Consider the following 144179-nt stretch of genomic DNA (forward strand, 5'->3'; position numbering starts at 1 on the left):
AATATCTAAATTGGGTTACCGGTTTTAGGTATCATGCACAGTCCGGCAATGATGACCTCAACTCATCTAGGGGAAGTAGAACCGACTTGCTCCAATTTATGGAGAATCCAGAAAGGGTACCAAAATGTTCTATGAGAGACATTACATTTGATAGGGAAGTTTTGGTATCCCCTAAATAAAGAAGGGTATCGTCTGCAAATAATGAGTTTTTATCCTCCCTAGGTCCTCTGAGGAAACCTATAATTTGTTGGGAAGCTCTAATTATCACTGCCAAGGATTCCAGAGCTAGTGCAAATAGCAGGGGTGACAAAGGGCAGCTCTGCCTGGCCTATAGAGGGGGAAGGAGTCAGTTAAATCCCTATTAATCCGTAATTTAGCCATGGGGGCGGAATATAAAAGCTGTACCAATTTAATAAAATGGGTACTAAAACCAAAATATGTCAATACCTCCCACAGATAAGGCCATTTGATGCTGTTGAAGACCTTAGCAGCTTTAAGAGATAATATTGCCCTGTTATCCGGATTATCTACAGGTACCTGGAGATTTATAAACAATTGCCTAATGTTCAGTGCTGTGGTTCTAGCAGGAATAAATCCTGACTGGTCCCTATGAATAATTTTAGAAATGACCTTCGCCAAACACGTAGAAATGACTCTGGCTAGGAGTTTAACTTCAAATGTATAATATATAAATCAGGAAGTAGAGCATCCTTGCCAGGTTTAGGTAGAGGATAACCACTGCCTCATTAATTCATTCGAGAACTGAGGTGCACTAGTGCAAGTTTACTGCAGTATATTGACGTGCGTTAGTGTACTTTTACTGCAGTATATTAAACTGCGTTAGTACACTTTTACTGCAGTAAATTGAAGTGTGTTAGTGCACTTTTGCTGCTGTATATTGAAGTGCCTTAGTGCACTTTTACGACAGTATATGGAATTGCATTAGCACAGTTTTACTGCAGTATATTGAATTGTATTAGTGCAGTTTTACTGCGGTAAATTAAATTGTGTCAGTGCAGTTTTACTGCAGTATATTAAAGTGTGTCAGTACAGGTTTTCCTGCAGTATATTGTAGCGTGTCAGTGGAATGTGTCTGTGTAGTAAGTACTCAAGTTAAAGGGCACCAAACACCACTTTCCATTGATTAAAGTCCATCCAAGTACACGTTTCCCCTTCTCTATTACATTTCGGTAATAAGCCCCCCCCCCATCACGTCTGGGAGGCCAGACATTGATGGGGCAAGCAAGCATTGTCAGGCACACTATATTTTATTCACAGCACACTGGGTAACTCTGCTTGCAACTCAGAAGGATTCAGGATAGGGCTCAGTGCTGTAGCTTGTTTTGCTGCTATGTCCCTTTACAGCTGGTGGTGATGATAAGAAATTTGTCAGCTGCTGAATTATCCTATGAACTACTAAAACCCCGTAAGCGTTTAAGGCGCTATTCAATGAGTCAGGCTAAAAGATGCCATGCAGTGCTTTAACCGGTCTGTCCAGGGGACAGGAGCAACATTTTGGCAGAGATTCCTTCACCTCTGCAGGGGCAGGGCCATAAGTGGTTAACGCCATGCCAGCTGGAGCTAGGAATGGTGGTGTGCAATAATGGCACTAACCTCCTCTCCAACCTTAGACAGGGAAAGTTGACACGTGCCATGCCTGGTACATGTCAATTTGGTGGTGCAGCATCTCTTAAACAGGTATCCAGGGTTGGATGATCTACTAAAACAGGCCAGAAGATTCTGTAGCAATTTCAGGTGGTCAGACACAGCCAGTGCTCGGCTGGCTGAAATTCAGCGGGAATTCCACTTGCTCATACACCGCCTGATTTGAGACATGCCTACCAGGTGAAGCTTAACTTTTGCAATGATGCAGGGGTGGCACATGCAGCAGAGAGCCGTGTCAGTATAGTACAACGATAGGCTCATGCCGGCTTGGCTTTTTTTCCCCATGCCAATAGCTGCTGATAAAGGATGTATGCACTGTACTGTCACCATTTGAGCAGGTGACAAGGATGGTGAGCTGTGACAATGCATGCATCAGTGACACAATCCCTATTGTGTTCCTGCTGCAGCAGACTTTGCATGGCATTATGGACAGGGCACTCTTGGCGGAGCGGGACTTCCTTTCCTCTCAAGTCCCGCTTTATGCAGACACCATTCTTGCGATGTCACAGAACACACAGGAGGAGGAGGAGGAGTATGATGGCAGTTTTGGAGGCATTGAAGCAGAGGAAGACAATCGTCAAGCCTTGAGGCAGTTCCAGATACTGTAATCCTTAGTGCCCCCAGGAGTCTGCTTCACATGCCTCCGAAAAACTTTCGGTGCATGGGCTCGCTCATTCTTCAAAGCCTGCGAAAGGACCCGAGAATTTGTGGCATCAAAAAGGATTACTAGTCTTGGGGACACCCTTAAAGAGGAGTTTATGTTATGCCATTCCAGACTTTGCTAGGTTACAGTCTCATGGAAAGGCTAGTTTTGAGGCTTCTGTTGGTCAAGAGAGGAGTGGTAGAGAAGGGGGCATCTGATACCTCAGTGATGCATTTCAAAATTTTTTTAGTCTTCAGCGCCCTAGGCTGTCAGCTTCCACATCCAATCGGCAGCGTCTGCATCTTATGTTGGGAGATAATCTAGGGGCAAAAACAAGCATGGAGAGCTTTCCAGTTGATGATTCACTGGGTTACTGGGTCATGAGAATAGACCACTGGCCAGAACTTGCCCAGTATGCAATTGAGCTGCTAGGCTGCTCTGCATCCAGCGTGCTTTCCAAACCAACGATCGGTGCTGTCGGAGGTTTTGTGACAGATAAAAGAGCGAGTCTGTCCACAGCTGAAATTTATCAAAATGAATCATTCCTGGATTAGCAATAGCTATCCAGCCCCTGTTGCCGATTAAGTGTTTTTGGGATGTGGAATCTGTGCAAGACTGTCTAGGCTGCCTAGCTTTGTGGGTGTTGATTTTATTGTTAGGAAACTTTTTGGTATGGGTTTCATGGGCACAATTAACACCCAAGGATCAATTTTTCTGCACCTGTTTGACAGGTGCATATCATTTCAATTTCTGACAGGAAGGCCAATTCTTGCTTTCATCAAAAGTACTTCTATAGGGTTATGGTGTCAATACACCACCAACACCCAAAGCCCAATTTTTCTGCATGTGTTTGACCGGGGGAAATCATGTAAATTTTTGATAGCAGGGCCAATTCTTGCTTTCATTAAGATTACCTCTATAGGGTTACTGTCATGGTCTTACCTTCTTGCTGTTCTCCTTCGTTTGACATGTGCTGGCGGCCATCTTGGTTTCTGGGTTTCTTGTAGCCTTCCACCCTGCGGCTCCTCCTTCCCACTGGGAGGAGCTGGATGCCTAGCTCATATATATAGGAGGTCTGTGGCTTCAGTTCCTTGCTTGGTCCTCCTGTGCTCACATGCTTCTAAGACTGCTGCTGCTTCTGGTCCCTGATCCTGGCTTCGTCTGACTACCCTGCTGGTTCCTGATCCTGGCTTCGTCTGACTACCCTGCTGGTTCCTGATCCTGGCTTCGTCTGACTACCCTGCTGGTTCCTGATCCCGGCTTCGTCTGACTACCCTTCTGGTTCCTGACCTCTGGCTTCGCAAGGACTCTGCCTCGGTTTCGCCATCCGTTTGGACTTTTGCTTTACAGCTTGATTTTCAATAAAGCCTTCTTATTTTCACTTATCTGTTGTTGTACGTCTGGTTCATGGTTCCGTGACATTAGGACCAAGCCATGAATTCTGACGATACAGGGCCATCCTCGCTACCCACGCTGGTTGCCAGACTTGATCAGCAGGATCACCTGTTGGGTCGGTTCGCCGTGGCGTTGCAAACCCTGCTTGAACGCACGGCTCATTTCGCTCCCCTTGCCGATGGGTCGGTTGTCGCTCCTGGGCCCGCTCCTACTGCCGCTCCGGTTGTTGCGCCAGAGTCTACCCCGACACCTGTTGTTGCGCCTGCGGTGTTTCCGGGTATGACCGGTTCTGCCCCCCTTCCACAGCGCTTTGGGGGAGAGCCAACTCAGTGCCGAGGTTTCCTTAACCAGGTGGGCATTTATTTCGAGTTGCTGCCACATGCCTTTCCTACTGAGAGATCAAAGGTGGGCTTCTTAATTTCGCTGCTCTCGGACAAGGCCTTGGCCTGGGCCAGCCCTTTATGGGAGAACAACAATCCGGTGGTTGCCGAGTTTTCCGGTTTTGTTGCTTCTCTTCGGAGGGTATTCGATGTGCCGGCTCGTGCTGCCTCTGCTGCGAAGCTCCTTATGTCCATCAGACAGGGTTCACGATCCGTAGCTGAATACGCCATTGAGTTTCGTACCCTGGCAGCAGAGGTGGGCTGGAATAATGAGGCTCTGGTCGCTGCTTTCTCTCATGGTCTCTCGGATGCCTTGAAGGATGAGGTTGCAGCTAAGGACCTACCAGTGGAGCTTGAGTCTCTTATTTCTTTCTTGATTTTGATTGACACCAGACTCAGGGAGAGACCTTCCTTTAAGGAGAGTCTGCGGAGGCCTCCTAACAGATTGGCGCCTACCTTTGCTGTCCCACCCGTGCCTCCCTCTCCTCCCACGCCTCCTGGGGATGACTTGGCTGGGGGTGAACCCATGCAGCTGGGCTTTGCTCGCCTGTCCGAGGGGGAGAGGGTACTCCGAAGACGCGAGGGTCGATGCATGTACTGTGGTCTCGGTGGGCATTTTCGGTTGGCATGTCCGAACCGTCCGGGAAACGCTCGCACCTGAGATCCTGTCGGGGGCAGATCTTGGGTGGAGTCTCCTCGTCCCCGGTTTCCCGTGTTGACAAACCACTGATCACTGTTGTCCTCTCCTGGGTCGGGGGCTCGGTGACGACCCAGGCGTTGGTGGACTCTGGTGCTGGTGGTTTGTTCATTGATAGTGTGTTCACTGCCGCCAATTCCATTCCTCTGCAGGCCCGAGGTTCTCCACTGGCTCTTGAGGCGATAGACGGCAGACCCCTTCTGCCGCCACACGTGACTCATGAGACCCTTCCAGTGGGGATAGCCATTGGTGCCGTTCACAGAGAGTCGGTCTGCTTCCAGGTTATTTCGTCTCCACACTACTCGGTGGTCTTGGGGTACCCCTGGCTCCAGAAGCATAATCCGATTTTCGATTGGAGATCGGCCGAGATCCTCTCGTGGTCACCGCAGTGTGGGGCTAGTTGCATCCATGGGCCTGTCAAGTTGCTGTGTACTTCCTCGGACTCTCTGTTGCCTCCTGAATACGAGGAGTACCGGGATGTATTCGATAAGGTGCGCGCGGTTGCCCTACCTCCGCACCGCCCATACGATTGTGCCATCGAGTTACAACCTGGTGCCGTTCCTCCTCGTGGCAAGGTCTATCCACTGTCGGTAGCGGAGAATGAGGCCATGGAGGAGTACGTGAAGGAGGCGCTTTCACGCGGACACATTCGCAAATCCTCGTCCCCGGCAGGGGCTGGATTTTTCTTTGTGAAAAAGAAGGGCGGTGAGTTGAGGCCTTGCATCGATTACAGGGGTCTCAATCGCATCACGATCAAGAACGCTTACCCGATACCCTTGATTTCCGAGCTGTTCGATCGCCTTAAAGGGGCCACGGTCTTTACCAAACTCGACCTGAGGGCGGCATATAACCTCGTAAGGATCAAGGCGGGCGATGAGTGGAAGACCGCGTTTAACACCAGGACCGGTCATTATGAATCCTTGGTTATGCCCTTTGGGTTGTGCAATGCGCCCGCAGTCTTTCAGGAATTCATTAACGATGTTTTCCGTGACCTGTTGCAGCAGTGTGTGGTGGTCTATTTGGATGACATCTTGGTATATTCTGAATCCATGGAGACCCACATTCTGGATGTCAGACGAGTGTTGCAACGGTTACGAGAGAACAAGCTGTTCGGTAAGCTTGAGAAATGCGAATTTCACCGATCCCAGGTAACCTTCTTAGGTTACATCATTTCCGCTGAGGGGTTCTCCATGGATCCTGAGAAGGTTTCGGCTGTCTTACAGTGGCCCCAGCCCAGTGGTCTTCGCTCCCTGCAGCGCTTTTTGGGCTTCGCCAATTATTATCGGAAGTTCATCAGGGACTTTTCCATGCTAGCCAAGCCTCTCACGGATCTGACCAGGAAGGGCAGTAATTGCCTGGTCTCGCCGCTCGAGGCCATCCGAGCTTTTGAGGCTCTAAAGTCTGCCTTTGTGTCGGCTCCGATTCTGTCGCATCCCAACCCTGGGTTGCCCTTTGTCCTCGAGGTGGACGCGTCTGAGACGGGAGTAGGCGCCCTTCTGTCTCAGCGTAGAACACCAGAGGGTCCTCTGCTTCCTTGGGGGTTTTACTCCCGGAAACTCTCTTCCGCGGAGTGCAACTATCAGATTGGTGACAGGGAGTTATTGGCCATCGTGCAGGCCCTTAAAGAATGGAGGCACTTGCTCGAGGGTTCGGTGGTTCCGGTCCTCATCCTGACGGACCACAAGAATCTGACCTACCTTTCTGAGGCCAAGAGATTGACACCACGTCAGGCCAGATGGGCTCTGTTCTTGTCACGTTTTAATTACGTGGTCTCCTACCTACCCGGTTCCAAGAACATCAGGGCGGATGCCTTATCACGGCAGTACTCCGACCTGTCCAGGGAGGAGTCGATTCCGACTTCGGTCATACCTCCGAATCAGATCCTGGCCGCCATTCGCACCAGCCTGACCTCTCCCCTGGGTGAGCAGATTTTGGCGGCTCAATCTGGTGCTCCCTCTGAGAGACCCAACGGCAGATGTTTTGTGCCTGAGGAGTTGCGCACTCGGTTGTTGCGAACCTACCATAACTCCAAGACCGCGGGGCATCCTGGAAAGAATCAGCTGTCCTGGGCTGTTTCACGTTTGTTCTGGTGGCCTTCCCTACGTTCCGACATCGCCGCATATGTAGCGGCATGCTCCGTTTGTGCCCAGAGTAAGTCCCCTCGGCACCTTCCGTTGGGCCTTCTGCAACCCATAGCCACCGGGGAGCGCCCATGGTCACACCTGGGGATGGATTTCATTGTGGACCTCCCTGCATCCCGAGGCCATACGGTCATTCTCATGATTGTGGATCGATTTTCCAAAATGTGCCACTGTGTTCCTCTCAAGAAGTTACCCTCTGCACAGGAGTTGGCCACGATTTTTGCCAGGGAGGTCTTCCGGTTGCACGGTTTGCCCAAGGAGATTGTGTCGGATCGGGGGAGTCAGTTTGTGTCCAGGTTCTGGCGCGCCTTTTGCTCCCAGTTGGGGATTCATCTCTCCTTCTCCTCGGCCTACCACCCTCAGTCCAATGGGGCCGCAGAACGATCCAATCAGGCCTTGGAACAATTCCTTCGTTGCTATGTCTCCGATCACCAAGACAATTGGGTTGACCTCCTGCCTTGGGCTGAGTTTGCCAGGAACACGGCGGTGAACTCTTCCTCTGGGACGTCTCCCTTCATGGCCAATTATGGGTTCCAACCTGCCGTGTTACCGGAGGTATTCTCTCCCCAGGATATTCCGGCTGTGGAGGATCACCTTTCCGTCCTACGTGCTTCTTGGGTACAGATCCAGAAGTCCCTTGAGGTCTCTGCGCAGCGCCAGAGACTCCAGGCTGATCGCAGACGAGCGCCTGCTCCTTCCTACCAGGCCGGAGACCGTGTATGGTTGTCCACCCGCAACCTCAACCTTCGAGTGCCCACTCCCAAGCTGGCACCTCGCTTTGTTGGTCCCTTCCGAGTGCTTCGCAGGGTAAACCCGGTAGCCTATGCCCTTGCGCTTCCTCCTGGCATGCGGATCTCCAACGTGTTTCATGTCTCCCTGTTGAAGCCACTGGTGTGTAATCGTTTCACTTCCTCGGTTCCTCGGCCCCGTCCGGTCCAAGTGGGCAATCGTGAGGAGTATGAGGTGAGCAATATCCTGGACTCACGCCTGGTCCGCGTCGGGTGCAGTTTTTGGTTCATTGGCGTGGTTATGGTCCAGAGGAGCGTTCCTGGGTTCCCTCCGCAGATGTCCATGCTCCTGCCTTGCTCCGAGCCTTCCACGCACGCTTCCCTCAGAGACCGTTCTTTACTCCGCGGAGGAGGGGCCCTTGAGGGGGAGGTACTGTCATGGTCTTACCTTCTTGCTGTTCTCCTTCGTTTGACATGTGCTGGCGGCCATCTTGGTTTCTTGTAGCCTTCCACCCTGCGGCTCCTCCTTCCCACTGGGAGGAGCTGGATGCCTAGCTCATATATATAGGAGGTCTGTGGCTTCAGTTCCTTGCTTGGTCCTCCTGTGTTCACATGCTTCTAAGACTGCTGCTGCTTCTGGTCCCTGATCCTGGCTTCGTCTGACTACCCTGCTGGTTCCTGATCCTGGCTTCGTCTGACTACCCTGCTGGTTCCTGATCCTGGCTTCGTCTGACTACCCTGCTGGTTCCTGATCCCGGCTTCGTCTGACTACCCTTCTGGTTCCTGACCTCTGGCTTCACAAGGACTCTGCCTCGGTTTCGCCATCCGTTTGGACTTTTGCTTTACAGCTTGATTTTCAATAAAGCCTTCTTATTTTCACTTATCTGTTGTTGTACGTCTGGTTCATGGTTCCGTGACAGTTACGGTGTGAAGGGACCACCAACACTCAAAGCCCAATTTTTCTGCACCTGTTCGATCGGGGCATATAATTAAAATTTTTGAAAGCAAGGCTAATTCTTGCTTTCATCAAGAGTACCTCTATTGGGTTACGATGTAGTGGGACCAGCAACATCCAAAGCCCAATTTTTCCGTACCTGTTAATTCTAGCCAAAGTCTGCAAAACAGACACCAGAATTTATCCAAAAAAATCTCTAATCTTGTTTCGAGTGCATTAAATTCTGGCCTCATCATACAGACTTTTTGCACATCATAGATATTTTTTAAAATAAAGAAAGCTTGACAGAAAAATTTCATTATTCGGCCTTTATAAATGTAATTTTTGCTGCAGCAGGTCCTATATATGGTACAGATGCTCCGCTTTACAGACAGACTAAGGGGACCCCCAAGGAACTATATTTAAAGTAATTTTTCATTTTTATTATTTCACTTTAAGCATCAGTAAATCACTGCTCATTTAAAAATTGTGATTTTTACTAACTTTTTTTCATTGATACATGTCCCCAGGGCAGTACCCCTATACCCTTTGTATGCCCAATAACTTGCATCTAAGCCCTCAAAATGGGCACTTTTGATTTTTCCATTTCGGGGCCCATTAACTTCAATGGGGTTCATATTTGGCTCCAAAATTTTCAGGATGTTTGAGAGTTCTGGTGCGAACTGAATATTGGGTTGTTTGTTCTATCTCTACTCCCGGAACATAAAATAAAATGTGGGAAGCTCTGTTTAAATCCTCACAATGTTTTGGCTTTGGAGAATTCCTTTAAAGTTATGTCTCAATGGTATTACACTGCTGCCTTCCTACCTATCCTTCCTCCTGCTTGCGAGGCTGTCTGGAATTAGGAGATATGAAACATATCTGGTGGAAATGCCCTAAAGTAAAAAGATTGTAGATACAGGTGTACACAATGGCCAATACAATACTCCACACTAATGTTCAGATTAATCCCTGTGAAGCACTCTCGCACCAACCGGTTGAACATGTTACTCGTCCAGAACGAACGTTAATCACCCATATTTTCATGGCGACTATACAAAGAATATCAAGGGCATAAAAATCATTGATTCTTCGCATTTACAAGGTAAAACATTGCATTCAAAGTACAATGATTAATGGAAAAAATCCTGGTAATCCTTAACAATACCCATTACCCATGACATACCTGGCAGCCTTGGCTTGATCACTTTCCGCTCTCTCAATTGACTATTTGCATTCTGGAGCTTTGACTATAAAAAAAAACTATTATGCCACCATAGCACAGGCCTCTTGGGTTTTTCCTCTTCCCTTCCTCTCTTCCTTTCCCATCTCTTCATTCCCCTTCCCTTTCTTGCTCCTGCTTTGCCCTCCTTTCCTCTCCCTTTTTCTTTTTGTCGTTTTTCTTGTTAGTTGATTTTTTCTAGCCATCTTGGCCAGATCGATGGGCTTTCCTTTTTATCTCTCCCTTATTTTTTTTACACTTGCAGGTGACTTCAAGCAAGGGTCTACATCTCCTAACTGTTTTTACTTCACCAATGAGATCTGTGACTTATTAAAGCCTCATCTGCTAATTTGCCCATGGCCTTTCTTGTGATATTATTCCAGTCAATTCCATTGGTTATGTCATTTTAGGACCATCATGAATAAGTTAGACTTCAGTATTTAATTCGTTATTTACTTAACGATACCTGTTTCAAAAGCCTTAGTCAAACTGCACCGGCGAGTAGAGCATATCCTGTTTTCATACTATAGCTGTTTTGTCTAAATAACAGCCATCTATACTGGCTGTACATTATGTCAAAACTTACAAATACTAGTTGTATGCTTCTTTTGCCTTTTCAATAAAAATGAAGTGAAAGAACAGAGGTATGTGGAAACCCATGGGCATTGATGATAAATTGGGTCAATTTGTCTGCTTATTCAAAGCTTTTAAAGCTGTGTTTGACTAGTTGTTAACAGTTATTGCACAATGATGTTCTTTTATTAAGGCCATAATGATATTATTTTTATTTGCTCATGGCTTTTCACAGTACAGCAGGTAGATAATTGATGTAAAGTTAGAATCCTCCCTTCTTATAATAATACAGGTTCTAATCTCCTTCAAGCTCATGTCACTCTACAGTTTCTTATATAGATGGAAGTTATCACTCATTACCAGCATGCATATGGAAACAATTTAAATAATTGCACCTCGAACTCTCACAGAAAATCACTGTTTAGACATGTACCATTTACTGGCATGTAAGCATTTTAACTTCTATTCTAGGAAGCGACATACTTGCCACTATTTCAAAATATAAAAATGAGCAACAATAGCTATACCTTTCCAGCCATGCCACTATTTTTTTTTTTAAGTAATTTTTATTGGAATTTTAAGTTAACAATTTCAACAATAACATTTACAATTATGTGTTACTTCTGACTCATTGCTTGGTACATGAAACAACAGTTAAGAAAATGAAGAAAATTATGAGAATTACAGGAGTACCAGGTAACAGTTAAAGCGGAGTTCCGGGCACAGAAATGATTTTTTGATGAACATACCCCCGGGACAGTCAGGGCTAGCACATTCCACAATGGCTAGCCTCTGATCTGTCCCGGTTCGCACTTACCTTTTAGAAGAAATACTTACTTAGAAAATTTCTTCCACAGCGTTTCCATCTCTGTTGTGGGCAGCTGAAGCCGGCGCGGTCCTCTTCTCTGTCTTCTTCTGCGTCTTCGTGTCCCAGAATGCACTGCACCGGCCCCTCTCGTCACTTCCGGTGCGGCGCCGCATTCCTAAACAGCTTCTGGGCATGCCCAGAAGCTGTTTAGCAGGGGAATGCGGCGTCGCCCGGAAATGATGAGCGGGCCAGTGCCGTCGCATTGATTCCTGGGAGCTATGACGTTTAGCTCCCAGGAATCATCGCGAGGCAGGAAGTGACGGGGTGAGCCTCGGCGCTGGAGGAGGAAGCAGTCATAGGTGAGTATTTACGATCTTCAATAAAAAGGAGAGTAAACAAAAAAAAAATAACTATCCAATTCCTTTTCAGGTGCGGCATACCTAGCGGAGGGGCACAAAAAAAAAATCGTTTTTGTGCCCGGAACTCCGCTTTAAATGAGAAAAAAACTATTAAAGGATATATGCAAGCTAAGGTCATTTGTTTTCTTTTAGGCCAAGATTCTTTCTGGTGACTATCACATTTGTCTAAAAGAAGGTGTTTCTGAAAGTGCTGCTTTCACTGCTGTGAGCTTAAAGTGGTATTCCATTCTCAGTTTTTTAGACACTTTCAGCAGCTGATTTAACCTCTTCTGGACTGGAAGATTCTCCCCCTTAATAACCAGCTCCTATTTAACAATTCGGCACTGTGTTACTTTAACAGACAATTGCGTGGTCGCGTGACACTGTACCTAAATAAAATTGATGTCCTTTTTTTCCCCCCACAAATAGAGCTTTCTTTTGGTGGTATTTGATCACCTTTTTGATTTTGATTTTTTTGCGCTATAAACAAAAAAAGAGGGACAATTCTGAAAAAAAAAAAAAAAAAAAACCAATATTTTTCACATTCTGCTATATAACATTCTCAAAAAAAAAATAAATAAATAAATAAAAATAAAAATATTTTAACATTTTAGGTCAATTTGTTTTCTGCTACATATTTTTGGTAAAAAAAAAAAAATTGCAATAAGCGTATTTTGATTGGTTTGCACAAAAGTTATCGTATCTACTAACTACGGTAAAGATTTATGTCATTTTTATTGTTTTTTTTTTTAAACTAGTAATGGCGGCGATCTGCGACTTTTAGCGGGACTGCGACATTGCGGCGGACAGATCGAACCCCTAACTGACATTTTTGACACTTTTGGGGGGACCAGTGGCATTACTACAGTAATCAGTGCTAAATATATGTACTGTTACTGTAAAAATAGTAAAAAAAAAAATTTAAAAAACCTACTTTCCCACAACCCTAAGGAACTCCGTATCCCCATCCAAACCCTAGAAATTCTCATCCCATATCTCAAGACTCGCATACTAGTAGATCATGGTATCCATTGGGTGGCCGAACTGCTGTCCAACCAGCTGATCGCTCCTTGGGCTGACCTTGCTGACAAATATGCACTTCCCCAATCGGCAAAGTACGGTTACTTACAGATAAGTACCTTTCTAAAGAAATGCCCTCTTCCGACCATACGGGTAGAAGACCGAATCCGAGTATTTCTCACCTCCCCGGTGGCCATGAAGAAGGGCATCTCCCTGTTTTACAATACCCTTGGCAATAAAAATTCCTTTACCAAAACCCCCCCGATGGTACGTTGGGAACAGGGCACAAGCATTCCAAGCTGTCTCATCCTCATCACACTGGGACCTCTCCCAAAAGATAGTTGCAAGGTGGTATAAAACCCCAGTTATACTGGCTAAGTTTATCCCAACTTATTCTCCCCAATGCTTGCGAAACTGCGGGCAAGTGGCAAACATCTACCATGTATTCTGGGCTTGCGATAGCATCTCAAGTTTCTGTAAGAAAATCTTCCAAATCATGGCGGAGATCACTCTCATCCTTAAAAAAACAGATCCCGCTCTTGCAATCCTACATATAGGAAGTCATGACTACTCGACAGAGTACCGTGCTATTATAACCCACCTGTTACTTGCCGCCAAGCTCATCATTGCGAGACATTGGAAGGATGACTCGGCCCCCAGCCACAATGAAGTACTGATCCAAGTAAATCTCAATTACCAATATGAACGCTTACTGCATGCTAGGGCAGCCTCGACCATGACATCCTTTGACAACAAATGGGCGGCATGGGTTTCATGGTATCCCACGCAGCAGATCTAATGTCTGATGCATCCTCTGGCATCCATCATGGAAACCTTGTTTATGCTCTCTTTAGGTAATGCAGCTCTGTATCCCCTATTGATTACTCCCCACCCACTGTATTCTCTCTTGTTGAGTGAGCAACTGTATATTGTATACTGCTTTTGTGTTTTGTTTTGTTGCAAATTTCAATAAAAACTATTTGGAAAAATAAATAAATAAAAAAAAAAAAAACACTTCCTACATATAGCATTATGAAGTCTAATTAAATCAAACCTATAAATACAGTTTCTTAACATATAAACATAAATCTAATACAATCCTCTATTTAATGCACCCATTAAATGACCCCCCTATCAATGAAAAACTACAATGTATTCTTCATAAAAAAAAATAAAATAAGATGAGGAAAACACATTATATCTAAGTTCAGTTTAAATAACCAGAAACCCCTGCACTAAATGTGGACTATATCAAACATCATTAAAGAGGATATACTAAATCAAATCAGAGATAATGATCATTTTAATTCTTGATAAAAAAAGTAATATAAAAACATTCAACGTGTTTCAGGGGCAACACCACTCCCCCCCCCCCCCCTTCATTCGGGCACAACACAGGATAAAACTTAGAAGGACTCATACAAAATAATGACTTTGCAGATCTATATTTGAACCAATATTGAACTCTCATCATGGAATAACAACTTGATAGCAGTTGCTGAGCAGCAATGGAGGAAGAATACCTGCTGTCAGGTTCTAATATAGATCTGTGAAGTCGTTGTTCACTATTAATCCATTTAAGTTTTATACTGTGCGGAGCCCTGATAAAAGGGGAGGGATGTTGTTCCCAAAATGCATTGGCTGTTTTTTATTACTTTTTTTTTTTACGAACAATGAATATTGTCTTGGACTCTTTCATCTGTTTTTGGTCTGGTGTTCTTTCTGTCTTTCTTTGGTTTGTGCTACTGTTGGGTGCCTATTGAGGGAAGCCTTGCTGTGTAGGAGCCTACACTGAGCTATTGAGCTTGTTTGAAGTTTTTTTTTATCTGACTACACTTGCAAATCTTAAAGCGGAGTTCCGGCCTCAAAATCTACTTTGGGCCATCCACTTGCTGAGTGTCACCTGAAAAAGAAATGGATAATTGCAATTTTTTTTTTTTTGTTTACTTACCTTGATATTGAAGAAAATATACTCACCTTTCTTCCTCTTCCTCCCTCTGCGGCCACGGCCCGCGCCGTCACTTCCTGTTTGCGATGACTCCTTGGAGCTGAACGTCATCCCTCCCAGGAATCAATGCCCCTGCACTGGCCCCCTCGTCACTTCCGGTGCAGGCGTGGCATTCCCTGCTAAACAGCTTCTGGGCATGCCCAGAAGCTGTGCATGGATGACGCGCCTGCCCCGGAAGTGACGGCGGGGCCGGTGCAGTGCATTGTGGGACCGAAGAGGACACGGAAGAGGCCACAGAAGAGGACACGCTGGCTTCAGCTGCCCACACCTGAGATGGCAGCGCTGGAGAAGAAATTTTCAAGGTAAGTATTTCTTCTATCAGGTAAATGCAACCTGGGACAGTTCAGAGACTATCCATTGTGGAATGTACTAGCCCTGACTGTCCCGGGGGTATTTTTATTAAAAAATCATGTCTGAGGCCGGAACTCCGCTTTAAAGTCCCCAGCACCTCTTTTAGTATATTGTCTTGAGTTAATTATGTACAACACAGCTAATGCATTCCCTGGTCAAAACACGCTCCTCCTTCACCAGGGCTCAGTAATGGTTGCAAGGGTCTGAAATGACTCAGATGGGGCAGAATTATACCATTAAAACTACTGCAACTAACTGGTGAGCCTTGCTGGAATCCAAACACAGGTGTGACTGCTCCAGGTGAGGTATGATTCAGGTGCAGGTCGGATCCATCATCCGGTAGGCTAATCAAGTATGGAAAGAAGTGACCACACTCCGAAGGTTCAAATAAAAAAAAGGAGTGATTTTATTCTTCATCATATACATCAAAGATCGGACTGGTGAGACATGGGACAAAAAGGTTGACGCGTTTCACGACACAAGGGGTCGCTTACTTGGTTATGAGTAAGCGACCCCTTGTGTCGTGAAACGCGTCAACCTTTTTTGTCCCATGTCTCACCAGTCCGATCTTTGATGTATATGATGAAGAATAAAATCGCTCCTTTTTTGATTTGAACCTTCTGAGTGCGGTCACTTCTTTCCATACTTGATTAACTGGTGAGGCGCCTAGCCAGAGCCATTGAGCTTTTCAAACAATTGTCTTCTTCCCCTTTACTACCCTGTATCAATAGGAATGGAAGTCCCAGCACCTCTTGTATGTATCCCTTTGTACTTACCCTCCCAAATGCCCTCTGCAATTCCTCTTTCCCATTTTAACCACTTTAAGGACCGGCCTATTTCAGACACTTATTGTTTACAAGCTAAAATCATTTTTTTTGCTAGAAAACTACTAAGAATCCCCAAACATTATGTATTTTTAAATTTTTTTTTTTTAAGCAGAGACCCTACCGTAAGAGTGATCCCGCGGCGAATCCGCCTCTGGGAAGACCCTTATCTTAAAGAGGACCGCCCGCCGTTTTGAAAAATACCGGTATTTAGCCTCAAAGTATCGACGTAAATCGACGGTGGGCGGTCGGTAAGTGGTTAAGCCTGGCTATTGATGCTCAGTGACTCAGTACTGCATTATGGGGGAGGTTGAGGGAGTGTTGTATGTTTATCAAAACCCAGGAGTACCCGGTATTTTGAGGTGTTCTGGTAGTGAATTGGAAAGTCTGGGGAGCACAGGAAATGTTTTAACAGACAACATATCAGGTCTTGTGGAAGCCAGAACAACCACTCTGAAATAAAAGCCATTTTATTGGTGTACACTATATAGCGTCATGTACCAGGTGACCGCTCTTCTCCCTGGAATTATCACAGAGCGCCTGTGATCCTTCTATATAAGAACACAGGTCTCTGTAATCATTTCAAAAGCCCAGCCCCCCACAGTTAGTTAACACGCCTCTAGGCTTACATTTAACCCCTTGATCACCAACTAGGTTAACCCCTTCCCTGCCAATGGCATTATTACAGTAACAGTGCATATTTTTATCACTGATTACTGTAGTAATATCACTGGTCTCCCCCAAAAGTGTCAAAAATGTTAGGGGGTCCGATCTGTCCACCGCAATGTCGCAGTCCAGCTAAAAATCACAGATGGCCACCATTACTAGTAAAAAATAAATAAATAATTAAAAATTACATAAATCTTTCCCCTAGTTTGTAGACGTGATAGCATTTGCGCAAACCAATCAAAATACGCTTATTGCGGTTTTATTGACCAAAAACATGTAGCAGAATACAAATTGGCCTAAAAGGTTGAAACATTTTATTTTATTTAAATTTTTTTTTTGGGGAGGGGGGATGTTATATAGAAGAATGTGAAAAATATTGTTTTTTTTTTTTTTTTTTTTTAGAATTGTTGCTCTTTTTTTGTTTATAGCGCAAAAAAATAAAAATCGCACAGGTGATCAAATAATGGCCTGGTCATTAAGGGGGCAAATCCTTCCAGTCCAGAACTGGTTAAAGGATGCCTTGGTTGAAAAAAATAAATAAAAATGCTGGTCTGGATAATAGGTAGCACTTTAAAGTGTTACCTATGTCGGTGCTACCGATTAATACGAATTGAAAATAAATATTGTATATACATAAATAAATGGGTCATTGGCTCTATATAATTAAAATTTCCAGGAAGATATTTATTTTTATTTTCCTGAAAATACCACAATGATCTAATGTCTGGAACTTTTCACATGACATGTACCTGAATATATTTGCATCACTGATATGTGAACATTTAATTTATTATATATGATAGGGATCTAGAAACCTGGCATACATCCAGGTGCATTGCTTCATGTCTGGGCTCTTAATGTCATTTAGCTTTATTCTACTTAAGCTTTAAAAATAATTCAATCTTTGACAAAAAAAAAAAAGGATTTACCTTTAATTCACAGAAAAATTATATAAATCCACAACATCACTTACTCACGCCTGGATAAATGGTGTTAATAAGATAATAACTTCTTTCTGCAGAACAAATTTTTAAATTAAAAAATGATATTTGGAATTCAATGGCATTAGTATATCATCATTCAAATCGAGGACAAGGAATAGGCAAAATTGAGAGTTTGCATTGAAGTCAATGAAGAGAAGAAAAGTAAAACCAAGTTGAAATTTCATTTTAAATCATTTCATCTTTTGTATCATATCCAAAGCTGTTTAACCACTTCAGCCTCGGAAGGTTTACCCCACTTCATGACCAGGCCATTTTTTTCACAATTCAGCACTGCGTTGCTTTAACTGACAATTCAAACTGTACCCGAATAAAATGTATGTCCTTTTTTTCCCCCACAAATAGAGCTTTCTTTTGGTGGCGTTTGATCTCCTTTGCGGTTTTTATTTTTTGTGCTATAAACAAAGAAAGACTGACAATTTTGAAAAAAATAAATAAATAAACATTTTTTTAACTTTTTGCTATAAAACATATCCAATAAAAAATGCAAAAAATCGAATTTCTTCATCAATTCAGGCCAATATGTATTCTACTACATGTTTTTAGTAAAATATTGATTGGTTAGCGCGAAAGTTATTTTGTCTACAAACTATGGGATAGATTTATGGAATTATTATTTTTTTTACTAGTAATGGCGGCGATCAGTGATATTTAGTGGGACTGCAACATTGCAGCGGACACGGGGTGAAACTTTTTGGGGACCAGTGACACTAATACAGTGATCTGTGCAACAAAAAAAATGCACTGTCACTGTACTAATGATACTGGCAGGGAAGGGGTTAACATCAGCAATCAAAGGGTTAAATGTGTTTCCTGGGAGTGCTTTTGAACTGTGGGGGGATGCTTTGACTGGGGGGGAAGACAGAGATCCATGTTCCTGCTTAGCAGGAACACAAGATCTCCATATCCCCCTCTCACAGAACGGCAGATCTGCCTCTCTCATGAATGGTTGCGGAGTGCTGGAGAACATCAGTTCCCGCTGGTTGGCTCCTGCTGTGTCCAATCACAGCTGGAGTGGGTCGCCAGTGGCATGCGTGCCCCAGACCCAGTGCATAAAATGACATTCAGGTACGTCGTTTCATGCAGGGGGGCCGCCCGGCCTCAGTATATCTGCTTGGGGTTGTCCAGAAATGGTAAGTTTGTTTTATTTAGAAAGCAGCAAGAGCATGATTAGAAATGTCTGTTTCCTGTAAGCATGCTGCAGGAAAAGGCTAATGCTCTCTGTTTTGTTGCATATGTAAAAGTGGGGTACACACTAGTAGAAAATCTGCCGAAAATTCCCGTCTGAGGTAAAAATGGTACGATTTTCGGCTAGTGTGTACACAACTTTCAGCAGCCGATCCCGACATTTCCAACGAAAAAAAAACGGAGGGACAAACACCAAAATTTTCATCGCCCGTCCTCAGCACGACCAATTTTCGTTTAATGTGTACACAGCACGTCAGGGGAAAAATCGGCTACGAAAGACCGCGCATGATCGGAAGTTACTGAAGACCCGGAAGTTTATCATAAAAACCAACTAAAATGGATAATTCGTATCTATTTTCATTGTACTTGTCTTTGTATGTGTATAGCAATTCATTAGTTACATTAAATGTGTTTTCAGAATACAGGGGGTGTGTAAATTCTATACACCAATGTTGATATGTCAGCCAGAAACCTACAGTGTTGTGAATAATTTAAATATCCATTGTCTTTGTATGTGTATATCAATTCATTAGTTTCATTACATGTGTATTCAGTCGACAGGGGATATGCAAACTCTATACACCAATGTTGTTACATTATATGTGTATACATGTAGATATATACGCATTGCAACAATGTATGTGTGTGGGATAAATAAAAACACAACTATTATTTTATGTATCAACGGTTATTTTTATTTTAAACAAAATAAGCAAAACATTGAACACTACTCATCTCAACTGGAAATGGAAATAAATTCATATATTTATCACTCTTACATGTAACTTAACATAAATTATTAAAAAAGTGCAAATGCAAACACATCCCTTGCTGGATTAGAGCTCGCCAATCAACATTATGCTAATTTGCTCTGGAAGGAAGGAGTAAGGTGAGCTCAACTGAGGAACATAAATCCCAATCAGACTTTCAGTTTAAAATAGCGAAATAAATTATACATTAAAAGGTCTGCAAAGTCTTACAGTTTGTTTTCTTTAGAAAACAGCCGCAGCCTGAGAAGAAGAGCCTGTCCCCTGCCAGAATGCTGCAGAGAAAGGATCTTCCTCACTGTGTGGAAACCGTGGTCTCTCTGTGGGGACAACATGGGGACAAGTTGCTTTTGGGGTCAAAAACATTTTTTTTAGCGTGGCTCTATACCAGACCCAAAGGGTATGGATTTTTTTTATCTTTTTTTATCTTAATTATGTCATGGGGTTCCCCTAAAAGCCATACAAGACCCAAAGGGTCTCCCCCAAGCTGTTTTTACAATGATTAATTTTTTAAAATTCAGCTCTCAGCAGGGAAGCCTTAAAGCAGAGTTCCGGGCACGAAAACGTTTTTTCAATAAACATACCCCCGGGACAGTCAGGGCTAATACATTCCACAATGGATAGCCTCTGATCTGTCCCGGTTCGAACTTACCTGCAAGAAGAAATACTCACTTATAACATTTCTTCTCCAGCGTTGCCATCTCTGTTGTGGGCAGCTGAAGCCGGCGCGACACTCTTCTGCGTCCTCTTCCGTGTCTTCTTGTCCCAGAATGCGCCTGCACCGGCCCCTCTCGTCACTTCCGGTGCGGCGCCACATTCCTCCACAGCTTCTGGACATGCCCAGAAGCTGTTTAGCAGGGAATGCGGCGTCGCCCCGGAAGTGACGAGCGGGGCCGGTGCCGTACCATTGATTCCTGGGAGCGATGAGGTTCAGCTCCCAGGAATCATCGCAAGACAGGAAGTGACGGCGGAGCCGCGGCACAGAGGGAGGAAGTAGAGAATAGGTGAGTATTTTCTATCTACAATTACAAGGTGAGTAAAAAAAAAAATATACCTAACTATCCAATTCCTTTTCAGGTGAAGAAGATCCAGTGTATGGGCACAAAATCGATTAGGTCGATTTTGTGCCCGGAACTCCGCTTTAACAACCTATTGACTATGCGCTCGGCGGGCGAACAGCCCGCTAAGTGCCCAGAAAGTTCAGGTGTTAGGAGAGTACCTGAATGGGGATGTTCATGCCAAACTTATGCTCGGCCAAAACAGTTCGCCCATCCCTAGTGGTGCCTGAGCACTGTAATCCCTCACAGTTACTCTTACTGGGCTCAGGAATAGGCCCTGCTGTTAAAATTAGAAAAAAAAAAAAATAATTACATACACCTGTCAAACAGGTGCAGAAAAGTTGGGCCTTGGGTGTTGGTGAAGCCTGAACACTGTAGCCCGCTTTATTATTGTTTTTAATTTTTGAGGGGAATTTTTATAATTATTTATTGTGTTGGATGGGAATATGGTGCTTGGGTGCAATACTTTTGTGCTTGGTGCTGTTTTATAATAGTTTTTTTTTTTTTTTTTTTTTAATAAAGAAAATAAGAGTGCAGCAACTGTGAAGAATTTTTTTTCTTACTGCTGCTGCTGCTGTTGGTGCAAAAGAGAATAAATAAATAAATAAATGTAAAAAAAAAATGAAGAAAGGCAAAAAAAAAGAACGAACAGCAATTATGGAATCTTTTTTTTTTTGCTTCTGCTGGAAAAAATAAAAAGGGAACCAAAGCTTACACAGAGGAGGAATGCCTACAATGCAATAGAGGAGCAGCAATTATGCCCTAAATATTTTTAGTGCTGCTGTGGCAAAAAAAAAAAAAAATATATATATATATATATATATATATATATATATAAAATAAAAATTTTATTAAAATTAAAAAAAAAATAAAGCAAAAAAAAATAAGGAAACCACTGCTGAAGCAGAAAGAGGAACACCTATGACGCAGAAGAGGGGACATCAATTTCGCCCTAAATATTGTTCGTGCTGTAGCTCCAAAAATAAATAAATAAATAAGGAAAGCACTGCTGATGCAGAAAGTGGAACACCTGCAATGCAGAAGGGGGGGGGGCAGCAATTATGCCCTAAATATTATTAGTACTGCTGCTGCTGCTGCAAAAAAAAAAAAAAATATATATATATATATATATATGTATATAAAAAAAGGAAACCACTGCTGATGCAGAAAGAGGAACACCTGCGACGCAGAAGAGGGGACAGCATGTATGCCCTAAATATTATTCGTGCTGCTGCCCAAAAAAAAAAAGAAATCCACTGCTGATGCAAAAGGAATAGCACCTGTGACACAGAAGGGGGAGTACTATTAATGCAGCAACAAAAAGTGATGATGCAAAAAAAAAAAAAAAAAAATTATTAATTAAAAAAAAAAAAATGGGATCAGTGGAGTGACACAGACGTGTTGTACACACCAACACTTCAGTGGCACCACTACACTGTGTTATTCACAAAACTACACTGACTGCACTAAACTGACTGAACACACAATCCACTAACTACCCTGCCTAATCTCCATTAACACACTACACATGGCTGCCGTGTAAGCAGCCTTATATAGTGTGGGGTGTGGGCTTAGCCCCTGACCCATGATTGGCCAAAGGCACCCTGACTTTGGCTTATCATGGTTTCCACAGTACAATGTGCTGTGATTGGCCAAAGCATACAGGTCACGTGCATGCTTTGGTCAATCATCAGCAATCAATACACTGTGAGATCGCAGTGCATTATGGGGCGTTTGGCGGCGGGCGAACTTCCCGCTGAGCGCCTCGACTCGAACATTAAGTCCATCCTTAAAAATGAGCAAAAGGGAAATAGTTTACAGTTAGTATGATGTGTCCCTTGTGTTGATCCTTCAAGTTTTATGTGAAATCTTATCTTACTCTAAACGTAGGCTAAGATAATGGGCGTTATTGGCTGGAAGTACTGTCTATCAATTGGGGAAAGGTGAGGGGAAGAAGTGAGCAATGAACACCTTCTGTTCCCTAAGAAGTGCTACATCGCCATGTACATCATGACGATGCCACAGGTTTTGGTGTGTATTTAGCCTGTTTGCATCATAGTTAAATAGTTAGGTTGAAAAAAGACACAAGTCCATCTATTTCAACCAATAGAAAAAAAAAATAACCAATAGAAATCCTCTATATGTACAATTTTATACCCGCAGTTGATCCAGAGGAAGGCTAAAAAAAAGAACCAATAAATCATTGTCCAATTTGCTCCAGTGGGGAAAAATCTTCCTGAACTTTCAGGAAGCACCACCAGTTTGATGATATGTCATACTTGTCATATGAGAAGAGACTTTAATGCCTCGTTTCCACTGAGCGGTACGGTTGGTTCGGTACGGTACGTAATTTTTTCCGTTTTCATTGTCAAAAGTTGTAAAAGGTACCCTAATTCTGGACCGTATCGTACCACTTTTTTGGGACCCTTTAGTTGGGGTACCAAGCACATTAGTACCGTACCAACAGGGTGGAGCTACACTGTTGAGGTACTGTTGAGCTGAGGTATTGTTGGCGGTGGAAACGCAAGCCTGATCAAGGTGTACCGTTCCGAACCGTACTGAACTGTACTGAACCGAACCGTACCGCTCAGTGGAAACGAGGCAAGTTCACAGTTTTGGAGATATTCAATTGTTTGGACTCCTATTGCTCCTATGGCTTTATATAGTCAGTTTGTTTACAGAAAACTTCAGAAAATGGGATGGTAGAGGAGACACCGCTAAATTTTAAGGCCTCATGCACACTGGACATTTTTTTAGCTGCTGTTTTTGGCTTCAGGAATTTTTTTTCTGCAGTCAGTAAACTCCCCCGCATGTTAACCTAGGTGTCCATGCACCCATAGGCTGTTATTAGCGTTTGAGGCAGGGGTGATTTCTGGCTGGAAAAAACTCCAAAACCTGTGGGTTTGAAGAGAACGTTATCAGCTGTAAAAACGCTCTAACTCTAAAAAAGTGCCGGTTCACATTAGGTCGCTCCGACTTAGGGGGCGACCTGTGAAGTTGCGTACAGCGCGACTTCGGCGCGGCTTGCACGGACTTCATAAAATGAATGTCTATGCAAGTCATCTCCAGGTCGCCCCGAAGTAGTACAGGACACTTTTTCTCAGTCGGAACGACTTGTGTCGCTCCTATTAGAACCGGTCCTATACTACTCAATGACCGCAACAGTGTACGACTTGCCAGGCTGACCAAGTCACCTGACAAGTCGTATTAGTGTGAACCGGCACTAAGAGTTGTGCGGTTAGGGGAAGCTTGGGCTATTGTTGACCAGAGTTAGTGACCTTTTGAAGGAAATATTTGTTCCCCCCATGAGGCCCTCAGAGCGAGAGAGAGAGAAATAGAGAGAGAGAGAGAGAGAAATCGGTGGTCTTTTGATGTCCCTAATTTGGAGAGGCACTACTTAGGCCTGATTCCTAGTGAGGTCCTGCCTCTGACAGAGGAAGAATTCTGGGTAGAATGCATTGTCTGGGGCGTGTGCCCCTGGAAGACAAGTTGCCCATCTGCTGTGCTATTGAGAGAGATGCTGGTGAATGGCGTTCTAAGTTATTTTGTGGAAAATCTCCTTCTACCACCAATGATAGAAAACTCCCTCCTCACAAATGGATCAATTCCCCTTTTGAGATCTAACCTAACAAGAAACCTTGGTTTGCCATTAGATTATTAATTAGAGTCCTGGCCTGTTTACTTGCTTTATTTTTACAAAAGTTATTTTTTACTTTTGCAGCACTACTCCCTTGGGAGCTGCTGGTTACGGGTTCCCCTGGGTTACCATTAGCAACAGCATGACAGTTCAACATTTTCAAAGTGGTTTTGGCTCAGTCAGGATACAGTCTAGGACAGTGGTTCTTAACCTTGTTGGAGGTACTGAACCCCACCAGTTTCATATGCGCATTCAGCGAACCCTTCTTAATTGGAAAAATAAAATATGATTTTTTCAAATTCAAAACATAGGTACATATTTAGGACGGTATATATTTATACATAGGTGCACAAAATGAATAAAACCATTAAAGAACAAAACCATTGCATTAACACTGAGCGCTGACCATTTGCATTAACACTGAGCGCTGACCATTTGCATTACCAACCAACTAACCAAAAAAAAAAAAAAAAAAAAAAAGGCTCTCCTAACTTTAAAAAAAAAAAAGCCATACCAATACTGCACACTCACTCACTGTGTATAACTGTTATACACAGTGGGTGGGCGCCTTTTTAGTAAAACACTTCTCTGCAGAGAACACCACACCACCACATCTACCTACCTTAGTCCTCCTGATTCTGGGCTGGCTGCTGCGCTGGCCTAGTAGTGCATAGCCTGTGGGCGGCCTGCTCTGGCCTGGGTCTGGTGCCAGACTGGTGTCAGACTCACTCAGTGAGTCACTTGAGTGAGCCACCACTCACTAAGCCTCCTCCTAGGCCTAGGAGTTGGACCTCGCTCCCCTCTAGTCTCCGAGTCCCTGCTCTCATTCCACTCAGTCTGTCCTTGTCCTCGCCATCAGTGCACTGACTCACAGCGTGTCAGTGTCACATGACATGTGAATCACTCCGCCAGGTCCGGGCTCTGTACTGTGTGTTTCCATGATGACGGCGCAGAGCGGGAGCGGAAGGACACGCCCGAAATTGGAGAAATAGTCCCTAACAGCGAAGTGGTACTAGCGGAGGGTGTGCGTGTCATCACGAATCATATGAGTCCTCCGCCGAACCCGCGAGACTGACTCACCGAACCCCTGGGGTTCGATCAAACCCAGGTTAAGAACCACTGGTCTAGGAGCTTTGGTTTTTGTGTTTTTATTGAGAACTTGGATGGGAGTAGGGAATAAGTGGGATACTCCAACTTGTATAACTATTCACAATTGGCTGGGACGACTGAATAATGCTGAGTGCGGCAAGGCTGCTGCTTCACCTTGACATTAGCAGTGAAGTAGAAGTAAATGAACTGTCTGAGGTAAACTGTACTGTATTGCAGAACAATATTCAGGGCCCTTCCTGGCACCCCCTTTGTTCCTATTCTTCAGGGTTCTCTACAAAGTATCCCCTTTCTGTAACACTCTCTGTGTGAGCTAGCTCCTTGATCCCCTGACTTCATTGGAGTGGTCCCCCTTCCTTGGCAGACCCTTTGGCAAATTTCCCGGTACTCACGGATACTGTTTTTCTCAAGAGACTCTACCAGCAGCTCCACTGTCAGCACTCTGGATCCTCTGCAGCTCAGCTCCACACCTGGTTCACTAGGCCGACTGCCTGAACCACCTTCCTCACACCTGCAGGAGTGACAGCCGTCCACCTCCTCCTGGGACTTTGCTCCCGCCAAAAGACGCCCTGTCACATGTCCCCTCAGTATTTATGGTCAATCCCAGGATGCATTGCAGGAATGCACTCTCACTGGGACTGCCATAAAACCTGATGTGGCACTGGTTAGGTTTCCTCCACTGTCCAACAAGCTCCCTCATTGGATACAGTGGGGACACTCCCTCAGACCCAGTGAATCACACCTGGAACACATGACAGGCAAACTAACAGATCAGGCTCCCCTGATAAGCAGAAGGAGCAATTCGATGCTTTTTCCTAGCACCTACCTACCTAGGAGGGTGCTACACTTTTACTTTTTATTTTGGTTAGTTGGGTATCCTATTGGTTAACAAAAATATACATCACAATACAATAGGCCTTGGAGCCAATGCATGTTTCCTATCAGGAAGTGTTTGATAATTGCAAGACAAGATACTTGCTGAACTCGGATTGAATCGAGTGCCAAGGTGGAGTAAATAACAAAAAGCCGTACAACATAATTACAGCCATTAGCTGAGGGCTTGGTTCATGTTTTCCTTTGCAAAGAATACATCTTCTGACGCCTTAAATAATCAGAATACTGTAAGAGCGTGATTTGATTTAAAATCACACTATAACTCATTAGTAGTCAACTTGGTAAACATAGGAGACCTCAGGTTACCCCCTCAATGTCCAGAGTGCCATACAATAGCTTTAATTTGCACATTTGTTATTCTTAAAACGTTAGGATAACATTTATAAAATATCAAAATTAAAGTGCTGTAGAATTTATTAGCTTTACAAAGAGTAAAGCCAATCAGAGGATAGCTTACAGAACAAGGAGAGTGAATTGGGAATGTTTTGTATTTAACTGATTTCGGACCCCCCACCGCACATTTACTGCGGCAGGGCGGCCCAGCTGCACAAAACTATGAACCCGTACGTCGCATCTTCATCCTGGTCTGGGGCGCGCACGTGTGCCATCTGTGATTGGACACAGCTGGAGCCAATCAGCGTGTCCGTCAGATGTGATGTCCGCCAGGACCCGCCGATCGTTCCCGAGAAAGGTAGAAAGGTGGTCTACCGATGTAAATAAGGCAGATCGCCGTTCTATCAGAGGAGAAGATAGAGATCTTGTGTTCCTGCTAAGCAGGAACACGGATCTCTGTCTTCCCCCAGTGATATCATCCCCCACACAGTTAGCAAGTTCCCCCTGGAACACATTTAACCCTTTGATCGCCCCTGATGTTAACCCCTTCCCTTCCAGTGTCATTAGTACATTAACAGTGCAAACTAGGGAAAGATTTATGAAATTAAATTTTTTTATTTATTTTTTACTAGTATGGCGGCGATCAGTGATTTTAAGTGGGACTGTGACATTGCGGCGGACAGATCGGACCCCTAACTGACATTTTTGACACTTTTGGGGGAACCAGTGACATTACTACAGTAATCAGTGCTAAAAATATGCTATGTTACTGTAATAATGACACTGGCAGGGAAGGGGTTAACCCAGGGATGATCAAAGGGTTAATTGTGAGCCTAAGGGAGTGTTTTCTAACTGTGTGGGGGAGGGACTTGTGAAATTAACTCAAAGACCTGTGATCCTATATAGAAGGATCACAGGCGCACTGTGATCATTTCAGAGAGAACAACGGTCTGCTGTGTTTATAACAACTGACCTCTGTTCTCTCTCAGCAGGGAGCGATCGCGGGTGCTCTTCAAAGTGCTCCCAAGGAGCTCCTGATGACGTCATTGTGATGAAACGCGTAGGGTGGAGCCATGAGTATCTTTGCATCATTTCTAATATGGTCCATGGAACGCACTGAACCCTGCCTTCCTGTTGTTTTTACACTCTGTACTGAGAGCACATTGTAGTAAGTGCGTAATTTTATGGTCTGTAATAAAATATAACAAACTGGTATTCGCTATGGGCTGTCGCTTTTTTAATCTCTGCATGTATATAAGTACTAAGAAGTGGATTTAAGGTGTCATCTGGTTGTGGAGCCTGAGTCGACTGACCCGGTCGGAGGTGGTTGTTTGAAAGGTCTGACACCCCCCCCCCCAGTGGGGATTGAACTCTGGTGATTGAGGAACCAATAGGGGAGCACGGCTTGCAGAGCGCCACCAATGTCACACATTTTACTTGGAGCACTTTGAAGGACACTTGTTATATTTTGGCATTTAGAGGACTTCTCCTGTATATGATACTGTTTACATTTTGGCACAGACTTCTGAGTTTTTGTGGAGCACTTTAATACATCGCTTTATAACCTTATTTGTATATGATACTGTTTGTCATATAGGCGTTGATTTTTGACCTTTGAGGTTTTTGAGCACTTTTTATTGCACCTGTCACTTTATATATTTGTAGTCATTCAAAGGATTTCCATTACATGGATATAATGTTGTAAAGCACTTAATACCGGATCATAGCACAAGACATTATATATATTTTTATTTTTATATATTTCCATTTCTTTATATCTTTATACCTCAGATAAGATATGGCTGTTATACTATGTACGTGGCCAAGTGTAGGATTTTTCTGAGGGTCACATACACAATTGGCTATTAACACTTTTTTCCAATTGTATTTGTTTCCAATTGCACTTTAGACACTCACATTACCCTCCATTATTTGTGCACACATTGTGATCACAACATTAATCAGTTATTATTAGCATGTTGTCTTATTTAGGTCCAATACCTAGCAGCGCCAAACCCAGCATTAATCTTCTCGTCCAGATGAATGTTGCAGCAAATTCCAGTTGCAGGGGTCCCTGAGGATGATGCAGCATCTGTCTTTGTAGAGACCTGAAAACAAGATCAGCGGTGATGGAAAGATCCTACAACTGTTGTCCGACCAACCTAAAATGGAACTCACCAGCAGGAACTATGGTGTGGAAATGGAACTTACTCAGTGTATCTACTCTGCGCTTTTGTCTTTCCATAGTAGTTTATTGTAGGTTCAGGATTTAGCAGCATGGACAGGCCATGTGGCTGAGACTTTCTCTTTCTCTCTCTCTCTCTCTCCACTTCCTCCTTCTGGGGTTTCAAAGCCAACAATCAGGGACAGTTTTTTTGAAAAGTTGATGGCTGCGCTGGACTGACCTGCTCGATAGAGGGTCTGTGGGTGGGTGGTAGGCAGTGGCGACTCCAGCTTTCATATTTTGGGGGGGCACATGTGGGGACAGGGACAAAAGTAGGGGGGCCGACAATAAAATGCAATATATATATATTTTTTTTCCCCAAGAATAGAATGCACTCCAGAGGTCTTGTTACAAATTCACCTTTGTTTTGTTCTTGCAATATACAATACAATTGAGCGCCAATGTTTCAATCTGACTAGGGACATTTATCAAGATGCTAAAAAGTCCCAAAGCAAACTTCCAAAAAGGAAGCTGGAGAGTCTCTTTAACATAACCTATAGACAAAAGATTTGCATTATGAAGGGCTATCAAACGCATAAACATGAAAGTGAAATATTACGAACACTTTGTGACAATCCCTGACAATGGGCATCAAAAAGGCAAAAACATGAAATATTCATGACAATGGGCATCGGTGCAAGAAACAATAGGGGGCCACCCTGACCACCCCCACCCATCGGTCCCGGGGGCCTTCCCTGTGTGCATGGTGTGCTTTCCACTGATCCAGGGGCCCTTTATTACTTTCCCACAACAGGGCTCTTTCACATGTTCTGCAGTGGGCCTCCTTCCTGACATCTTAGGCCCCCCCATGGTGGTGGAAACAAAGAGATATGTCACCAGCAACCAGGCCCTGGTGTTCCACCACTGTGGGGGTTCCAATTTCCTCTTGCTGTCCTGCCCCTGCTATTGACAGGGCTAGTCCAGTGTCTGTCTTCATGGCAGCGCATTAGAATCCAGTGCTGGTTACATTATGGGGCTAATGGGCAAATGTGCGGGAGGGCTGGCACTACTGGTTGTAGACAGCTGTGCTCTCCGCCAGTCCCTAGCAGCAATGACACTGCATAGCCTTCTCTGTTGACATGCCATTTGGATGCAATTTTGGCGATTCTCCCAATTGGATCGAATATGTGGACATAAACACAGTATTTAATAGAATCAAAAGTACAATCATATATATTAGCCATATGCTCAGCAACTGTGTGGGCTCCATTCCAGTAAGGTGGGGGGGTCTAATCAATAAAACAACTATCATATTTATTTTTAGATCTGATCGGGAGCATCGCCCAGAACACACTCAGATCACCATGTCAACAGAAAAGGCTATGCAGTGTCACAGCTGCTAGGCGACTGGTGGGGAGAGCTCAGCCATCTACAACCAGTAGTGCTGCCCCCCCCCCCCCGCCGTATGCACCCATCAGCCCCATAATGTAACCAGTACTGGATCCTAATATGCTGCAGCTGCTGCCAAGGAGACAGAAAACCCCAGATTGGCGTTGTCAATATCAGGGGCGGGACAGAAAGAGGAGGCTGGAAACCCCCCTGGTGGCCGAACACCAGGACCTGGTCGCAAGTGCGACCCTGGTAGTTCTGGCATTGGCTCAGCGGGAGGATTCCCCCATCCACCTTTAATATGTAAATGGGGGAATTGAATATTTTTTTTCGTCAACACAATAGTTGAGGTCCGGTTCACACTGATGCGGTGAGGGAACTGCTGCCATTCCTTTCCCGCAATGCATCAGAATCGCAGGCAGTTCAGACTGCGCTCTGCAAACCACTGCGGGTGCCAATATTAATGATCAAAGTTAATGATACCCACAAATTGGTTTGCAATGCGCACCGTGGAAGCCGATGGAATTGGATCATATGGGTCTGAACTACCTAACGATCCGATTCCAGTGCAGACAAAAATAAAAATAAAAAGGGTCTTACACCTTTTTGGAGCGGATTCAATGCAAATTGAGCCATACACAATGTATGGTTCAATTTGCATCGCACTGAATTTGCATGTCATTTGTACAGGATTCTTGTGCGATTCCTGGACAAATGACATGCAATGCAGTACACTGCATCAGTGATGTGAGCCCAAATTCATGAAAAGAAATTAATGCATGGGCTGCCTAAGTTCTTAATGGAAGTGAAGTCTGTCAAGCTCTTGGAAGAACAGAGAAGGGGGGGGGGGGACAAGGGAGGGAGATAGGGGCAGTTCAGCAATCACACTACACTGCACAGCTCACTGTGTACTCATTTAGGGTTAAAGCTGTTATCTCTCTCACACACCACTGGCATCTTTCATGTTTCCCGCCCACATCTCCTGTCAGATACAGCTGCATGCCGGGAGGAGAGTGGGCTGTCCAGGCAGACACACAAGGAGCTTGTATTCCGTTCCCCTCTGCTGTCTGTGAGGGGAGGGGGAGGGGGAGGTGTCATACAGACAGACACTCTACAGCCACCAGTCTCAGTGCAATTCTTCTGTACGAATCAGGCTTTTTTTTTCATTCTGGACGCTCACATTACAGCCTGGGGGGGGGGGTGTCTCGCACAGCAATAGAACACCAGCCTCCTTCAGCCCTATTTAATGATTCAGTGCTTTCTCTGCCATGTAAAATACTAACAAAAAATGCATTTTATTTGGGGGGGCACAGTGTAATATTGGGGGGCCATGGCCCCCTCTGGCCCCCCTAGCGATGCCACTGGTGGTAGGTGAGAGAGGGCTACTTGGGGAAATTAACTTCCAAATCAATCTGGCCCGGCTGGATGAAAAAAAGGCAGTGGACCCTTGTTCTACCATAAGACACGGCCTAGTGGTCGTTTCCAAAGTTTCTAGTGGTAGTCGGTTAAAGGAGCGCCCAAAATCAGCAATAAGAATCCCACTTGGATCAAAAGATCGTCGTTTTATTGGTAGCAAAACATGTTAAAGCCAACACGTTTCGGAGGAACAGAGACTCCCCCTTCTTCAGGGCATAAATGTTGCTATTCGGATCTGCAACCGACAGCATAACAATCAGGGACAGGAATACACTGCCACAGAGATTTACGAATTTAGAAAATTGAGGGCAGCAGATCCCTATACCACCATTGTACTGAAAAGGGACATGACAATTCCTGGAGTGAAATTCTTTAGCTCTTTTTTTCTATATAAATGCATTTCTAATAATACGTGTTCACTCTAAGGCAGAAAAGAGCCTTTGGCAATGTGGCAGTAAACCTGCTCTGTGCCACACTTTCATACATATTCATGAAGTATTACCTGCGATGACAGTAGCTTCTTGTGCAAGTATCAAGGCAAACGAGGAAGGAATTTTAAAGCTCTCCATGCCTAATTTAACAAGCTACCGTGTTTAGTTGATAAGTCAACTTTAACATGAGGAAATGTATTTATCCTACTGTGTGAAGTTTTAATTAGCATTTTAATTTGTTTCATTGACTTTATAAACTACCTACAGTAGTTATAAATCAAATTAGTTTGGTATATTAAAAAGGAAATTTTGGCATTTTACATACCTGCACGGCCAGAAAAAGCATGATATTTCTTGAAATAATTTGTTTAAAGGAAACTTATTACTGGAGAAATATGTATTCTGACAATACTAACTTCCTCCTGGAAACCCTGATTGCCTGGCTGTCAGACAATCCTCCTGGAGTCTATATGGTTGGGTTACAGGAAAATGGTGCCCATTAATATCACATCTTTCCCGTGCTAGAAGGCAATTTATAGGGGCACATATTGATGTCAGCCGTAGGAGGACCCCTGAAGATGTGCGTTTGCACAAAACGAGTAGGGTGGGCCTGTACGTGCTGATGCCACGCTGCCAAGTGCGGATCAGCAGCCTCTGGAGTGTGTTTGTGGCATTTTTATATACTTTCCACGTGGACTGCTTATTCTTGTATTTTTGGTCTTATTTTAATAAAATACTACACTATATACTTTTTCTGTGTGGGCTCCATGGCTTTATATGCAGAGAAAGGATCACAAGCATATTGGACAATATATGGTTTGGATGTGTATTTGCTTATAAATTTGATTTATCTGGTGAGTGTTTTGCAAAGGTGGTGGTGCGGTGACAACATGGATTATTTCTGCACTTGGGGACAATGCATATGTATATATTAAGGAAGAAGTTTGATATTCATCCTTGCACCTAATTCTGGGACAGCATGCAGTGTGTCTTACTGTAACAATACCCACCTGTCACATTGGCCCCCACCTGTCACACTTCCTTCCCATCTGTCCCACTGCCCCCCCACCTGTTACACTGCCCCCCCACTTGTCCCACTGCCCCCTCTTATTACACTGCCTCCCCAACTGTCACACTGCCCCCCACCTGTCACACTGCCCCTCCACCTGTCAGACTGCCCCCTCTTATCATGCCGCCCCCAACCTGTCACACTGCCCCGCCTCTTATCACACTGCTCCCCACTTGTCACACTGCTCCCTCCCCTGTCAGACTACCTCCCTATTATGACACTGCCCCCCACCTGTCACACTGTCCCCCACCTGTCACACTGCCCCCCACCTGTCACACTGCCCCTCCACCTGTCAGACTGCCCCCTCTTATCATGCCGCCCCCAACCTGTCACACTGCCCCGCCTCTTATCACACTGCCGCCCATCTGTCACACTGCTCCCTCACCTGTCAGACTGCCCCCCTGTTATCACACTGCCCCCCACCTGTCACACTGTCCCCCACCTGTCACACTGCCCCCCACCTGTCACACTGCCCCCCTACCTGTCAGACTGCTCCCCTGTTATCACACTGCCCCCACCTGTCACACTGCCCCTCCATCTGTCACACTGACCCCCACCTGTCACACTGTTTGCATTATTAGCACTTTTTAAGGAGGAAGATTGATATTCATCTCAATTTGGGACTTTGCATTATTTGTACTTTTTTTTTTTTTAAAGTGTTTATTTTTAATTTTTCAATATAACAGGCAAGAACAATCAACAGAAAAACAAAACATTATAGAGAGGCAGAGGCATATAAGGAAAAATAATTCAAGAAGCAGTACAAGGCCAATAAGTTGGAATGAGAGGATTGTGATCTTTTATGGAGTAACATTGGTGGGGCCATTACTGGTCCAATAACTAGCACTACCCTTTGTAGGATCCACATCTGAAATGTAACCAGACAACAAGACAACCATCCAAACTCTCACGCTTACTAACAACACGGAACACACACACCACCCTCCACCCACCCTTTATTATTTGTACTTTTTTAAGAAGGAAGATTAATATTCATCTTTGCATTTGTTTGCACTATCAGCACTTTTTATGGATGGTTGCCACCTTGTGGTGATTATCACTTATTACATGCATTGTTTATGTATGTACAATTTCCAAGCTCTGCACCCTCCTTTTTCTTTTCTTTTTTTTTTTTTTTAGGCTAATCGGCTGGCTTCAGTTTTTTTCTGATTCACGAACCCTAAATGTGTAGGACGAATTTACTTTAAAAAAACGTACTGAATTTACTTGATGTATATTGAGTTAGTGATTTCCTGGTATTATCTTCATAAACTAATAAAACTTTGATCACAACTGCTCCTCTCCCTCTCTATAGACCCCATAACAGACTTCAGATCAGTCCGGGGTTTCTTATTAAAGTTTTTATTGGAAACACAACAGAATAAAACATACATTAACAAAGACAATAACAGAATTCCAACACATTTTCCAAACTGGATACAGAAAATCAGCCGAAACAACCTTACAAAGCATGTAGTTTGATATTAAACACTGTTTATCCCAGAGTTTAAGGCTGAACTATGGACAAACAGCTAAATACAATTATGGGAGATGATTTACATATAAAATTATTTGTATAGCTAGCCATCAAGTTCTGAAATTTGCACAATTTTGCCTGTCTGGCACGGAAACAACATGTTTTTTTATCTGCTTCAGTTAAGTATAGCATACAGGTTTTGTTTCTTCCTCAGCCTAGAACTGGATAGTGAAAGGAGAAATAGCACACTGATTAGATCATTTCAAAGCCACTCTGCTCGTTCCTCCTGTCCGCATGCTCCTTGTTAGCACATGAGCACTGCAGCACACCTAACCACCTCCTTAGGTTTCTTCTTCCTCTCTGTCTGAGCTCTGTTGTAAAGGAGATTGCCAAGTCAAATCAAATTTAGGTTTTTACACTGTGTGTATTTACAAAAATACATTTTTAAATATATGATTTGTGTCTTTTATATCTGCTTGGAGTTCAGATTTAACAAACTTAATTTAGTAGCCTATCAGGTTAAAATGACATTAGTAAATGGGCAACATGAGGGTGAATCAATAGGGGCAAAAGGAAGGCAAGGTGTAGAATGAGAGAGGGGGGTTGGGAGTAGGAGTGGTTCAAGGGAAATAGCAGGATATAATTGGATAAATATTTAGATCCAAAAAATATGAATATAGGCATACAACATTAAACAGCAGCCTTGCTACTGAGAGGTTCTGTCCATAAATGGACATATATAATATCTTTGAGGTTTTGTAAGTCATTACTTAGGTCAAATTCTTCAAAAAATGTTTTAATGGTTTGTATGTGATCCAATATGCTCAGGTTTGGGGCTGGGAGATTCTTCAATACTGCTATGCTGCACTGTGCATACATTACTTTTTCTTCATACATTTTAAAGAAAAAGCCATCTACTAACAATCTTCCAACAATAAATGGTATCAGTTAGGATCTACAGTACCAGATGTCCTCAACAGTCCAGTGGAGAAATTAAGTGCCATCTGAGATGGTATAGGCTGTGGCTTTTAGACAGGAATCTGTCTGTAGTGGGCCTATAGATTGCAATGGGAGGGAGAATGGGGTCGTTGGGATCTTGTATATAAATATAGCAAATTCATTAAAATCAAAGAATTACCCTGACAATTTAGAATGAGGTCAGTGATGGCAGTATATATATATATATATATATACAGTGCTTTGCGAAAGTATTCGGCCCCCTTGAACTTTTCAACCTTTTGCCACATTTCAGGCTTCAAACATAAAGATATAAAACTGTAATTTTTTGTGAAGAATCAACAACAAGTGGGACACAATCATGAAGTGGAACGACATTTATTGGATATTTCAAACTTTTTTAACAAATAAAAAACTGAAAAATTGGGCGTGAAAAATTATTCAGCCCCTTAAGTTAATACTTTGTAGCGCCACCTTTTGCTGCCATTACAGCTGTAAGTCACTTGGGGTATGTCTCTATCAGTTTTGCACATCGAAAGACTGAAATTTTTGCCCATTCCTCCTTGCAAAACAGCTCGAGCTCAGTGAGGTTGGATGGAGAGCGTTTGTGAACAGCAGTTTTCAGTTCTTTCCACAGATTCTCGATTGGATTCAGGTCTGGACTTTGACTTGGCCATTCTAACACCTGGATATGCTTATTTGTGAACCATTCCATTGTAGATTTTGCTTTATGTTTTGGATCATTGTCTTGTTGGAAGACAAATCTCCGTCCCAGTCTCAGGTCTTTTGCAGACTCCATCAGGTTTTCTTCCAGAATGGTCCTCCATCTTCCCATCAAAAGTTTAAAATATCCAATAAATTTCGTTCCACTTCATGATTGTGTACCACTTGTTGTTGATTCTTCACAAAAAATTACAGTTTTATATCTTTATGTTTGAAGCCTGAAATGTGGCAAAAGGTTGAAAAGTTCAAGGGGGCCAAATGGCGGGGGACACGGCGGCCATCTCTTTGGTTTGGTACCGATCCATGCCCAATATAGGAGATTCCATATGACATGCTCAGTTGATCTCGGCCAAATGTAAGTTGCCAATCGTCCTTTTATGTACAATAAAATTGTGTGTGACAGTATTACGCTATAAGAGTTGTTTCTCTTCACATGATTGGATAATCCCTGAGGGATATGCATGATCGATCGGTGGATAGTTATTTGAGAGATCTCCCCTGATGTGTACCCAATATTGGCTATCCTGTAATCTATGATCCCTGTAATAAGGATCATAGCGATCTGGTAAGAGGCTGACTTATTCCTCATGGTGGTGGCTGTCTTACACCTGGCTTCTGATAGTTGAAGATCTGCATGTGTATGCTGTTGGGGAACAAGCACCTATTCTGTGGAATCTCTTTTTTTTTTTGGAATGATCCATTTCTTTCTTTTTGTATCAAACTATGGACTTATGGACTTTATAAGTTATCCTTTCTGAGATATTATAGCGCTACACCATTTTATCTATATGCTGTTTTTGATCTGTTTCTCTCATTAAGGATCAGGTGTTGGCTGCTTGATTGATTGTTCTATGTTTAGCAATGGCATATACTCCCACTAAGCGCAGCAATCTCTCTGTATAAAAAAGTGAGTACACCCCTAAGTGAAAATTGTCCAAATTGGGCCCAATTAACCATTTTCCCTCCCCGGTGTCATGTGACTCATTAGTGATACCAGGTCTCAGGTGTGAATGGGGACCAGATATGTTAAATTTGGTGTTATGGCTCTCACTCTCTCATACTGGTCACTGGAAGTTCAACATGGCACCTCATGGCAAAGAACTCTCTGAGGATCTGAAAAAAGAATTGTTGCTCTACCTAAAGATAGCCTAGGCTATAAGAAGATTGCCAAGCAGTGGCAGGACAAGGTGATCCAGCGCCCAGGGCGAAGATGGTAAACTGCCCCCCCCCCTTTACCTGGGAGATGAGGGGGCGGGGCTAATAGAAAAATGTAAGTAATGTATACTGAAGCTGAGCATGATCCCCTCCTTTCGGAGACTGGGCCGCAGGGCAGTATTCCAACACGAGAGCAACCCCAAACACATCTCCAAGACAACCACTGCCTTGCTAAAGAAGCTGAGGGTAAAGGTGATGGACTGGCCAAGCGTGTCTCCAGACCTAAACCCTATTGAGCATCTGTGGGGCATTCTCAAGTGAAAGGTGGAGGAGTGCAAGGTCTCCAACATCCACCAGCTCCGTGATGTCATCATGGAGGAGTGGAAGAGAACTCCAGTGGCAACCTGTGAAGCTCTGGTGAACTCCATGCCCAAAAGGGTTAAGGCAGTGCTGGAAATTAATGGTGGCCACACAAAATATTGACACTTTGAGCCCAATTTGGACTTTTTCTTTTAGGGGTGTTCTCACATTTGTTGCCAGTGATTTACAAAAAATAGGATAGAAAAAGATGGGGCTTTGCAGGCCAGTGGGAGTAGAAGGATCAGACCCAAAACCAATTTATATAAAACCAAGATACATTTTATTGATGATTACAGGATAAAACTACACATGGACAACCATGTATACTCAAAAAACAACAGACTGACATACGATACTAAAATCAACCATTGAGAGTCACTAGCAATATAGAAACCAATCCCTTAGGGGGATATGACCAGAAAAAAAGCCTGTGTAGGGTGGAGAGTGGGTCTCAAGCTGGATTCGGTCAAAGTAGGTCCCCAGCAAGCCGACGCGTTTCGCTCAAGGCTTCCTCAGGGCCTGAGAGACCATAACAGACCGGTATTTCCTTCTTGGTAGTGACTCATGCTAGACGACAAGGTTGTAGCGATACTAGATGCTGCTTGGAAGATGTTTCTTCCGAAAATATAAATTCTTTACAGACGTCATGAACAAATTTATTGCACTGGATCCGATACTTTAAGTCCCAAATGTGTCCCCAGAAGGAAGGCTTCAGGGTTTACCCTTAATGTAGCCTCCTCAATAGGGATCGCAGCCAGAAAAGGTAGGGGTCCGCTCTTAGGTATCTTTTCAAAATATATATGTGTATATATTACACCATAGCTATGATGGATCTAATGTTATATAAAAGTGGCTTAGAGTAGGACGAGAAGCAGCCTTTCCTGTGCGTTCCTTGGAATATTAAATTTCCAACCTCTGTACTCTGGTTGGTAGCAGGGAATAACCTCTCCTTAGTATGTAAAGTACTTCAGGCAGGGAAGGGGGGCATATATGCATATATATATTCAATTATGGGGAACAATCGGTCCTGGGCTACCTAAGCCCTCCGTGGTCAGTATACAGCAACAACCTGCCAACCCTATTGAGCATCTGTGGGGCATTCTCAAGTGGAAGGTGGAGGAGTGCAAGGTCTCCAACATCCACCAGCTCCGTGATGTCATCATGGAGGAGTGGAAGAGAACTCCAGTGGCAACCTGTGAAGCTCTGGTGAACTCCATGCCCAAAAGGGTTAAGGCAGTGCTGGAAATTAATGGTGGCCACACAAAATATTGACACTTTGAGCCCAATTTGGACTTTTTCTTTTAGGGGTGTTCTCACATTTGTTGCCAGTGATTTAGACATTAATGGCTGTGTGTTGAGTTATTTTGAGGGGACAGCAAATGTACACTGTTATACAAGCTGTACACTTAATACTTTGCATTGTAGCAAAGTGTCATTTCTTCAGTGTTGTCACATGAAAAGATGTAATAAAATATTTACAAACATGTGAGGGGTGTACTCACTTTTGTGAGATACTGTAAATATACATAAATATATGTATAAAACTGATTAACAGAAATTGTTAGAGATCACCAGGAAAAAGGTTCTTACATATAATTTCAGAATTTATTATAAGGCTGTACTGTGTTTTTTTAAATAATCAAACAAGGCGACAGCAATATTCAGAATGTGCTAACTTCTATTAACCTTCAGTAATCCTGTTTATTTGCTTTGGCTGCTTCAAACAAATGGAAACCAAGTTCTCGTTTCTATAAGGTGCTGCATTTTGCCCCTAATCCTTGTTTGTACTTTATGGAATTAGCTGCTGTATATGATTCAATTACAGACAGTCCCCGGGTTACAAACCTCTGACTTACAAACACCTCCTACTTACAAATGAAGGGAGACAACAGAGGTGAAGAGAAATCTCCCACAGGAAGGGAAATTCACTCCTGTAAGAGTTCTCATGGGAAAAATGTGTCTCCACTGAAGCTTTATCACCAATCCTTGTTTCCACAACAACCCAAAATCTTCAAAATCCAGTTGTTATAGGGACAGAAAGTAAGGTGAAATCTTCTGAACAGAGGCACAGACAGCAAAATAACAGGTCCAGGGGTGTGTTAACTCTTCCCTATGCTATCCAAAAAACTCAAAAATTATTCTTTTGGCTGGGGCTACACTTAACCACTTTACCACCGGAGGATTTTGCTGTCTTCCGTCCAGGCCACTTTTTGCGATTCGGCGCTGTGCGACTTTAACTGACAATTGCGCGGTCGTGCGACGCCGTACCCAAACGAAATTTACGTCCTTTTTTTCCCACAAACAGAGCTTTCTTTTGGTGGTATTTGATCACCTGTGCGATTTTTACTTTTTGCGCTATAAACAAAAAAAGAGAGTTTATTTTGAAAAAATAACAATATTTTTAACATTTTTTTTATATGAAATTCCCCCCCAAAAAAATGTAAAAACCAATTTTTTTAAAATTTTTTGGCCAATTTGTTTTCTGCTACCTATGTTTGGTAAAAAAAAATCACAATAAGCGTATTTTGATTGGTTTGCTCAAAAGTTATTGCGTTTACTAACAAAGGGAAAGATTTCTGTCATTTTTGGTGTTTTTTTTTTAACGCGTAATGGCGGCGATCTGCGATTTTTTTTGCGGGACTGCGACATTGCGGCGGACAGATCGGACCCTTGACTGACATTTTTGACACTTTTGGGGGTACCAGTGACATTACTGCAGTAATCAGTGCTATATATATGCACTGTTACTGTAAAAATGACACTGGCAGGGAAGGGGTTAATTTTATTGGAGAGGGAGGGGTTAATGTATGCCTGGTGCTTACTGACGTGTGGGGGGGGGGGGGACTGAGTGAGTCATGGACAGATCGGATGTCCAGCTATGCTGAACAGTCCGATCTGTCACTCCCTGTCACTATGGAGATCCGCCCGTTTGTGTTTACACAGGCGGGCGGATCTCCACACTAGATCCCCAGCTATCGGGGCAGAGCAGCGGCGATCGCCGCTGCTCCTCCCCTGGCCCGACTCCCGCTGTGACTGAAAACAGCGGGAGCGAGCCTCCGGCGGCGCGCAAGCGCCGCCCAGAAGGGAGAGTGTCTGACGACGTAGTACTACGTCGTCAGACGATAACGAGCCACTCTGCCGCAGTAATATTACTGTGGGCGGTGGTAAAGTGGTTAAAAAATGTACCTGTTCCGACTTACAACAAATTCGACCTAAGAAGAAACTCACAGTCCCTATCTTGTTTTTAACCCGGGGACCGCCTGTACAATAATTGACCAAGCATCTGACACATGCTTTCAATTTCTAAAAGACCTTAGTCAAATTTCGTCTACAATTAAGGCCCTGAAAAGGGCAAAACGTGTCTGAGGAGTTCTCTACAGGAGGAGAACAGGAGCCATCTTTTCCCCAGGAACTTGGTGTCTGAGTACAGACCATTGTTTGGAAGTCTTCTGGAGCCTGACAAGTCAGTTCTGTCTTTTCACATGCTGATCCGACTGACACAGGTCAAAGTGTGGCTGCAATCCAATCAGCTGCTATGCACAACACTCTTTTCCTTTGTAGTTTTTAAAAAATGAATAAATTAAACGATTGGCCCATCAAAAAGTGTAATTTTAGTTACAGTGTCTTGAATACTGAAACAAAGACTCTTGCCTGCCATAATTCCCATCTCTGTTCATGTCTACCTGGGAGTTTTGGGTGTTCCTGCTCTCCCTGCATGTTATAGCAAATTCTGTTTGGTTCCTGATAATAATAAATAAATATATGTATAAATATTCAGCAGGGAATGTGGAGCCCCTCAATGTGCACACGGCAAGTGTGCAAACATCCAAAACTCAACTATGGCTATCTCACCAATAAAGCCCCCAATAAATATTGGAAAATGTTAATCCCAATAAACAAAAGCATATAGCACATAATCTCTTAGTAAAGCTTTAAAGCAGAGTTCCACCCTAAAAAAGGGCTAGTGCATTTAAGCAACGATAGCCTCTGAACTGTCCCCTATTTAACTTACCTGTAAGAAGAAAAACTTACCTTGAAAATGTTTTGTCCAGCGCTGCCATCCCCGGTGTGGGCAGCTGAAGCCGGAGCGCCCCTCTTCGTGTCCTCTTCCGTGATGTCGGAGTCCCAGAATGCCCTGCTCGTCACTTCTGGTGCAGGCGCGTCATCCTGCAGCTGGTTGTGCGCATGCCCAGAAGCTGTTCAGCAGGGAATGACGCGCCTGCACCGGAAGTGACGAGTGACCTGGCGCATTGACTCCAGGGATTGATGACGCTCATCTCCCAGGAGTCAATGCAAAGGATTGATGTCAGGGGCCGCGGCCGGAGAGGGAGGAAGTGACGTTGGGGGCCGCGGCCACAGAGGGAGGAAGTGGAAGGAAGATAAGTTCATTTTCAGAAAAAAATCAGGTAAGTGAAACAAAAAAAAAAATAATAACTATCCAATTCGCTTTAAGGTTCTATATTAACAATCACATGATATCAGAAGGAAACTTTACATTAAATTATAATTACATACAGTATACAAAAAGTGACCGTAAATACATAAGAGGAAAAAAAAATGTAACATTTGGCATCTTGGTAAAATAAATAGAGAAATAAATTCCTCCAGTCTTCCCGGTTGTTTTAGATCATGAAGTGTAAATCAGGGAGTTTAAAGTAAACAGTTATATCCAGGGAACATTAATCATTACACTTCCTTTCACAAATCTGATCCGATTGCAGGAGAAGCTGGCTTCAAGCTGAAGATTTCCTCTTTTAAATGGAACGCAGAAGATCCTTACAAAGCCGTTCCGCCTCGGAAAAATCTGGTCCATGCTGAAGAAAAAGGACAGAAATAAAAAAAATTTTCAAAAATAGAAAAGCAACAGATGCATATACATATCTCCAAATGTTGTGCTAAGAAATTATATATTTTGTAGAATGCAGATCATTCTGTTATTGCGGAAAGGGTGACACACGATGATATGTGCTGTTTACATGATAGGGTCATTGCATTCAAATCTGATATTTCCGGTTTAGGTAGATGCAAATGGGCTGAATCACAAACCAGTTGCTGAATCTGATATCTAGCCTATTAGGAGACCCCTGCACACGGGTTCCCTGGTCTGGTGCCTGGGAAGTGGTGAGTAAGAGGAAGAGGCAATAATAACCCCCAGCATTGGTGTCAGTGGAGGCTATAATAAGTGTCATTCCTACTGCTGACTTTGTCATATTTTTATTTAAGCCAAATGATAGAAAAAGCAGCAGACAAGAAATTTCCTAATTTTACAATTCCATTGAGGACGGGCAGAGGTGCGAGCTCTGGTAGTGAGCTCACAATATTAGACTTGTTCAAAATAGTAAATGATGGATCCAGGGCTGGCCCAAGACATTGTACTGCTTGGGTTAAAAAATTAAATGCTGCCCCCTCCCCCAAAAAAAAATGGGATAGCAGGTTGGGAACCCATGATCTGGGCTTGCCAACCCTCCATCCCAAGCAAGAGGTCTGTGGCAACATCAGAGGGTACCCCTGCTTTAAGTGGTAGTGTTAACAAAAGGGGGGTGGTAGTTTTAACAAAAGGAGGGTGGATTTGTGGTTGTGGTGGACTATAAGCAGTATCAGTGTCAGTGGTGTATTTAGGTTTTGTGCTGCCCTAGAGTGGCGATTTTGGCTCTGAGGAAGAGGGTCCTCCCTCGAAACGCGTAAGCCACATCAGGTTTTGAGGACGCCATCACGCTATTCAGCAGTAGAGAAGTGTCCTGGAAGCGAGCGGTGCCCATTTCCTATATGCTTGTTCATATGCTACGTTTGTGAGTATATTGTACGCTACCCTTCTTTGATTTTAATAAACTTTTAAGTGGTAATGCACAAGGTCGGTGCGCCCTTCTATTGTTGTTTTCTTGTTGTGCTGCCCTAGGCCTGATTAAACTTGTGCACCCCTAATTTAAATATGAAGCACCCCTTCCTGTAAAGGCCACACCTCTTCCTGTTTATGACCCGCCCTGTCATCTTTAAACCACAGACCACAGCCACAGACTATCAGTGCCCATCAGTGTAGCCTCATCAGTTCCCATAAGTTCAGCCTCAGCAGTGCCCATCATCATACCATCATATCATACAATATCATACCAGGAGGTAGCAGTGTGACAGCTTTATGGGGGCGCCAGACTGATTTGCCTCCTGGACCCTGCCCTCCAGCCCAATTTGCCCTATAAGACTGGCACTATACTAAAAGTGTGTAGCGCAAGCTGTCAGGAACTCTTTTTAGTGGGGGAGGCGGGAGGAGGCTGATTTTTACTCGTGCGTGGTGCAGCTTTTATGCTGCCCCCCTGCAAAGTGCTGCCCTAGGCCTGGGCCTTGTTGGCCTAGGCCAAGATACAGCACTGATCAGTGTACAAAGACCCTCTAGCTATACCTAGTCCTGCACAATGTTGAGGACTCTTTGTCATAACTGAAGTACTTATTAAAAGTTCTTATATCCCAGTGGCCAACCAGAGAAATAGAGAAGCAAGGGACAAGCTTGTGTTTGCAGCTGTTGGGGACACCATTAAAGTAAACTTTTTGTTTTGCCCTTCATGGCCAAAGCACCAATTTCCCCTAATTTTCTAAAATAGTGTCAGGCAGTTTACAGCCTGAATTTAGGATTAATAACCGACACACTACAACATCCTTTCTCTTGTTTACACCAGAGGAACCCTTGATATTTTTTGGGGTCTCAGGGAAACCCCTGCTTAAACCAGTTCATTGGGGGTCAATGGTACTGTAAAAGTGTCCCTAACGTTGGTGGCTGGTGAGAAGAAAGCCCCCCCCCCCTCAGAGTGGAGAGGGATTAGAACACTTTTTGTTGCTGTCTGTGCCCCTATTAGGAATTTTCCACCTCTCTATTTCCTCTCACTTCCAGTTTTGGCTATAGGACAGTAAGTGAAGGGAAATCTTCCCACTAGGATGCAAAAAAACTGATAGGTACTAAAACCCTCCCTTACTCTATCAAAAATGGAAAAAAAAAAAAAAAAAGAGTTACCCTAAAAGTGGTATTAATCTCAAATGCAAACAATTATTATATTACAGCTTACTAATTCTTAGATGTGATCGCTGCATTTGTTTTCCTTTTTAGGCTTTCTTTATTTTATTTTTACCTGTTGATCTGACCAGTACCTATGTAATGTTTTAGCTATATATGATCTAAAATGTCACTTATGTAGCACCCTCTAGTGTGCTAGAAGTGTAGAAAAAAGGAAGAAATTAATTTAAAAATATTCACAATTTTAAATGTTCGTTTTTTTACATACTGTCACCAGTGCAGTACAACGTCTTCATATAACTGATGTGGCGGCAATCAGAGACGCTGACTGGTGATAGTACAAAAAATAAATAAATATATATATATAAATATATATATATATATATATATATATATATATATATATATATATATATATATATATATATATATTTATAGTTTTTTTTTTCTCTTGTCATTTTTTAACATTTACTTTTTTCTTTTTTTCAAACTGTCACCAGTGCAGTACAGCATCTTCATATAACTGGTGTGGCGGTGATTAGAGACACTAAGTGGTGATAGTACAAAAAAAAAAAAATATATATATATATATATAATGTATGTGCTTTTTTTTTTCTCTTGTCATTATTTAAAATTTATTTATTTTTTTACAATTTTTTTTCTTTTAAACACACTGTGACCAGAGCAATATAATGTCACCATAGGAACATTGTACTACTCTGGGGATGTGATCAGGATTTCTTTTTTTTTTACACGTTAGGATTGCTTATAGGGGTGTATTACATACATTAATCTCAAATGCAAACATTTATTATATTGCAGCTTACTCATTTTTAGATGTGATGACTGCGTTCCTTTTTCCTTTTTAGGCTTTCTTTCTTTTATTTTTATCTGTTAATCTGACCAGTACCCATGTAATGTTTTAGCTTTATATGATCTAAAATGTCAATTATGTAGCACCCTCTAGTGTGCTAGAAGTGTAGAAAAAAGAAAGACGTTAATATAAAAATATTCACAATTTTACATTTTTGTTTCCTTACATACTGTCACCAGTGCAGTACAGCGTCTTCATATAACTGGTGTGACAGTGATCAGAGACACTGACTGGTGATAGTACAAAAAAAAACATATATATATATATATATATATGTGTGTGTGTGTGTGTGTGTGTGTGTGTGTTTTTTTCTCTTGTCATTTTTTTAAATTTTTTTTTTTATTTATTTTTTTTACAATTTGTTTTTCATATAATGTCACCATAGGAACATTGTACTACTCTGGGGGAAGTGATTGGGATTTGTTTAACCACTTGCCGACCGAGTACGGTAATAGTACTGCGGCAAAGTGGTTCGTTATCGTCTGACGACGTAGTATTAACGTCGTCAGACACTCCCCCTTCTGGGCGGCGCTTGCGCGCCGCCGGAGGCTCGCTCCCGCTGTTTTCATTCACAGCGGGAGTCGGGCCAGGGGAGGAGCAGCGGCGATCGCCGCTGCTCTGCCCTGATCGTCGGGGATCGAGTCTGGAGATCCGCCCGCTGTGTGTAAACACAAGCGGGCGGATCTCCATAGTGACAGGGAGTGACAGATCGGACTGTTCAGCATAGCTGGACATCCGATCTGTCCATGACTCACTCAGTCACCTCCCCCCCCACACGTCAGTAAGCACCAGGCATACATTAACCCCTCCCTCTCCAATAAAATTAACCCCTTCCCTGCCAGTGTCATTTTTACAGTAACAATGCATATATATAGCACTGATTACTGTAGTAATGTCACTGGTAACCCCAAAAGTGTCAAAAATGTCAGTCAAGGGTCCGATCTGTCCGCCGCAATGTCGCAGTCCCACAAAATAAATCGCAGGTCGCCGCCATTACGCGTTAAAAAAAAAAACACCAAAAATGACAGAAATCTTTCCCTTTGTTAGTAAACGCAATAACTTTTGCGCAAACCAATCAAAATACGCTTATTGTGATTTTTTTTACCAAACATAGGTAGTAGAAAACAAATTGGCCAAAAAATTTTTAAAAAATTGGTTTTTACATCTTTTTTGGGGGGAATTTCATATAAAAAAATGTTAAAAATATTGTTATTTTTTCAAAATAAATGCTCTTTTTTTGTTTATAGCGCAAAAAGTAAAAATCGCACAGGTGATCAAATACCACCAAAAGAAAGCTCTGTTTGTGGGAAAAAAAAGGACGTAAATTTCGTTTGGGTACGGTGTCGCACGACCGCGCAATTGTCAGTTGAAGTCGCACAGCGCCGAATCGCAAAAAGTGGCCTGGACGGAAGACAGCAAAATCCTCCGGTGGTAAAGTGGTTAAGATTGCTTATAGGAGTGTATTACATCAAATGATGTCCAGTCAAGATAGAAAAGCAACCTCCCAGCTGTCATTTGTCTATAGGCTGGGCAGGGGGGGTTAATAATTCGTAAACTGCATTTTTTAGCTTTGGGTTTATTACAGTTTGAATTCTACTACTTGATCTTTTATAAAATAGTGATCTTTTTAGGATCATACTTACTGTGCTGTGATTGGGCCACCTGGAAATAGCCCCGCTCCTTCTGCAGTCATAACACAGTTACTCAGAACTTCATTGAAAGGGTTGGAAAAGGACAGGATTACACTCAGAGGCTGGTTGAGTTGTGGATTACCATAAATCTAAAGATTTAAACAAACAAAAAATATTAAAGTTGACTCTTCACTACCTTTCAAGTCTGCATGAATACATTTGCAATTTGTTACAAAATACCGCAACAGTATGAGGCTTCATAAAGAATCTACCTTTTATTATTGAAAAGACATTCTTAAGCTCCAGTCAAGCAAACTTGTCTAGGCTGATGTCATCAATTTACTGCAGGAAGCATATCCCTGGCCTTCACTTCCCCAGGGATCACTTAGACTGTGCATTGTAACTTTGCTGTAAAATAGGAGACTGCAGCAGGGGGCTGATCTCTGTTAACTATGGACATAGCAAAAACATGCACAGCCACTAGGATTTACAGGATTGTGTAATTTTCAATCAGAATCTCAGTCTACAAAGTAGGTGCTAACTGATGGCTGATAAAAGATGCTCTGTCCTTTTTGGAGATAAAAGATGAACGCGTTGTCAGGGGGAATACTGTGTTCTCTGTAGGAGGTAATCGTGTGAGTGCAAGGGGTTGAATAATCGAGAATTTGCTCAGTCAATCACCCAGTAATAGTGCATGCATGTTTGTGTGTATATTTTGTGCGAATGCGACAAAAAAATACATTTTATTATTATTACGCCATATCCTGTGCAGGGCCGGTGCTTCCACTAGGCAAACTAGGCAGCCGCCTAGGGCACATTGTAGCATAGGGGCGCAGCCATGAGTTGGCACTCTCTGTCCATTATGAATGATCCTTGTGAGCTGAGGGGAGGGGGCGGCAGTGGGGGAGGAAGAATGGACAGAGGAAGATGCCAGGTGTCTGGGGCAGTGGCTGAACTACCAGGCCCTGGCTTTCCACCACTGTTGGGGGGGGGCCCAAGAGGCAGGAAGGGAGCCCACGGGAGTGCTGCCTGCATGATGATCCTCTTTGGCCGGAGCTGAATGGTGTAAACCCTGGGCCGGAAGTGACTCTCTGCACTGAGCTGGTGGGCAGCCGTTCATTTCCCTGGGTCGGTATTAGGAAAGGGAGCGGAGGAGAGCTGAACCTGACCCCAAACTTGGCACAGGAGGGCGGCACCTTTACTAGAGCAGAAACGTCGAGGCACCGGAATGGTCTGAGGAGGTTTGGGATTAGGGACGTGCGGAGTTCTCAGACTGCTGCTTCTCCCTTCACCAGTAGCCAGTTGGAGCTGGGGTGAGCACTGTGGTCCAGAAGAGGAGCGTCCTAGGAGAAGGAATCAGCAGGATCACGGTGAAGGAGGGCAGAGTGCGGGCCACTCTCTTCATAACGCCCAGTGAGTGTCCCCAGAACAGGGTATCAGGGTCCCTGGGTATGACATGGAGGTTCCCTGGTGTGAAAGGGAATCAGGGTCACCACGTGTGCCATGGGGGATAGGGGTCACCGGGTGTAACAGGGTTTCGGGGTCACCAGGTGTGCAATGAGGAATTGGGGTCCCTGATTGTGCCATGGGGGACTGAGGTCCCCAGGTGTGACATGGAGGAACATCAGGGTCCCCAGGTGTGACATGGAGGAACATCAGGGTCCCTAAGTGTGACATGGAGAAACATTAGGGTCCCCAGGTGTGACATGGAGGAATATGGGGGTCACTGGGTATGACAGCATAACATAGAGGAGCCATTAGATCAGGGTCACTGGGTATGACATAGAGGAGTTTTTAACCCCTTCCCTTTTTATTTTTTTGGGGGCGGGGGAGCGCAAGTCTAGCACCGGCCCTGATCCTGTGCTTTCCAATTGTAAATAATTAATTAACAGAAAATATCACATTTGGCCACTAGATGGAAGTATCATAGGATTTTCCTATATTAAGCACCATCTAGTGGCCAAATGCAGTATTACATAGTTACATGGTTACATATAGTAGTTAGGTTGAAAAAAGACACGAGTCCATCTAGTTTAACCACTTTAAGACCGGAAGGATTTGCCCCCTTAATGACCAGGCCATATTTTGCGATTCGGCACTGCGTTACTTTAACGGACAATTACAAAGGTCGTGCGACACTGTACATAAATACAATTGATGTCCTTTTTTCCCCACAAATAGAGCTTTTTAAGATGGTATTTGATCACCTGTGCGATTTTTATTTTTTGCGCTTTAAACAAAAAAAGAGCGAAAATTTTGAAAAAAGAAAAACAATATTTTTCACATTCTGCTATATGACATTCCCCCAAAAAATGTAAAAATCTAAATTTTTTAACATTTTAGGCCAATTTGTTTTCTGCTACATATTTTTGGTAAAAAAAAAAAAAAAAGAAATTGCAATAAGCGCATTTTGATTGGTTTGCACAAAAGTTATTGCGTCTACTAACTACGGGAAAGATTTATGTTATTTTTATTGTTTTTTTTTTGTTTTTTACTAGTAATGGCGGCGATCTGTGATTTTTTGCGGGACTGCGACATTGCGGCTGACAGATCGGACCCCTGACTGACATTTTTTACACTTTTAGGGGGACCAGTGACATTACTACAGTAATCAGTGCTAAAAATACACACCTGTACTGTAATGACACTGGCAGGGAAGGGGTTAACCCTGTGGGTGATCAATGGGTTAAATGTGAGCCTAGGGGAGTGATTCTAACTGGGGGGGGTGTGACTTGTGAAAGGAGCATAGAGCCCATGTGATCCTATATAGAAGGATCACATGAGCTCTGTGATCATTTCAGAGAGAAGAGCGGTCAGCTGTGTTTACAGCAGCTGACCGTCCTTCTCCCTCAGCGGGAAACGATTGCGGGTGTCAGGCGGCGATTGGAGCCACCTGACCCGTGCATCGGCTTCCCCGAGGTGACCGATGTAGACCTATGTCGGTTTGTGCAGGAAAGCCACTCTGCCGCAGTAAATAGGCAGCGGGTGGTCAGGAAGTGGTTAAATATTGAAATGTAACATCATTCATTACGTAGATTTCCAGTTGACAAGCAGGCTAAATCATCATACATTTTTCTATATCACTCACAGCAGGCCATTATAACACTTGTTTCTCCAGCCTTGCAGGTATAGAAGCCCTTTTTAGCTGTGATCTAGAGAAGCCACATATGCTGTTTTTCTAGTTCCTCTAACATATTTGCACTAGGGTCCCCCACCATGATTTTTCAGGTTCAACTATAGGAAATTCAGCATCCCCATGCTGTGCCTGGCTCAGGCAATAGGGGTACATGTAACTCTAGCCTGGTGAAAACATCTGAACTTCTGTGTAGGGGTATATATATATATACACATACACATATATAGATGTGAAAGTAGCAGAACCCTATGCCTGCGCTAATAAAATTATTTGCAGACATAGGGCTTCGCTCCTATCACACCTGTATGTGTGTATGTGTATATATGTGTATATATACATATATGTGTGTGTGTATATATACCCCTATGCAGAAGTTCAGATGTTATGCCTGCCTCCAAAGAAGCCCAAAAAAATGCCCAAAAAAACGGCTGCAACAAAAACGCCCGGGTGTGTTGTTGCAGGTGTTTTTTTTGGGCATTTTTTGGGCGTCTTTGGGGGCAGGCATAACATCTGAACTTCTGTATAGGGGTATATATATACACACACACACATATATGTATTTACACATACACACATATAGGTGTGATAGGAGCGAAGCCTTATGCCTGCAAATAATTTCATTAGCGCAGGCATAGGGTTCTGCTACTTTCACACCTATATATGTGTATATATATATATGTATATGTGTGTGTGTATATATACCCCTACACAGAAGTTCAGATGTCATGCCTGCCTCCAAAGACGTCCACAAAAAAGCCCAATAAACGCCTGCAACAAAAACGGCCGGGTGTGAAAATAGCGGAGCCACTATCCTGCTCTACTGCAATTCTAATACAAACAATCTTTTTTTTCTGGTTCTGGACATGCTACAGAGCTGAAACTTCACAGGTACACTTTTTAATCCCCCCAGACACTAAATCCAAAGAAATCTCATTTTTTTTTTCAATAATTTTTTCAATAATTGGCTCTCTATCAAAAATGACAATTTTTAGGAACTTTTTTTTGTGTGATTAATAGTCCCTGGGGCATGACCCAGAACCCTAGGCACTTTTTAGGGGCATTTATTGGGTTTTAGGGCTTCAAAATGGTGTTTTTTTATTACCGAAGTTCGGGTCCCATTGATTTCAATGGGGTTATGAAATCCGGGCCGAACTTTCTGGAAGTTCAGGTGTTCTGGTCGAACCAAACTTTTCAAAAGTTTGATCATCCCTACTCTACATCACGCTTTCTCAACCATGGTTCTGTGGAACCCTAGGGTTCTGCCAGGGTATGCTAGGGGTTACTTTAGAGATGAACAATGTTTGCCCCTCATTTACCATTGATATTATTGATATTTTACCTATCTGTAAGAAGTCTCTTTCCACTGACCACCAATGTAAGGATCATTCTTCCCACTGACCCCCACTGTAAGGTAGCATTTTCCCCCTGATCACCAAAATAAAGAGCATTCTTCCAATGGACCACCTATATTACGGGTTCCTTCTCCCACTGACCACCAATCTAAGGAGGCTCTTTTCTGTTGACCACCAATCTGAAGGAAGTTCTTCACTTACCACAGGTAAAGGGAGCATTAATTTGTGTCTTTTATATCTGCCTGGAGTTTAGTTTAAATGATTTTAGGTGTCAACACACCACCAGGATGCTACATGTGCAAGAAGTAACAAGCAGTGATATGTAAAAGCAAAGCTTTATTCCAGTATCTTTTGCATTTTTCTTTTTTTTTATATACTTACCTTTTTCAAAATCTTCAGGATGATTGCATGATGTGCAGTGACTGAGTTCTCTTCCACTTTAGATCTTTTGTTGATGGTCCACTTCTTCTTCTGATCTTCTTTGGTGGATGGTCCTCCATGCTGCAGAAAGGTGCTAATGTAATGACATCAGTTCCTGTCTCTGCATCATTACACCGTGAGTGCAAGGCATAGTGACACCCCCTGAGGTTGCTAGTGCATGATACCCTTAACTAATGGTAGGTCCTCAGCCTTTTGGGTTGAATGATGCTGGATGACTGAGGACATCTTGTGGTGGACCAAGATTACTGTTATTTTAAATGCTGGTTGCAGCTCCAGTGAAAGGAAATCTTCCTACTCTGGACACAGATAACAATAAAATCCTGGCAGAGGTTTACTTTATTTTCACCTGAAGATCCTACCAGTAACACATTTCCTGTCCTAAGGTAACAAAACTCAATATATTATATGTGTAGCTCTGCCCCCTAGGGAGCTGTTGAGATTGGATTCCCCTGGGTTACCCATAGCAACAGTCCGTGGAACTTATCACTCCAAACATTCGGCTCAGACAATGAACAGTCCAGGGGATTTGTTTTTTTGTGTTTATTTTAGAACTTGGATGGGAAAAGGGATGAGTGGGATACTCCAACTTGAACTAAGTACAATTTCCGAAGACAACTGACTGTAGTGTGTGCGGCAAGGCCGCTGCTTCACCTTGCCACTGAAGTGAAGTAGAAGATATGTTCCTGAATTGATTCCTCCTCAGGGTCCTAACTTGGCACCCCCTTTCTCACTTCCTGTGCATGCTAGCCCCTGTAATGTCCACTGACTCTCCACTGGAGTGGTCCCCTTCCTGGGCAGACCCCTGGCAAGTTTCCCGGTACTCACGGACACTGTTTTTCCCTGGGTTGCTCTGCCTTTAGCTCCAATTGTCAGTATCCTGAACCTCCTGGCTCAGAATCACACACTTGGTCCACTTGGCCAACCGCCTGTGACCACCTTCCACATCAGACAGGAGGAGAGACAGCCGTCATCCTCCTCCTGGAACCTGGCTTCCCGCCCAAAGACCACCCTGTCACATGTGCCCCTGGCTTTTATGACGTATCCCATGATGCACCGCTGTTGTGCCAACCCACTGGGACAGCCACAAAAGCCTGTGTGTCACTGGCTAGATTTCCTCCACTGTCCAACAGGCTCCCCGATTGGATACAGTGTGGACACTCCCTCAGACCAGATGAATCACACATGGACACATGCAACAGACTGATCAGGCTCCCCTGATAAGCAGATGGAGCAAACTATCTACACCAACTAGCACCTATCTATGAGGGTGCTACATATGTATGAAGGACGGTATTGTCACCCAAGGACAGGAAGTGTGTTGGGACTGCAGAAGAACCTCTCCTCTTCTCATCTTTATAACATGGGGGGGGGGGGGAGGTAATATATAGTATACTGTACAGGTAAAAACTGGACAGGCAATAACCCTGCTTGGGATTTCAGTGCAGCATAGGCAGAGATCATAAAAAGTTATGGTAGTACTGAATTTCTGGTGAAATCAGCAAGTTTTTTTTACACATATCAAACCAATATAATAAAACACAATGGTATACCAAGGCAAAGAAAATAAGCAAAGCTAATTTTCGGGATTTGCATACAATAAAGTGTCCATTCACACTACCACGACTTTTCAGGCGACTTATCCATCGCGATCCATTGTGTGCTACAGGACCCGTTCTAATAGGAGCGACACAAGCCGCTCCGACTTAGAAAAAGGTTCCTGTACTACTTCGGGGCAACCTGGAGCAACTTGCATTGACATTCATTATATGAAGTCTGTGCAAGTCGCGCCGAAGTCGCGGTGCACGCAAATTCACAGGTCGCCCCCGAAGTCGTGCCGCGTTAGTGTGAACCGGCACTTAATGATATTTCAGAAAGAATAACAAGTTACGGAATTGTTTGTGTAATTGTATCAGATGCATAAAAACAAAAAAGGAGTGGCATTAAATGATTACTTCTTTGGCTTCCTCTGCAAGGTAAATAATATGTTACTGACACACTACTGGTCTGTGAGTTCCAACAGCTTTAAACTAGACTTACTGTATAATTATGTAATCTTTTGCAAATTCTGTTAAGCAATACCCCATAGATTATATGTACACCCTAACAATAAAATTCTCTTATGTGTTTCCTTTTGATCTGTTAAATATACTATTGAAAGTGTTTTGTTATATCTGTTCAATAAGCATTAGGAAAAAAAAACCTGCTGACCATTAGATTGTCAGAAATTCAGAGCTGCCCTGTGTCCTGTGCACACTCCCTGTGTTATCTCTAGCAGTCTATCTTGGCCCCTAATTGTTATTGGGGCTACCGAATGATGGGGACAGTATAGAGGAGTTGTTTGAGTAGTTTGGACAAACAAAACTGAGCAGGTTGTCATCACTCAGTCCATAAAAATGCTGGGTGCTGTCAGCCCACAATAGGAAATTAAAAGCGGAATCCATTTTTGGCAGCTCAGCAGGTAGTTTGGAGGGTCTTTAACCATTTGCCTACGAGGCACTTTCACCCCCTTCCTGCCCAGGCCAATTTTCAGCTTTCAGTGCTGTCATACTTTGAATGACAATTGCGCAGTCATGCAACACTGGACCAATCAAAATTTGTATATATATATATATATATATTTTTTTTTTTAGAGACAGATAGAGCTTTCTTTTAGTGGTATTTAATTGCCACTGGTTTTAAATTTTTTTGCTAAACAAAAAAGAAAAATACGATTTTTTAGTTTTTGTTAAAATTTTGTAAATAAGTAATTTTTCTCCTTCTCTGATGTGCGCTGATGAGGCTGCACTGATGGGCACTGATGAGCTGCGCTGATGGTACAGCACTGATGGTTGGCACTCATATGCAGCACTGAGAGGTGGCACTGATGGGCACTAATAGCAGCATGGATAGGTGGCACTGATAGTTAGCACTGATGGGGAGGCACTAATGGGGAGGCACTAATAGGCACTGAAAGGCATCACTGGTGGGCACTGACAGGCATCACTGGTGGGCACTGACAGGCATCACTGGTGGACACTTTTGGGGCTGCACTGATCATCAGGACATGGATGATCAGTGCCCTGGTTGTCAATGCAGGTATCCTCGCTGTAGTTAGATGAGACTGATTGTGTAGTTTTTCACTTGTTTTTTAAGTTGGTTTGATATTTCTCACTGTCGCCAGTAGATGTCACTGGTAATGTTGGTCATAGCTATACTTCACAAACAAAACTGACTTATGAATCTTTATATTTTCTTTAGTCAATCCAGTAGGAAGGTTTGTGCCACTCGTGCATGCTGGGGGAAAATATAAACATGTAAGCTAGGCCATGTGCTCTCTTTCTTCCCCTGGGCTGATGCCTAGGGAGGTACTGCTGGATGGAGCTCTGTTGTTTTGGAGCCTAAGGTGTGCTGAAGTGGTACTACAGCCTGGTCTGGAGGAAGCTGTGCTAAGACCCAGAGGAGACGCAGAGGAGGCCCCATGCTGGAGAGAGACAGGAAGAAGGCTGGACTTTCAGAATGGCCCGGAGACTCACTTGGAGGACACACTGACATTTGGGAACGTGCTAACAGTGTTGTCGGGTTGGCTTTAAGGTTCTGACACTATAAGCTGGATACTGATCTGAAAAGTCTGTAAGTGATCTGCTACAGTATCTGGGACCCCTAACCCTCACCACCTTAACCATTCTGCAATAAACTTTAAGCCTTGATTCACACCAGTGTGGCTTTGAAATCGCTCTACTTCAATATGATTTCAAAGCTGCAGATTGGTTCTATTTGGATTGACAATTTCAATGAGGCTTGTGACTTCATTTAACAGAAGTCAATGCAAGTCGCAATAGAATAGCAGAAAAGTTTTTGTACTGTCAACTCACATGAAAAATTGGTGTGAAAGAGGGCTTAAAAGACAAAAGTGACTGAAGCCCAATATCCTTTCTTGGTCCAGGGAAAGCTAGAAGCTAGATCCCTGTGGAAACTGGAAATCAAAATAGTAGGCACCGCTACTCCAGTGATCTCCACTAGCTTCTGGGTCCCATGCTGAGTGGCTGCCCAGTTGCTCACAAAACCTTACATATTTATTGAAAGTATATGACCTGTAGAAAGGAAACATGGTAGTTGAAAATGTTTATGTTTCATATTTGCGCACTAATTTTTCAAAAATATATTTTCAGTAAAAAAATCATAGATAAATTAATTTAGTGTACAAAAAAAAACATTGACCTTAACATTTTCATAAAATAAAAGGATGAGACTATGTAAAGTAAATAGACACCAAATATGGCAAGCTTTAAAATTGCGCGTACCAGTAAAACAGTGTCAAACTTGGATACCCAAAATTTTACATACAGTAGGCGGCGCCTTAAAAAAATGTTACTGCTGAATTTAGAGCTAACTGTTATTCCTCTCACTCCAGCATGTGTGTCAATACCTAAAATATGTTATACAATCATTGTTCATGTATGCCCATGCATCATAGGTGCCCAGAAGTTTACATAAGTGCAGGGTACAGGGGTTATTTTTTTAATGCTCTTAATTTTCTTATTTTTACAAGTTTCTCATTTTACACTTTTACATTTATTTTAATTTAAGTTTATTACTATCACAAGGGGACGCCCAGTTGTTTTTGTCCTCCTCTATGGCTGGAACCAGAATGGGGTGCTTGCAAGGGGTATGTGCACCACTTTTTATAGTGCAGGTGATAAATGTGGCACTTAAAATAATAATGTGCACAATTATTACTTCGTTATTGACAAATGATCCCCCCCCCCCCCACCTCCTTGTCACCCACAAAAATGTCTCGACAAAAAAGAAACGCATTGCATGTTCAAACGTGCAGAGTCAGCCAATTAACAGACCAACAAAGCATATTGTAGAACATAAGACCTCACCATTATTATACAGTAGGGATCGACTGATTGTCGGCAAAGTCGATATATCGGGGGCCGATATGCACTTTCCCCGATATATCTGAATTGGCCACCAAGGTGACCGATATTGACGATATTTCGGGAAAGTGCTGTACCAGAGTGATGCCTGCAGCTAGAGGCATCACCCCGGTACTGGCATCCATAGCCAACAGTCGGCTGCATGTAATGACAACCGATGTGGCTGAGAAGAGAACCAATGCATCCCTCGGGAGACCCGGGCAACCAGCTTGCATGGCCGCCGAAGACCTGATCAAAGCCGCATTCGGCTCTGATCGGGTCTCCATGTAAAAACACAGAAGTGATGTCATGACGTCACTTCCGGGTACTCTGGGCCAGATTAAAAAAAATTACAGCATTCAAAACAGCCAAACTTGGTGTTCTAAATGCTTTTAAATGCAGAGGAGGAGTTTGGGATGTTTTAGACCCAGATCCCTCCACAAGAGTACCTGTCAAGTGATTGAAAAAAAAACATTTAATGTACAAAAATATCGGCCAATATCGGCCGATACCGATATTCAATGGCCAAAACATCGATATCGGCAACAAAAAACGGATATCAGTCGATCACTATTATACAACATTTTGCATCCCTCAATTATATTTAAACATACCTTGATATCGATACTTGGAACTTCAAATATGATGTTCTTGGAGGCCAATTTGAGTTTCTTGCTCTTTAGATCTGTAGCTAGAACTGTGACCCTGATGTTATTTCCAGACCTTATATATCTTTCATAATGAAAAGGATGAAGCTGGAAACTCCTTTCAACATCTAAAGGAAAAAGGAAATTAAATATTATCAAACGTTCATGCTATATTGTAGCCTGAAAGGGTAATGGTGCAACATTACCTATTTAATATAACATTAGCCCATGTTTCCAAAAAAAAACACTGCAATATGTGGACTTTTCAGTTAATAGACAACTCATTGGTGTATAATCAGTTAACAAAAATTGTATTCATGCTTGTCTTCTGAGATGTAAAAATTGCCATCCTGGGCACTGTCATCTAGCCTCATTCTCAGTAGAGAACGTCTGTAAGATCCTGGTACCTGCGGTACCCTTCCAGCCTATTATTTGTACATTACGTTCCACCATATAGATAGGTGGAACGCATCTAGTACCTGTCCCTTTAAATTCCATGACCTCATCAGTGAGTGCCGCTCTGAGCGGCTATTTCAACCGCCGGCATTCACTCACATGTGTTCGTGCAAACCGCTTGCTACAGCATTACCTAACGCTGCCGAATCCTCCAGCTATTCCCTAATACCTGGATTGACCGAAGACTTGCTACAACATCTTGTATCTCGCTACAAGATCATTACCTCACCGCCGGAACCCTCTCCTTACAAACCTACCAGTGATAAGTACCCCACAGGGGAATACCTTCCTAATCTACTTTCACTACTACTCTGCTTACTAAAGACTATTGCTACTCTAAGAACTATACTGTTACATCTGACATCTGCACCGCTACTTAGATTGCAAGCTCTTGAGCCTATTATCATCTTGTCACTGCACTAGCCTAGCATCTCCTGTACACTTCATCTGCTCTTCACTACCTCCTGTTACCTGTACATGATTGCTATCCTAAGTGCTTACTATCACCATCTGTTACCTCTTACCATTGCTATCACTATCCACGCCTGTCCCCTCAGTATCACCTCTATACTTTCACATATAAACATATTACTCCAGGAACATCTTTAATGAGTGTCTGTGTTTGTGTATGTGCTTGCTGAGACAGGCTGATGCACAATGATGAGTCTTGAGAGTTGGATATGAGAGTTCAACACATCTCTACATGACTACTGAGTGTAACTTCCGCAGCTGCAAATCCACACCACACAAATAAACGCCGGAGCGTTACAACGTCAGGCCAAGCTGTCCATCACAAATGCCCAAGGATACTTCTCTTTTTGAGATAGGAATCAGGGACACCTACTTGAAAAAGTATGTAGTCACAGGACACACCCCCTGCCATGCCCACTTAAAGGAGAATTATAGGAAAAAAGATTAGTGGTAGCCTATTTTACTTTTTCCTACAGGTAAGCCTATGATAAGACTTACCTGTAGGTACAGTGAATAGCTCCTAAACTATCACAGTTTAGAAGATATTCACACTTCATGCAGCTGGTGACATCACCCATGCCACTCCTTTAGAGCTCCGTGCCACAGCAATCAACGCAGCTCGGCCAATCAGACAGCTGGAGCACTCAAACCCAAAAGGAAGACCAGGTGAAGAATGAAGCCCAGTCAGCGCTTTAACCCACAAGTGCTTTTTTTTTTTTTTTTTTACCACTACTATTCCTTTTTACTGGCTTTTGAAATTTACAAATGCAGCAATTAAGAAATGGAAAGATTTAATACTGGAAAACACTTTTTGAAAGTTAAAAAGTGTATTTTATATTCAACTATATAGATCAGACCAAAATGAGGGACAAATGAGGAGAAAAGAGGGACAGAGGGACTTTGTTCCAAATCAAGAACAGTCCCTCAAAATAATTTGAAACGCATTTGGCTTCACCCACCCCGTGATCGTAAGTGTTGGGCCATATATTTTTGTTGTCCCTTGTGGATACTGTACTTTATGTGTTTTTACCTCCACAACCGCTTTGCTTTTTTATCATGCATTATTTCTATTTTATGCACTATTACTATTTTGTATAATAAACTTGTTCATTTAGAAATCTTCTATGTGTTATTACACTAGAGCCCCTTAAAGTCTCATAGAGGGTTGTTGTTCTTTTCTCTTCAGTCCCTCAAAATCAGGGACAGTTGTGAGCTATGTCTAAGGCCATTCCCAAGGTAGACGCGTATCACTGCTCTCTACAGTAGCCAAACATCAGTGGTTGGGGCAATGGTTGAAGGTAAACATTAGAGCTGTTGAATCTGGACATATAGTTGAAACTTGCATATCTATAACAACACTTTTTAGTCTGTTTATTCTGCATAGTTTGAGGTAATAAGCATGCCTTAAAGCAGTGGTCTCCAAACTGAGGCGCAGGGGCTGGATGCGGCCCTTTGTATGCCTTTATCCGGCCCTTGAGACTTTATCCGTGTCACTGACACCAAGAATAGGGAACTATTCCTCCCACTGACATCAACAATGGGGCACTATTCCTCCCCCTAATACCAAAGATAGGGCCTTGTCCGGCCCCCTAAAATCTGAACGACAGTAAAATAGCCCTAAGTTTGAAGACCCCTGCCTTAAAGCATGCTACAATGTTGCTACAAAATGTAGTGCAAGGGCCTGCTTGTTTAAATACAAATGAATTGCATATTTTAGGTAGGTTCTCATACTACATAGTTTTGTTAATCTAAAGTTGATTGTGCAAGGATTACACGATTGTAATACGTATGGTGAGATTCAGGCCGTTTTACAGGGGTTTGACTTTTTTTTCCGCCCCTAATTGCCCCTCTATGTTAGCCCATGTGTCCATGCACACAAAGGCCGTTGGGGGAATTAATCTGAATGCACCAAAATCGCTTTCAGGAGAGGAGCGTTTAGGCAGAAAAAAAAAGCCCAACATGCCTAAATGTGTCTATAAGCACCTAGATGCTAGGCGCGTTAAGTGCTTCAGCATTCATTTATTTCAATGGCCAGAATACATTAATATTCTGGCCAATTAAAATAATGAACACCCAAATGCTTGATGCTCCTGATTGCATCTAAATTTGAAAAATGCATCTTTAGGGGTATTTTTAATGCTGTTTTTCTGCTGTCAAAAGGAAGACATTCAGAAGAGCCTACTGTGCATGAGGCCTTACAGCTGGAAGAGCAGATCATGAAGGTCCCAAAAATGTTTTCTTTTATTTATATTTTAAGCAAGAGAGCAATTGACAAAAATTGCCAGTAAAATATTTTAGACAATTAGTCACATAATAACATTGTAAAGTCCAGTTAGTAGCATGAGGTTTAAGAATTGTTTCAAATTACCAATGGGAAAAAGTTTGTACCTTCTCACATAAATGCTCTTTAAACATGCGTCTGCAGGAAACCTCCTATAAGATACGAACCCAATGGTATACACTCCAAAGACATGCTGGTAGGTTGATGGATCCTGTATAAAATTGACCCTACTATGTATGTATGAATGTGAGTTAGGGACCTTAGATTGTAAGCTCCTTGAGGGCAGGGACTGATGTGAACGTGCAATGTATACGTAAAGCGCTGCGTAAATTGACAGCGCTATATAAGAACCTGAAATAAAATAAAATAATAATATAACTCTTGTCAAAATTAAATCCTGTTCTTCCCAAAATTTCCGATTTGTGTTGGAGATGTAACTCCACTAGAGGCACGTTTCTTCATCTTTGGTGGTCTTGTCAAGGTATACAAAAATTCTGGACAAAGGTTATACATTGGATAACATTCATCACAGAAACCCGCATTGAGTTAGATACCGCAAGTTGTTTGTTGCATATTAATAAAATTCCGTATAGAAAATACAAGACATCTCTTACTAGACACCTTCTCAATGCAGCCAAGTCGCTCATACCTTTATATTGGAACTCTAAAAATCTTCCTTCAATGCACGAGTGGCTATCCAAGGTTAAATTAATTTATGACATGGAAGAAACTCTGGCTATCAAGAAGGAGAATAATGATCAATTCCACAACTTATGGGGACCCTGGCAAGTGTTTACCCTTTCTGTAGAATACAAAAACTTGTGTTCACATTAATCCGACCTTTATTTCCTTTTTCTGGCATAATGCTAGGTGGCGGATACAATGCTCTTTCTCCACAAGTTTCTTTCCTTTCTTGGGGGGGAAGTTTCTCTCTTCTCTTCTTCTCTCTTTTTCTCTCTTCTTCACCTTTTCCTTGCCGGCCAGAAACTCCTGGCTGTCATGGTAGGATCGTTGCTCTTCCATGATAGCAGAGCCTCAATCTTGGTTACTTTAGACGCAGTCTTTTGTTTGTTGTAATTTTGATGTTTTATTACTTGCACTGCAATAACTGTTTTCTTCAAGTTGCATATTTGCTTGCCCTTGGGCATTCACATACCAAGATGTTTATGTCTTAGTTAGTGCCGGTTCACACTAGGGCGACCTGTGAGGCGACCTGGTCGCCTCACAGGTCGCCGCAGGTCGCCTCCCATAGGGAAGCTGCGGACCCGTTCTAATAGGAGCGACACAAGTCGCTCCGACCTAGAAAAAGGGTCCGGAGCTTCTTTGGGGCGACCCGGAGGCGACCGCCATAGACTTCAATGTTATGAAGTCCGTGGCAGCCGCTCCGAGGTCACGGCGCGCTGCTCGCACCGTGACCTCCGAGTAGCGTCGCTGCAGTGTGAACCGGCGCTTAGAGTCTTCTGCTTGTTCCTATGTATTATTTGCTTTTTGTAACTTAATTTGCAATAAAAAAAAAATTAATTATTATTGTGAAAAAAAAAAAGAATTGTGAAGGTATCCAGCTGCCAAACGATTTAACTAGCCAAGCAGATAATGAATGGGTGGTGGTTGGTTGTACAGTAAAGTAGAACTTTAGTCAGGATTCAGGAAATGAAGTCCTTCAGGCTGGTCCCTTTTGCAGGTAAAAACAATGTAAAACTAAGAAAATAAGTGCCTATATTGTTTAAAATTCAGTAATACAGGGTCCCACCCTGCTCTGCACATGCTCGGTTGCTCTCTATTTTTTGGCGCTGCTGAAAATCTGAACGACTAGAGACTGACCAGTATCAGGTCAGTAGTGTTAATATTTATAGCTTAGTGGGAAGGTGTGATGTCAATGGTCTCACTATTTTTAAATGCTTGGGGAAGGGTAAGGATCGCTTTAAGGCCTCTTGCACACTGCAGCTTGAAAAAGCTCAGTACAGCTTTATTTGTTTTATTTTTTTACTGAGCTAAAATACAGCCTATTAATTGTACACAGGTGCGTAAACAAGCGGCAAGCATTCTTCAGTAAGAATAAAAAAAAAAAAATAGAAAAATCTGCATTTTTGTCAGTAATTTAATCCTCACGCGTGCAAATACCTGCACATTTTCATTTGCATATTGTGCAGAACGGGAATGCAAGAAAAACTTTGCGTGCATTTTCACGCAAATACATATACGTGAAAAAATGCGACAAAGAAGAAAAAAAAAGCCAGAAAATACGTCTGAAAAAGTAGAGTAGGAGTAGGAGTATTATGTGCAAGATGCCTTAACCTGACACATGTAATCTATGCAGCTTCTTTTGCTAGGTACAATCAGCACATTGGATTATTTCAGTGGTAAGACTTTAAGGCCTCTTGCACATGATACTCCTGTTTGAGCATCAACTGACGTTTTATTTTGTATGTATTTTCGCGCATATGCTTTCACACAATTTAGCACGCACGCAAAATTTATTCTGGCGTTCTTGTTTTGCACAATATGTACATGGGCATTTGAGCCTAATCATGCGTATTTGCACGAACGAGTCATAAATTATTGACCAAAAAAATGCTGATTTTTCGAATTTTTTTTTTTTTACTGAAAAATGCATGGCGCTTGTTTATGCGCCTGTGTGTATAGGCACATTACAGTTAATGGGCTGTACTATAGCTCGGTAAAAAAAAAAAAAAAAAAAAAGAAAGGCTGTACTGAGCTTTTTCAAGCTGCAGTGTGCAAGAGGCCTAATAAAGGCCAGATAGGTTTTGATTTATTTGTATTTTTCATCTGTTGTCACATTGTGCTACACATTATACTGTATAATAATTCTGTATTTGATTCAAGTGCTCCCCCTGCTGTTCATTAAAACAGTTTCAGTTCCCGTTATTTTCATAGCACCGGCAAGTTCAATATACAAAGCAAGCATGTAAACCACATATCTGGCTAACAATAGGATAAGGAGATTGTTTGATCCTAATACTACACTACTACACACTATTCTTAACACACACACACACACATATATATATATATATATATATATATATATATACAGTGGGTACGGAAAGTATTCAGACCCCCTTAAATTTTTCACTCTTTGTTATATTGCAGCCATTTGCTAAAATCATTTAAGTTCATTCTTCTTCCTCATGAATGTACACATAGCACCCCATACTGACAGAAAAACACAGAATTGTTGACATTGTTGCAGATTTATTAAAAAAGAAAAACTGAAATATCACATGGTCCTAAGTATTCAGACCCTTTGCTGTGACACTTATATATTTAACTCGGGTGCTTTCCATTTCTTCTGATCATCCTTGAGATGGTTCTACACCTTCATTTGAGTCCAGCTGTGTTTGATTATACTGATTGGACTTGATTAGGAAAGCCACACACCTGTCTATATAAGACCTTCCAGATCACAATGCATGTCAGAGCAAATGAGAATCATGAGGTCAAAGGAACTGCCTGAAGAGCTCAGAGACAGAATTGTGGCAAGGCACAGATCTGGCCAAGGTTACAAAAAGATTTCTGCTGCACTTAAGGTTCCTAAGAGCACAGTGGCCTCCATAATCCTCAAATGGAAGACGTTTGGGACGACCAGAACCCTTCCTAGAGCTGGCCGTCGCCTCGCCTTGGTGAGAGAGGTAAAGAAGAACCCAAAGATCACTGTGGCTGAGCTCCAGAGATGCAGTCAGGAGATGGGAGAAAGTTGTAGAAAGTCAACCATCACTGCAGCCCTCCACCAGTCGGGGCTTTATGGCAGAGTGGCCCGACGGAAGCCTCTCCTCAGTGTAAGACACATGAAAGCCCACATGGAGTTTGCTAAAAAACACCTGAAGGACTCCAAGATGGTGAGAAATAAGATTCTCTGGTCTGATGAGACCAAAATAGAACTTTTTGGCCTTAATTCTAAGCGGTATATGTGGAGAAAACCAGGCACTGCTCATCACCTGTCCAATACAGTCCCAACAGTGAAGCATGGTGGTGGCAGCATCATGCTGTGGGGGTGTTTTTCAGCTGCAGGGACAGGACGACTGGTTGCAATCGAGGGAAAGATGAATGCAGCCAAGTACAGGGATATTCTGGACAAAAACCTTCTCCAGAGTGCTCTGGACCTCAGACTGGGCCGAAGGTTTACCTTCCAACAAGACAATGACCCTAAGCACACAGCTAAAATAACGAAGGAGTGGCTTCACAACAACTCCGTGACTGTTCTTGAATGGCCCAGCCAGAGCCCTGACTTAAACCCAATTGAGCATCTCTGGAGAGACCTAAAAATGGCTATCCACCAACGTTTACCATCCAACCTGACAGAACTGGAGAGGATCTGCAAGGAGGAATGGCAGAGGATCCCCAAATCCAGGTGTGAAAGACTTGTTGCATCTTTCCCAAAAAGACTCCTGGCTGTATTAGATCAAAAGGGGACTTCTACTAAATACTGAGCAAAGGGTCTGAATACTTAGGACCATGTGATATTTCAGTTTTTCTTTTTTAATAAATCTGCAACAATGTCAACAATTCTGTGTTTTTCTGTCAGTATGGGGTGCTATGTGTACATTCATGAGGAAGAAGAAAGAACCTAAATGATTTTAGCAAATGGCTGCAATATTACAAAGAGTGAAAAATTTAAGGGGGTCTGAATACTTTCCGTACCCACTGTATATATATATATATATACAATATATATATATATATATACATAAAATCCAAAAAACAAGTATATATATATATATATATATATATATATATACATATACATACACACACAGTGTATATATACTGTATATATATATATATATATATATATATATATATATATATATATAATCTGTCTTTCGAAATCTTTCAATATTATACTTTAGACCAGCAGTGTTCAGTTTGGGATTTTATGAGTTGAGGGACATTGGGTTAGGCAGCTCAATCTAAACTATAATTCATTTCAAGACATAAACGGCTCCCCCTCATTTTAAGTGCACCACAATACAAATCATGCATTGTAGTATGTAACGGTGCGTTGAATCGGAGCTGTAATCTGGAGATGCATTTGGGTGCAATTTAAAGGTAATGGGTCAGCAATGCACTAATGTGTGCATGTTGCTCTAGTGTGTTGGGGTAATGTGCACATTTATTTGTGCAATGCAGTAGTTTGAACAGGCTTTAATGCAGAGAGCAGTTTGACATTAAAGTTGAACTATAGGCAATTTTTTATTTTTTATTTTGATAGAGTAAGGGAGAGTAGCATCCCTTATCAGATTTGTTTTTGCCACCTGCGTCCCATTGCAGAGATTTTATTTCACTTCCTGTCCCATAGCCAAACAGGAAGTAAGAGGAAATCCCTGCAAATTAAGGGAAATCCTTGGGGACCCCCAGATCACCAGAACTAGTGTCCCCATTGGAACATTTTCCTTCTACTACTTTTCTGGGGAAAACCTAACATTTTGGGATTTTATTTTACTTTCACTTTTAATGACAATAGTAAACAGGACAAATAGAGAGGGTGAATCTAAAGTAAAGTGACTAAACTCTCATTTTTTTCAATTATTTATGCTTAAAAACGACATACATGTTATTCTTACCTGCTCTGTGTAATGGTTTTGCACAGAGCAGCCCAAATCCTCCTGTTCTCAGGTCCCTTACCGGCGCTCCTGGCCCCTCCCTCCCACCAAGTTCCCCACAGCAAGCAGCTTGCTATGGGGGCACCTGGGGTGAGCCACTGCTCTATGGGTCCATTCAGATACGGAGCCGTGACTAGGCGCTGCTCCCTCTCTCTCCTCATTGACTTACAGACTTTGGCTGCTGTCTCAGCCAATGAGGAGGGAGAGTCCCGGGCAGCCGAGTCTCTCCTGCAACATCTCTGGATAGAGATGGGCTCAGGTAAGTATTAGGAGGCTGAGGGGGACTGCTGCATACAGAAGTTTTTTTTATGTTAATGCATAGAACCTTTTGTCTTTACAAGTACATCAATGCAGGATGGGACGAGGACACTAGTTTCATAGTGAGAGAGCACAGCAGAATCTCTTTCCTTACAGTCAGCCTCTCTATAATTGAAGCTTTCTACAGATCCAGGTTTCCTCCTAAAACTCACTCAGGCTGGTGTGTGTGCATGGTTGTGTGTGCCTGCATGCGTGCACGCGCATGTGTGTGTAATTTGTGCTTCAGGTATTGATCTCTGTAAACAATATAATTTGTTTTAGGAAGTCAGTTAAAATTAGCCTGATGAACACATGAAATGAAACATAATGGTAAATATGGAATATTCATATACAATGTACATATATAATGAATGTCAATAGAAAAACAAACATACAGATTGTATTTACCACCCAGGTATGAATAAATCATCTTACCTCTGTTAGCATTCACATCCAGTTCAAATTTATCACCCCAGAACTGATCCAAGGGCTTTCCGTTGTACATCATCTCTTGTGCGCTTATGCTTATCGAGAATGTCTTGGACTCATAGCTTCTGTTATAAATGCGGTAGATAAGCAAGACCGTCTGTCCAATCAGGGGGGACTCAACTAGCTTCAGGGACGCGTCAAAATCTAATGCAACAATAGGATCTCTCTCCCTGAACGGCTTTTTAAGCTTGATTTTAGCTACAGCCTTTTCAAATATGGCCCTCTCCTGGGATGAGCCTACAAAAAAAATGATAGGACAGTTTGATTTAAAAGACAGAAATGAAGTAAGTATTTCATATATTAAATCGAATCAAAGATTGCATAATACATTACATTTCCCACTTAGCATTGATTTGGAATGCTTTATGGCTGAAACTACCCATCATGATGAGATGTGACCTCCTAATCCAGCTGTAGAGGACCCAGTCTTAGACAAAAGATTGTATTCATTTTGGATAGAGTTGGAAGGGTTGGAAAATCTATTTCCTGTCTATTTGACAGGTATCAGAACAGAAAGTGAAGTGGAATACCCCTGTTGGGATCATAGGCATCAATAAAATATATTTTTTAGTAAAGTGAGAATGATTTAAAATCTCTATTAGGCTTCTTTCACACAGATGGCAGGCTCTAAAAAAGTGATTGACAGAGGTTTTGGTTTAGAGCCAGTTTACAGAAGCAATACAGCCACCTCCTGAATTCCCAAGGGAGACTTTACATTGAAATAAACCACCACAGCTACCATAGCCATAATCAGGGCTGCTGTTAGAGATCACAGGGTCCTGTACAGCCTACCTGACATAACGTTCTTTCACACCTGTCCAGACACTTGCAACAAAGACATTTTGAGGCAAACATCATTAAACACTGATTCTCTCCACCAACTCTACACCACACCATATCCCTCCATCTTCAGCTCATAGGCTAGGAAGCAAGCTACTGCACACGTTGCAAAGCCTTGCACATTGTGGTTCTAGGCCAGATCGCTAGGACTGGTTCCGTTCTACAGTGGGCCTTAAGATAGGGACCTGACCACTTGGCAGGGTGCATCAAGTGCCTTACCACTCTACCTTTGGAACCTCCATAACCGGCCACTATTGCTCCCTCTCCCACTGGGTACTCCTCCTTCCCAGCTCTTAGCACACTTCTCCACCCAAAGGATTGACTTGAAGGTTTAAACTTTATTGCTCAGATCATATTCCTTATATACACAGACTCTATTCCATAAGAATCAGAACAGATGTTTTCTCAAAACCAGTAGCTCCTTTATTTGTACTTTATCATCCATTCCAGCAGTACAAGTGCTAACTCGATCTAACATACAACATACAGTTTATTAAACATTTCCCCTTTTTTCAATGCTATGTTGCTTATACCTTCCTTAGGTACAGTTGAGTCCCCACAAGAAAAAAAATGGGTCCTCCAACCCATACCAGGGTGGGGTAACTCCACTGATAATACAACTGATCACATACTCACATGTATGTACTCCTTACTGATCACTTTCCACTGACTGACGACAAGGTCCGGCCCCTCCTGCATTTATCATCTCCCAGAAAGGTAAGAAATTACACATGCAGGGAAATTACACATGCCCTCCACAGCACACAGTGTTAACCCCTCCCAAAACATCAATCCTTAAAGTGCAAGACACAGTTAACATTTATTCACCTTCCTGCACCCTAAAAAAGTCGTAAGCAGAGGTTGGTTTAGAACAATATGCAACGACAACATGGCATGGTCTGGGAGCCTGTTGAGGTAACCAATAAAAAGTGAAGTGGTGGGGTTTTCTGCGCTAATCAAGAACAATTAGTGAAAAAAATTACAATAGTGAGCTGCTGCACAAAGGAAACATAGAAGTACCAACGTGATAAGAAGTCAAAAAATGTTCTGCGCTACAAAAAATTCTCCCAAATAAATAGAAAAATGTTGGTCTAAAATTAGCGTTTAGATATGAATTGACATATATGTGCATATAATACAAGCTTGAGCAAGGTAAAAAACAAAAAACAAAAATGTGCACAAAAAGTGTGAGAAAAGGGTGTTTTAAATCCCAGTGAAGTCCATAGCATTAGAACATGAAGGTGGTGTTCAGAAGAAATCAACAAAAAGGTCCCAGAGGTTGAGTCCAGATGACATTTTGAGAAGATAGTGGAGACACCGACGTGCAGATCACCAGGTATACAACAAATGGCTGCTTACCAGAGCAAGTGGGTCTCTCAACCTAATGAGTCGACCAAACGAGTTTAACGGTAAAACCAGGTATAATCACTGGATGTCTCCTTACAGATCCAGACACGACATCTACCTTCTATATCCAAGTAATGGAACTTATTTGTAATACCACAATAAGCCACAGGATGTCTCTCTATGGGCTCACACACGATATCCACATCACGACATTAAAAGAAAAGAGTATATACAGGGACATAGCGTAACTCCATTTGAGAAAATTTATTCCAATAAAAGCAACCAGTGCACTCACGTTTTCAGTAGAACATCAAGGCATGTAATAAAAACCCAGCTAAGAGGGAGCAAACATCTCTTGCGGTATGGAGATCCTTGGTAGCCGGCTATTGGGGGCGTGGTTGTGTCACGACTGACTCACCCGACCGGTTTCGTCAAACATATGACATCATCAGCTTGTATTATATGCACATATATGTCAATTAATATCTAAACGCTAATTTTAGACCAACATTTTTCTATTTATTTGGGAGAATTTTTTGTAGCGCAGCACATTTTTTGACTTCTTAACCAATAAAAAGGTCAACTTTTTATCACATACATATTTCTGATTTGTATAGAATGGAGAATTTTGTTTTTAAATCCAGGCAATAATAATTGATTCATTTTATGATTCTCTTCATCTACAGAAGTCCATGTGAATATATTCAAGAGTGAGATCACTAAAAACAGATATTACAGTTTGGATGCAGAAAATTTAAACCATCCACCTTATATATATATCAAGAACTTGGTGAGATCTCTGTATTTAATTCCACAGTCTACATACCCACTTGGGCCACCATGAGGGGTTCCTACTGTCCCATCTGAATCGTTTTTATTATTTCATACTACAGAGATTTTAACTGGGTCGACAACATTTGAACTCAAAAATAGTGAATTGGTGATAGACCATATTCACCATCTACCCAAGCCATCATCTCTACCTGACACCATTCCACGTGATGTGATTCTACACATACACTTTTATCAGGTAAAGGAGCAAGTTATACGGAAATCCAGGAGTATGCTATCCCTACCTGATCCGTATTCACATCTCCAAATCTACGCCGATCTATCGCAATATACTCTTCAACAGCGTAGAGAGTTAAACACGATTACTAGACCACTAAAAGACCACAATCTTCAATATCAATTAATAAATCCAGCTAAGCTTTTGATCACCCATATTGGTACAAAATACGCAGTAACCACTCTGAATGAGGGCCTGCAGAATCTCAGCTCATGGGGTATAATTCCTGAAGACACAAACCAACCCTTTCTATAACACGATAACTCGCAAATTCACTTCCAGCCACCCAGCTTCCTCAACGCACCCGCTACTCAGCCAAACTCTAATCGGGGTTCCATAAGGCAAAGCCTCTATGTCCTGGACTGCTCTATGGCTCAAATTAGGTCACTTGGACTTTTCCCCCCTCAAAACAGCCAAGTAAGTGTACAGCACTCCTCTGCAAGGCTGCCCATCGGCTGCTTGGTGCACAGTTGATTTTCTTTTTGTTCTTGTGAAGTTTCCTCATTTTTCTTTTGTTGCTGCCTCCTATATTTTTTGGTTGCTTAGTGCCACTCAAATTATCTTCGGAGGCGTAAACTCTACTGTGCAATCATCTACTGGGCTCCTCCTACACCGCTGAATCTGCTGTAGTACCTTAGACCACTTTATCATCTGAGCTATCTCAAAGCTTGGTAACCTCAACTCCCTTCATTCGAAGATGACCATCAAGTTACTGATGATAAATGCTAAAGGCCTCAACCATCCAGCGAAAAGATCTTCCCTGTGGAACTTAGCTAAGGAATCCCACTGTGATGTCTTATGTGTGCAAGAAACGCACTTCAAAGCCTCCTTTCCACCCAGATCTTCCAACAACCTATTACTGCACATTTTCACAGCAAGTGCTGATTCAAAAAAAAAAAAAAAGAGCCATTAAATCCAATACTTCCTTTCAACTACATCACCAAGTACTGGATTCCAAAGGTCAGTATATCACATTAGTCTGCTCCCTCAACAACTCCTTGTATACTCTGGCTAAAGTCTATGCGCCAAATGTCCATCAAATCTGCTTCCTAAGGAAACTTGAACGAAAAATCAACGCTGTCCAAAAAGGGGCTCTTCTTTGGTGTGGCGACTTCAACTTAACTCTGAACATCAACATGGGCTCCTACATTCCATCAAGGCATCATAATATCTCTTTAAGTCCTTTGTTGCATAAGTTTCAACTACACGACGTGTGGAGATGCCAACACGGATCGGAATGTGACTTTACCTTTTTTTGCCTTGTCACAATTCGTACTCTAGAATAGACCTGTTCTTGGCTGATCAGTGGACTCTACAAAAAATATCTCCCTCCCACATCCACTCGATTACCTGGTCAGACCATTCCCCAGTAAGTATCACCCTTACTGACTCCTCACACCACCGGCTCACTTCTTTGTGGAGAATGAACACTCACATTCTGCAAGCAGATCCCTACAGCACCTAATATATTATGATCATTCAAATTATTACTTAAATACTGATCTGATGTATTAAGGCTTATCCAAAATGTCACTAACACTCAGATACTCCCCTCTTCAGAGCTTGCTATCTTGAATCTGGGGATTGAAAAAATCCCCTTCTCATTAAGAAGTATAGTGGTTCACATTTTACTAGCAGCTAAACTAACCATCACTCGCAAATGGTTTTCTAAAACGAACCCTACATGTTCAGAGGTTATAGCCCTGATGCAACTGCACAGTGTATATGAATGTATGTTCGCCTCTAGCAAAGGCCATCTCCACTCAACTCGAGTGGAATGGTCTCAATGGTACAATGCAGTTTAATTGACAAGACAATGTAATGGTCTAAATATTCATGTTACATATACATACATTTTGTTCTGTTCAACCCAAGATGCCTTTTCTTTGTAATATTAGGTCTTAAATATGGTAACAATGTATATTGCTCCTACATTGTGTTTAATGTCTGTTCTCATTATCCTATTCTTCATGTTCTGTTCTCATTATCCTGCATTTCATGTCTTGCATTGGATTTCAGTTTTATAAATTGAATACAAACTTTGTGAAAATAAAATGTATAAGGATCTAAAAAAAAAAAAAAAATTGCATGTAGCATTAAAATTGGCACACCACGATGCAAAGCTTCACTGCTGTAGCAATGCATACCCATCTGAGCAACACAATGTCAGCTTGTAGGTGGGCAGGGAGGAAGATCTACCTGTTTTTAATGTTCCCTGGCGATCCATGTGAGAGGAGCCTTAATCGGCTGAATTCGTGAAATTGTACTGTATGTGGTATGAGAACAGTAAAGTAATCATTGCTTGAAACCTAGTAAATGTATTGCCCATTTGTCCCAAACAAAGCTCAACTTAAATGTTGAATATTAGATTGCAACCAGTATGAACAGCCTATGTTACATACAGTATATATATATATATATATATATATATATAGTATTACTTACCCTCTGGGTATTTGTATTGGTCCGTGATATCTTCTCTGGTATTGCTGCCAATGCTCTTTGTGCTGATGAACTTGCCAATGGAATATGTGTCTGTCTTTCCTTTCTCTGCTCCTCCATCTTGGAGAACCCAATGGACAATGTCTCCATTCACTTCCGCAAACACAAAGGGGATATCATAATCCACATCCATATCTCCTTCTTTAATTGCTTTCACAGGTGCTGGACCACAGCAATAAGTGCCTATAACAAGACAGGCAAGGTAATTACAGAGTAACTCCGTGTGAAAACTAACAATGAGCTGCCAGCATTATAAATGATAGCATTTATAGATTTCAATAGTTTAAAGGCTAAAAAAATGTATTTAGTGTATCCTAATAATAATGTCAAATCCTCTGGAGCTTGATTTTCTCACTGCAGGTGCATGGTTTAAAATGCAGAAAATCTATAGCCCGTTTCTGGAGATCACCTGTGGTGCCGATCGAATTGCTAAAAGTTAAGCTGACCTGGATCATGATTAATGAGAGGATGGTGGCCATAATCCAAGATAAAGTTACCCTTTTTGAGAAAGTGTGGGACCCCTGGATGAGGTACCTTGCTGGACCTCCCTGATCGAAGGGGGAACCTCTGCCTCCTGAGGTTGACTTGTTTGACTATTACACTGAAATCTTGGTTTCTCTGATCTAGACATCGACACTTTACTATCTACTCCTTTTCCTACTTTTCTCATCCTTTTTTCTCTTTCTATACTTCATCTCTATCTCTTCTTCTTTTCTCTTGTATGTTTTATTACTGAAATTTATGTTATTGGACCAATGCTGGTCCTTGGTTACTACATTTTACAGTTATTGCCTATAACTTGCAACCAAGAAGTATTCCTATTTGGAATGGAGAAGGCGGATACCTCCACAGATTGCTATTGTATTAAAGACTGAGGGTCGGGTGGGTTGCCCTCTTCCTCGTGACGCAGTTTGTTCCCGTTGGGGGCGTTGGAGGGGGGGAGGGCGGCGGTCTGCCTCTGCCTGATGTCCCTGTGCCTTGTTCCCCAGCTGTTGATGACCTTTTGGCTTGTGACTTGGCTTCACTCCTATCTGATGATCAAGTGTCACCATGCTCTGACCTCTGGTTCCTTTTTTGTGATCTATCCTCATCTATATCATGCAACTAGTAGCTGTCACTACCCGCTACATTGGCCTTCATGCTACTCTGTGTCCTCACACCTCCTGTCACCACCACCATGGGTGTTGGAGAAGGGGTGCAAGAGAAGCCCCCTCTACAACTTGATCTCCACCAGGTACATGACAGTGATTCTAAATGGCACAACTAGGCAGTGAATGAAAAATGAAACCCCATGCTTAATGTATGGAATTGCATTTTCTGCCCACCCAAATGCCTTTGGCTGGAGGATACATTTAAATAATAATTCCATGCATCAGTATGTTATACATAGTTGCATTGGTAAAGCTTGGATCAATGTATACCATACCTGACTGATGCCACTGGAATCTGAAGACCATAGAACTAAAGTAAACACACCACCTCTCCCCCTTGTCTGATCAGAGAATGCTTTTCATTCATCCAGAAGATGTAAAGCATTCTCTAAATGGCACCCATGCTGAGTAGCTGACCTCTTGTGTTCACAATGCAGAAGAGCAGCTGCTTGGCACTGGACCCTGAGGCAAGTGGAGATCACTGGAATAGTAGTGTTTAATTCAGCGATGTCTAGCTTCTAGGGGCATTGGTCAGGTATAGTATATACATAGTGACATTGATCCAATTGGACCAGAGTAATTATGGAAAGCCTGGAATGTTTTTTTAGTGTGGTTGTTAGATCACAACACATATATGACATAGGCACATACCTCCACTGATCTCCTGAGGGGTGGCATCTACAACCTGCCAGCCATCATATCCTGAGCGAAGATCCTTTCTAGCCATCCAGCATTCATTCCACACATGAAAATTCCTACAAGATTAAAAGATCAGTCTTCCAAAAAGAATAATTTTGCACTAGGTATGTGTTAGTAGAGAGTTGGTGTAGCTAGAAATTGTGAGTAAAAATACTTTTAGAGCCCATTCAGACAGGGGCAACACGACTTGCTGGGGCAACCTGTGAAGTCGACAGGTGACCGCGACCGCGACCTCGGCGCGACTTGCACAGACTTCATATAATTGAAGTCAATGCAAGTCGCCTGCAGGTCGCCCCAAAGTAGTACAGGACCCTTTTTCTAAGTCGGAGCGACTTGTGTCGCTCCTATTAGAACGGGTCCTGTGCTAATCAATGGCAGACGACCGACCGCGACTTGTCAGGCGACTTGGTCGCCTGACAAGTCGCGCTAGTGTGAATGGACCCTTAAAGGCAGCTCTCTGTCAAACGAGGTATCCTCAAGGGTTCCTGGAGTAGTCTATAGGACATTGGAAAGATTGTGGCACCACAAAGCTTGATTCAAGGACACATTTGACCCTTTGTTCTCCCTTGGTGTTAAACCCTTCCCTGCCAGTATCATTAGTACAGTAACAGTGCAGATTTTTAGCACTGGTTACTGTAGTAATGTCACCCCAAAAAAGTAAAAAATGTCAGGTGTCTGATCTGTCTGCCGCAATGCCGCAGTCCCGCTAAAAATCGCTGACTAGTAATTACTAGTAAAACTAGCATTACTAGTAAAAAAAAAAAAAATAAATAAAAAAAAAAATGACATAAATCTTTCCCCTAGTTTGTAGATGCAATAACTTTTGCGCAAACGAATCAAAATATGTGGCAGAATACATATTGGCCTAAAATAATGAAACATTTTGATTTTTCATTTTTTGTATTGAGAATGTTTTATAGCAGAAAGTAAAAAATATTGTTTTTTTTTTTCCAGATTTGTTGCTCTTTTTTTGTTTATAGAGCATAAAATAAAAAATTGCACAGGTGATCAAATACCACCAAAAGAAAGCTCTATTTGTGGGAAAAAAAGGACATTGATTTTATTTGGGTACAGCGTCGCAATTGCCAGTTAAAGTAATGCAGTGCCGTATCGTAAAAAATGGCCTGGTCATTAAGGGGATAAATCCTTCCGATCCAGAAGTGGTTAAGCAGAATTCGACAAACGCTCGTGGAACTGAACACAGGCAGAGTCAATTACACCTTCTATAGAGGGTTGGGGTATGTACTGGTATTCCAGTAAGTATTGCAGTTACATTGTAAATACATGTTAGATGTTCGTTTTTAAGAGACAGTTTATAAGTGCCGGTTCACACTGAAGCGGCATGACTTTCGGGGCGACCTGTGAAGTCGCATGCATCGCGACTTCGGCACGACTTGCACGGACTTCATAAAATAAATGTCCTATTAGAACCATTCCTGTACTACACTATGGGACGCGATGGTGTGTGACTTGTCAGGCTGACCAAGTCGCCTGACAAGTCGTACCAGTGTGAATGGACACTGAGAGTTTGATTATTGTGTTAATATTTCTTAAATTTGTACATTTTTCTCTTACCACACACTGTCTCCCTGGGCAGTCTCCAACTTCTTCCCATTTTCATCATAAAACTCATCCACAGTCAGTGTGAAGTTGGTATCATGGGCAGATTCAAAATTTGTTACCACACGGGTAGGTATTCCCAGGAACCGCATTACTGACCAGAAAAAAAAAAGTTATTTTGTGTTCCAGTATTATATTTTAAATCTTATACTATAATCATGTGCCAGTATTATATTTTTAAATATTGAGAACATTACATTTACACTGAAACCCTATATAAATCGTGACCAAAATTTGACTAAAGTTAGTTCAAGCTGTGTTGTAGGCCCGTAACAACAAAACTTATTTCAGTTGTGTATTTATTAAATGCATTTTAAATAGAGCTATAAACATTTTTTTTAGTTTTGGAGTGTTGATGGATTAGAACCCCTATCAGGTTTTCACTGCTGCCCACGTGACCCCTAAAGAGACTCCCCCTCTCTGATTGTCCAGGTAGTTATTGTCAATGGGATGGGTATTGAAGGAAAATGTAAAATGTGTCATAGGAAAAGGAATAGAGAGGAATTCATTCAAAGGGAAAACTGTCTAAGAGGGGATTTTCCACACTTTGAAAAGATTTCCTTTCAATGCCTGTTGTGTCTACAGGACAGGAAGTGAAGAGAAATCTTCCCAATGGGAAATATATGAGAATAAAATACCTGTAAAGGGTTTTAATCACTCCCTATAATATCTGAAATAGAAAAGAAAAAGTTTGGCTTTTGACATTTAAACTACCAGAATTCCGCCTCGGGATAATCTTCTGTAGCACTACTCCCTTGGGAGCTGCTGGTTAAGGGTTTCTCTGGGTTACCCTTAGCAACAACATGACAGTTCAGCATTTTCAAAGTGCTTTGGTTCAGTCCGAAAACAGTCTACGAGTTTGGTTTTTGTGGTTTTATTGAGAACTTGGTGGTTTTTGTGGTTTTATTGAGAACTTGGATAGGAGAAGGGAATGAGTGGGATACTCCAACTTGAATAAACTATGCACAATTGCTGGGATGACTTAATATTGCTAAGGCCAGGCCGCTGCTTCACCTTGTCACTAGCAGTGAAGAAGATATTAATGAACTGTATTAGATACGCTGTACTGTACTGAACTGTAGACACTCTTTGGGGCCCTTCCTGGTACCCCCTTTGTCCCTATTCTTCAGGGTTTTCTTCACGGCACCCCCTTTACTGTAACACTCTCTGTGTGAGTTAGCTCCTTGATCCCCTGACTTCACTGGAGTGGTCCCCCTTCCTAGGCAGACCCCTTGGCAAATCTCCTGGTACTCACGGACACTGTTTTTCCTGAGAGGCTCTGCCAGCAGCTCCACTTGATCTTCTGCAGCTTAGCTCCATACCTGGTTGCCGACCGCCTAAGACCACCTTCCTCACACACACTGCAGGAGGAGAAACAGCCGTCCACCTCCTCCTGGGACTCTGCTTCCCACCAAAGACGCCCTGTCACATGTCCCCTCAGTATTTATGGTCAATCCCAAGATGCACTGCGGTGGTGCCTTCCCACTGGGACTGCCATAAAACCTGATGTGTCACTGGCAGGGTTTCCTCCACTGTACAACAAGCTCCCTCATTGCATGCAGTGGGGACACTTCCTCAGACCCAGTGAATCACACCTGGAGACATGCACCAGGCAACCCAACAGATCAGGCTCCCCCGATAAGCAGAAGGAGCACCAGATGCATTCACCTTGCACCTACCTACCAAGGAGGGTCCTACACTCCGATTCAGCAACTGACATTCTGAGCCAACTAGGATTCTAAAGTATTTTTACACAGTGCTGTCTGTGTTGCAATGTGGACATGCATACAGCAAGGGAGAGGGCAGGAATGGATGTTGTGTGTTGTTGCTTTTTTGCTCTCTAATTTTCAGATTGTAAGTAGGTTCTTGACCAACTATAGCGCTTCACTAATCTGGACATGGGGTCTGTCGCGTAGTGCCTGAATCACAAGATTGGCTGAACTGAATAACAAATTTGGCAGAAAAATTTTGTTCACCTGTAGTTATATCAACTACAATTTTATAAGTTCAGCTTTAGGCTATCTCCATTTTCCTGACTACTTTTAGATTCTTAATTGGTCCTATTATAAATGAGACAGAGATCTAGTAAACTGACAAATGTGATCTTTAAAATATACAAATGTTATATTTCATCCCAAAATAAATAAACAATTCATGCATTAAAAATAAGTTATGTATAAAATATGGCCCTTTCATTTAGATGGTGTCCACACAGTCCTCTTTGCAACTCTCTATGACAATGCTCTTGTGTCTTTCCAAAACAAGGTATTTGTGTCTTCACACCCTTAGTGTTAAGCTGGATACACACTATACAACTTTCTTTAGATTTTTTCCTTTAGATTTACCAAAACCATATAATATGAGGTCACACCTAAACACTTTCAATTTGAATGCAATCAGCAGGTCCTTCCACTACATAGTTGAAGGTAAATCTAACAACAAAAGTTGTATAGTGTGTATCCAGCCTTACCTTCGTGGGCCTGGACCCAGGTCTGAACCTGCGACCTCTGCTGTATCTGACAGTGTCTCTTCATGTTGAGCCACCTGAGAAAGCACCCTATCTCATCTATTGGACAATACTACCTTGAGCCTTGTTTCTGCTAAACCTTGAACTCCTTGCTCCTCCCTTGACCTTGCTATTTAAGCCATGTCTTTGCACTTTCTGTTTTCCAATATCTCTATCCTTGTCACTCCTGCCGCAATACGTAGGTCCGCTATCTCTTGTTCCTTTTTGCTTGTTTCTCTGCTACATTTCTGCTCAATCTCAACCTACAACCACTTGTTACCAACCTTTGGCTTGTTTACTTACTATTGTTCTTTATGATCCCTACCTGCTATATATGCTACTGGACTCTGGCTTGCTCATCTCCTGGTGGGACGATTCTGAGAACCACGACCTCGTACTAACACACAGCAAAACCCATCTCCACCATCAAGAACTCTGGCGAACACGAGTTAGTGCTTAGATTCTGCACTTTTCCTGAGCCCGTGTCATCCGCCAGAGTGACCCGCTGCTGCACTTATCCAGCTGGTCAGTGGGAGCCTCTCTACTGCTATATCTACTGGCCCCCGAGCCTGACCCCTGACTGTGACACCACCAGTGTGTCAAAACTCTTGCCATTAAGGTTGGTTCTCTAAGTTATAAGAGATCATATAGAGCTCAAATCTGGATATACTAGGTGCTGGCAAGATAATCCTTCCTTTCAACCTTTCTCCACCTTCACCTCTCCTCCAATATATTTATACTCTCAATGGAAATGTACACAGTCACACAGTGCTCTCTATTAAACCATTTATTAAAAATCCCACACAAGATTAAAAATACTCACATTAAGCTGGTATAAGTCAGGTGATTGTAAAGTCTTGTTTTTTAAAAAACCAAAACAACAAACATGTTATTATTACCTCCTCTGTGCAGTTGGTTTTGCATAGGGCAGCCTGGATCCTCCTCTTCTCGGGTCCCTTGTTCCTGCTCCTGGCCCCTCCCTCCTGTCGAGTGCTTGCTATGGGGCACCCGAGCTGAGCTGCAGTTCCGTTTGTCCATTTAGACACAGAGCTGCCATTCGGCCCAACCCCTCTCTCTCTACCGATTTGCTCACTGACTTTGATTGACAGCAGTGGGAGCCAATGGGGCTACCAATCAGGAGGGAGAGTCCCAGAGGGCTGAGGAACTCGTGGACATCGCTGGACAGAGATGGGGCTCAGGTAAATGTTAGGGGGTGCTGGGGAGGCTGCTACCCACATAAGGCTTTTACTCTTAACCTCTTCCCAACAGCCCGCCGCTGATTTACTGCGGCAGTGCGGCTCTCCGGCGCAAACCGCCGTAGACCTACATCAGTCACGCGCCCTTCAGCAAGGGGGCAAGCGCACGCCGCCGCCGGCGCGCTCCCACCCCCACCCGGCAGCGGGGAAGCCGATGCATAGGGCAGGAGGCTCCGATTGCCGCCTGACAACCGCGATCGCTCCCCACTGGATAGAAGAACGGTCAGCTGTTGTAAACACAGCTGACCGTTCTTCTCCCTAAAATGATCACAGAGCGCCTGTGATCCTGCTATATAGGATCACAGGTCTCTGTGATCATTTCACAAGCCACGCCCCCCGCCACAGTTAGAATCACTCCCCTAGTCTCACATTTAACCCCTTGATCACCCACAATGTTAACCCCTTCCCTGTCAGTGTCATTATTACAGTAACAGTGCATATTTTTAGCACTGATTACTGTAGTAATGTCACTGGTCCCCCCAAAAGTGTCAAAAATGTCAGTTAGGGGTCCGATCTGTCCGCTGCAATGTCACAGTCCTGCAAAAAATTGCAGATCGCCGCCATTACTAGTAAAAAAAAAAAAAAACAATATAAAGATAAATCTTTCCCGTAGTTAGTAGATGCGATAACTTTTGCGCAAACCAATCAAAATACACTTATTGCATTGTTTTTTACCAAAAATATGTAGCAGAAAACAAATTGGCCTAAAATGTTAAAACATTTTGATTTGTACATTTTTTTTTTTTGAGAATGTCATATAGCAGAATGTGAAAAATATATATTTTCTTTTTTTTCAGAATTGTCGCTCTTTTTTGTTTATAGCGCAAAAAAATAAAAATTGCAGAGGTGATCAAATACCACCAAAAGAAAGCTCTATTTGTGGGAAAAAAAGGACATCAATTTTATTTAGGTATAGCAATGCACGACCGCGCAATTGTCCGTTAAAGGAACACAGTGCCGAATCCCAAAATAGGGCCTGGTCATTAAGGGGGAAAATCTTTTGGTCCAGAAGTGGTTAATGCAAAGAATGCATTAGGATAAAAAAAAAAACTTCCTGCGTTTACAACTCCTTTAAATCCTCTATGTTGCCATTTATATCCTCGATTTCCAGCCAACTTTATAGTAAAACAAACGGCTTGGTCTATGAGCCAGCTGGCTCACATGCACCCTCTAGTGTCTTCAGGCTTGCCTAAGCTCCACTGAGTGCTCTCACTTCTAGCCTCCTCCTGCCTCCCAATTGCTGCTAGTGGCAAAATTATGGATTATGTAAAGATTTTGCAGTCGTGAATAGCCCACTTTATGCGTTACGTCCTGTGCAAGGACTCAGTGTGAGTAGGCGGAAATCTCTGAAGTTTTAATGCATGTATTGTCTATTTAATTTTGGGATAAAATGTTGGTATTGCATATTTTAAAGATTACGTTTGCAGATTCTAGCTCTGCACTGTTTGCTATCTTATATGTATTGTATATGTGGGCTGAATCACATTGTGACATACAATGTGCTGGAAGAGAATATATTTACGTTTTGTGTTGAGAAGCTGCCCAGTTACAATTGGTTTATATATATGTAGCACTACTCCCTTGGGAGCTGCTGGTGAGGGGTTCCCCTGGGTTACCCATAGCAACAGCACAATAGTTTAGCGACTTTAAAGTGCTTGGCTCAGTCAAGAAACAGTCTAGGGTTTTTTTTTTTTTTTTTTTTTTGTTTTATTGAGAACTTGGATAGGAGAAGGGAATGAGTGGGATACTCCAACTTGAATTCACTATGCACAATTTAAAAATGAATTCCATACATTCCGTTTACCCATTTGATCCTGCTTTCTTTCCTTTGGGGACACGCATCATACTATAAACAGGAAGCGAGACAATTGGATCCTGCTTCCCTTCCTTTGAGGACACTTACTATATTGCAAACAGGAGGCGAGCCAATTGGATCATTAATCCTATTGGCGCACTAGTAGCCATGGCTTCTGTCGGATAGATATAAATAATATGGGCGTGAGTGGAATGGATGTCTTTGATAACGCCCATTGTAGGCGGGTGAAACGCGTTGACGCACTTCCGGCCAACGGCAACCACATTACATCACTTCCTGTATCCCGTGGAACACACGCTGGCTGTGTTCCCGGAAGGGGTTTGTGATCGGCTTCTGATGTGGATTTCCAAGCTTTTCTACATGCTTATGTTTTTTAATAGTATTGTGCACCTCTCTGTGCAGCCGCAACCCCACCTTGCCCTTGCCTCCCCTGGCCTCAGCATTCAGCAGACTCTGGAAGCTGACTCCAGCCCTCCTCTGGTTCTCCTCCATATCCTGCACTTCTTCCCAGATCCACCCGCATCTTCTACCTGGCAGCAACAGGTGGGGGGGTTCTTGACATCTCGTGTAAGGAAATCCAATCCTACAGATATAACGGGCCCTTTTGAGGGCAACCATAATGCTGATGCGGCCCGCGATTAAATTGAGTTTGACACCCCTGCTCTAGATGAATTATTGTAAATTATCTTTATTCTTTATCAGTATTATTAGTTTAGTAACCATTCGGATAATATTTAGGTTGCTACTTATCCCGCATGTCTTGGAAATTTTTTGTTCAAGATTATTTTTGTATAAAAACATTTTGAAAGAAAAAGGTTTTCCCTTACTTTATCTTCTGTTTAACACTTATCATTTAGACAGTGGGAAAACTAGGAGAAATCACCCAAATGGGGACGCAGGCGGCAATATTAGGTTAACAAAGGTTCTATCCCTTCTCCACTCTATAACCAAAACTGAAAAAAAAGTTGTATCTGGAAATGGACTGAGTAGGGATAAGCATTGACAACAAATAAGCCAAATCTGGGTCAGATCTATAACTTGGATGGTCATTTCGACTATCAGTATTGGAAAGACTTGCTTGCATTGGTTTCCGAGAAAGCAAATCTTGAGGTCTCCTTATTTGTACGTAGTAATTAAGTGAAATAAAGAAAAATTTAAATATACCTGTGCACATGACTCCAGCCAGAACCCAGCACTGCCCATATCGAACTGGCCTGCAACCACTACGGTCCCAGAGCCGTAAGATATTAACACTTCCATTCCATGAACTTGGGTTGACACCATTTGTGAATACCTCACTCCAGGAGGATTCCAGCACTCCACGGTCATCATTAGAGTTGATCTACAGGTTATGTTGGGAACATAAAATGATGTTGAAGCATACTACATTTCACAGGCATAGCTGTCCTCCAGTATAGAGAAATAAAATGTGCGTACCATGGCAGAGATGATTCTACTTATGTAGACTGGGTCTCCTCTATTAGAACAATCAAAGCCTGGATCTTTCAGGAAATTTGGGTTCATGTCCAGAATTCTTAAGCAGATCTCACCCACTCCATCTTCAAACTAAAATCAGTAGGAAAATAAAGGGAAATTTCTTAGCTATTTTCTAAAGAAGTGCAAAAAAAATGCAAAGAAACAGGTGCACTATAACCTAGACCTCAACAGAAACATATAGCTGCTTTCTTCCACTCTCCCTCGGTTCAGCTGCCACGAGAGGTAGGAAAGCTTAGGAAATGGGCAGTCAAAGGAAACTGTTGATTTGACAGGTGGTAAGGAAGGGAAATGTTGCCTCCTCAGCACCTATTTTACCCTGTACATGCCACATTCATGCCATGCAGCGTGGTCCCATTTATTTGAATGGATCACATCACATTTGGCCGGTTGTAGTACCCAGTGATTGCGATGGGGCTTTAATTCTTGCTGCAGCATGTGTATGCTCCCATCCGCTGTCTTTGCAGGTTAAGAGGGAGCGGGAAGGCTCAGCCACTTGTTTTTACCATCCTCTCAACTACTCCCCCCCTTACAGTGGTGTACAGAATTAAACCCCCAGTTTACACAAGGCACTTCTGCATGCCTAATGTGACCCATTCAAGTGTAAGGGGGCTGAGCAACAACCATTTACAATGGACAGTGGTGTGGCATTTATGGGGTAAAACAGGTGCCGAGGAGCCAACTTTTCACCTCCTCATGGCCTGTCAAATGGCAGTTGCATCAGTGACAGCCACATGTAAAACAAAATCTTAATCTGATTCTAACACTTTACACCATGGATCACTAAATGGCGGACCACAGGCTGGACCTGGACCAAGTTACGATCCTTTCTGGACCGCAGCCATGCCACTTAGCAGCTGGATCCCCTCTCCCGCCTTGCCACTGTTATCATCCTCACAGGAGGGCAGAGGACAGGCGGTTCTGCGGAATTGGGAAGCTCCCACCCTCTGTCCACATCTGCAGCACCTCCCGCCCCTTGCTCTGCTGTGAAGATAACAGCAGCAGCCAGGCAGGAGACCGGGAAGAGGACATTCAGACTGATAAGTGCCTCTACCCTGGTGTGTTAACATAGGACTGTGCAGGGGAGGCTATCATTGAAAGAGGGACTGTGATGTAATGTAGGAAAGAGAGGGATTGTGATGGCAGGGGGCTGTGATTGCTGGGAACACTGTGATTTAGGGGGGCTGTGATGTGAAAGGAACTGCAATTTAAAGGGGGGCTGTAATGTGAAGGGGAGCGGGGGGACACTGTGGGACTGTTATAAAGGGGGGGGACTGTGATGTGAAGGGGAGCGTGGGGGACACTGTGGGACTTCTGTAAAGGGGGGACTGTGATGTGAAGGGGAGCGTGGGGGACACTGTGGGACTTCTGTAAAGGGGGGACTGTGATGTGAAGGGGAGCGTGGGGGACACTGTGGGACTGCTGTAAAGGGGGGACTGTGATGTGAAGGGGAGTGGGGGGACACTGTGGGACTGCTGTAAAGGGGGGACTGTGATGTGAAGGGGAGTGGGGGGACACTGTGGAACTGCTGTAAAGGGGGGACTGTGATGTGAAGGGGAGGTAGGACTGTGAAGGGTGTCTGTTATGTAAGAGCTTCAAAGTGGTGCAGGAAACCCGCGTTCTGTGTGCGTTTCCCGCACTACATTCAAAACATACTGGATGTTCAATCTGCTGCGGGTGTTAATATATTCCTTACGACACCCCAAAAGTATATCACAATCGCAGTGCTTTTGCCTGCACCAGATCACATGGTATAATAGTATCATGCGATTTGGTTCAGTGCATTTTTGAAAAGTAGTGCATGCACTAATTTTTGTGCAATCCAGTGTGATCGAATGAATGGGCTGAAAATTGCACCGCACTGAGTTGCACAGGAATCGCACAGAAACATGGAATGTGTTCCTGTGAGATTCAGGTATGAACTGGCCCTCAAGAGGGACTGTGGATACTGATGTAAAGGAGGTGGGCTCTAATGGTAAGGGGGGTTGTGATGTAAAGTGGGGGCTATGAGGTCACTGGTGGAAAGAAGGGGCTATGATGTGAAGGTGGGGCACTGAGGACACTGATGTAAAGAGGGGGCTGTGGTGTGGAAGGAGGGCTGGGGACACTGTCTTAAAATGGCTGGACTTCGATGTACAGGGGGGTTGTGATGTGAAGGGGGATTGAGGACACTGATGTAAAGAGGGGACCAGTGCATTAAAGGGCCCTGGGCAATGCAGTGCACTGGGGCCCCGCCTACACAATCACCCACGAGAATAAAGATACAAATTATCGATAAGGCGATATTTATCGGTACAGCAGTGCCAGGCTAATGACAGCTTCCAAGTTTGGTGGCTGGGTCCGGTGAACACACACACGGATGGGAGTCAGACTCGACTGTCCTGTCTGCGCTTGTTCCCCTGGTGGCGGACAGGCATTCTTGCAGTTGTGGGCTCCCCCTCCATGGCCCAAGTGACCTGACAGCAGCGCAGGGGTGACAGGCGCTTGCCACTTGCTAAGTTTGGCGGTGAGATGCACACGGGAATCGGGACTAATGCTTGGCTGGGGTTGGGTCACTGGGTAGGTGGGGCCCCCCTGGGCAAGTGAGGCCCCTGGGCAACTGCCCAGTGTGCCCATTCGGTAAGATGGCCCTGGAGGGGACTATGATGTAAAGGGGGGCTGTAATGTAAAGGGGGGCTGTGACATGGTTTAGCTCAAACATAAGAGAAGACAATTTTACTGAATGGACTTCCGTTAATTTTATTTCAAGACCTCTGCTTTACACTGGGTCACATAATAAAAGCACCTGCGTCAAATGCTAAAAAACAAAAACAAAACCATAAATTCAATCATGTCCTGTCAGCTTTCAAAAACAGAAAGATAAAACGAACACATTATTGTTTGCTGTACTTGTTCAGGTGATTCCTAATACCCTGCCTGAGGGGTGATGATGAAAGAATGTTGTTTTAACTTAATCCCTGTATTTAAGGTGCGGCTTACCACATATTAGAGTGACAACCTGTATCATCACCACTACCAGATCACTGTTTTTACCTCTGCTTTATTTTGCTCATCATGTATTCTCTGAAATTTGAATATTTCAATATACAAACCTCAAAAAATTTTGTAACGGAATTTCTATACAATGCATGGGTCACAATAGCATTTACTATGTACTACACAAGTTCACGTGATAGGTTGAAGTAATCTGAAATCTGACACAAAGCTGAACATTTTATTAAATATTATTTCCTTAACCACTTCAGCCCCGGAAGGTTTTACCCCCTTAATGACCAGGCCATTTTTTGTGATTCGGCACTGCGTTACTTTAACAGAAAATTGCGCAGTTGTGCGACGCTGTACCCAAATACAATTGATGTCCTTTTTTTCCCCCACAAGTAGAGCTTTCTTTTGGTGGTATTTGATCACCTCTGCGGTTTTTAGATTTTACGCTATAAACAAAAAAAGAGCAACAATTTTGAAAAAAAAAAAAACACCATATTTTTTACTTTCTGCTATAAAACGTTCCTAATAAAAAAAATAAAAAAATGACATTTTTTTATTAGTTTAGGCTAATTTGTTTTCTGCTACATATTTATTGGTAAAGAAAAATCCCAAAAAGCGTATTTTAATTGGTTTGCGCAAAAGTTATAGTGTTTACAAACTACGGGATAGATTTTTGGACTTTTTACTTATTTTTTTTTTTTTATTAGTAATGGCAGTGATCTGCGATTTTTAGCGGGACTGTGACATTGTAGCGGACAGATCGGTCCCCTGACTGACATTTTTGACACTTTTTGGGGACCAATGACACTAATACAGTAATCAGTGCTAAATAATATGCACAGGTTACTGTATAAATGACACTGGCAGGGAAGGGGTTAATACTGGAGGTGATCAAAGGGGTTAAACTGCTGATCTTTCCCTGCCTGTCTGACAGAAGATCCGCCTGCTTTGTTTACATAATCCCCATAGATCCCCTTTAGGGCAGGCCAGGATCCCCATAGATCCCCCTTTAGGGCAGGCCAGGATCTCCATAGATCCCCCTTTAGAGCAGGTCAGGCCAGGGTCCCTCCATAGATCCCCCTTTAGAGCAGGGTCCCCATTGATTCCCCTTTTAGAACAGGCCAGGAAATTCCCAGGGGGGGCACTTGCCCCCCCTTGCGGACGCCCATGTACAGTTATGAGGCAACAGGACAGAAGTGCCTGGGCACCCTCACTTACCAAGAATGCACTGCTATTTCTCAGGAGGAATTCCCGACAAAGGGTACATTCTTCAGGGTGCTGCTTAGGAACTATTAACATTTCTAAACTTTTTAGCATATAAATCCTTCAATTATTGAGTTTTGTTGAACTTTAGTACAAGCATCTCCCCTCCCATTTTGTTCAGCTGGCCAACACACAGTAGATTAATAGAAATCAAAATAAATTATTACTTATATAAATACACACATAAATAAACTGATAAAAATAGATCTTACCTGCCCAAAGTTCCATGGGTCAGTAACAATAAAATCTTTAGTTCCCTGATACAATAAGCCATGTTCGTTAATGACATATTCTTGTCTTGAGGCTTCATTGTCCAGAAACACATCATCCTCTGCAAATAGATACCAGTTACCAGCAGAGGCCATTAAAGTGCTGTACATGTAATCCTAACTGAATGACCGGATTTCATTTGCTAAAGAACTTTGTATCATAAACAGCCATTTTTAATGTTATTTTAGCCTTTTTTTCATCCTTTGATACATCCCAATGCTGCTAATCTTCTGCAGTCTACTTTCTGTCTATATGCATGTTTCCCCACCATTGCGGCATAGCATTTCTCAGAGTGGGATTCCTGATAGTGACAACAGTAACACATGCATTCATTATGTGCGTCGGCTCATCTAATTAAAGTTTCCATCAGAAGCATGTTTGATGAGGTGACAACACAGGAGAAAACTATTGAAGAGACAAAGACCGGGCAGTGGTAGGCGGTTGAAACTAGAGTGTGAGCAGGTACCTCCTGTCAACATCAGGTACCTGCCCCCCCCCCACCCCAAAAGTACCATCCTTCAAAGAGGGGGGGGGGGTAGAATTCTGCTTTGCAATGAAACTAAAATTGCAAATCTGAAACAAAGCTCTGGAAAATTATTTATACATGCAATAAAGTTGTTTTTTTTTCAACATGACACAAAAAAGTAAGAAATAAAATAAATAATTAAAGAAAAAAATATGTAATTAAGGAACAAAACAAAGTTTAAATATAAATAGGTAAAAAAATAGAAACAGATAAAAAGATCACCAGGAAAATAGTAGGTAAGGGAGGAAGGAATTAACTAGAGTTGATTAGGTTAAACTAAGGCTTAATAAGGGGTTAAATATAAACATATAACAATATTATTATAATTTTTTTTAAATGCCTGGTTACTGTAACTGCTAATTTATGCAGATCGAAGCTCATCTATTTGATTTGCAGGTGAATGAAACAAAGTAAATACAAAAATAAGATTGTTATATCTCTTTATCTTGCTTCTGAACAGTGTTTATAAACATTTTTTTGGACGTTTTCAGGTGTTTTTTTTTTTGTTTCTAATATAAAATTTAGTTTTCTCCTTCACCTATGGGCTGCACTTCTCCTTCAACTATGGGATGAGGCTGCACTGATGGGCACTGATGAGGCGGCACTGAAAGGCACTGATGCGGTGGCACTGATAAGGCAGCACTGATGGGCACTGATAGGAGGCACTGGTGGGCGGCACTGTTAGGCGACACTGATGGGCACTGATAGGCAGCACTTATGGGCACTGATATGTGGCACTCATGGGCACTAATAGGTGGCACTGATGGGCACTGATAGGCAGCGATGATGGGCACTGATAGGTGGCACTGATGGGCACTGATATGTGGCGCTGATGGGTGTCACTGATGGGCACTAATGGATGGCACTAATAAGGAGGCACTGACAGGCATTACTGATGGGCACTGATTGGCATCTGTAAAGGGCACTGACAGGCGTTGGTGTTTTTGATAGGCACTGACTGACATCTGATGGGAATCTGATGGGCACTGATCGATTGCTGTGATTGGCACCTCTGATGGGAGCTGTGCTGATAATCAATGCTCTGATTATCAGTGCAGACCCCCCCTGTCGGGAGAGCCAGGAGAGCACCTTGTCAGCACGAACTGAGGAAAGTCGATTACTGGCACTTCCTGGTTACAGCTGTTATCCTCTGTGATTGGTCATAGCTGATCACGTGGTAAAGAGCCTACATCATAGGCTCTTTACCAAGATCGAAGATGTGGTGTGTCAGAGCGACACACCACTCCACCGATCGCCGCTCTGCACGCCCCGGTGGGTGCACATGAGCCGTTTATCCTGCTGGAGGTCATATGATGCCCAGTCAAGATAACTGAGTCACCTTGCGGACGTCATTCCGCAATAGGCCGGTAGGGAAGTGGTTAAGACAGGAGATCAAAGAAGAAAAGCAAACTGTAAATAGACATGTGCAGAACAGAAAAAATGTATTTAGTTTTGTTTCGGATAGATTCATTATGTTACTAATTTTGTTTCATTATTTTGCTTCGTAATCTGTTACGTTTTTAGCTTAGTTTCGTTTTGTTTTTTCATTTTTGAATTTGGATTGGTCGTTAAAAATCCAAATTCTGTGTGAAGAGTAGCTGGTTGTTAAGGAGCTGGCTGGGAAGCCGGCCAACGCGTCCTTAACAACTGATGACTCTTCAGCTGTCAGTGGGATTCCCGCTGACAGCTGAAAAAAAAGAAAATACATTCTGGCAATGAAAACTTCAGAACAGAATGTCAACAAGGGCCTCCTCCCCAGAACTCTGGCCTGGAGGTTGTAGGGGGGTGACTTATCGGAATCTGGAAGCCCCCTTGATCCCCCAGATCCTATCCAACCATGTAAATGACTACTCATTCACCAGAAAAAAAAGTCAAAGGGGATAAAAACACAACAGTTTTTGACAAGTCCCTTAAAAAAAAAAAAAAAAAACTGAAAAATGCTGGCCCCCCCACCCCCCAAAAAAAAGCCACCTGCTGAACGTGACTGTTCCCGTCCAGGGGACAGATAAAAATAGGGGCAGGGATTACCCGGTGACGTAATCAGTTTCCAGCGTGTGTTGTGGTTATGTCATAGCCTTCTCTCAGGATCCTAGGAATGCTGAAGATCCCAAAGCTGGCAGGAAGGCACTAGTTCTGTGCAGGTGGCATTCTTGCAGGATCCTTATGCTCACGAGAAAGGAAAGCTGAGTGCCGAAGCAAGACCATCAGAAATTTGGATGCAATGGATATTTTTTCCAATTTTACTAATGCTTACCTTTTTAAATGTTTTTGATTTTCTGTTTTGTTTGGTAGGATGGAATGTATTGAGTAGATATTGTATTTATGAAAGGTCTACTTTAACCGGTTGCCGACCGCCGCACGACTACATACTGCAGCGGTCAGCCCCGGCCAGGCAGAGTGACGTATGGGTACGTCACTCGCCTGTCACTGATTTGAGAGCCAATTGCGGGCAGGCGCGCGCCCGCTGAGGCGCGCGCCAGCCCCGGCTCATTCACTGACAAGTCAGTGCGTGTGATCGTCCGCCGGTCACTCACGATCACTCCGGTGAAGGGAGAAAGGCGGATCGGCTTATGTAAACAAGCCGCCCGTCATTCTCCCTGGTGTAAAAATGAAGATCAGACGTTTCTACTATGTAGGACCGTTGATCTTTGTTTTTACACCAATAGCCATGTCCCTATACAGTTAGAAACACGCCCCTAGGACACACTTAACCCCTCCCTCTCCAATACAGTTAACCCATTCCGTGCCAGTGTCATTTTTGCAGTAACAGTGCATATGTATAGCACTGATTACTGTAGAAATGTCACTGGTAACCCCAAAAGTGTCAAAATTGTCAGTCAAGGGTCCGATCTGTCTGCCGCAATGTCGCAGTACCGAAAAAAAATCGCAGATCGCCGCCATTACGCGTTAAAAAAAACCCACCAAAAATGACAAAAATCTTTCCCTTTGTTAGTAAACACGATAACTTTTGCGCAAACCAATCAAAATACGCTTTTTGCGATTTTTTTTACCAAACATAGGTAGCATAAAACAAATTGGCCGAAAATGTTAAAAAATTTTGATTTTTACATTTTTTTTTGGGGAATTTCATTTAAAAAAATGTGAAAAATATTGTTATTTTTGCAAAATTGACGCTCTTTTTTTGTTTATAGCGCATGATCAAAAAATTTCACAGGTGATCAAGTACCACCAAAAGAAAGCTCTGTTTGTGGGAAAAAAAGGACGTCAACTTCGTTTAGGTACAGCGTCGCACGACCGCGCAATTGTCCGTTAAAGTCACACAGTAAAAAAAATCGCAAAATACCCCCTGGTCTTTTAGCAGCCAAATCCTCTGGGGCTTAAGTGGTTAACAATGCATTTTTTTTTTTTTTTTTTACACAATCTGTTGCATTTTTGATTATGTTGTGATACCACCTATTAGGGTTGTCAGTTGTTTTTCTTAGATGTTAGACTTGCTTTAAGACCTATTTTTGCAAGAAAGCTCAGTGATGGACATTGCTCAAATACCCTTCTATAAAAAAAATGGCTTGCAGTTGAGCAATTTGGCAGTTTTACAGCCTCAGAGGTGGTTATCAATGTTATGTAAAATATACTGAAGCAAGGAGGGAGTGCCATTGCTAACTGAGTTCCAGCACTGAGACACATCGGGTGTAGTAAACATTCCTGCTCTTCTCTGTGACCTTTTCAGTGCTATGTCTTCACATAATAGGCTAAAAATAAATTGGCAGGGACTAGCATCATTATTTGTAATGATTTTATTCCTGTTGAGTATGTGAATCTATAAAATATTTTAAAATGATGGGTGTAGCCTTTACTCTGCCTAAGATACTAATTACCACCCTAAAGGTATGCACTTACATTTGACTCACTGCTATGAAACTGATGCATTATAGTACATATTCTGTAGCTACATTGTACATTACTAGTGTAGACTTAAAGAGGAAGTAAACTTCCTTTACTGCCTTTTGTCTATAATACATATAGGTAGTGTAAATATCTCCTAAACATGTACTGTTTAGGAGATATTTACATTACATGCAGCCATTGACATCACTGGCGCATGCGCTCAGAAGGAATGGCCACCCGTGCCGTTCCTTCCGAGCCCTGTGCTGTGAACGGCGGCTCCCGTGCACATGCACGAGGGTGATGTCATTGCGGCTCCGGCCAGTCACAGAGCCGGAGCCCACGAACCCAGAAGCAAAACAGGTGAAGATGGCTGCATTGCTGATGTCGCGGCACCGGAACAGCTTCTTTTTAAGGTAAGTTTCACATTATGTGCTAGTATGGGATGCATACAAGCACAGTACGACTTTACCTTGCAGGGGAAAAAAAAAAAAAAATGTCCAGCAGTATACAACCGCTTTAAGGCCCATTACTTGTTTGCTGTGTGGATTCTACTTTAGGCACATTATGCAGTTTTGTTGCAATACACGGGAAAAAAAAAAAATATTGCTAGAAGAAATGGTAAGTCTGGCCATACATGGATGTTTTTTTTTTTTTTTTTAATCACCTGGCGAGTTGATTGACATAAACAAAAAAAGTGATATTAAAGTCTCCTTTTTTTTTAATAACAAACATGTCATACTTACCTGCTCTGTGCAATAGTTTGGCATAGAGCAGCCCGGATCCTCCTCTTCTTGGGACCCACACCGGAGCTCCTGACCCCTTCCCCTGCCGCCGGGTGCCCCCACATCAAGCAGCTCGCTGTGGGGGCACCCAAGCAGACGTGCTCCCGACACGAGGCTCTGTGTGTCCATTTACACACAGAGCTGTGGCTCAGCCCTGCCCCCTCCATCTCCTGATTGGCTTACAGGTTGTGATTGACAGCAGCGGGAGTTAATGTTTTCCGCTGCTGCCAAAAGCCAATCAGGAGTGCGAGTCCCCGGAGAGGCAAGGCTGTCATGGACATTGCTGGATCAGGAGGGGGCTCAGCTATGTATTAGGAGGGGCTGGGGAGGCTGCTGCACAAAGAAGGTTTTTCATAGAATGCATAAAGGTAAAAAACTTACTGCATTTACAACCACTTTAATGGATTCCCCCATCTATACAAGCGAGGTAGGGATCCTCCCTGTGCTACTGCATTCTGATAGCAGGAATTTCTTTGCTGTCAGAATACACTGATCAGTGCTTCAGCCAATTGGCTGACGTCGCTGATCGAATTGAAGTTTTTCAACATTACTGTTTGACAGAAGTTGATCTAACGTAAGGCCATAGATGGATCAAAATTCGGCTGGACATGCTGCACTGGCTGAATTTAGATTAATCTATGGCTAGTATAAGACGTTTTTTGGAAGAAGAGTCTCTCTGCTACAGAATAACTTTACCCCTTAGCAATTATTTTTGTAATAAATGATCAATGCTGAAAAAACATAAATAATTAATTAGGGATCAACTAATTATTGGCACAGCCGATATATCAAGTGCAGATATGGACTTTCCCCGATATATCGGAATCGGCCCCTGAGGTTACAGATATTCCCAATATTTCGGGAAAGTGCTTGTACCGGAGTGATGCCTGCAGCTAGAGGCGTCACCCCGGTACCGGCGTCTATAGCCGACGGTCGGCTGTCTTGTAATGACAACTGATGTGGCTGAGAAGCCGCTCGGCTGTCATTACAAGGAGCAGGAGGGGACGTCCCCCCCTCCCGCTGCCTACTGTGGCTCGCCCGGGTCTCCCGTCCCATCGGGAAACCCAGGCAACCAGCCTGCATGGCTGGCGAAGACCCAATCAAAGCCGCATTCGGCTCTGATCGGGTCTCCATGTAAAAACCCGTAAGTGATGTCATGACATCATTTCTGGAAGTTCTGGGTACTGGCGCTAGATTAAAAAAAATGACAGTATTCAAAACATCCCAAATTTTTTTTAAAATGTACAAAAATTTAGGCGCATATTGGCCGATACCAATATGCATTGGCCAAAATATCGGTATTGGTATCAGCAACAAAAAACCGATATTGGTCGATCACTATAATTAATCCAGCACTAGCAGCACTCAATGCCTGTGCATCAGATAAAATGTCCAAACAGTCAAAAAATTCCACGTGCTCATTGCTATTAACAGAAATGGTGATGCCACTATGTTGTCTGGAGATAATCGGGGTGATCAAACCAAATGACCCAGTCACCACACCTCGTGAGGTCCTTCCCCTTCAGATAACAAACTTACCAGACTTGCATAGGTAATCGCCTTGTAATAGCCTTTAGATGGTGACCCGATGGCTTAATCCCCCATCAATGTACTAATGCTCATAAATAAAGTAAATTTAAGACACATAGCGTAATCCTGTTATAATTATTTATTGTCCCAAAATCCCCTTTAAAATACACTCACAAATTATAAAACAATCACAGCATAAAAGTAATCACACGAGTGGTTCAGCGCGTTCGGTCTCTATTACCGCACCCTGTTGGAACTCGAGCTCGGTGATTCCTGGGTAGATCTGAACTAGCTGACACTCACAGAGGCCGCGTGGTCATTTTAGGTGGAATTTTTTGGACTGTTTGGACATCTTATCTGATGCAAAGGCATTGAGCGCTGCTAGTGCTGGATTAATTATTTGATTTTTCAGAATTGATCATTTACAGTGTTATTTGTACTTTTATAGTAGAGGCTCTATGTACACTTACATTTGAAATTTACTTTTAATGTTTTGAAACATATGTGCGCTGGCTTTGGTTATACAGTTACAGTATACAGCTTTACCACATTTATGTTTTGAATTATTGTTGTAAGGTTTGATTCAGCTTTAAAGCCCAACTCGAGCCAAAACTTTCCTTTCAGACACTTGAACCCAATGGGGGGATTTTTCCTCACTTCCTGTCTTCATGTCAGCAGAAAAAGAAATACTAGGTCATCACTGGGACAGAAAAGCACAGACAGTAATGGAGAGCGATGCGATGCGGGATCACGCTGCGTATTCGCAGCGTTCCTGCATCGCACGAGTGTGAACCGGCACTAAAGGGGACCCTGTGAACAAGTAGACTCTAGAAGCTTGCACTACATGAAAGTTCCCACTAGTTCAAGTTTAATACCCTATGCATGTGGAAAGGTATATTGTGAAAGCCCCGAAAGTTGTTGACATGTTTCAACTCTTTTTTAACAAATAAAAATGTAAAACGAGGTTGCAGCGCTTAAATAATGATTTAAAGGGACAAATAATCCAAAATACTGATGTGAAAAAAAGATTGTGTATGACAATTCAGTCCATAACAACATACAGTATAAAGTCCTTTAAATAAATCCACAGATGTGTGCTGATATTCAGTGCCAATATAATTAAAACAGACACTCCTCCACCAGTGATCCTTCCCCAAGATAAGAATGTGCACTCACCAGACCGATATGCTGCCTGGTTATCAGTCTGGTGAGTGCACATTCTTATCTTGGTGAAGGATCACTGGTGGAGGAGTGTCTGTTTTAATTATATCGGCACTGAATATCAGCACACATCTGTGGATTTATTTAACCACTTGCTGACCGCCCACAGTATATTTACTGCGGCAGTCAGCCCCTCACAGGCAAAGCGACGTAGGTCTACGCCACTCGCCTGTGAGGCTCTAGGGGGCAAGCGCGTGCTGCCTGAGGCGTGCTCCCGCCCCCGCTCATTCACGGACACCCCCCGCGCGTGTGCACTCGCGATTGTCCGTTACAGCGGGAGAAAGGCAGGCGGCTAATGTAAACACAGCCGCCTGTCATTCTCCCCTGTGTAAGAATAGAGACCATCCTGAAGAATCGTATATGTCTGTTCTTACACCACAAGCCACATCCAATCACAGTTAGAAGCACGCCCCTAGGGACACACTTAACCCCTCCTTCTCCAATAGCCAGTGCCAGTGTCATTTTTACAGTAACAGTGCATATTTTTAGCACTGATTACTGCAGTAATGTCACTGGTACCCCCAAAAGTGTCAAAAATGTCAGTCAAGGGTCCCATCTGTCCGCCGCAAAGTCGCAGTCCCGCAAAAAAAATCGCAGATCGCCGCCATTACTAGTTAAAAAAAAACAACAAAAATGACAAAAATCTTTCCCTTAGTTAGAAAACGCAATAACTTTTGCGCAAACCAATCAAAATACGCTTTTTGCGATTTTTTTACCAAACATATGTAGCAGAAAACCAATTGGCCTAAAATGTTAAAAAATTTAGATTTTTACATTTTTTTTGGGGAATTTCATATAAGAAAATGTGAAAAATATTGTTATTTTTGCAAAATTGACGCTTTTTTTTTGTTTATAGCGCATGATCAAAAAATCGCACAGGTGATCAAATACCACCAAAAGAAAGCTCTGTTTGTGGGAAAAAAAGGACGTCAAATTAGTTTAGGTACAGCGTCGCAAGACTGCGCAATTGTTTGTTAAAATCACGCAGTGCCGAATCGCAAAATAGGCCCTGGTCAGGAAGGGGGTAAAATCTTCCGGGGCTTAAGTGGTTAAAGGACTTTATATGTTGTTACGGACTGAATTGTCACACAACCTTTTTTCCCATCAGTATTTTGGATTATTTGTCACTTTAAATCATTATTTGAGCGCTGCAACCTCATTTTACATGTTATGTTGGTGTTTGTATATTCACACTGTTTGCTATTTTATTTTGAGGGGCTGACATTTATTTTACTTTAACAAATAAAAATACATAGTCCCCTTTCACATGGGGCAGATTCCGTTCCGATCAGCAGGGGATCAGCTCACAGATCCTTTTCTGATCGGAGCAGAACAGGCAGATGTCACATCCGTGTCTGCTCAATTTCTGCAGAGAGGACACGGGAAGAGCTTGCTCTGCTCTACAGGTGGCCAGGACTTTGCTGCCCCTTTACACCCGACTACCCTTTGATCTGTCTAAATGGAAGGGGATGGATTTCCTCCCCTTTTTTTTTAGCGGATCGGCACTAGAGGTAGACAGGTATAAACGGACACAAGTCTATTGGGGAGAAAATGTGGTTCCACGTTCTGGCCATTTTTAAGGCTAGGTAGACTCTTGCCAAAAAAGGGCATTGGGAGCTTGGCACTGCCATATAAGACATTGAAGAAAGCAAACAAATTTTAAAAGATACCATTAGAGATAGTGGATAGGAAGGGAGGAAGGAAGGAAGGACAAATGGATACAAAACTACTATAGGGATAACCCGTGTTGGGACAAGGTCACCTGGAGCCCAGGGAGAGTATGCCAAGCTGCTCCCCCTCCCCCCAAGTCGTATGAACATTATGTCTCAGAATGCTTACCCCCTAAACATAAATTCCCCATCCTCCCGGGACAAATCCACCCCCTGCTGAAATCTCTCCTCCCAGCACAAATCTTTGACACCCCTCCTAGCTCAAATCCTCTCTCTCTTCAAATCCCCCCTAAAAAAGAAAGCACTCCTCCTAGAACAAGTCCTCTACCCCTCAAATTACAAAATACACACCCTCTCCAAGTCCCCCTTCCCCCCCACACACACACACATTTCCCCTCTAGCACAAATACGGCCTGATCATCCCTACTAGCACAAATCCCCCCCAAAAAAGTCCCACCCCCTCCCCCTCTACCATATCACCACTTCTAGCACAAACACCCCAAATCCTCCCTCCTAGCATAAATCCTCTTGCCACAACCCTCCTCCCAACACAAATCCCCCAAAATAACCTTTCCTAGCACCCCCCCCCCCCCACCCAAAGTTCCCCTTCTACAACAGTTCTTAACCCCTGATTCCCCACAAATTCCCCCACCCAACACCCCCCCCCCCCAAAACTCCTCATGCCTCCCCCACCTCACATGATACCACAGTCTTCAGGGCAGCTTCCCCTCCTGCCCACCCATTGTCTCAGCCCTGAGGATAACAATATTCCTTTAATCACACAGGAGATATAATGACTTTGTTAAGTGCGTGCACAAAGTGTTTTGAAATGTTATGTTTGTAATAAATATATTAATGTCATGTATTTAAATTTTTTTTGTTGATTCTAACTATTCTTTACCTGGACACCATGGATTAAAAAGTAAAATGAAGTCCCCCAAGTAGTAGGATGTGGAGCTTTCCCAATAAGTTCCTTCCAAGTATAAACTGTAGCGCCCAATGCAGGCTGTTGCTGAAGAACATATGTTGATGGACAGAGAGTTCACACTTTCACTTTCCAGCTCCGCGCTCCAAGTCTTATTGCTACTTATTCTTGTCACTGGGAACTGAATGAGGGTCTCTGATTGCATAGATGGGTATGGACCTGAATAAGAAGCCATAAAAAGATTATTATTTTTTTTTTAATTTCCATGATTATTTGCTTGTAATGTGTTACTGAGTTTTCATAAAGTGAATTTTTTGTTTGCCAATGCAGACCAAAGTAAAAAGGTTTAGTTAGATACCCCAACCCCAGAAGCACACACTCAACTTTCCTCATTTCCCAGGATCAAGTTGATGTTAATTGATAGTTACATAGGTTAAAAAAGACACATGTAGTTCAACCAATAGAAAAATTGATGGTTGTCCCTTAATCTTTTCTGATTGTCTTTCTGTTGTAAAGTGTAGTGACTCATGCAGTGGACAGGAGCCAGATCTCAGGAGCCTATAGGCAGAGAATTCTTAAGTGCCCCCCCCACAAAATAAAAAAAAAAAAAATTCAGAATTCAGTAAAAGCTACTTTTTTTTTCTTGATAAAATATTTTAATATGAGTAAAGGGGAATGCTACGGACTTCGATGTAAAGGAGAACACTGCAGACTGTGATGTAAAGGGAGAACACTGATGTAAGATGGTCTCTGGTCACCACCCTTACACAAGAGTCCCCACAGTTCCCCATACATCAGAGTCCTCAGAGTTCTCCTTCACATCAGAATCTGCAGGGTTCCCCCTTACAGTGCAAGGGGGATCTCCGTGGACCCCGATGTAAAGAGGAACTCTGATGTAAGGGGGGCACTGCCGACCCTGATGTAAAGGGGAACTCACATGGCCAATAGAGTTTTTTAAATGAACTGATTTACTACTCATTTAGACATTGTGCTCAGACAATCTATTGCTCCAGTAGAGAGAGATGTAGAGATCGAAACATTTTCCTGTACTTAAATCTGGTGACTTTAATTGTCCCGTCATTTGTGAGTAAAAATCTCCTAATTTTCCCAGCAAATGAGTAATCATTTATTTTGAAGAGACATTTCTTTCACTTCATTTACTAAGCTATATAAGATAACTTGCTTTGCAAAGTGATCATTGCTCTACCTTTAGTAATATAGCTCCGATGTGATCGATAGCAGGCTATGGGGTTGACTTACTTAAGGAAAATAGACTGTGCACTTTGCAAAGTGCAGTTGCACTCTACAAGTGCAGTTGCACCAGATCTTAGTAAATGAGGTAAAGTTTCACTTTACAAAGAATACCCAATCACATGCAAGGGAAAAAAAAAACAAAACAGCATGTTTGTTTGCACATGATTGGATGATAGAAGTCAGCAGAGCTTCTGCTCATTTACTAACAAGGAGAAAAACACAAGTGCCTTCTAAGTGCAGCATGCAGGAGATTTAATTAAGTTAAAAGTATAATAATACTCACAAGTCACAAAGGCAAGTATATATCAGGCATATAACGCTATATATCGGGTCCTCAGCATTACCATCCTGGGGGTTCCTGATGGTGGTGTTGGCAATGTTCTAATGGTTGGGACTGCCTCGGTGGCCTCCGCTGCTACCCAGGTCCGTGGAACGCAAAGTCTCACGTCCGGCTAACCGTGATGTCACTTCCGGGATGCGGTGCCTAGATGTTGGGACTTTGCGTTCCATGGACTTGGGTAGCAGCGGAAGCCACCGAGGCAGTCCAAACCATTGGAACATTGCCAACACCCCCATCAGGAAGCCTCAGGATTGTGATGCTGAGGACCCCCTACAAAGCGTTATATGCCTTATATATATTTGCCTTTGTGAGTATTAATATACTTTTACCTTGATTAAATCTCCTGCATGCTGCACTTAGAAGGCGCTTGTGTTTTTCTCCTTGTTCTTCTTCAGAGTTTCTTCCAGTGGCGGCTGGTGCTCCATCGGTCAGGGGGGCGACAGACAGACCTGGCCACAGACCCCCCCCCCCAATCAATCCAGAGTCCTGTTCAAACCATATCCCCCCCCCCAGACGACAGTTCACTTACCTTGTTCCTGGCAGGCGGTGACGGCTTCCCCCTCAGTCTCCTCCATGTCCCCTCTTGGTGGCTGTCTCCTCTCTCCTTCTCCGCCAATAGGATGCCTTCTTCTTTGGCTAATTGGAAAACAGGTCCCAGGACCCGCTTCCTTATTGGCCGGGAGGAGAATCAGTGTGGCAATAGCAAATATTCAGGAGTATGAGGCACCCACATCCACCACAATAGCAAATATTCATTCGCTATTGCCACACAACTGGCGGGGCTCAGGGCGCAGTGCTCTGTGCCCGAGCCCACCCTCTTTTGAAGCCTATTAGAGCCTCTGGCTCTAATCACGTGCTTCAGAAAAAAACAAAAAACCTCATTGCAATCCATGCATCCGACGCACTGAATGTAGATTAGGGGGCACATAGATAGGGGGGGTGGTACCCCTGCGCCCCTAATGGACGGGCCGCCACTGGTTGCTTCTCACTCCAGCACCAACCTGCCACTACAGTAAGCATCCTATATAACACTTATGGACTTCCTCTATTGACTTCTATTGCTCGAATTTTAACGTGATTATGACCTGTACAGAGAATCTTGGCGTTACACATTAAACCCATACTTGCGCCAATATTGTTGTTATGTTGTCCTAAGCTCTGGAGCGACTGCATTTGCAGAGTGCAACTACACTTTGCAAAGTGCACAGTCTGTTTGCCTTTAGTACATCAACCCCTGAATGTAGTCTGTAGATGAGAGATTAAAAGTGTGAACCTAGACTAAATTGTGCTCCTATCCACCAGATCAGTGCCAATGTGACTATGCAGATAAATCTAGGAAGGGGTTAATGGAGCAGACATATCACACTCGGTAGGAGCCCTCTGGCTGAGTATTAAAGCTGTCACTTTGAAGCCTGAGCTGCTTTATTACTCTTACGAAATGGCCCGTCTTGCCTAATTGCTTCTATATTCATATTATTCCTGAGACAGGTTTTACTGTCCTCTCCTGCCTCCAGATCCTCTGGATCGTCCCTGGCACATCGCACAAGCCGATCCCGATTGCCTCTCTTTGTAAAGGTTTATCATAAAGGCTGAGCACAGCGGCACAGTCAGGGTTAATGGAGAGGAAGGAGCGGCTTGCAGGGACAAGAGGCAGTATGAACACTTCTCATAACCTCGCCATGCCCCTAGCAGGAAGAGAAATCAGCAGCGAGGAGTCGGCTGAACAAACAAGCGACTGCTAGGAGTCTTTTCTTGATCGCTAAAGAGCGAGACTTAACTCCTTGTCAGCTGGCTGACATATCCAAAAAAATGTAAACGCTGTCAGAGCTCCTGTCCATACAGACAGAGCCCGCACAGCCTGTTGTCACCGCCCGACAAACAGGCGCCCCTCTAGGAAGGGCGCCTGTAGGCACATGCCTATAGTGCCTAAAGGGAAATCCGGCACTGGCAGCAGCCCAAAGAAGTATGCAATCATATTGTATTCTTTGGTCATTAAGCTTTCTGGAACAGTGAAAGTTTTTTTTCACATCAGATAAAATCTCAGGCATTTTGCTTCATTTTTTGACGCTGACACAATCGTGGACATTAAGAAATACAATAAGACTTATTCATGTGAATGAGATGTATTGGAAAAAATTCTGCATGCTGCCTTTTTGGTGCACTGATCTGCACCTCCTTACTCTAGCAAACAGAAGAGGGTCCTTAACTACTTCAGCTCCAGAAGGTTTTACCTCCCCTTCCTGACCAGGCCATTTTTTGCGATATGGCACTGTGTTGCTTTAACTGACAATTGCGCGGTCGTGCAATGCTGTACCCAAATAAATTATGTACTTTTTTTCCCCACAAATAGAGCTTTCTTTTGGTGGTACTTGATCACCTCTGCGGTTTTTATTTTTTGCGCTATAAACAAAAAAAGAGCAACAATTTTGAAAAAAACAAAACATGTTATTGGTAAAAATAAGCGTATATTGATTTCTTTTTTTTGGTTTTAGCACAAGGTACAGCGTCTACAAACTATAGGATAGGTTTATGGACTTTTTATTTTTTTATTGTTTTAACTAGTAATGGCGGTGATCAGCTATTTTTAGTGGGACTGCAACATTGCAGCAGACAAATCTGACACCAAGTGACACTTTTTGGGGACCAGTAACACCAATACAGTGATCAGTGCTAAAAAAAATGCACTGTTACTGTATAAATGACACATTTTGAGGGAAGGGGGTTAACATCAGGGGCGATCAAAGGGTTAAGTGTGTTCCTAGGGAGTGCTTCTGATGTAGGAGGATTTGTTTAATCTCTGTGTGGCTAGTCACCTCAGGGGGGGGGGGGGGTATATGTGAGGTTTTACAACCACTTTAAGGCACCCTGGAAATAAATTGACTAAATTTGAATAGATCTGAAAATGAAATTACATGAATCAAGAGCAATCCACACTGGTTTCAAATATGCAGATATAACAGATAACTACAAAGGGAAGAACAAACAGTGTAGCATGAAGGCAATGGCACTGACAGTGAGGGCTCTTTTCATAGCATACCTGTTTCAGCTCTAAGCCTTAAGTTGTCTAATTTATCCTCTTTCCCTCTGTAGTAGAGCAACACCTTGATATTAAAGACTAGACCTCTGCGGAGAATGAGTTCCCTGCTCCTGATGCCCTGAGTCCAATGTTCTTGACCATTCTTCAGTTTGTTGACATCAACCCTTGACAGTTGTGGTGTTGCTGTTGGTGATAAAAAAAAAAAAACTCAATTAAAACTGGTTTTTAAGTGGATGAGGAAGTTGCAGAGCACAAGGAAGAAATTTTGTTGGGAATATTTTACTGTGAGGAAATAATCCAAATCGCAGGGGAATTACATGTTGCTTAAAGCGGAACTAAAGTCTTAGATTTAAAGACTGGGAGCAGGTAGGCTCCTATTGCAAAAGAGACATGCATTGTATCTTCTGCAATGAACCTACCTTCCTGCTTGCAGTCTTCTTTGGAATATACACTGATCTCTGCTTACATTCTTGACTATGGTGAGACAGATGCAAACCCCACATTAGCACTACTGCTCCCCTTACTTACTACCTACAAGATAGTAAATAAATCAGACACCCTTCTGGAATAAAATTGGCCGTACCGGCATGGGAGTCCGCAGAACTTTCTTCAGGGGGGGGGGGGGCATCATTTTAAGGTCACCCATGCTCTGCCCCTTTTCGCCCCCATAGGACCCACTTTAGAGCAGGCCAGGGTCCCCCATAGATCCCCTTTAGAGCAGGGTCCCCATAGATCCCCCCTTAGAGCAGGCCAGAGTCCCTATAGATCCCCCTTAAGTCTTACGTTTTCACCTATATTCCTCGCACTACCAGGTTTTCCTGCAACACCAGGTACTCCAGGCACTCCTTGCAAACAATATATATATATATATATATATATATATATATATATATACGTACATTAATATGACCCCCCCTTAGAGCAGGCCAGGATCCCTCATAGATCCCCTTTAGGGCAGGCCAGGGTCCCCATAGATCCCCCTTTAGAGCAGGCCAGGCCAGGGTACCCTTTGATCCCCTTTAGAGCAGGGTCCCTCATAGATCCCCCTTTAGAGCAGGTTCCCCATAGATTCCCCTATTAGAGCAGGCCATAAAATTTCCAGGGGGGGGCACTTGACCCTCCTTGCCCCCCTTGCGGACGCCCATGCGTACCGGCCATTAATTAACAAATTACCATAAAACACATCTGTTTAACAAAACATAATAATGACAGATAAATACTAAACCTGGTTGCAGAGGCACTGAAGAACCCAAAATCATTTTTGTATCTGTATGACCACACAAGGTCCCCAGCCACAACACACGGACTTGGGGACAATCCCAACTACTCTTCCATCTTTTACGCAGATACCCATATGCCCAATGTCAGTTAAACCTCCGTTAACTGGCATCTTACAGAGGACCCCATACCATAGATGGTTCCCCACAATGCCATATCACTGTTATTTAAGAAGGCCTCCAAAGCTCCCAACAGCCAAGCCACTGCAACAGCCGTTGCACAACATCTGTTCCAAAGGGTGAGAGGGTGGGAAATGTCTTCTTTCTCCCCTGACCTCCAATTGACCCAAAACTCTTGACCCAACTTTAATTAAGCCAAAAACCCCTCCTATTCTGAAACACCCACCCCCACTGATATCTAGTCCAAAACAGGACTGATTTAACCTTATGTGTCCTTTTGGCCTGCTGCCTAGTCAATATGTTTTTTTCAGGGCCAAAACTGAAACCGATATTTTGGTCACAATGTATCGGTATCGGCCGATATTGGCCAATATTTTGTACATTTTAAAGTCTGGTACTGACCATGTTAATTTTTGTTTAATGCTTAATGGCTGGCTTGCTGGCTCCCTGTCTTGGCTGGCTGGCTTGCTGGTACAGTGCCTGTGGCTGGCTGGTATAGAGCCTGTGTATGTGTGTGGCTGGCTGGCACCGGGCTGCTGTGGGTGGGTGTATGGCTGTGATGCACTCCCGCGAGACTAGTCCTGACTCCAGACGAAGCTGTCCAAGGCGAGGGAGGCGGCCTAAGAAGGCAGAATGACGTCACAAAAATATTGTCAATATCGGCCAGTTCCAGGGCCGATACCGATATATCAGGGAAAGTGCATATCGGTCAACGATATATCGGCCTTGCTGATAATCAGTCTATCCCTAATATATGATATATAATTGTCTGTTAAAGTAACGCTGTGCCGAATCGCAAAAAATGGCTTGGTCATTACGGGGGCAAATCCTCCGGTCCAGAAGTGGCTAAGGTTAACACATCAATAATAACTCATTATCTCATCCTCCCACAAGAATATATCTTCCTCTATCGCTCTACGTGTTAGAGGAGGACGGGACTGACTACCTAGCATCTGGAAGGGTTATCATTCCTCCAACTCTCGACTTGTTTCTAACTTGTTACTTATGCATAAGATACCTACTTTTCAATATCAGTTGGGGGACACAACCTATGATACTGCTAGAGTTTAAGTTATGTTACCGACCCTTTTTTTTTTTTTTTTGTTTCACCTGATCCGCCCTCTCCAGGTCATGTTATTTCCAGGGTCATGCCACCCAGCTTACTCTCATTTATAGCAAAGTTTATACTTATCCTTGTGTTCATTGTTACCTAAGCTATGTACACAGCTTATCTATACAATGAATGATTACTCTCACTTGTAATTCCTCTATAAACCAATAAAACTCAAGTTAAAATAAAATAATAACTCATTATGCTAATTGAAAACTCGTGTTTACTATCCTTTAGGCTCCATTCACACCAATCTGTTTTTTCATGCTTCTCACTTTTTTGCAGAAACGCAGGACATTAGGACATTTTTTTTTTTTTTGTTTACCAACGATTCTTATTGCATCATATTAAAAAGAAAAATACAAGAAAAAATACAGATTTTGCATATATCGATTATCAATCTTGTACATATATTGCTTACATGATAAAAACAAACAATAGTTACGGCCATTGCTCCTTTTGGAATTTAGTATACTGAGTCCATCAAGCATCTTCGTAACAAGGTGGCCATGTTTAAAAACAAAAAACAGTAGGAAGAAAGAACAAAAATTCCAACCCCCCCCCCCCCCCAAAAAAAAAAAAAAAAAAATAGGAAGGACAAAGAATTCAAAGGTACCAAGTGCATCTGTTTGATATTGCAGGCATGTTGTATCCTAAGTGTTTATACTGTATACCTACAAAACTATAGGCAGACCAAGATTCCCATTTCCTGTTATATACCGGAATAGTGTCCATATTAGTATGGTGCACCCTTTCCATAAGTTGAATGTCATCCATACATTTCAGAACCTGATCCCATCCGACCTTAGGGATTCGCCAGTGAAGTGCAATTGCCCAGTTAACTGCAACAAAGGAAGTATGGGATCATTTTGGATTTGGAGGGGGGAACTAACGTAATTCAGCAAAAAAAAAGACATATTTGGTAGATCAGGGTCAGTTGCGTTCCTGTGATAAGAGCAACCTTGGTGGATACCCTCTGCCAAACTGGCTTAATCGCCCTACAACTCCAAAAATTGTATAGGAGTGTGCATCTACCTGGGCAACCTCTGAAAAATGTAACATATACCTTTCCTAGCACATGTCCCGAACATGTGGGTGCAATAGTTTAGTATGAAGTACCTTGGCTTCCAGGTTCTCTTTTGTTAGGTCAGAAGGATAGGTGACCACTACACCAACCATGGCTTACCTGGTAGAATTGCAATACCAAAACTAGCTGCTTGCCAACTGCCTCATCTGTGACACCCCCCACAAAACAAATGTCCTAGCTGCAAAGGCTGCCCCATGTTATCAGTCTGTACCTGTATGTGTAGCACTACCCCTGCAGGAGCCACTGGTATTTTGGGCCTATTTCCCCAACCTAACAGCATACATCGGCAGGCACACATCATTTTCAGGATTATTCATTTGGCTCAAAGATCAGTCTAGGGTTTTTTTTTTGGGAGGGGGGGGGGGGTTCTTGGAACAGTAACCTGGATAGTGATGAGAAGAATGGGATACCCGGGAAACTGTAGAAATACACAACTTGAAAACTGCTAGGCTTCTGGCTGCTCTGTACAAAAAGCCAAGCTGTATTGTACAACCTCTGACTGTACTGTACTCTTGGCTGTTGTGTACAACTCATGACTGTACTGGGCAAAATTTTAGCAGTATTGCACATTTTTGGCTGTTTTGCACAACTCCTGGCTGCACTGTGCTTGCTTGGGAGACCAAACCACCCCGTAGTCACTCACGTCTCCTCTGTATTGCAGGATCAATTACTCATTCAGTTCCAGAATGGTTGGGCTTCCTCCCACCAACTTCCTTCCGGCTCTGCTGAATCTCTGAACAAAGCTTTGGTAGCCCCCCCCCAACAAAACCCAACTGGGACCTCGATGTCTTTAAAGGCTCCTCTGGCTTCCTCTTTGTCTCTCTCTGCCCACGGCCAGAGCCCCTGTACAGGGGACTCCTTCTGAAGGACTGGACCCAGGAACTTTTCACACTGGCTGCCAGGCTTTAGAATGTTCATGGGCTCTCCCTCAACCTTCCGGGCACCTCAACAGGGATTGGTTGGAGTCCCATAAATATTCAAGCTGCCTGTCCTGCTATTCCTCCCACTGTACTTCTAGACATCTCTAGAAGACAGGTGGGAGTAGCAGAACAGCAGACTGTGAAACACTGTAAAACCCTAAGCAATCAGCCCCTGCTCCACTGTGTACTAACTGTACCTAGCAGCCAATTGTGAACTAGGAGGGTGCTACATATAATTACGGTATATGGAAATGCTCTAGGGAGCTGGGGTTCTTTTTATTGTGTAGATGGCTCATCATCTTGGATGCATGCAGAATTTTGGCACCTTTTGAAGAGGTGTCCAAAATGGTAAGCAGCAACGAGGCAGGGATTAGCCATACAATTTGTCTTGTGTTCCTTCTGGAGCACATAAGGCAAGGCCTGATAGACAGGGCACTGGAAGCATAGCAGCCGGGGGATAAAGAGGAGGGCTTTCTGCTGCCTCAGGGACAGTAGCAAAGGGTGTTATATGTGGGTGAGATGGGATTACTGAAGACAATGTTCCAATATTGCAATCTGTGTGAAATGGGGTCTTTATGCTCAAATGTCTGTGCAAGAACCCCAGGATTTGAATAATCAAAGAAAGGGACTGCTACAGATTGGACAACAGAATAATTTCCTGATACATGGGCAAAATGGCTAACCTACTGTCACATTCCCAGTGGGAGCACATAAGGTGGCACTTTTAAGCAGGTTCTGCTTAAGAACCTGTTTTCAGAATTTCCTAATGGTGGCAGAATCCCTTTTGCAACCAATCCTCTGCTCCCTGAAAGGAAAGGAGGTTAGACCATATGAACCACAAGATTACTGGCTACAATGACTTTGATGAACCCTGCTGTGAACCAAAGCCAGACACTGTGACAGAACCGACCCACACCGTGCTTGAGTGCTTCCATCAGTATACCGCTTCCTCCAGCCTTGAACATAGATATCAGGTATTATAGCCGCACAACATACAAGACTAGCTGACAACTTAGCTTGTATGAGATCTGGAACTCTCTATTGAACAAACTCACACAGAGTATATACCACACAGGAGGATATCCCCCTCCTGATCATATTACCCTAATAATACAAACTGCACTCAGGAATATAATTACCATAGCTAAACATTAAGTTAATTAAACTTGGACCTGGACAATGATATAATTAACATGCTAATTAACTCAGCACTTAAACCAACCTAGGTGGAGTGCACACGCAATACTAGCAGACAGACAAACAATAGGTGACACAATTAACCATGGATTCCACATCTAAGCAACGCTTTGATTATTCAGGACAGGAGTCACAGACTTCAAGGCAATGGTCTACAACTGGCTATAAGTCCCACAATGTAGAGTGGGATTAAATCTTCATTTATTTCTTGAGGGATAAAAAGAGGGGGGGGGGTGAGGTTGGCGCTTCTCTGGTGTGTGTTCAATCCAATATTAAACCAAAGTCAAGAATAAATGCAATAACAATAAATACTAATAAATAAATAAATATTCATCAATGGTATAAAAGTGCCATAGTGCTGGATGAAAAATACACCAAGTGCTGAAAAAGTGATGCCCTTCCTTAGCCACTAGAGAGAGTGGTGTGCACAAATAAATATGCAAGATGCAAATGTGAAATAAATAAATAGGTGATTTTGTAAAGTGCCAATGTGCTATTAAATGGATTACCTCTATGATCAATTATCCCACGGGCATAATTAAAGGTGCTTATATACATAAAAATAAATAAATAAAACCAATGCAATACATTTGAGGTGACACCAATCAAATCAATTATCCCATGGGCATAATTAAAGGTGCTTAAGGAGCCCTGAAGACGTTGTTCAAATGAAACGTACGTAGAGCAGGATCTTCTACCCAATTGCATCACTTCCGCTAGAGGATATTGAGGGCCGTGGAACACACAGATCCAGATGTCTGCTGAAACCGCATCTTTTACTGCCTAACTGTGAGTGGATATTTTTCTTGTAATAAATAAATTATTTTACCATACTACACTATGGGCGTATCGCTATATTTTCTCCATATTTGAGCTATGGCAACATAGGAAGTCGGTAGGAAAGCTGGGAAACCCAGGGATACATCCTTACTGCAATAAAGGCTACATACCCCTGCAGGGGTAAGGATCTGTGGTGAGCGCATTACCATAGGGGATAAGCACCTGCACGAGCCTTGATGCACTAAGGAGGAAGAAAGCACTATCACCATAAGTTTGGATATATTTCACAGCACAGAATCACGGGGAAGGCTCCCCATTCTCATATAAGAATTAAAGAAGCACAAGCACTTTTTCAGCTATTTGGAAATAGCTGCAATTTATACAGGATTACCATTGTATGGACTGTGGACTGTTAAAACACTATCACGAACCAGCACTATTTATTTGATTGGTGTCACCTCAAATGTATTGCATTGGTTTTATTTATTTATTTTTATGTATATAAGCACCTTTAATTATGCCCGTGGGATGATTGATCATAGAGGTAATCCATTTAATAGCACATTGGCACTTTGCAAAAGCACCTATTTATATATTTCACATTTGCATCTTGCATATTTATTTGTGCACACCACTCCCTCTAGTGGCTAAGAAAGGGCATCACTTTTTCAGCACTTGGTGTATTTTTTATCCAGCACTATGGCACTTTTATACCATTGATGAACATTTATTTATTTATTAGTATTTATTATTATTGTATTTATTCTTTACTTTGGTTTAATATTGGATTGAACACACACCAGAGAAGCGCCAACCTCACACCCCCCTCTTTTTATTCATTTCAATATTTCCATTGGGAAATATAGAGGTGGCAGCACACTCCAACACATTGGTTACCACACATACCTACACAATTTCCAGAGCGCGGGATAGTCCCAGACTTTTTCTTATTTCTTGAGGGATATTGTTGATAAATATTACTGTCCTATTTGAAGTAATCCAAATCATATTCTCGGTGTCCATTAGGTAGCTGTCCCATCATTATCTCAGTCACCCTGTGCTCCTAATAGACATAGGGTGACTTACACATAAGAAGGACCTGGGGAGCTGAAACAGGGATTTCCCAACCTCTCTAAGGTAAGCTGGGTTCCACGGACCCCCCAACCAAAGTGACTCCCGTCACAGACACTACCACTCATCCCTAGTTATAATCTATAAAAAGGGAAAGACCGAAATTAAAAGAAAAATAGCTAGAGTGTTAACAGTAAGAGAGCTAGCTATCAATCAGTTGTTGTGGACAGATATTAGTCCTTAGTATTTTTTGGTGTACGCAGCAGTGCACATGGAGTCAAGCATAGTTTGATAAAATAAATGTAAACCCAGCCACAAAAAAAAAAAAATCTGATAGACTTAAACCTGATGTCCCTTGGAAATTCTTGTTTGTTTTTTATCACTAGCTTTAATGAAAATAACAGCTGGTGCAACTAATATAAATATATATAATATACTATGGTGACAATCAACTACTCTGATGATATTAAGTAAAAAAGATGTAAAAAAAGAAAAACAATTGTAAAATTTTTTTAAAAAAAAAGTAACAACAAATTTAAAAAAAAACTTAAGAAAAAATAAACTTAGAAAAAAAAAAACAATTGTAAGAAAAAAAAAAGATTTACATAGAGTTACAAGTCAGTATTCCTGATCACTTCACTACCATACCAGTCATATGATGACGCTGTGCTGCACCGGTAACAGTATGCAAAACTAATTGTGAAAAAAATTTATTAAATTACCTAATTTTCCAAAAAATTGTGACAATTAAATTACAACTTCAAAAAACTCACCATGCTTTTTACTTAATATCTAGGACTGTCTGCTTTTCAAAAAGGGGTCATTTTAGAGTGAGCTTGGCCATCAGTACATCAGGATTGATCAATTTTCAAACATTTATACTAGGGATCGACCGATTATCGGCAAAGCCGATATATCAGGGGCTGATATGCACTTTCCCCGATATATCAGAATCAGCCCCGGAGGTTACCGATATTGCCGATATTTTGGCAAAGTGCTGTACCGGAGTGATGCCGGCAGCTAGAGACATCTCCCCGGGCGCCATTCCCCTCTCCCGCCGCCTTTCGCAGCTCGCCTGGGACTCCCGTCCCACCGGGAGACCCGGGCAAACAGCCTGCACGGCCGCCGAAGACCCGATCAAAGCCACATGCGGCTCTGATCGGTTCTCCATGTAAAAACGCGGAAGTGATTTCATGACATCACTTCTGGGTACTCGGCGCCAGATTAAAAAAAAATGACAGCATTCAAAACAGCCAAACTTGGCGTTTTGAATGCTTTTAGTTGCAGAGGAGGGGTTTAGGTTCTTTTAGACTCCCAGATCCCTCCACAAGAGTACCTGTAAAAAAATAAATAAATAAATAAAAACATTTTTTTTTTTTTAATGTACGAAAATATCGGCCAATATTGGCTGATACCGATATGCGATGACCAAAATATCGGTATCGGCAATAAAAAAAAATGATATCGGTCGATCACTAATTTATACCATTGTCTGTAGACGGTATAACTTTCACACAAACCAATTATTATACTTATTGGTATTTTATATTTATTTTTTGTTTACCAAAGACATGTAGCAGAATACATTTTGGCCTAAATGTATGAAGAAATGTTATTTTATTGGAAATGTTTTATAACAAAAAGTAGAAATTATTGTTTTTTTTGTTCAAAAGTTGTTTTTTTTTTTTTTCTTTTATATAATAAAAAACCCAGTGGTGATCACTAAACGAAAGCTCTATTTGTGTGACAAAAGTGATAAAAAAATTTCATTTGAGCAGTGCTGTATGACCAATCAGTTGCCAGTCTAAGTAGCACAGTGCTGAATAGCAAAAAATGGTCATGAAGGGGGTAGAACATTCTGGAGGTCAAGTTGTTAAAGAAACGCTTGTGAAAAAACAATTAAAGCTGACGATTTACAAATTTCTAACCTAAAAGTTTCCTCTAATAAATCTCCCCTAGCTGATTGGCTGCATTCAATGTTCAGCCCACAATTTCCCTCCTGGCTCAGATTGAAGTTTGTCAAGCCGGACAACGCTGGCAGAGCCACCAATGGATTGAATTTCAGCCAATGGAGCAGGGAACACCCAAAATTCTATTAGTAATTAACCTGAAATGTGAACCTTAAGCTGGCAGGGCTTGCCTTAAACCTTTGGTGGCTGCAAATGTAAACCGAATTTCTATCTATCTATCTATCTATCTATCTATCTATCTATCTATCTATCTATCTATCTATCTATCTATCTATCTATCTATCTATCTATCTATCTATCTATCTATCTATCTATCTATCTATCTATCTATCTATCTATCTATCTATCTATCTAATCTATCTATCCATCCGTCCATCTATTTTAAAGTGGTTCTAAACCAAAAAATTAAATTATTGCAGTTTACCAATCATTAGATGTAGTGGCTGTTTTAACCACCCTGGCAGTATGATTGTTTCCGATTTTAGGTGCTGAAAGCGGTACAATTATTTTGCATGTAATTCTCAAGAATGAGCAGCCCAAACCAACTATTTACATATGATTTTTTTTTACTGTGCGTTCTTCTTTATAACATCTCGGGTATGATAAAGTTTGAAACACAAAATCATAAATTATAATATAATAAATAACTATAAATAAGTTAAAGTATGTATGTATATATATATATATATATATATATATATTTATGTATATATAATATATATATATATATACTGTATATACGTGTATATATACATATATATATATATATATATATATGTTTTTTTCTTTTTAAATTGTTGCTCTTTTTTTGTTTATAGCGCGAAAAAAAAAATCGCACAGGTGATCAAATACCACCAAAAGAAAGCTCTGTTTATGGAGAAAAAAAGAGCATTGATTTTTTTTTAAGGTACAGTGTTGCACAAATGCGCAATTTTCCGTTAAAAATAACGCAGTGCTGAATCACAAAAAATGGCCTGGCCATTAACCACTTGCCGACCACTCACAGTACTACTACTGTGGCACGTCGGCTCCCCTGGGTCCAGCGACATAGACCTACGTGATCTCGGTGTTTAGACACAGTGGGAGTCGGGCCGGAGGATTGCCGTCTCTCTTCCACGATAGTCGTAGAAAGTGTGAGAAGATCCGCCTGCTTGTGTAAACAAAGCAGGCGGATCTTCTCTGTGACAGACAGGAGATCACAGGATTCAGCATAGCTGAACCTGCGATCTCTGTGTGTGTCACAGAACCCCCCTCCCCCCACATACGTCAGTAAGCATGAGGCATACATTTAACCCTTTGATCGCTAACATTGTTAACCCCTTCCCTGCCAGTGTCATTTTTACAGTAACAGTGCATATTTTTAGCACTGATTACTGTAGTAATGTCACTGGTCCCCCCCAAAAGTGTCAAAAATGTCAGTCAGGGGTCCGATCTGTCCGCCGCAATGTCGCAGTCCCGCAAAAAATCGCAGATAGCTGTCATTACTTGGAAAAAATAAAAAAGAAACAATAAAAATGGCATAAATCTTTCCCGTAGTTAGAAAACGCGACAACTTTTGCACAAGCCAATCAAAATGCGCTTATTGCGATTTTTTTTTACCAAAAATATATATCAGAGAGCAAATTGGACTACAATGTTAAAAAATTTTGATTTTTAATTTTATTTTTTAATGTTATATAGCAGAATGTGAAAAATGTTTTTTTTTTTTTTTCGAAATTGTCGCTTTTTTTTTGTTTATAGCTCAAAAAAATAAAAATCGCACAGGTGATCAAATACCACCAAAAGTAAGCTCTATTTGTGGGAAGAAAAAAGGACATCAATTGTATTTGGGTACAGCGTCACACGACCGCGCAATTGTCCGTTAAAGAAACGCAGTGCCGTATCACAAAAATGGCCTGGTCATTAAGGGGGCAAATCCTTCCGGTACAGAAGTGGCTAAGGTTAACACGTCAATAATAACTCATTATCTCGTCCTCCCACAAGAATATATCTTCCTCTATCGATCTTCGTGTTAGAGGAGGACGAGACTGACTACCGCAGTGCCGTATCGCAAAAAAATGGCTTGGTCATTAAGGGGGAAAATCTTCCCGGTCAGAAGTGGTTAAAGTGAGAACAATTATTTTCACCTGGCTGGATCACCAGATAAAAATAAAAGAAAGAAAGCCTCAGGTCCCTTTCACCTGTCCTTTTTTTTGGCGGATCTGAACGGATGCCCCATGCATCGCTGACATCCGATCTGATCTGATCCGTCAAATCTGGACGGATGTAAACCCTATTTTCCATCCATCCAGCAGATCGGATCGGATTGGATCGGATGAGAACGGACAGACGGTCCGTTCCCATCCGATTCCCCCATAGAGAAGAATAGGGACCTGACAGCTCTGTTTCCACACACAGCATGGAGACAGAGCAGCCATCCGCCTGCTCAGCAGGGGATTGGCGGATCGAAAAAAACTGAGTCTGCCGACGAACTCCCCTGTGTAAAAGGGGCCTAAAAAGAAAACAAATTCAGCCATCACATCTAAGGCTGGCCATACATGTTCAATTTTCTTGTACAATTTTCTGTTAGATTTACCAAAAACCACATAATATGAGGTCAAGGCTAAACACCACTTTCACTTGTATCCAATTAGGCAGGCCTTTGTACTAAATAGTTGAAGGTAAATTTCAAGAAAATTGTACAGAAAATTGTAAGAAAATTGTATAATGTATGGCCAGCCTCAGGCTAAGTTCACATGTAGGCGTTTTTCTGCTCTAGGATCAGCTCAAAAAACGCCCAACAAGAAAAATCCTATTCATTTCAATGGCCCCTGTTCACATCTGAGCGTTTTGACATTTTAAGCAAAACGCCCAACGCTTAAAAAAGCACATGAACTTCTTTTTGGGCAGATTACAGGCATTTTTATTTTTTTCCATTGGTCACTTATCAACCTAAAAACGCCTGCACAAAAACGCCTGAAAAAACGCCTGTAATTAGGAACGCCAAGATGTACACTTAGCCTTAGAATTGGCAAGCTGAAATATCATAATCGTTTGCTTTTAGGTTTAATATCTAATTATTGGGTTTAACAGTTTCCATCTGATCCACCTGTGTATGCACCTGCAAAGGCTTTAAGGCTACATTCACACCTGAGCGTAGTGTTTTCGCGCGTTTTTTACCGCGATTTACAGGCGCGTTTACAGGCGTCTTTTGTGCAGGCGTTTTTAGATTGAATAGAAACCAATGGAAAACGCCTGTAATCTGCCCAAAAAGAAGCTCATGTACTTTTTTGAGCGTTGGGCGTTTTGCTCACAGCGTCAAAACGCTCAGATGTGAACAGGGGCCATTGAAATGAATAGGATTTGTCTTGTTGGGCGTTTTGAGAGCTGATCCTAGAGCAGAAAAACGCCCCAAAAATGCCCCAAAATGCCTACATGTGAACGGAGCCTTAATGGTCATTAAAGTGAGAACAATATTAAATAAGTAAAAACATTCTACATGAAAGACATCTAGCGATTTATATTTTCTTGCTTCCCATGTAAAGTCATATTTGTTTCAAAACAATAGCTCCAAATCAAATTCAAGAATGATGCAGATTGGTAAATAAAGTGAATATTCAGTACTTACAGTAAGCCATAGTGTCAGCTTCTTCTGCTGTACAGATTCCTTCTCTGTGTATAATGGACACAGAGGAACATCTTTATGTGATGAATCAAATTGCATCGTTGAACTCCTCATCCTCCTTGCCTCCTCCTCCTGTACAGGACACTGCCCATAAACTGCTCGACTTTAAATGATATTTGCAAAATTATTGGAAGCTTACATGTGAGTCTGGCTGGAATGGAATACTGCGAGTCTGACAAATAATTGCTGTATTGCATAGTGAAGGAATTTGTATTTCTTAAATGAAGATTTCCCAACTGAGATAAAAAAATATTGCAAATGTCGAATCCTATGCTGAGGCTGATTTACTAAATAAGTTGAGAATCATACGAAAAGCAGATTGCTGTTTACTTATTTCATTTACACATTAACTGATATTTGCACCGAATAGTCGCACATTTAAATTGGCAAAGTTAAAGGCAAAACTTTTTTTTTTTTTCATTTTGAATAGAGTAATGAAGGGTCATATAAAACACACTTGACCCGTACTTCTATATGTAGATAAGGACAGCAGCTAGCATTAAACACTGGTAATTTTAACCACTTCAGCCCCGGAAGGTTTTACCCCCTTAAAGCGGAGTTTCGGGCACAAAATCGACCTAATCGATTTTGTGCCCATCCGCTGGATCTTCTTCATCTGAAAAGGAATTGGATAGTTAGGTATATATTTTTTTTTTTTACTCACCTTGTGATTGTAGATAGAAAATACTCACCTATTCTTCACTTCCTCCCTCTGTGCCGCGGCTCCGCCATCACTTCCTCCTTTGCGATGATTCCTGGGAGCTGAACGTCATCGCTCCCAGGAATCAATGCGACGGCACCGGCCCCGCTCGTCACTTCCGGGGCGACGCCGCATTCCCTGCTAAACAGCTTCTGGACATGCCCAGAAGCTGTGGAGGAACGCGGCGCCGCACCGGAATTGACGAGAGGGGCTGGTGCAGGTGCATTCTGGGAGAAGAAGACACGGAAGAGGACGCGGAAGAAGATCGCGCCGACTTCAGCTGCCCACAACAGAGATGGCAACGCTGTAGAAGAAATTTTGTAAGTGAGTATTTCTTCTTGCAGGTAAGTGCGAACCGGGACAGATCAGAGGCTAGCCATTGTGGAATGTACTAGCCCCAACTGTCCCGGGGGTATGTTTATTGAAAAAACGTTTTCATGCCCGGAACTCCGCTTTAATGACCAGGCCATTCTTTGTGATTCGGCACTGCGTTACTTTAACGAAAAATTGCGCGGACGCTGTACCCAAATACAATCGATTTCCCCTTTTCCCCACAAATAGAGCTTTATTTTGGTGGTATTTGATCACCTCTGCGGTTTTGAGATTTTGCGCTATAAACAAAAAAAGAGAGATAAATTTTGGGGAAAAAAAAACACCATACTTTTTACTTTCTGCTATAAAACATTCCCAATAAAAAAAATAAAAAAAAAATCACATTTTTTTATCAGTTTAGGCCAATTTGTGTTCTGCTACATATTTTTGGTAAAAAAAAAATCCCAAAAAGCGTTTTTTTAATTGGTTTGCGCAAAAGTTATAGCGTTCAAAAACTACAGGATAGATTTTTGGACATTTTTTTTTTTTTTTTTTTTTAGTAATGGTGGTGATTAGTGATTTTTAGCGGGACTGCGACATTGCGGCAGACAGATCAGACCCCTAACTGACATTTTTGACACTTTTTGGGGACCAGTGACACTAATACAGTAATCAGTACTAAATAATATGCACTGTTACTGTATAAATGACACTGGCAGGGAAGGAGATAACACTGCGGGTGATCAAAGGGATTAATGTATGCCTAAATGTGATTACTGACTGTGGGGGGAAGGGCTCTTTGACAGGCACAGAGAGATTGGGGTTTCACCTTAGCTGAAACTCCTGATTAGGGATGATCGAACGGTTCGGGTCGACCATCGGTTCGACCCAAACATTGACTGTTCGAAATTCTGCCGAATTTCGAACTTTTTCCTGAAAAAGTTCAGAATTCGGCAACCAGAACCGACCAAAATGCAATGGGACAGGAACTGGGCTTTAAAAGCCCGTGATTGGACCAGAAACATCAGTAAAAGCCAATTGAGGGGGCAGGAGGATGCTAGGAATGTGATTGGAGTGACTAGGGGGTCCAGAGGCCAATCAGTAGTGAATACGCCTCCCAGTATATAAGATAGCCCCGCCAAATCGCTAGCACTGTAATACAGGGATGTGGAAGAGAGTGGAAGCAGTTCTGTTACTCCTGCTTCAAAAGTGTCATTTAGCAATTATTAGTGTGAGGAAAGGGATATCTAGTGTAGTTAGGGTACTATTTTCCACTATAGTTAGATTCAAAAATCTAGTTTCTGTAGGGAAAGTGTTAAGTGTCAGGGTGACCGTAGTGTAGTGTAAGGTGAACTGACTCTGACTGCTATGGCAGGGTGACCAAACCCTTCCATGTCAGGGTGACCGCCATAGAAAGCCATAGAAAGCCATAGAAAAAAGATTGTTTCTATTAGAATTGCAATAGAACAGGATAGTGGCTTCGCCCCTGTGACGCCCGGCTTTTTGTTGCAGGCGTTTTATTGGGCTTTTTTGTGGACGTGTTTGGAGGCAGGCATGGCATCAGAACTTCTGTGTAGGGGTATATACACACACACACATGTATGTATATATACACATACACATATATAGGTGTGAAAGTAGCAGAACACTATGCTTGCGCTAATGAAATAATTAACAGGCATAGGACTACGCTCCTATCACACCTATATGTGTGTATGTGTATAAATACATATAAGTGTTTGTGTATATATACCCCTATGCAGAAGTTCTGATCTTATGCCTGCCTCCAAAGACGCCCAAAAAATGCCCAAAAAAAATGCCTGCAACAACACACCTGGGCGTTTTTGTAGCAGGCGTTTTTTTTGGGCATTTTTTGGGCGTCTTTGGAGGCAGGCATGACATCTGAACTTCTGTATAGGGGTATAAATACACACACACTTATATGTATTTATACACATATATAGGTGTGAAAGTAGCAGAACAATATGCCTGCGTTAATGAAATAATTAACAGGCATAGGACTATGTTCCTATCACACCTATATGTGTGTATGTGTATAAATACATATAAGTGTGTGTGTGTGTATATATACCCCTATACAGAAGTTCAGATGTCATGCCTGCCTCCAAAGACGCCCAAAAAATGCCCAAAAAAACGCCTGCTACAAAAACGCCCATATGTGTTGTTGCAGGCGTTTTTTTGGGGCATTTTTTGGGCGTCTTTGGAGGCAGGCATAACATCTGGACTTCTGTATAGGGGTATATATACACACACACTTATATGTATTTATACACATACACATATATAGGTGTGATAGGAGCGTAGTCCTATGCCTGTTAATTACAGTATTTCATTAGCGCAAGCATAGTGTTCTGCTACTTTCACACCTATATATGTATATGTGTATATATACATACATGTGTGTGTGTATATATACCCCTACACAGAAGTTCTGATGTCATGCCTGCCTCCAAACACGTCCACAAAAAAGCCCAATAAAACGCCTGCAACAAAAAGCCGGGTGTCACAGGGGCGAAGCCACTATCCTGTTCTATTGCAATTCTAATACAAACAAACTTTTTTTTTCTGGTTCTGGACATGCTGCAGAGCTGAAACTTCACATGTACACTTTTTAGACACCCCCCCCCCCCCCCAGACACTAAATCCAAAGAAATCTCATTTTTATTTTTTCAATAATTGGCTCTCTATCAAAATTGTGTTTTTTGATTACCGAAGTTCGGGTCCCATTGATTTCAATGGGGTTCTAAAATCCGGGCCGAACTTCCGGGAAGTTCGGGTGTTCTGGTCGAACCGAACTTTTCAAAAGTTCGATCATCCCTACTCCTGATCTATCTCTGCCTGTGTGACAGAAGACCCATCTGCTTTGTGTACATAAGCAGGCGGGTCATCTTCAGTTTCTCTAATGATTGCGGGAGGCCGGCGGCTCCTCCCGCTGCCAGACTCCCGCTGTGCACCACCGAGACCGCGTGCACAAAATCACGTAGATATACTTTGCGCAGCCGAGCCACCCTGCCGCAGTATACCTGCGGTCGGCAACTAGCTAAAAAACAACATATAACAAAAATGCAGCGTTTCAAACCAGATGAAATGAAACACCAGGTGTATAAAAAGTCCCAAAATTGTAATTCATGCCAGAATCATCCACCATGGTGTATAATTCATATGTAAGTGTAGACACGGTCCTCCACCATGTCCACCACGCGTCTCTTCCCGTGTGAAGTCGGTGTGTGGAGTGGCGGAATGTTCTCTTCCATTGTGTGTCTAATAGGTCTGTCATGACTCCTATACTGTATATTCAACCTTGGATGTGATGAGCGCTTTGGGCCGTTAGGATTCACCCGGATTTGAGGCTGTGGGATCCTCATCTAATCACTCAAACACGCATGAGACCATTATGGACATAATGGCCCACAGTATCCAGTAAGAGTCAGTGCAGAGGCGTAACTAGAACCTTCAAGGCCCCGGTGCAATAAATCATAACAGGGCCCTTCCCTTAAAGCCTGGGGCTCTTCCCACTGATCCTGGGGCCCTTTACTCTTGTACAAGTTCCCCGCTTTCACAAGTTCTGTAGCGGGCCCCCTTCCTGCCATCTTGGGGTCTCCCCATGGTGGTGGAATGCCAGAGCCCTGTCGCAAGTGAGACCTTTGCGATCCTGGAAGTTCACCCACTGGTGTCAGTATATTTTTATAATTTTATTTTATTTTTTTTACAATGTCACTGACTATGACTCTGTCTATTCAGAAAAGGAAGGAGCTGGTAAATTACATATTTAAAAAATATGCACTGTTACTGTAATAATGACACTGGGAGGGAAGGGGTTAACCTAGTGGGTGATCAAAGGGTTAAACGTGAACCTAGGGAGTGTTTTCTAACTGTGGGGGGGGGCTTGTGAAATGACCATAGAGACCTGTGATACTATATAGAAGGATTACAAGTGCTCTGTGATCATTTCAGAGGGGAGCGACAATCGCGGCCGCCGCCCCTGTGCATCGGCGTCCCCGCTGTCCCCCAGCACCACGTGCACGGCCGACGTAGTACTACGTCGTTTCGCGCAGCCGAGCCAGCCTGCCGCAGTATGACTGCGGCGGGCGGTCAGCAAGTGGTTAATGGAGGGTTATAAACTGTCAGATTTTTTTTTCGCCATCTGTGTCCCATTGCGGAGATTTCTCTTTACTTTCTGTTCCAAAGCCAAACAGGAAGTGAGAGGAAATCAATGAAAATTAAAGAAATTCTTCGGGACCCCCAGGTCCCTATTGGAAGATTTCCTCTCTTTTACTTTCACTTTCAAGGATAATGCTAAACAGGACAAACAGAGAGGGAGAAACTCCGTAACGGGGGCGCAGACAGCAATAAAAACTGACAGGTCCACTCTGTCCAAAACTAAAACTATGTGTATATATATATATATATATATATATATATATATATATATATATATAAAATTTAGAATAATATAAGAATATATAGGTATTAGGAAGCTTTCTTTAGACACATAAGACCTTTGGTTAGTAAATATGTGTTTGAATGACATTGCAGGGAATCGTTCCAAGAAAGTCAATCTATCCCCATGTAAATCTCCCAGGCCGGGGTAACATAAGTCAGTGAAGCATTCATTCTGCAAGTTACTGCAAAGGGTTGGGCAGCATTCCATCACTTAAAAAAAAGCCCAAAGCAAACTATTGCTTGGTGTGTTACCATGGAGATGACTCGGGCATAAGCCAGGGAGGGATAAATGTCTGTACCAGATCACAGTGGTACATTCCTTGCAGCTTTAAAAGATGCACTACACCTACAAAGACAATAAATAAGACAGACTTTGTGTCCGGCCATACTATAAAACAATGACTTCCCAAATGTTTGAAAATTTAAAGTTGACGTACAAACAAACAACTAATTGTACAACTAAAATATTTGTTTAATCTCACTTTTCTTTACTGCAGTTAAAGCAATACAGCTGCCCAAGCCTGTGATTGGATAACAAGGGAGCAGCAACACTGATAAAGTAAACCTTGTGCTCTTCCCCTACTAGCTAGCTTTCTGTGCAGTGTAAAGTGGGGTACACACTATAAGAAAATCGGGCGAACGATCGTCTGATTTTCCTCGTTGTTTCACAGCAAATCGGAACCGATGAATGAATTTTCATACGACAAATTTTTTTTTGTTGTTTATTGTTTCTGATCATGCACAGTCTTTCTTTTCAGACTTTTCTTGTACAAAAATCGTATGAAAACAGTACACATTAAATGAAAATCATTTGTTTTTTCCCATATGAGAAAAATTTTGGAGTTTGTCCCCCACTGCACCCCAAACGAAAAGTTGCTTTTACAGGCATTTAAGCTTTTAACCTCCCTGGCGGTATGATTCTTTTGGATTTTAGGTGCTGAAAGCGGTACCATTATTTTGCATGTAATTCTTGTGAATGAGCAGTCTCAAACCAACTGTATACATTATATATATATATATATATATATATATATATACATGTATGTATACATATATTATATATACATATATTATATATATACGTATATATCTATATATATATATATATATCTATATATATATATATATATATATAATGTATAGAGTTAGTTTGGGCTGCTCATTCACAAGAATTATGTATATATATATAAAAGTACAGTGAAACTGCAGGAATGGTATCAGTGTGTTTGGTGTGTTTTACATTTGAATTTGCCGCCGGTTCCACCCCCCTGCGGACGTCACGTCGCCGGAGACGGAAGCCGGGGCTCGCAGACGATCGGGAAGAAGCTCCGCCGCCGCATACCGCCCGCATTCTTCGCTGGATCCTGGAGAAAAGGTAAGTAAAACCTCTAACAGGATCCAGCGATCTTCCTAGCGCTACCCCGAGTGTGGCTCGGGGTTACCGCTTTTGGCTCTAAAATCGAACCCCGAGTCACGCTCGGGAATACCACTAGGAAGGTTAAAGCTCGAAGAAGCTTGTGCTTTTTTGTGCTCTTTCACACATTTTTATTGAGCTTTTTTGAGCATTTTTTGTGCGGTTTTGCACTTTTTGGTGCTTAGGTGTCTTTTCTGCTCAAAAGCTTCTCTCAAAAATACGAGTTTATTAGTGTTTTTTTTTCCCGGCTGTAGGCTCATATGCCTGTATACTCCTGAAAACGCCATGCATGGACACATTGGCTAACATAGAGGGGAGTTTCCAAGCAGAAATAAATTAGAGATCAAAAAAAGCTCAAAAGCTTTAGCCCTCAATCAGTGTACACAGCACTGGTACAGATCTGATTATACAAAGATACAAAGTAACATATTGTTACATTTGTACCTTTCTGTTCATTTATCTGCAGTTAAGGGATGAATTTAGAGCTACAGATGATGTTAGTTAAAACAACCTAACAAGTAAAAAAAAGGTTTATTTTTTTATTTTATTTTTTTAATTAAATCCTTCTCTGGCTACCCCTTATTAACCCTTAGTTTACTGTAATCAGCCCTAATTAACTCTAGTCTGCTTCTCTCTTCAACTATTTTTTTCTTGCTGATTTTTTTGGTTTGTTTCCAAATTTTTAACAATTATTATTTAAACTTTTTTTTATCTTTCAATATGTTTATTGAATATCGTAATAAACAGGACATACAGATAATAAATTAGCCTGCAAGGCCCAAAGCTGTAAATGAACAATTACAATACAAATAATCAAAACCCTTTAGAGGTTACCTTTGTGACATTTGCTCAGATTGTCTGAAAAATATTCCTTAAGAGCTTTTTCCTAGGATTGTACATTGTATAGGGTCACTCAGGAAGCCCTCATTGAGACGCCATTTGAATGGGCCTTCGTCCCGTAAAAAGCATCAGAGGGAAAGTGTCAGCATGGAGTGGTCTGATAGGGGTGTGTCTCGAATTTTGGATGTTAGGGCTAGGGGAATAGAGGAAGATCTAATGAAAATATGGTCTATCCTGGCATACGTGTGATGTGGGGCCGAGAAGTGTGTGTAGTCCCTGACATGGGGGTTTAATTCCCTCCAGATATCTATAATGCCAAAGAAGTGAAGAACCTTCGCTATTTTTAGGTTTTGTCTGAGAGGGCGTTTTGATTTTGGGGTCCTCTTACTTGATTTATCCAATGAGAAATCAAATGCTATATTGAAGTCACCTCCAAAAATGATGGTGCCCTGTAAATAGGGCTTCAGTGTTTGTGTCATGGTTTCGACATGGTTTTGAATGACGTGCTAAAGTTCAAAACAAATAATAGTGAACACCCAGTGGTATAAACAGTGAGAATAATATTCAACACTGGATTATGCTCATGGTTTACATCACTGAGTGTTCACCGTTATTTAAACTTTAGCACGTCATTCACTATGATGGATCTTTCATGAAAGGAATATATTCATTGAACTTTCAGCACCTATTTATTGCCCACCATTGTTTTCATTATCTTCATCACATATTTTTAGCACCTATTTATTTGCACTTATCACTGTAAAGAATTTTATTATCGATTTATTGGATTTATTTACTGATTTATTTATGAAAGGTAATTTATTTACGTATTTCCCAGTATTTATTCTATGTTTATGGTGTTTCATCACATAATTTTTAGTGCACATCTATGTCTTTATTCAATGTAGCACTGAATATATATATTCACAATTTTTTTAGGGTACTTATTGTCTTCAAGTATTGGATCTATAGTTAATTTTTTGACTATTTGGTTTATATACACCTTTAAACTATTTCAGTATCTCTGAAGGTCTGAATACATTTTGATCAGTGCAGCTCCACATCTATATCTTTATTCCATTGTAAACATAGAAACATAGAATGTGTCGGCAGATAAGAACCATTTGGCCCATCTAGTCTGCCCAATATATCTGAATCCTATGAATAGTCCCTGGCCCTATCTTATATGAAGGATAGCCTTATGCCTATCCCATGCATGCTTAAACTCCTTCACTGTACTCAGTTTTGTGAAGGCTGACTAGGCAGCTGCAGCTATCATTTGGTTTATATTGCTCTATAAGATAGCGCAGGGGTCTCACTGTTCTCATGCTAAAAGCTAGCACGAATCATGGGGAGAGAAAAGCCATCTGAAAGATCAGTGCCGGAAAGTGCACAACAGGATCCAGTTGTCCTTAATCCAAATGACTTCCTCAGGGAGATTGATAGTCCCTTGACCTCTACGGTTGTTGTTTCTGCCAAACCGGAGTAAGTGAACTAGGAGGAGAAGGCCTTTTGGCAGATGAAGAACCCCTGGCGGTGGAAAGAGGAGGGATCTCTTGGGTAATCAGCCCCAGGTATAGGAGCAGGCATTCACCTTCAGAAAATGATTACAAGCTGTGGGCCTTGTACCGATACGAGAAGTTAAGGTGAAATGGAAAGGATTGTTACTAATACTAATATGGTACTAATACAACATCAATTGATCTTGATGGACGGCAGCTTCATCCCTGTCACCCTTCATGCGATCCCCTTGATGTGATGTATTTTTCAAAGATTTATAAAGAAAATTCTACAACTGTTTATTCTGTATACTATATGTCATCTGATGTATTTTTATTTTGATCAATTCATGCCTCTGTTTGGGGCTTATGTTTCATGTTTTGATGGTTTTTATAATCATTTAATAATAAAATTGTTATTTTTAAACCAATCCTGGTGCCTTTAAAGTCCTTGCCTGTCCAATCCATTTCTTTCTAGTTCATTTGGGATGTGACACCCAGTTACCCTTTTTTTATGCGCTCAGATTGCTACCATCTGATTGCGCATTAAATCCATAATGTCTGGGATTAAGTCCTTGATGAAGGAACGGATTGCATGGTTAACTTCTTTCACTGATTCAGGTAGTCCTCTGACTCTGAAGTTGTATGGTCTTGAACGGTTTTCAAGATCATCTATTTTGAACAATCCAGTTTCCAACTGATCCTAGAAATCCTGTATTCTGGAAGTGTTTTGGTCAATTTTGGCTACAGCTTGATCAGCCTTTTCTTCCATAACTTCCATCCAGGGCTGGCCCTACCATGGGCCCCACTGGGTCCATTGGACCCAGGCAGCACTTTTGGAGGGGCAGCAAATTGTGCCCAAGATTTTAATTTTTTTCCAGCAGTTTTGTGTGTTATCAGTTTGCGGCACGTTACGGACGGCATTTCCCCATCTCATACTTCCGCCCGTAGTGGAAACTGATGAGTATGGGGAGGCAGAGGGTCTCCTCTGGGGAACGTTCCTTATGTGATTGTGGTGTGCGCAATGACGTCAGACATTCAGACAAACAAAATAATACTGGAGTTTGTGGTTTGGAATTAAACATAATGGTATGTGCATAATTGTGCATGTAGACAAGTTGCTGTTGCATATAAATCTGACTTCCTGATAAATTAAATTTTAGTTTTCATTATCATGATATAACATAAAATTGTGTGGGCCTTTTGGTGGGCGTGATTTTTTTTCGAGGGGCAGCATTTAATTTTTGGACCCAGGCCGCACAATGTCTTGGGCCAGCCCTACTTCCATCCATGATCCCAAATGCTGCAGTTCAGCATGGATGGAGGAGGTGATCTGTGCAGCTGTTTGGGCCAGACCCCTGGACAGCATTGTGGAAAAAGCAGCTATCATGGAAGGGAAATCAGTAGGGGTGATGCATCTGGAGTGGCCAGAAAGTCACTCATGGATGTCAGTATAAGGTCTTCACATATTCTCCCAATAAGTGATTCAGTAGATGCTGGGGAAGGAGCAGCATGGGGCTGATTACTTACTGTGACATGTACTATAGTAGGTATTGCAGGGCACAAGGCATCTTGGTCAGCTATGGATTTCTCTGTATCACAGTCTGTGCCTCGTGTGGTAGTAGCCTCCGTCTTGGATAGACCAGCCTGCCGCGGGATGTGGTCCAGCTGACTGGAAAGGTTCCTTTCTAGCAGAGCCTCAGGACAGCAGATTATTCCCGGGGTGTTCCCAGGTCGATCAATGTTGGAGTGGGACAGGAACAGTGCTCTGAATGCTGTGGTGGGGATCAGAAGACCGGAGCGGTGCAGAGCTCCAAGACTAAGCAGCCACCTTCGGAGTCCTCCGTGCATGTAACTTGAACTTTTTTGTTTTTGTTTTTTTTTTTGTTAATATTTTTACACATTTACCATTTAAAAAGTGCAAAATTGTAAAAAAAATAACTTTGCAATGCTTTATACCAGAATCATAATTTTAGTGTAATTTTCAACAGTACAAATTACAGAATAAAATGTGCACATTTTATGTGCAGTAACACTATTTATTTATTTTAAAACTAACACTGCTCAAAAAAAGTAAAAAGTGCATTTCGTTTAGTTTTGTTGCATTTTATTGTCTAAGTATTATATATATATATATAGAGTATCTCACAAAAGTAAGTACACCGCTCCCATTTTTGTAAATATTTTATTTTATTGTAAGCTCTAACGAGCAGGGCCCTCTGATTCTTACTGTATTAAAGTGTATTGTATTTGTACTGTCTACCCTCAAGTTGTAAAGCGCTGCTTAAACTGTCTGCGCTATATAAATCCTATATAATAATAATAAGAATAATAATAGTAATAAAATTATATCTTATCGTGTGACAACACTGAAGAAATGACACTTTGCTACAATGTAAAGTAGGGAGTGTACAGCTTGTATAACAGTGTAAATTGCTGTCCCCTCAAAATAACTCAACACACAGCCATTAATGTCTAAACCGCTGGCAACAAAAGTGAGTACACCCCTAAGTGAAAATGTCCAAGTTGGGCCCAATTAGCAATTTTCCCTCCTCGGTGTCATGTGACTCATTAGTGTTACAAGGTCTCAGGTGTGAATGGGGAGCATGTGTGTTAAATTTGGTGTTATCACTCTCACTGTCTCATACTGGTCACTGGAAGTTCAACATTACACCTCATGGCAAAGAACTCTCTGAGGATCTAAAAAAAAGAATTGTTGCTCTACATAAAGATGGCCTAGGCTATTAGAAGATTGCTAAGACCCTGAAACTGAGCTGCAGCACAGTGGCCAAGACCATACAGCGGTTTAACAGGACAGGTCCACTCAGAACAGGCCTCACCATGGTCGACCAAAGAAGTTGAATGCACATGCTCAGTGTCATATCCAGAGGTTGTCTTTGGGAAATAGACGTATGAGTGCTGTCAGTATTGCTGCAGAGATTGAAGGGGGTGGGGAGTCAGCCTGTCAGGGCTCAGACCATACACCGCACACTGCATCAAATTGGCTATCGTCCCAGAAGGAAGCCTCTTCTAAAGATGATGTGCAAGAAAGCCCGAAAAACAGTTTACTGAAGACAAGCAGACTAAGGACATGGATCACTGGAACCATGTCCTGTGGTCTGATGAGACCGAGATAAACGTAATTTGGTTCAGATGGTGTCGAACATGTGTGGCGGCAACCAGGTGGGGAGTACAAAGACAAGTGTGTCTTACCTACAGTCAAGCATGGTGGTGGGATTGTCATGGTCTGGGGCTGCATGAGTGCTGCCGGCACCGGGGAGCTACAGTTCATTGAGGGAACCATCAATGCCCACATGTACTGTGACATACTGAAGCAGAGCATGATCCCCTCCCTTCAGAGACTGGGTCTCAGGGCAGTATTCCAACATAAGGACCCCAAACACACCTCCAAGACGACCACTGCCTTGCTAAAAAAGCTGAGGGTAAAGGTGAGGGACTGGCCAAGCATGTCTCCAGACCTAAACCCTATTGAGCATCTATGGGGCATTCTCAAACAGAAGGTGGAGGAGCGCAAAGTCTCTAACATCCACCAGCTCTGTGATGTCATCATGGAGGAGTGGAAGAGGATTCCAGTGGCAGCCTGTGAAGCTCTGGTGAACTCCATGCCCAAGAGGGTTAAGGCAGTGCTGGAAAAAATAGTGGCCACACAAAATCTTAAAACTTTGGGCCCAATGTCGACATTTTCATTTAGGGGTGTACTCACTTTTGTTGCCAGCAGTTTAGACATTAATGGCTGCGTGTTTAGTTATTTTGAGGGGACAGCAAATTTACACTGTTATACAAGCTGTACACTCATTACTTTACATTGTAGCAAAGTGTCATTTCTTCAGTGTTGTCACATGAAAAGATATAATAAAATATTTACAAAAATGTGAGGGGTGTACTCTCTTTTGTGAGATACTGTATATATTGTTGCAAGACGATATCATGAACGGAAACAAGTCCGTGAACATATAAACAAGTCCATAACAGAAATATAAAAATTGCTCTGGTCCATAGGGGATGAAGAGGTATGAGAAGCGAAGTGGTTAAAGATTTTTTTTTTTTTTTTTTTAATAAGTATATAGCTGGGTTGAATGGCAGCTTTTTATATCTGTCCACGCTTTTGCTTTAATAACTACAATAAATAGTAATTGAAGCAATGTTTACCAATCTGTTTGATTTATAGCAACCTTATAAATGTACTCCATATCCATATAAACCCATCAAAGAGAAAACAATTGTTTTATTGAGTAAATATTTTGAGCTATTAAAGTATAACTTAAAGCGGAGTTCCACCCTGGATTTTTTTTTTTTTTTTTTAATACCCCCGGGACAGTCAGGGCTAGTGCATTCCACAATGGCTAGCCTCTGATCTGTCCCGGGTTGCACTTACCTGTTAGGACAAATACTTACCTTGCAAACGTCTTGTCCAGCGCTGCCATCTCAGATGTGGGCAGCTTGAAGCCAGCGCGTCCTCTTCAGCGTCTTCTTCCGCCTTCTTTGGTCCCACGATGCTCTGCACCGGCCCCGACGTCACTTCCGGGTCGCGCGCGTCATCCCTCCACAGCTTCTGGGCATGCCCAGAAGCTGTTTAGAAGGGGATGACGCGCGCGCTCCGGAACTGACGTCGGGGCCGGTGCAGGCGCAATGATTCCTGGGAGCTATGACGTCCAGCTCCCAGGAATCATTGCAGAGCCAGGAAGTGACGACGGGCCGCGACCGAGGAAGGAGGAAGAAGGAAGTAAGGTAAGTATATTTTCTTCGCTACGAGGTAAGTAAAAAAAAAAAAAAATATGCGATTATCCATTTCTTTTTCAGGTGACCCGGAGCGAGAAGATGGAGGTAAGTATAAAAATAGGGTGGAACTCCACTTTAAGGCAAAACTTTTTTTTTAGTTTTAGATTGAGTGCAGAGAACTTTTTATTACTGTCTGTACCCCCCGTTAAGGAGCTTCACCCTCTCTATTTGTCCTGTTTACCATTATCATTGAAAGTGAAAGTAAAAAAATCCCCAATTTTAGGTTCTCCCCAGAAAAGTAAATAAGGGGTAAATCTTCCAATGGGGACACTAGTCCTGGTGCCCTGGGGTTCCCTTAACCACTTGCCGACTGCCAACGGTAATATTACTGAGGCAGTGCGGCTCCCCTGGGTCCAGCGACGTAGACCTATGTCACTGGAACCCCTAGTGATTCCGGCGGCGCGTGTGTGCCACTGGAGGCGCACTCCCGCTGCCGTCTCCCTTCCCCGATCGTCGGGGGAAACTGTGAGAAGATCCGCCTGCTTATCTAAACAAAGCAGGCGGGTCTTCTCAGTGACAGACAGGAAGAGATCACTAGATTTAGCATAGCTGAACCTGCAATCTCTGTGTCTGTCACAGAACCCCCTCCCCCCACACACGTCAGTAAGCATGAGGCATACATTTAACCCATTGATCACCCAGAGGGTTAACCCCTTCCCTGCCAGTGTAATTATTACAGTAACAGTGTATATTTTTAGCACTGATTACTGTAGTGATGTCACTGGTCCCCCCAAAAGTGTCAAAAATGTCAGTTAGGGGTCCGATCCGTCAGACGCAATGTCGCAGTCCTGCAAAAAATCGCAGATCACCACCATTCCTATTAATTAAAAAAACAATAATAATTACATAGATCTTTCCCGTAGTTAGTAAGCGCGATAACTCTTGCACAAACCAATCAAAATACGCTTATTGTGATTTATTTTACCAAAAATATGTAGCAGAAAACAAATTGGCCTAAAATGGTAAAAAATGTAGATTTTTTAAAAAAATTTTTTTTTTGTTTATAGCACAAAAGTTAAAAATCGAACAGGTGATCAAATACCACCAAAAGAAAGCTCTATTTGTGGGAAAAAAAGGACATAAAGTTTGTTTGGGTACAGCGTCGCACGACCGCACAATTGTCCGTTAAATGAACCCAGTACCGAATCGCAAAATAGGGTCTAAAATCCTTCTGAGGCTGAAGTGGTTAAAGTGATTGTAAAGTCTAGTTTGTTGTTTCTAGAAAAACAACAACCATGTTCTACTTACCTCCTCTGTGTAATGGTTTTGCACAGAGTGGCCCGGATCCCCCTCTTCTGCAGTCCCTCTTTGGTGCTCCTGGCCCCTCCCACCTGTTGAGTGCCCCCACAGCAAGCAGCTTGCTATGGGGGCACCCGAGCGGAGGCGCAGCTCTGTGTATCCATACAGACACAGAGCTGTCATGTGGCCCTGCCCCCTTTCTCCTGTTTGACTAACTGAGTTTGATTGACAGCAGCAGGAGCCAATGGCGTTGCTGCTGCTGTGTTTCAGCCAATCAGGAGAGAGAGTCCTGGATGGCTGAGGCACTCGTGGACATCGCTGGATAGAGATGGGGCTCAGGTAAGTATTAGGGAGTGCTGATGGGGGCAGCTACACAGAAGGTTTTTTCTACTTTAACTACAGATTTTAGATTTTTCTCAAGTGCTCGGCTGCGCATAATCACGTAGATCTACGTGATTATGTGCACATGGTTTTAACAGTGCGCGCCACCGGAGCCACGCTCCTGCTGTGATAAGACACAGTGGGAGGCAGACCGCGGGAGGAGCGGGCTTCGATCGCCGCCGGCCTCCCGCGATCTTCGGCTAGACTGACAAAAGAGCTGTCTCATATGTAAACAATGCAAGAAGGGTCTTCTTTCAGAGAGGCAGGGAAAGATCCTGTGATTCAGCTAAGCTGAATCACCGATCTCTCTCTGCCTCTGTTAAATCCATCCCACACACAGTTAAAAAGCACAAATAGGGAACACATTTAACCCCTTGATCACCTCCAGTGTTAACCCCTTCCCTGCCAGTGTCATTTATACAGTAACAGTGCATATTATTTAGCACTGATTACTGTAGTAATGTCACTGGTCCCCAAAAAGTGTAAAAAATGTCAGTTAGGGGTCTGATCTGTCCACCGCAATGTCGCAGTCCCGCTAAAAATCGCAGATCGCCGCCATTACTAGTATAAAAAATTAAAAAAATAAAAATTACATAAATCTATCCCGTAGTTCTTAAACGCTATAACTTTATATACAACTATATAGATCAGACCAAAATGAGGGACACACGAGGAAGAAAGAAGGACAGAGGAACTTTGTTTCAAATCAGGGACAGTCCCTCGAATTCAGGGACAGTCTCTCGAAATCAGGGACAGTCCCTCGAAATCAGGGACAGTCCCTCAAAATCAGGGACATTTGGGAGCTATGGTGTCATGTGTGGCATAGTACACGTATACTTGGAGCAGAATGCAAGTAAGCATGATCTATTGTTTTACTATCGGGAATCCAATGCAGAGCAATGGTGTGCAGCCAAAACTGAAGTGCCTGTATGTAGACAGCCCTGTCCGGCAAATTGTTTCAGCTCTAGTTCGATTACATTTCCAAACCTGTGACTGGACATTGAAAGCAGAAGCAGCATACTGATAGGTTCATCTCTCAGTCACTTAGCTCTCTCTTCCTACCAGAAAGCTACTTGTTAGTACCCGAGAAATGAAACACAACTGACTTGCTCCTTGTGCTGCTTCACCCTCTCCAAGTTTGGTATTACAAAAAGATATTACCAGGCAGGGGAGGACTGGGCCAGGGGGCAGGGGAGCATTTGCCCCCTGGGCCACTCCAATGCCCTGTAAAAAGGCTGCACTGCTTCTGCCACAGACATGCCTAAAGGATTCCTGGTGAAGAGAAGTCAAAAGTCCTCACCGCTGACCTACTGAGTGCGGGATGAAGACAAAGACAGAGTGCAGGCCCCCAGCATGGATGGTGTAAACTGTGTCTGAGCAGAGGCCAGGTTCCATGCCCCACTGGAGACTCTCCTACCCCCCCAGTCCCGACCGAGCTGTCTCATATTCCCCCAACTGCCCCTGCTGGCCAGGTCAGTAAATTGGATTTGGATGGTGAGTAGAGAGTACCTGGAATAGGGGTCAGGAGAAGGCCGGGAAGAGAGAGAGTGGAAGGGGGGCCAGCTTGCCCCCTGCACCAAAAGTGCCAGTCAGTCCGTTACCAGGTCAATTTGGGTAACTTTTACTGCTAGCATTAAAAATTGGATTATAAAGAGAAAACTGCTTCAACTTGTGTATTTTATATCTGCCCAGGGTTCTGTTATAAACCTGCTCTTCAACACAAACAAATGCTTTACAAGTTATCTCACCAAACTTCATCCTATTCCAACTATGTGTTCTGAGTTATTCCACTGCTTGCTTCCACGTGATTTAATTCTGGAACATTTAGTGGAATAGATGCTCCCATTTTTTAAGCCATACCATGCATCTGACAATTGAAATTACTATGAATATCTCTTTAACTTTTTCCATTCTCCATTTTCTAACTATAGCTTTCCAACAGCTGATGCAGCGATGAAACATTTACATGGCAATTTATGTAATTGACTTAGTAATATGAGTAGAGCTGCAATTAATTTGACATTTAGTGGATAAAACGGAAAGTTGTGAGATCTCCCACAAAAGAAGAACACCCATCTGAATCAGCTGAATGTCTTCTCTGCACAATCAGGCTAAAAACAATTAACAAGCTTATAATGTGTTTCTTCTTGTAAGCTGTTTTGGGTGTAGAGCATTGATACATCATGTGCTGGAATGGCTTTGATGAAACAGCTTGTTAAAAATGCACAGTCAGAATTCCATGCTTGGGAACAACTCTTGGCTCAGTATTGATTTTATTATTGTGTGTCTGCTGTAATGGCTGAGTAACTGCTGCACTACCACGCTGAACAACGCCTTTAACGTTAACGTGCCAATATCGATGCTGGTGACCCAGCCTTGTGAAATAGCTCAGGGTTTGGAGGTGGGGATGTTATGCAGGCATGAATCAGACAGAAAGCAAACTTTTGACATAGGGCTGGTCTAGACAACATCATGTTCATTATGCAGCGTAATTGTTATGTAGCTGGAATTTAATTTGGTTGGAATTAGAAAAGGTGAGAAATCTATTGTATGAGAAAAGCCTGTTCGTAAGGTTGGGTACATTCTTTTAATCCTGCTGGCTGATTGAAAAAAGCTAAGAGATCACTGTACTTACATAAGTGATGTTAGTGTGGTGATCCCCCCCCCCGCTGTATGCCCCCCCCCCCGCCAGAACACACTGATCAGAGCTGGTAGCCATTGGCTGCCAGCACTGATCTGATGCTGGTTCTCCAGCATGCCCGTTTGACAGGAACCAATGGTGGGACCAGCTTCTGTAGAACAGACAGCTGTACACACAAGCTCAAAGTCGGCTGGTTCCTGCCAAACTGTCTATTTTCATCAATTTTCCAGCCCTTGTGTACCCAGGTTAACCACTTGCCAGCTTAAAGTGGGTGTAAACCCACTTTAAAGACTTTTACCTATAGGTAATCCTATATTAAGGCTTACCTATAGGTGCTATAAATATTTCCTAAACATGCACCGTTTAGGAGATATTTACAGTGCATGCAGCTGATGACGTCATCGGTGCATGCGCTCTGAAGGAACAGCCACCCGTGCCATTCCTTCAGAGCCCTGTGCCGTGAACGGCGGCTCCTGCGCGCACGTGCAGGAGTGATGTAATCGCGCCTCCGGCCAATCAGATGGCCGGAGGACGCGATCCAGGAAGCATGACGGCTGAACATGTCCGCCCTCCTGTCGGCACTGCAGGGGCTTCATTTTTAGGTAAGTACTTCATAATGAGCTAGTATGCAATGCATATTAGCTCATTATACCTTTGTCTTTACAGGTTTTCAAATTTTTTTTCAGAGGGTTTACTTCCTCTTTAACCACCTGCCAGTGGGGACACGCATGGCCAGAGGGGTAGCCAATCAGTGGGTCCACCCGCGATGGCTTCCCATAGACAGAATGACGATCTGCCTATGTAAACAAAGTGGACCGCCGTTCTGTCACAGATGAACACAGGGATCCTTTGCTATTTAGGAACACAGATCTCTATGTTCATCTAGTGAGTCCATCCCCCACACAGTTAGAAAGCAGCCCCTAAGGACACACTTAACCCTTTGATCGCCCCTGGTGTTAACCCCTTCTCTGTGTCGTCAGTACAGTAACAGTGCATATTTTTAGCACTGTATACTGTAGTAATGTCACTGGTCCCCTCAAAAGTGTCAGTTAGGTGTCCGATCTGTCTGCCGCAATGTCGCCGTCCCACGAAAAATCGCTGATTGCCGCCATTACAAGTAAAAAAAGAAAAAAAAATTCAAAAAATCTATCCCCTAGTTCAGTGGTTCTTAACCTGGGTTCGATCGAACCCCAGGGGTTCGGTGAGTCAGTCTCAGGGGTTCGGCGGGGGGGCAACAGGGCAATTGCTCCCCCCGAAAAAATATTACTGATTGTGAGGCCAACCCCCCCCCCCGGGAAATCAGAGCTGCGGTCGGGACGACTCACAGCCATTACACATAGACACATGACGCTCTGCCCCCTGTACCTCCCCCAGCAGGTTTCCAGCCTATCTCCTGCAGGCTGCTTGCTGCTTGAGTGGGCGGGATGGGGATGTACCTGACCACGGAGATCGCGCCCGCCTGGAAGAGGGAAATGTGAGCAGCTGAGCAGAGGGAGCCGAGTGAATGTTCCTGGAGGTAGGCTCAGCTAGCTGTACATGGTGGATTAGTTTGCAAGCACCTCTATGCTAAGTCTGCTGAGTTACTGAAGCTTAGCATAGAGGTGCTGTTAGCTGACAAATGGAAATACATGTCCTTTTCATTTAGCTCAATAAGCATTGTGAATGCCCCCTGGTGTGTGCCCTCCTGATACCCCATGACATGCCCTCCCAACACCTCCCCCCCCAGTGTGTGTCCTCCTGACACCCCATGGTATGCCCTCCCACCCCCCCTCCCAGTGTGTGCTCTCCTGATACCCCATGGTATGCCTTCCCAACCCCCCCCCCAGTGTGTGCCCTCCTGGCTCCCCCAGTGTGTGCCCTCCCAACCACTGATGTGTGCCCTCCTGACACCCAGTGTGTGGACTCCTGACTCTCCACTGGTGTGTGCCCTTCCAACCCCCTGGTGTGTGCCCTCATAACCCCCCGGTGTGTGCCCTCCTGACCCCCCCCCCCAGTGTGTGCCCTTCTGACCCTCCCCTGGTGTGTGCCCTCCCAGCCCCCTGGTGTGTGGCTTTACTGATCCCTGTACACTGTCCTATCCTCTGTCCTGTCAACTCCTGTCCTCTGCCCTATTCTCTGTACACCGTCCTACAGCCACTCTATCCTTCACTACAATCAACTGACCCGTATACACTGCCCTACATGCTACTGGCCTCTGTACACTGCCCTACATCCTACTGACCTTTCTACACCGCCCTAAAAACTACTGACCCCTATACACTGCCCTACATGCTACTGACCTACCTCGCTACACTGCCCTACAAACTACTGAGCACTGTAAACTACCCTACAAACTACTGAGCACTGCACACTACCCTACAAACTATTGACCACTGCACACTACCCTACAAACTATTGACCACTGCACACTGCCCTACAAACTACTCACTACTGCACACTGCCCTACAGCCTACTGACCTCTGTACGCTGCCCTACAGCCTACTGACCTCTGTACGCTGCCCTACAGCCTACTGACCTCTGTACGCTGCCCTACATACTACTGACCTCTGTACATTTTACTTTGTATGATACGTTTAATTCAGTTCTGTAAACAACACCTTATTTTCTGGCAGTGCTCCTCCCGAGACTAGACTCATAAAATCATATTTTATTTTTCCAATTAAGAAGGGTTCGGTGAATGCGCATATGAAGCTGGTGGGGTTCAGTACCTCCAACAAGGTTAAGAACCACTGCCCTAGTTTGTAGATGGGAATACTTTCCCAATCAATCAAACCAATCAATATACACTAAATTGGGATTTTTTTACCAAATATAAAAATACCAATAATACCAATAGTGGCAAAATACTTATTGGCCTAAAATGATGAAAACATTTTTCTTTTTAATTTTTTTTTATTGGCTGTGTTTTATAGCAGAAAGTAAAAAAATATTTTCAGAATTGTCGCTTTTGTTTTTTATTTATAGGGCAAAAAAAAAACACTGAGGTGATCAAATACCACCAAAAGAAAGCTCTATTTTTGGGAAAAAAAGGAAATCAATTTTATTTGGGTACAGCGTCGCACAACCGAGCTATTGTCAGTTAAAGTAATGCAGTGCTGTATCGCAAAAAATGGCCTGGTCATTAAGGGGGTAAAACCTTCTGGTCCAGAAGTGGTTAAACCACTGATGTGGACCTGTGACTCGGCAGTTTTCCCCTTAAACATTTCAGCTGTAGCACCTGTACAACCCTCGCACCATTTTTTACATTTCCTCTAGATAGCTATTGATTTGCCAATAATTTTGTAATTAATTTTGATACTTTTTTCCAAACAGAGAGGATTTGTTTTTGGGGAAAAAACATACTATTTAATGTAATAAAACAAAACGAAAAAAAAAAAAAAACATTCTTCACAAAACATCCCCCAATGCATCTTTGGGAACTTGACCTACGCCAGTCATTTTCTGAAGATCAATGGCTCAAAGCCATCCTTTACACCCAACCCAACCGACTATTCATTGTATTAATCATTGGAAATTATCACAGAAAATACTCTCCCGGTGGTACATGACTCCCAGCCATTTAGCTGCATTCTCCCAACGCTTCCCCCCCCACTGTTGGTGGGAACGAGGCCAAATTGGTACCCTTCTTTAACTTTTTGGTCATGTGGAAACTTAACAAGCAACTGGAATAAGGTCTTTCGGTTAATATCACAAGTTACTGGTTTCATCCTCAAGCCTGACCCAGCTCTGGCCCTTTTAAATTTGGGTAAAGAAAACATTCCTAAAGAATTCCATACCATCACTGTACTCATTTTATTAGCCGCTGAAACTCTTATAACTAGACTCTGGCATACAGCCCAAGCTCCTAATGTCTCTGAACTCACTATGTACCTTAATCTTACCTTTGAATACAAAAAGGCTCTAGCCATTAGTACTAACACTTATCCTAAGTTCCAAAAAACTTGGGAATTTTGGTTTCCAATGCTTCCTAAATAAAGTAAATTTGTGTCCAAATCATGCACATTAAAGGACTGACGAAGGTTGGAAAATCTGATGGGGTTGGGAAATCTGATAGAACACCGCAAATGACGAAGGATGGAAAATCTGATGGGGTTGGGAAATCTGATAGAACACCGTAAATGACGTAGGTTGGAAATTCTGATGGGGTAGGGAAATCTGATAAAACATCAGAAATGACAGAAATTACATAGGTAGGGAAATCTAATAGAACACCGTACGTAAATTACGGAAATGACATAGGTAGAACACCTGATAGAACACCGTAAATGACGTAGGTTGGGAAATCTGATGGGGTAGGCAAATCTGATACAACACCGGAAATGACAGAAATTACATAAGTAGGGAAATCTAATAGAACACCGGAAATTACGGAAATGACATAGGTAGAACACCTGATAGAACACCGTAAATGACATAGGTTGGAAAATATGATGGGGTAGGGAAATCCGATAGAACAGCGGAAATGACAGAAATTACATAAGTAGTCTAATAGAACACCGGAAATTACGGAAATGACATAGGTAGAACACCTGATAGAACACCGTAAATGACGAAGGTTGGAAAATCTGATGGGGTAGGCAAATCTGATAGAACACCGGAAATGACAGAAATTACATAGGTAGGGAAATCTAATAGAACACCGGAAATTACGGAAATGACATAAGTAGGGAAATCTGATAGAACACCAGAAATGACGTAGGTTGGAAAATCTGATGGGGTAGGGAAATCTGATAGAACACCGGAAATGACGTAGGTAGGGAAATCTAATAGAACACCGGAAATTACGGAAATGACATAGGTAGAACACCTGATAGAACACCGGAAATTACGTAGGTAGGGAAATCTAATGGGGTAGGGAAATCTGATACAACACCGAAAATGACAGAAATTACATAAGTTGGGAAATCTAATAGAACACCGGAAATTACGAAAATGACATAGGTTGGAAAATCTGATGGGGTTGGGAAATCTGATAGAACACCGGAAATGACATAGGTTGGGAAATCTGATGGGGTAGGGAAATCTGATAAAACACCGGAAATGACAGAAATTGCATAGGTAGGGAAATCTAATAGAACACCAGAAATTACGGAAATGACATAGGTGGAAAACACCCGATAGAACACCGTAAATGACGTAGGTTGGAAAATCTGATGGGGTAGGCAAATCTGATACAACACCGGAAATAACAGAAATTACATAAGTATGGAAATCTAATAGAACACCGGAAATTACGAAAATGACATAGGTTGGAAAATCTGATGGGGTTGGGAAATCTGATAGAACACCGGAAATGACGAAGGTTGGAAAATCTGACGGGGTAGAGAAATCTGATAGAACACCGGAAATGACGAAGGTTGGAAAATCTGATGGGGTTGGGAAATCTGATAGAACACCGGAAATGACAGAAATTACATAGGTATGGAAATCTCATAGAACACCAGAAATTACGGAAATTACATAGGTAGGGAAATCTGTTAGAACACCGGAAATTACGAAGGTTGGAAAATCTGATGGGGTTGGGAAATCTGATAGAACACCGGAAATGACAGAAATTACATAAGTAGGGAAATCTAATAGAACACCGGAAATTACGGAAATTACATAGGTTGGAAAATCTGATGGGGTAGGAAAAACTGATAGAACACCGTAAATGACGTAGGTCGGAAATGACTTAGGTAGGGAAATCTAATAGAACACCGGAAATTACGGAAATGACATAGGTAGAACACCTGATAGAACACAATAAATGACGTAGGTTGGAAAATCTGATACAACACCGGAAATGACAGAAATTACAGAAGGTTGGAAAATCTGATGGGGTTGGGAAATCTGATAGAACACCGTAAATGACTTAGGTTGGAAAATCTGACGGGGTAGGGAAATCTGATAGAACACCGGAAATTACGTAGGTTGGGAAATCTGATGGGGTAGGGAAATCTGATAAAACACTGGAAATGACAGAAATTACATAGGTAGGGAAATCTAATAGAACACCAGAAATTACGGAAATGACATAGGTAGAACACCTGATAGACGTAGGTTGGAACACCGTAAATGACGTAGGTTGGAAAATCTGATGGGGTAGGCAAATCTGATACAACACCGGAAATAACAGAAATTACATAAGTAGGGAAATCTAATAGAACAGCGGAAATTACGAAAATGACATAGGTTGGAAAATCTGATGGGGTTGGGAAATCTGATAGAACACCGGAAATTGTGAAGGTTGGAAAATCTGATGGGGTTGGGAAATCTGATAGAACACCGGAAATTGTGAAGGTTGGAAAATCTGATGGGGTTGGGAAATCTGATAGAACACCGGAAATGTCTTTGGTTGGAAAATCTGATGGGGTTGGGAAATCTGATAGAACACCGGTAATGACTTTGGTTGGAAAATCTGATGGGGTTGGGAAATCTGATAGAACACCGGAAATGACTTAGGTTGGAAAATCTGATGGGGTAGGGAAATCTGATAAAACACCGGAAATGACAGAAATTACATAGGTAGGGAAATCTAATAGAACACCGGAAATGACGAAGGTTGGAAAATCTGATGGGGTTGGGAAATCTGATAGAACACCGGGAATGACGAAGGTTGGAAAATCTGACGGGGTAGAGAAATCTGATAGAACACCGGAAATGTCGAAGGTTGGAAAATCTGATGGGGTTGGGAAATCTGATAGAACACCGGAAATGACAGAAATTACATAGGTATGGAAATCTCATAGAACACCAGAAATTACGGAAATTACATAGGTAGGGAAATCTGTTAGAACACCGGAAATTACGAAGGTTGGAAAATCTGATGGGGTTGGGAAATCTGATAGAACACCGGAAATGACAGAAATTACATAAGTAGGGAAATCTAATAGAACACCGGAAATTACGGAAATTACATAGGTAGAACACCTGATAGAACACAATAAATGACGTAGGTTGGAAAATCTGATACAACACCGGAAATGACAGAAATTACAGAAGGTTGGAAAATCTGATGGGGTTGGGAAATCTGATAGAACACCGTAAATGACTTAGGTTGGAAAATCTGACGGGGTAGGGAAATCTGATAGAACACCGGAAATTACGTAGGTTGGGAAATCTGATGGGGTAGGGAAATCTGATAAAACACTGGAAATGACAGAAATTACATAGGTAGGGAAATCTAATAGAACACCAGAAATTACGGAAATGACATAGGTAGAACACCTGATAGACGTAGGTTGGAACACCGTAAATGACGTAGGTTGGAAAATCTGATGGGGTAGGCAAATCTGATACAACACCGGAAATAACAGAAATTACATAAGTAGGGAAATCTAATAGAACAGCGGAAATTACGAAAATGACATAGGTTGGAAAATCTGATGGGGTTGGGAAATCTGATAGAACACCGGAAATTGTGAAGGTTGGAAAATCTGATGGGGTTGGGAAATCTGATAGAACACCGGAAATGACTTTGGTTGGAAAATCTGATGGGGTTGGGAAATCTGATAGAACACCGGTAATGACTTTGGTTGGAAAATCTGATGGGGTTGGGAAATCTGATAGAACACCGGAAATGACTTAGGTTGGAAAATCTGATGGGGTAGGGAAATCTGATAAAACACCGGAAATGACAGAAATTACATAGGTAGGGAAATCTAATAGAACACCGGAAATTACGGAAATGACATAGGTAGAACACCTGATAGAACACCGTAAATGACGTAGGTTGGGAAATCTGATGGGGTAGGCAAATCTGATACAACACCGGAAATAACAGAAATTACATAAGTAGGGAAATCTAATAGAACAGCGGAAATTACGAAAATGACATAGGTTGGAAAATCTGATGGGGTTGGGAAATCTGATAGAACACCGGAAATTGTGAAGGTTGGAAAATCTGATGGGGTTGGGAAATCTGATAGAACACCGGAAATTGTGAAGGTTGGAAAATCTGATGGGGTTGGGAAATCTGATAGAACACCGGAAATGTCTTTGGTTGGAAAATCTGATGGGGTTGGGAAATCTGATAGAACACCGGTAATGACTTTGGTTGGAAAATCTGATGGGGTTGGGAAATCTGATAGAACACCGGAAATGACTTAGGTTGGAAAATCTGATGGGGTAGGGAAATCTGATAAAACACCGGAAATGACAGAAATTACATAGGTAGGGAAATCTAATAGAACACCGGAAATGACGAAGGTTGGAAAATCTGATGGGGTTGGGAAATCTGATAGAACACCGGGAATGACGAAGGTTGGAAAATCTGACAGGGTAGAGAAATCTGATAGAACACCGGAAATGACGAAGGTTGGAAAATCTGATGGGGTTGGGAAATCTGATAGAACACCGGAAATGACAGAAATTACATAGGTATGGAAATCTCATAGAACACCAGAAATTACGGAAATTACATAGGTAGGGAAATCTGTTAGAACACCGGAAATTACGAAGGTTGGAAAATCTGATGGGGTTGGGAAATCTGATAGAACACCGGAAATGACAGAAATTACATAAGTAGGGAAATCTAATAGAACACCGGAAATTACGGAAATTACATAGGTTGGAAAATCTGATGGGGTAGGAAAAACTGATAGAACACCGTAAATGACGTAGGTCGGAAATGACTTAGGTAGGGAAATCTAATAGAACACCGGAAATTACGGAAATGACATAGGTAGAACACCTGATAGAACACAATAAATGACGTAGGTTGGAAAATCTGATACAACACCGGAAATGACAGAAATTACAGAAGGTTGGAAAATCTGATGGGGTTGGGAAATCTGATAGAACACCGTAAATGACTTAGGTTGGAAAATCTGACGGGGTAGGGAAATCTGATAGAACACCGGAAATTACGTAGGTTGGGAAATCTGATGGGGTAGGGAAATCTGATAAAACACTGGAAATGACAGAAATTACATAGGTAGGGAAATCTAATAGAACACCAGAAATTACGGAAATGACATAGGTAGAACACCTGATAGACGTAGGTTGGAACACCGTAAATGACGTAGGTTGGAAAATCTGATGGGGTAGGCAAATCTGATACAACACCGGAAATAACAGAAATTACATAAGTAGGGAAATCTAATAGAACAGCGGAAATTACGAAAATGACATAGGTTGGAAAATCTGATGGGGTTGGGAAATCTGATAGAACACCGGAAATTGTGAAGGTTGGAAAATCTGATGGGGTTGGGAAATCTGATAGAACACCGGAAATGACTTTGGTTGGAAAATCTGATGGGGTTGGGAAATCTGATAGAACACCGGTAATGACTTTGGTTGGAAAATCTGATGGGGTTGGGAAATCTGATAGAACACCGGAAATGACTTAGGTTGGAAAATCTGATGGGGTAGGGAAATCTGATAAAACACCGGAAATGACAGAAATTACATAGGTAGGGAAATCTAATAGAACACCGGAAATTACGGAAATGACATAGGTAGAACACCTGATAGAACACCGTAAATGACGTAGGTTGGGAAATCTGATGGGGTAGGCAAATCTGATACAACACCGGAAATAACAGAAATTACATAAGTAGGGAAATCTATTAGAACACCGGA

The 144179-nt window shown here is 42.5% G+C and overlaps 1 protein-coding gene across 1 annotated transcript; it reads right to left on the reverse strand.

The window, feature by feature from the left end:
• Positions 1–42033: 42033 nt before the first annotated feature.
• Positions 42034–116352, reverse strand: LOC309567152 (protein-glutamine gamma-glutamyltransferase 5-like). The gene is made up of 13 exons (XM_082272499.1): positions 116269–116352; positions 103129–103311; positions 98474–98716; positions 87940–88058; positions 83423–83551; positions 83150–83327; positions 76363–76501; positions 74740–74843; positions 72881–73120; positions 67126–67416; positions 57532–57692; positions 47100–47236; positions 42034–42396 (listed from the first exon to the last, which is right to left on the reverse strand). The coding sequence occupies exons 1-13, from the start codon at positions 116276–116278 to the stop codon at positions 42246–42248; spliced, it is 2085 nt and encodes a 694-aa protein (XP_082128625.1). The 5' UTR covers positions 116279–116352; the 3' UTR covers positions 42034–42245.
• Positions 116353–144179: the final 27827 nt, after the last annotated feature.

The sequence above is a fragment of the Pelophylax lessonae genome (assembly GCF_965119305.1).
Source record: "Pelophylax lessonae genome assembly, chromosome: 11".
NCBI lineage: Eukaryota > Metazoa > Chordata > Amphibia > Anura > Ranidae > Pelophylax > Pelophylax lessonae.

Bases quoted from the DNA above. Each gene is read 5' to 3' on its own strand.
- LOC309567152 (XM_082272499.1), bottom strand. The intron at 83,552-87,939 runs GTAAGATCTATT...TACTGATTTTAG, and splicing joins ACCCATGGAACTTTGGGCAG to TTTGAAGATGGAGTGGGTGA. The intron at 47,237-57,531 runs GTATGTTTAAAT...TTAAATCTTTAG, and splicing joins TTCCAAGTATCGATATCAAG to ATTTATGGTAATCCACAACT.